The following is a 121,896-nucleotide window of genomic DNA, read 5'->3' on the forward strand; positions in this document are numbered from 1 at the left end:
ACCGGGCTCCTCTTCCGGGAATCTTTGAGGATTACCTGAAACGACCGATGTCATCATCTTCCGCTGGTGGCTCAGCGGATGCTATGCCAGGTGTAGAGTGCCAGAGAGTTTTAAAATGAGATGTTACAATACGTGTGTATGTCAAAGTGTCATGGGCGGGACATGGTAGCGATCGGGAGGTCGAGGCAGAAGTGTCGTTCTAAGTTCGAAAGTCAGGTCAGCCAGGGCTTGAGTAAAGACCCTGGGTCAAGGTTTAAATTTCTGACGACGTTAAGGAGGAAGCCTTTTCTTTTCATCTGGAGGATTAAGATTAATTTTGACATTAGCTTCTTCGTAGCATAGTCACCCTGAAGCCCATTCACCACACTTGGATCAGCGTAAGACTCGGTTTCTCAAAAAAGGGGTTAAGAGATGTAGGCTACTGGTAAAGAGTTTGCCTAACCTTGTGAGAAGAAGCCCTGAGTTCAAAAAATTAAAGGCAGTTTTTAATTCCTCCTCTGGGAGTCTACATTGAGGCGGATAATTCAAACTTACGTTCTGGGCAAGTAGTTTGTAAGTTGCTTTTATTTTTACCCCCAGACCTTGACTTTTAAGGCGACAGAGAAGTAGAAACTGGTTGGTTACGCAACATAATTAATGATATCAGTAGTGATCTTGGCTACCTTCACTCCACTTTGGTTTTTCCTGCTCCAAGCAGATGACAAAGTCCTCACAGATGTGTGCTGCTGATTGAAATGTATTAGGCCATGAGTTTCACAACCTCAGGGGAAAGTACATCTGACCTAATTCATTTACTATTTAATGCCTGCTACGAAGCATTACAGAAAAAGAGCACAAGCTAAAACTACTGTCAGACCCACGAAACAAGCGTAACTACATATACAAAATTATTCTAACCTGGTTTTATTAAATTTACCTCAAAACATACTAAAATATATTGGCTGTGAGTGGAATTCAACAATTAAAAAAAAAGATTGTTTTAAAGTTTATTTTCTGTGTGTACGGGTTCCTACAAAGGAGTATTTACACTATGTGTATGCAGTACCCACAGAGACCAGAAGAGGGCATTGTATCCCCTGGCGTTGGAGTTGACAGTTGTGACCTACCCTGATGTGGGTGATGGAAAAGGAACCCTAGTCCTGTAGAAGTACAGCCAGTGCTCTTCACTGCTGCGCCATCTCTCCACTCCCCCATCCCCCATTACAAGATCCAGGTAGGCTTTTTTAGGATGAAGATGATACTCTTTTGTTTGTTTTGTTTTGTTTTTTTGAGACAGTTTCTCTGTATAGCTCTTGTTTACTACCTTGTAAACCAGGTTGGCCTCGAACTCACAGAGATTCACCTGCCTTTGCCTCCTGAGTGCTGGGATTAAAGGCACGAGCCATGACTCCTGGTGGAAGATGATACTTTTAATCAAACTTTGTTTTTTAAAGATTTATTTTTTATGTGAGTACACTGCCGCTGTCTCAGACACCAGAAGAGGACATTGGATCTCATGACAGATGGTTGTGAGCCACCGTGTGGTTGCTGGGAATTGAACTCAGGACCTCTGGAAGAGCAGTCAGTGCTCTTAACTGCTGAGCCATCTCTCCAGCCCTTAATCAAACTTTCACCTAAGAATATCTATGATAAAATCTCAAACCAAATACCTAAAAACAGTAAAACAAAACAAGAACAACAACAACAACAACAAAAAAGAATGTAAGGCTTGCTTTAAAGAGAAAATAGAACTCAGAAACTGCCGAAGCTGCATGTGGTCAGGAGGAAAAAAAATGGCCTCTCTTCAAAGAGGTAAACGCTTAAGGCATGGTTTCCAACTTCTATGGGTTTAATCTTCTCTTTATATTCAACTCCTTTGGAATTATCTCGGTTTGTTGGCCTTGGCACGGTGGTTTGATTTGGTTAAATCAAAGCTTTCTTTGAACTTTGTCCCATTTAAGCAATATCTCTGCTCAGATTTTAAAAAGTAAACAACCCGATTGGTTAAATCAGTTAAATAGCTATAAATAGTTTACTAATAAGTAAACAGCTTTGTTCCGTTCCTAAATTTCTCTGTTGCTATTATGAACACACAAACTCCGGTTAAGATTCTGAGTGCAGTTTACCTTTCCGACTGGTCGGCTTTAAGAAACTGAGGAGAGGCCAGGCGTGGTAGAGCCTGAAATCCAGCCCTTGGGAGTGAGAGGCAGGTAGATCTTTATGAGTTTGAGGCCAGCCTGGTCTACACAGTTCTGGAACTGCTAGGGCTATGTAGAGAGACCCTGTCTCCAACAACAAAAATTCATTCTGCTCCAGGTTCAGACGTTTATTTGAAGAACAGTTTCATCCTCTGAAACTTACTTGCTGCTCCAATTTAGGAACAGTTCTTTGCCCTCATTTGCCTACCCCAGGACACCTGTTTGTATGTGATGTCAGCTGTTGTAAAGCACGTCACAGGTATGGTCATCACACCACAAGCCAGGGCGCTTTCTTGCTCATGGGGGCTTCTTTATGAAATCCCTATTCTCGTTACCCAGCATGTTGAGCTTAGCACCCTGCACAGGAACTACCGGGACGTTTCTCCTGAATTCTTCCTCCCTAGTCCACACTATAAGTTCCAGGTACAGACATTGCTGTACAGGTACTTCTGGTTCTCCAAAACATGTGGCCATTACTCCTGCCTGCTCAGTCAACCTAAAATTGCTCTCAGAGGTTTTTCTTACCTCCTGCTGCATAAAATCAGAAGCCCTGCCCCACCCTCAAAGCCCCTCATGACCCAGTCTTGCTGCCTCTGCCTTCACCTTAAGGCAGTGCCTCTCAGCCTTCCACTCTTAGACGACCCCCAGATTGAGAACCACTGAGCTAAGATGACTCATTGAAAAAAAATTCTAGCTGCTGTGAGGATAACTGATGGGAGGGGGATATAGCGATCATTTCCGGAATTTTAGTTTCTTTAAAAAACACAGAAATAAGTTTTGTTTTAATCCCAAGGGTGGGGTATGGGACTGCTTTGTGGCAGCTGACTGATTTGCCTCGTGCTCTACCAGAGGCATGATTTTGCCTCCTGAAAATAGTTTCTGCAACTGTGTGCCCTTTGGAATTCTGGGAACTTTTTAGAGGTTATCTAAATGTGAGAGCCCTGAGAGGTGTAGTTAGCAGTTGTTCGTGGGGGTTGTTTGCACTTTGTTAGTTGTGCTCAAAGAAGAAACAAACAGAAATTAGATTCACAAATCTCTTCCCACGATCCTCCTTTCTTTCCTGTCTAGTGGTAGGGGGTGAAATGGGGGGAGGCAGGTAATGAGTGGGAAAAAAGAAGAACCCATAAAGTGGCAAAGACAGCTACAGAATGGAATGGCAAGCCCTGCGTTTACTGGGGAGCACAGACGACGGGACCTACAGTGCATCGTGTAGAACAGAGCCGTGTATTTGTTACTCCCGTTAAACTTCCGACTTTGCTATCTCTCTATCCCTGCTAACCACATGAAACCTTACAACAAAACGCTCTTTTTCTCATTCTTGACTCCCTGTTTCTCTCTTCCCACTGACCCAACCAAGGCCCTGATTACCTCTCACCTGTCTCACTGCAGCTGCCTCTAGCCAAACTGATCTCAGCTTTCAGTTTGACTTAATATAACCTATGTGCTGTTACCATGTGAAACTGCCCCAAGCAGTTCTATGTTTTTCTTGTTTTGGTCAAAACCTCTAAAAGGTTTCTGGTTTTTTGAGACAGGGTCTCTCTAGTCCTGGCTGTTCTGGAACTTGCTAGCCTTGAACTTAGAGGTCCACATGCCTCTGACTCCCAAGTGTTGGGACTAAAGGTTTGTGCCATCATGCCTGGCCAAAACCTGTAAGACTTCGAGTTAAAATCCTCCATTGTTTCAAGCTAGTTTTTTTTTGTTTGTTTGTTTGTTTTGTTTTGTTTTTTTGGCTTTGGGTTTTTTGGTTTGGTTTGGTTTGGTTTTTCAAGACAGGGTTTCTCTGTAGACCAGGCTGGCCTCAAGCTCAGAAAGCCTGCCTCTGCCTCCCGAGTGCTGGAATTGAAAGGTGTGTACCACCATTGCCCGGTCCCACAGACTAGTTTAATGTCGTTAAGCAGTAATGCTTCCCAGTGCTGTTCCCATACTTTCTGTATGTCCTTCTGTCTGGTTTTAGACAGGGTCTCATGTGGGCCTGGTGGGCTTCAGATTTACTGTGTATTGGAGTGAGGCCGTCTTTGAACTCCTGACCTTTCCATCTCTGCCTCTCAGCTGGGATTACAGGGGTGCACCACCAGGCATGTAATGGTTATTGTTTCTTCATAATACTGATTGCTTCTTAATATTAGTCCCAATTCTGCAGAAGCAGGAACTGAAGGCTGAAATGACTAGTAACCTTGGAAGTCCTGTGTGGGCAGACCAAGTGTTGTGTTTTACAACACTGTCCATGAAATAAAAACTGGTGATATGGTAATATTGAGATTCTTCTAAAATGATCTTAATTTTTATTTTTATGTTCTTCCAAAGCTTGAATAATAAAAATGTCTTCCTTCATTCAGTGTGGTGCACTTGTGGAAGTTAGATGACAACTTTCCCAGGAGTTGATTCTCTGTATTCAATCTGTGGGTTCCAAGGGGTAAACTTGTCACCTAACGGCAGATACCAAGGCTATGTAAGAGACCCTTTCTCAAACAAGACAAACAGGACCCACATTTTTTGTATGGTACAGGGGACTGAACCCAGGGAATATTATAAGCTAAGGCAGACGTTCTACCACTGAGCTCGGTTTTTAGCCAGCCCCCTATGAAAGGCATATTTAGGTGGAAATGAATAATGTAATATAGGCTTAAGCTTAAAGGTTAAGAAAAAGGGATGCTCAGAGGGAAAAACGAGACACATCCAAGATCAGGGGTGTGGGCTTCCCAAAGAATTGCAAGAAGTAAAACATACCCCAGTGTAAGCTCAAGGGTCACTCAAAAGATGCAGTTTTGGGCTGGAGAGATGGCTCAGTGGTTAAGAGCACTGACTGCTCTTCCAGAGGTCCTGAATTCAAATCCCAGCAACCACATGTTGGCTCACAACCACCTGATGCCCTCTTCTGGTGTGTCTGAAGACGGCTACAGTGTACTTATATATACTAAATAAATCTTTTTTTTTTCTTCTTTTCGGAGCTGGGGACCCGAACCCAGGGCCTTGCACTTGCTAGGCAAGCGCTCTACCACTGAGCTAAATCCCCAACCCCTTACTAAATAAATCTAAAAAAAAAAAAAAAAAAAAAGATGCAGTTTTAGGCAATAGATGCCAAGTTGGACCTGGTGCTTCAAGGTTGCAATCCCAGTTTCTCAGAAGCAAGGGCACGACTTGCCTGAGCAACTTTGTGAGATCCTGTCTCAAAATAAAAATAACAAAAGGTTGGCAGATGCACCTCCGTGGTAGACTGCAGCTCGCTATTACTGAGAGGGGAGAAACAGCCTAGTGGTGGTGGCCCACATCTTTAATCCCAGCAATCGGGAGGCAGGGGCAGGCAATCTCTGAGTTTGAGGCAGCCAGGTCTACAGAGTGAGTTCAAGGACAGCCAGGGGTACACAGAGAAAGGACCGTGTGTCGTCGTCGTCCCCCCCCCCCCCCAAAAAAAAAAATCTCATATGCCTCTTGGGGTTGGCGTGAAATGGTCCGGGGCACAGTGATTGGTGGCAAGACCGCAAGGAGGCGGAACTGAGGGCGAGCTGGGCCAGGGAATTGCGGACTGTCACTAGCGAGGCACCCGCCGACCCGGAAGGAGCTGAGGAGAGCTGGGGCCCTGGCAGCCATAGCGCTTTGCACAGCCGGCTCAGAGCGTGTAGGACGGGCACGGAGCAGGGTTGCGTTCTCTGGAGTCGCAGGTGAGTGGCAGTGCTCTCGTCCGGGAAGAGAGCGGGCGACAGCTGTGGCCCTCCGGAAGGCCACTGTTTAGGCTGTACACTCACCCGGAGTGTCTTATCTCTGGTCCTTCGCGAATGGGGAGCCTGTTGGGGTTTTGTTTTGCTTTGCTTTGCTTTGTTTTTGCGGTGCGAGGGACGACAACTCCGGCCACCCCGTGGTTCTCGGGGTAAATAGTGATTGTCACCCGGCAAGTATTTCAGGAAAGAGTGACAGTACCGCACTCGGGCCTCTTTCCTTCCCCTGAGCCTCAGTTTCCCCACTTGGTAAGATGAGGGAACTAGAGATCATTGACAGCTGGAGAGGCTGGGACGTCTCTGTGTTGTCCCAGTAAGTGTGGGGATAAACTGAGCCTCCTCATTCCCAGTACCTATCGTTTTCCCATAGCCCAAGCCCAGTTGAATGAAGGGGAAAGATAGTAATGGGAAAAAGTCAAAACTTTCCGACAGGATAAAATTAGTTTTGAAACGTCCAAGTGTGTTATCTGAAGGAATAAAATTCATCATGAGTTTAACGTATTGGGGTGAAGAAAATTGGACTTACTGTCACGTATTTGAACATTCTTTTTTTTTTTTTTTTTTTTTTTTGGTTCTTTTTTTCGGAGCTGGGGACCGAACCCAGGGCCTTGCGCTTCCTAGGTAAGCGCTCTACCACTGAGCTAAATCCCCAGCCCCGTATTTGAACATTCTTAAACCAAGTTTTGTGTGGGTGACATCTTACCCTGAAGATCTGTGTCCTTTGTTTAAATATTGGTCAGAGTAGTTGCAGAGAAAGAAAGAAGGTGCCACCTGTACAACATGGCAGTCTGCTAAGGAGACAGTCTTGTCAGTTATTTGACAGGTGACCAATAAGGGTGACTTTACAATTTGCCAAAGATGAGTGGCGTCAGTAAAACAGGGCAATGTGTGCCTGCCATTGCACCTTTCAGTACATTTCTGTTGGTGACCAAAATATTTTGACCTTTAAAAATTTATTTTGAACATAGGCAGGCACGCTGGCCCTATAATTCTACGTCCTCAAGAAGGCAGGGGCATCATCATTTGAGCCAAGACTACCTGGGAAGATCCTATCTCAAGACAGAAAAAATTGTTCCCAGTGTTAAGATACTCCCCAGGCATTCCTGAGTTTACAGAAAAGGGAAGTGTCCTCGTTGTCAAAATGTTAGAAAAGCGATTCTGTGATTTTGAAGTTTTGCAGTTTGAATACAGAGCACCCTGACCTTCCTTTGCCTTGTACTATTGGAGTAGAGATGCAAGCAGGACTTGACACAAAGTAGTAGTCTATGAGACAAGGAAATCACCACCACCTCATTCAGAGCTCACAACCTAGAGTAGTGACTCACCACGCCTCCGCCCCCCCTCTCAAGTACAGAGTTGGCTGAAAGTCATTGAAATTATCTTTTTTTTTTTTTTTTGCAAAACATGATGAGGGTAAAGTTTCTCCATTTTATGTTGTTTTTTTTTAGAAAAACTTGGGTTATTGTTTTAAAATATTTTATTACATATATATTAAGAATGTGTCTGTATTGAAGATCATATCAGAGAGTACAGTACATGTAAGGTTTCTGAAATTAAACTCAGGTCATCACGCTTGGTGACAACCTTTACCTTGTGAGCCTCGTGGATAGCCCTCTGTTGGTGTTTTGAGGATGGAATTTCTTGTCAAATACACCAGTTTGAATTGTTTTAGTCCACTAGAGGCAAGTCCAAGCTCATTACTCGGCCTCACAGCATTCTCTTTGTTGCTAAGACCAGGTCTTGCTTTGTCACACAGGTTGGCCTCTCTGAGATCCTCCCCTATCAGCCTCTCAATTGTTCTCTCTCTCCCTCTCTCCCTTCCTCCCTTTTCTACTATCCTTTTTTTTTTTAACATTTATTTATTATGTATACATCATACAGCTTTCTGCCTGCATGTATGCCTGCAGGCCAGATCTGATTATAGATGGTTGTAAGCCACCATGTAGTTGCTGGGAATTGAACTCAGGACCTCTGGAAGAGCAGACAGTACTCTTAACCTCTGAGCCATCTCTCCAGCCCTCTACTATCCTTTTGACAGAGGTTTTTGGTTTTTTTGTTTTTTTGTTTGTTTGTTTGTTTGTTTGTGTTGTTTTGTTTTTCTTTTTTTCTTTTCACTCTTTTTTTTTTTTTTTTTTTTTTTCGGAGCTGGGGACCGAACCCAGGGCCTTGCGCTTCCTAGGCAAGCACTCTACCACTGAGCTAAATCCCCAACCCCCTCTTTTCACTCTTAAAGCTACATTTCTTGTGGTTTTATCCTTCTTTCAACTGGGTGTCACTTTTCTCCAGAGGAAAGTACCCACTTTTTAAAAAGTACATGAATAAGGAAGTGGATGGAAATCTCTTACTGTTGGCAAATGGGTTAGAAAGGGTCACATGAATTAAAAAGTTTAATTCAGGGCTGGGGAGATGACTCAGCGGTTAAGAGCACCGGCTGCTCTTCCTGAGGCCCTGAGTTCAATTCCCAGCAACCACATGGTGGCTCACAACCATCTGTAATGGGATCTGGTGCCCTCTTCTGGTGTGTCTGAAGACAGCAGCAGTGTACTCATATACATAAATACATCTTTTTTTAAAAGTTCAATTCATACAATTGCTTTCTATTATGGATTGAGGTGGGATTATTGTCCAATAAGCTGTTTTAGGATGAAAATGTGTGAGGCAGAACACTTCTGAAATTTAGTGTACAGAACATAGCCAGGGCAGATGGGGTTGTACCCCCCTTAATCCCAGCCCTCAGGCAGGGCCCGGCCTGGGGTCCATAGAAAGTTCCAGGCCAGGGGCTGGGGATTTAGCTCAGTGGTAGAGCGCTTACCTAGGAAGCGCAAGGCCCTGGGTTCGGTCCCCAGCTCCGAAAAAAAGAACCAAAAAAAAAAAAAAAAAAGAAAGTTCCAGGCCAGCTACATAGTGAGACCCTGTCTCAAAACAAACAAACAAACAAACAAAAACAACACAAACTTGGTCAAGCATAGTTTTACCTGATAGCACCCGCTGCCCTTGAAATTTGAATCTCCCATCTACCTCTCAAGTGCTGAGAGTACATACAGGCCTGTGTGCTCTCCCCTGCCTGGTTTATCTGCTGTCAGACTGCAAGCTAAGCAAGCACTCCCCTGACTGAGCTATGTCTCCAGCCTGGCCTTTGTATTTCTAGTGGTAAATTAGATTACAGACAGCATTCTATCTCTCTGTCTTGTATGTAGGGGAGGGATTGTATGTGCCGTGTTGAACATGTATGGACCAGAGTACAACCTGAGGAAGTCAGTGTTGTCCTTTGACTATGTGGGTCCTAGGCATTAAACTCTGGTCTGCTAGTCTGTGCCTTACTCACTGAACCATCTTGTTGGTCCTTCTTTTCTTTCTCTTAAGTTGGCATACAAAATAATGAGTTTTATTGTGATGTTTTTAAAGCTCTAGTTTATTGTATGGGTATTTTGCCTGCATGTATTTATGTGTAGGGATATTTTGCCTACATGTATGCATGTGTACTGAATGCATGCCTGATGCCTGTGGACCAGAAGAGGCCATCAGATCCCCTGGCATCAGAGTTACAGATGTGAGCCACCATGTGGGTGCTGGGAACTGAGTCTGGGTCAGAGAACAAGAGGTCTTAACCTCTGAACTGCGACCGCAGCCCCGATTTTGACATTTTCATCCTCGTGTATCTTGTTTGTGTTTGCTGTGCTGTTTTCAGTCATCATTGTTGTCTGTTAGAGTCAGAATCTCATTAGTCGAAGCTGGCCTTAATTCACTGTGATATATCAGGTCACAAATGCTGAACTTACAAATTACAGGCAAGCATACCATACCTAACTCTTCCCTTCAAGAGTGGTGGTGTACACCTTTAATTCTAGCACTGGGAAGTCAGTAGCAGGTCTCTGAGTTCAAAGCCAGCCTGAACTACACAGTGAATTCCAGGCCTACCAGAGCTACTCAGTAATATCCTGACTCAATAAAAAGAAAGAAAGAATCATGATGTAGTCCATACTGGTCTCAAACCAGGAATCCTTCTGCCTCAGCCTAGAGCTGTGATCAGGTGAGTGCCACACTGGTTGGTTTGTAGTGAAATTTCTGTGCCTGTGTTTGCAGGACTCTATCCAAATACTTGTTATGGTGACACTTAGTGACAATGTATTCATATGTAACATGGAAACAGGGCTGGCGAGATGGTTCCCCTGGTTAAGGTGCTTGCTGCACAAGTCTGGTAGCCTGAGTTCAAGCCCTGAGACCTACAAAGCTGTCCTTTGACCTCCACACAGGTGCCATGGCACACGAACCCCTATCCCCCCCCACACACATACAGTAATAAGTCAGTAGATTTTAAAATGAGAACGCTATTGATTTTTTTCATATTAGAAGTTATTGAGTTGGGCACGGTAGCATATGCTTATAACATTAGCACGTGGAAAATGAAGAGGACCCAGTCTGATCTACATGGTAACTTGTCCTAAGGAAAACTAAAAACCTCAAGAGTAAGGATTCTGTTCCTTCATAAATGATTTGTAAAATTTTAAATTTGCTTTTATGTCGAATGATAGCTTTGTTGAACTAGACTTGACATACTGTACTATTCACCATTTTATAGTATGCAGAGTGTTCCCAGTACAGTCACAATGTTACACAACCTTCACCACTAATTCTAGAATGTTTTTCCTCACCTCTGAAAGTAACCCAGTTCCCATTAGCAGTCGCCCGGACTCCTCTCCCCCTTCTGACAGCACTAATCTGCTTGCTCTCAAGATTTCCCAGCATGGACATTCACCTACAGAGGTATCCATACAAGTTCAAGGAGACGGAGTTTTAAGCAGTGATTTGTAACCTGAGTTCTGTTCACTGCGCTGATTTTCATGTTACCTGAGTAGATTACATAGCCTTTTCCTGTTTGGTGTTCATGCAATAAATAAATCTGCTGACGTGGTATGTTTCCTTGTCAGTGACCTTTGCTCTTCACATGTCTCTGCTGTGTTCCTGGGTTGTGTAACCTGTTCCCAGGGCTCAGGTGTCTGTTTGTAGCTAAGTGACTTTATTCTTAGTTGAGTGTTTTTATTTTTACTTCAATTTGAACCAAACAGAAACAAATAACTATTTCTATTTTAGTAATTCCTGACTTGTTTTGAGGAGTTAGTCAATTATAGTTTTATATATTTATAGTACTATAAATATCTGTTCTCAAGTAGAGTTTCTCTGTGTAAGTAGACAGTTTCTCTCAGGTTAGGTTTAATACCTCATGCAGGTAAATCCTTTTCCTTAAGACTTTCCTGTTCTACCCTCCACCATTTTTCGTAGCCTTCCCTGACAAACCATCATCCCAGTGAAGACTTTGCCTCTTGACTCAGTGTGCTCTGAATAGCAGTGCACTCTGCTCTTTCAGATGAGTCTGAGACCTGTCACCGTGGACGCTGCACCTCCTATCGTGCTTTTCTGCACTTTTCACCCCAATGTCTCTTTATCTTTCCATGCCTGACCTTAGAGCTGCCACCACCCAGACCAGAACTTCTTTGAACTCTGCTCTTCCTATTCTGATGCACCCTGGTCTGCTTCACCCTCTCCCCGTTTACTACAGCCGCACTTGTCTTCTGGTTTCCAGACCCTCCGTCTACTCTGTTGGCTCTGCTCTGTGGGAGGCCTGCCTTTGCTCACTTCTGCTCTTACCCCATTCTCCTGTCTGCTCAGCCTGGACTGGGTCAGCTCAGCCAGGGCTCTCACTGTCCCTCCCAGTGCTCTTCTCACGCTCTCTTCTCTCAGCTTCAGGGTCCCCTGAGAGCCCTCTCCCCTTTGCCTCTTTCCTCTGTCCTGGAAGTCTGAATTTCCTGAAGCCCAGCATCACTGAAGGTGGGGTGTGACGTGAGGGTGTTGAGGGTTAACGCATCAGTGCTGATTGGCACTGCTGGAAGTGTTTGTTAGATCTCCAACTTTTTTCCCCTTAAACTCAGTGCTGGCCTGGTGGTGGTGTCAAATAACTTTAATCCTAGCACAAGGGAGGTAGGGGCTGGCAGATCTCTGAATTCGAGGCCAGCCTGGTCTACCAAGTGAGTTCTGGGACAGCCAGGGCTACACAGAGAAAAACTAAAATAAGTGAATAGATAGACTCAGTGCTAGGGCTCAAGTCCTCTCCTTTCACGTCCGTGGTAAGCACGCTACCCTCGAGGTACATCCCCAGCCTTTTGAACAATCATTGGATCTGGTCCACCATTACAGTACCTGCCCTGTATATTTCAAAATTTCCTCACTCCCACTACTTTTGAGACAGGTTTCAAAATATGTGTAGCCCAAGCTGGCCTTAAAGTCAGTCTTTTAACTTAGTCTTCTAAACTCTGGGGTCCCAGGCATGTGCCGTCAGGCTCTGCTCCTCGCCATCCTTGGGAGTCAGATCCCTGCCAGCTCTGCAGGCCTCCCTCCTTTGACTCATACAGGACGGGTGCTCTCAGTGCAAGCTCCTTCTCAGACCTCATTAGTTTGCCCTCTTTCCCTCTATTATGTAGCTCTCTGTCCTGGACCTCACTCTGTAGACCAGGCTGGCCATGATGTTCCAGAGACCCACCTGCCTCTGCCTCCCTAGGGCTGGGATTAAAGGCGTGCGCCCATGCCCGGCTCTTCCAGAAGTTTTTTCCTTTCAGTCAATCATTGTACCCAACCCTCACTCTTCCTGAAGAAGACAATCTTATTTTTCTCATTTCATTTCAAATGTAGTCATATGTTTAGACTTCTGCTATCTAACTCACGCTGGCCTGGGACCTCCCACCTCAGACTCCTCAGTGCTGGGATTTATAGAAGTATTCTAACATATCCCTTTCAGTTTTGGTTTGTTTTTTTTTTTAAATCTGTTTGGGGGCTGGAGAGATGACTCAGCAATTAAGAGCACTGATTGCTCTTCCAGAGGTCCTGAGTTCAATTCCCAATAACTACATAATGGCTCACAACTATCTATAATGGGATCCAGTGCTCTCTTCTGGTGTGTCTGAAAACAGTTACAGTGTACTCACATACATAAAATAAATTTTCGAAAAAAATCTATTTTACTTTTAAACTTTTAAATTTATTTTATGTATACCAGTGTTTTGCCTGTATTTATGTTACATGTTCCATGTGCCTGTAGATTTAAGAGGGGATCAGATCCTCTGGAACTGGAGTTGCAGAGGGTTGTGAGCCACCATGTGGGTACTGGGAATCAACCTGGGTCCTCTGCAAGAGCAGCCAGCCTTCTAACCACTGAGCCAACCCCAGCCCATGGCTCAAACTTTTGGAGAGAGGAAGAGGACCTCACTGTCCCTCTGTCTTTTAGCCTTGGTTCTTCACTCAGGGCTCAGTAGCAGCAGCCACCTTGACTGTGGGCACATCGTGTGGTGTATGCAGCCAGCCAGGCATCGTGTGCATGAAGGCCAGAGGATGCATTTCCAAGGTCATTTCTCACCTCCCACCTGGTTGAAGGAGGCTCTCTCTTGTTTCTTCTGCTGTGCTACCTGCCCCCTCCCCCCAGACTTGTAGGAAATTTCCTGTCTCTGCCTCCCATCTTGCTCTAGGAGTGCTGTGATGACAGATAGGTGTTGGGAGCACACTTGGATGTGAGGCTTTCGTGGCCAGCTCTTTTACCTGTTGAGCCTTTTCCCTAGTGGGGTGTGTGTATGTGTGTGTGTGTGCATGTGCATGCGCATGTGTGTGCTTACCTGGTCTTTACCACATGACGGTATTTCAGAAGAAACTTGTAACCATTCCAAGTCACACATTAAATTGGAGATAGTATGGACTCTGCTTTACATCTTACAACACAGCTTCAGTGAAGGCCTCTCAAGCAGTCAAAAATTGCTTCTGTGGAACTGAAGTGGGCTATGACTTCTCTGCAGCTGCATTTGCTGTCACTAACGTCTTTCCTTTTTTTGCTACTCACTCTTCTGGTTCTTCTGGCCTTCCTGCATTCCATGGTCCACCCCTGTTTTCCCTAAAAGATCATGCCAAGTTTGACTTATTCATAGCATGTTGGTGGGTATCAGAGGCAAGAGAACTTTAAACAAAGACAGTAGAGAGACATTCCAATGACAAAGTATGGGTCACCAGTACTTTGACCCAGGGAAAGCTACAAGAAGGGAAGTAATATGTGTTAATTTTGGAAAGGTAGCTAAGAGATAAATAGAGAAAGTTCTAAAATACTGGGCCAGGAATTTGGTTGAATTATTTCTCAGCTCAAAAACTTGTGGAAGCTCTTCATCCATCATACAGGGTATATAGAGTGAATGAACAGTTTGTCACCTAAATTGTTATTCTGAAGTAGCAGGTAAAGGCTGAGACTGTCCCCAGCAAATATCTGTTGTCAGGCTGTGCAGCAAGTCACTTCCAGGATAGCATTTTGGCAGAGCTGCTCTGGAGAAGGTGAATGGGGGTGGGGACAGATTTTGAAATGATACTTTGTAGTTTAGAATGTAGCTTTTTATTTGGGGACTACAGGCATCTATCATTCTGCTGAGCAACACAAATTTCTTAACCCGGAGGCTTCTATGGGGACCAGACAGACTGTACTGCAAGCCCTGGATAGGTCTGTGGCTTAACTGAATGTGAGATGTGATTTAAACAAACAAACAATGCCAATCTCTGATGTAGCTCAATGATAGAGTGTTTGTCTAAGGCTGTGACTTGATCCTATGTACTGCAGGGGTAAAAGGTAATGATTTAAACATAGTATTTGTTTATTTTTATACTGCAAATTATACTTAGGACCCTCCTAAGTGCCTTTTAAGCTCTCTACCACTAGACTATATCCAGAACCCCCCTTTTGTTGGTTTGGGATTGGTCTCACTAAGTTTCCTAAGCTGGCCTTAAACTGTGTACTCAGCAGCTCAGGCAAACCTTGAACTTAAGATCCTCTTGCCTCAGCCTCCCAAGTAACTAGGAATGCAAGTTTCTGCCCATAGACCTGAAGTGGAAACTTAAGGGCTCTTTGGAGAGTCAGTTGTGTTGGATGGTGTTTTCCTGGGGCACACATGTGAAGGAGCAGTTTTCTGAAGTGGACGCAGATGCTTTCATCTACTCATGAAGGAATGTTTCGCTGAAGCAGACACAGGAGAGAGGATGTTCTGCTAAAGCAGACACGTGAAAGGACATATGATGAAGGATTTGTTGCTAACAACACACATGCATTGGTCTACCTTACATTGCATAGTTGAGCTGCATTTGACAGGACTTAGGCTGATTAGATGCATATGCTGAGGCAAGGCATGTGCTTTCTCTATCACTGTTGTTCTTATAAGAGAATCTTGTATAGCCCAGGCTGGCCTCAAATTAGCTATATAACCAAGAATGCTCTTGAACTTCTGGTCCCTGCCTCCATTTCCCAAACTCTGAGGGCACAGGCATGAGCCACAAAACCCCAAGTCCAGGGTGACCTGGTACTCAACTATGTAGCCAAGACTAGCCTTGAACTCACAACAATCCTCCTCTTCCTCCTTTTAGGTTTATTTAGTTTATTTTTCATGTATATAAGTATTTTGCACGTGTGTACCATGTGTGTGCCTGGTGCCCTCAGAGATCAGAGGTCAGGAACTGGCGTTCTGGGTGGTTCTGAGCTATTCTGTGGATGCTGGGAACTGAACCCAGTTACTATGTAAGTGCAACCAATGCTCTTAACTGATGAGCCATCTCCCCAAGCCTGTTGTTTAGCTTAAGTGCTGGGATTATAGGTGAGAGCCACCACAGCCTTGGTTGTAGGATGTGGTTTGAATATGCTTGGTCCAGGAAGTGGCACTATTAGGAGGTGTGGCCTTGTTGGAGTAGGTGTGGCCTTGTTAGAGGAAGTGTGTCCTTGTAGGCCTAGGCTTTAAGACCCTCTGTCTAGCTGCCTGGAAGTGAGTCTTAGTCACCTTCAGATGAAGAGTTAGAACTCTCAGCTCCTCCTGCACCATTCCTGCCTGGACACTGCCATGCTTCCACCTTGATGATAATGGACTGAACCTTTAAATCTATAAGTCAGCCCCAATTAAATGTTCTTATAGGAGTTGCCTTGGTCATGGTGTCTGTTCACAGCAGTGAATCCCTAACACATAGGGTTTTAGCAATTTTGTCCAAATTGCATTTGTTTTGTTTTGTTTTTTAAAAGATTTTTTATTATATGAGTACACCATAGCTGTCTTCACACCAGAAGAGGGCATCAGATCTGATTACAGATGGTTGTGAGCCACCATGTGGTTGCTGGGATTTGAACTCAGGACCTCTGGAAGAGCAGCCAGTGCTCTTAACCACTGAGCCATCTCTCCAGCCCCCATATTGCATTTGTATAGCTAGGTTTCGCTCTACAGCCCCTTTGAGAGAAAGAGCAGCATGAGTTATCCCTCTTGTATTCTTAGCAATGTATCTCAGGTCCTCAGTCTTAACAAAAGCTCAGAGAACACAAAGTAACATTCTATTGCTTCATGATTCTCTTTGGTAAAATATGGCATCTCAAGTCTCTTGAGAAGATAAACTTTTTCATGTATATTCTCTAAATACCAATGTCTTTCCATATTTTGTTTTGGTTTTTGGTGCTGGATCTTGAACCCAGAGCCTTGTGCATACCATGCCTACACCCCCAGCCCCTCCACATTTCAGTGTCCTTGTAATTCAGACAGTAATGGTAAGAGGATGTGTAACTTTGAGGTGAAGGGATTTTTTTGAACAGGGTTTCCTATGTAACCAGGCTGACCTGGAACAGTCTCTGCAGGCCAGATTGTCACTGAATTCAAAATCCTGCTTCATCCCCACCCACTAAGTGCTAGAATTCATGATAAGTATCCTGCTCATGGTTCTCATTCCTACATTACTGACATACCCATAGATTTTCCATGTGTTTGATCCAAATTGGGATTCTTGGGACACACACACACACACACACACACACACACACACACACACACCACCAATAACAACAACAACACCAACAACAGCAACAACAACAACAAAACAAAAAAAAAATTGAGTTAAGTAGAAAAATTCCAGATACACAGGAGGCAGAGGCAGGATTGTAAGTTGTAAGCCAGCATGAGAAGTTTAGTGAGACCCAGCTCCCTGCCCCATATTAAACTATAGGGTTAGGTGTTGGTTTTTAACAAAATCTGAATTGTTCAATTTTACCGATGTAGATTGGGAGCCAGATGCTGGCGTAAAAGCCTGCTACCTCGGAGAGGCATAAAAAGCATCCAGATGACCTTCTCAGCTGATGTCCCACTAGGAATGCCCCTCTGTCGTGACATCTCAAAACTCCCAACAAACTCAATGTCCCTCCCTTCTACTCCCTAGGTGTCTCTCTATCCAACCTCCTGACTTCCTCTTACTGTCTGTTTCTTTTCTTAATAATCCTGTGTTCACTTCCTGTCAACTGGTTGCTTGCTCTGACTTTTAACCTATGGTTGACTGTTTACAATACTCAAGCAGAAAGCTCTTGGATTAAAGTGTGAGCTAAGGTTGAGCCACACCTCAACTAAAAACAGGTTTTCCCAGTAAATAACACAATTTGGGGGTCACAGTGTGATCAAACATCCTTCAGCAGCTTGGGATGAAGCTCAGTGGGTAAGAGGTTGTCCAACATGCGTGAGACTCTGGTTTGACACCCACCCCTGAAGCCCTCTCAGGCTAGTTCAAGAAAGGGAAGAAGAGTCCATTGCCAGGACTTAGAGGATCTCAGAAAACCAAGCTGAGCTCATACAAGCTGCAGATGGGTTTACTCTCTTTTCACGCTCCAAGGGTCTCTTAGCTGCTTACCCTCTTTAGCCACTCATGTCAAATTTGACAGCCTACTGCAGAGATGATCAAAAAGCAAACAGGACTTGTCTAAAGAATGGCAAAGAGCACAGCCTTCCCAGTGTTAGGACATGGTCCAGGGTTCAGAGTTCTTTGTTCACATCTAGAAAGTTAACTCTGTTGACCTGTGAAAGTGCATTTCTGTGTCTATGATCTTCTCTCAAGAAACTTTCTGTCCTATTTTCCTTTTACCCCATTAGTTTGCCAAGCTGTGTTGCATAAACACTGAATTATATTCTGTCTTCTCATTGACTTAAAAGGTTTGTTTAACATGTAGTAATGATTAAATGCTGAAAAATTCAGAAAGATAACATACCCCGAATTTATCACCTAGAACTGATTGCCATGCGAAGAGGAGTTATATATGAAGGCACATGCCAGTGATCTTAGCACTGGGGAGAAGGAAGCTGGGTGACTGGAAATTCAAGGCCCTCCTTGGCTACACAGAAGCCAGCTTAACTTAGAGGCCCTGTCTCAAAAAAATATGAAGTATGTTAGAGAAGCTCTTTACACTAAAGGCTTTTAACTCACCTTTTATTTATTGGGGAGAGGTGCACCTACACCATGGTGTCCTCGAAGAGGTCAGAAGGGTGGTTCCAGGGACTGAACTCAGACCATCAGGCTTGACAGCAGGTTTCCTTATCCATCAAGCCACCTCGCCAGCCTGTGCACACAGCTGTTTAAATTTATATTTATTTTTTTGCAGGGGTGGAGTAGGAGATAAGAAAATGGGTCGGGCTTGCTTGTTTGTTTTTATTTTGAGAAGGTCTCAGAAAGCCTAGGCTGTATAACTGAGTCTGGCCTGTAACTCCTCTTCCTGCCTCTACAATCTAACTGCTGTCATGGCTGGTCCCAGGTTTTTGATTTCTTTTTTTTTTTTTTTTTTTTTGGATCTGGGGACCGAACCCAGGGCCTTGTGCTTGCTAGGCAAGCGCTCTACCACTGAGCTAAATCCCCAACCCCTTGATTTCTTGTTGAGATATTCTCTGTCTCTCAGTATGACAAGCTCTTGTTTTTGAGTGTACGGTGTAGTCCAGGCAAGACTTGGATTTGGAGATCATCCTGCCCCAGCCTCCTGAGTAACTGGGCTTGTACTGCCAGTCTAGCTCGGAAGCTCTAATTCTATAGCTTTGGCTAGTCTGGAACTCAGTAAACAGACCAGGCTGGCCTCTAACTCAGGAGAGCTGCCTGCCTGGGATTAAAGGCTTGCACCACCTCATTTAGCCTTACTAATTATTGTTATTTTTTGTTGTTTTTAAAACAGAGTCACATGTAGCCCAGGCTGGCCTTGAACTAACTATGCAGCCAAGGATGACCTTAAATTCTTGACTCTTCTGCTTTTTACCACTTTAGATATCAGGAATGGAAACTTACCTTCTTTTTTTTCTTTTCTCGCTATTCTTTCTCCCCAACCCCCAGCTCTTACAACAAAGATTTGATAAATAGCTATGTCTACATATATTTACCGTAGCACAGATGGTTTCCAAAATTTGTCTTTTTAAATCTTTAAGGACTGTGTGTGTGTGTGTGTGTGTGTGTGTGTGTGTGTGTGAGAGAGAGAGAGAGAGAGAGAGAGAGAGAGAGAGGCAGACAGACAGACAGACAGACAGACAGACACACGCCAATACCCTTAGAGGCAGAAGAGCTCATTGGAAACTCCTGGAGCTGGAGTGGCTGTTAGGCACACAGCATGGGCACTGGCAGCTGAACTCTGGGTCTCTGGAAGAACAGGAGTGCTCTTAACTACTGAGCCTTCTCACCAGCCCCCAAGGTTTTGTTTGTTTGTTTGTTTGTTTTGAGATACAATCTTACAGTTTGCCCTATAGTCTAAGTTGGCCTTGAATTCATAATCCTCCTGCCCGAGCTTCCCAATGGCTAGAGTTACAAGTATGTACCACCATGCTTGGCTCTAACATAGTTTTGAAGTTTTTATGCCAGTTTATACTGCAACCTAATTTATTTATTTTCCTTACTCTTTTGTTTTTTAAGAGATAGATCTCACCGTATAGCTGTGACTGGCCTATAACTGCTGTGTCCACTAGTCCAGCCTCAATTGCAGTGATCCACCTGCCTCTGTCCTGAGTCCTGGGGTTAGAGTTGTTGGCCATCACACATGGCTCTTAATTTTTTCCTATCCCTGGTTGTTGTCATTCATTTTGTTCCTTCCATAGACAAAGAATGGTCTCTGCCTGAAGTTTAATGGCATTTTTTTTTTAAAGATTTATTCATTTATTATATATAAGTACACTGTGGCTGTCTTCAGACACACCAGAAGAGGGCATCGGATCTCTTTACAGATGGTTGTGAGCCACCATGTGGTTGCTGGGAATTGAACTCAGGACCTCTGGAAGAGTAGTCGAGTGATCTTAACCACTGAGCCATCTCTCCAGCCCTTAATGGCATTTTAAGATTCATGCATAAGCATAGATGAGGTTCTGTCAGCCTGAGTAACAGGGACTTGTTGTTGTTTATGTGTGCACACGTGCATTTGTTTATGTGCACCACAATGTATGTGTAGAGGTCAGAGGGCAACTTGTGGAGTTGGTTCTCTCCTACCATGTGGGTCCGTGGACTGAACTGAGCATATCAGACTTGGCCACAAGTGTCTGTGCACGGAGTCCTCTCACCAGCCCTGCAGTATAGTAATGTTAGAAGATTACGAAGATTGTTTAACGTCTGTCAGTGTTCTGTGTATGTTGGCCGTGCTGACTTTAGTTAAGTCTAACTAAATCTTGTTTTTCAGACCCTGTAAGATCTGGATATGTCCTTCATATTTGACTGGATTTACAGTGGTTTCAGCAGTGTGCTGCAGTTTCTAGGTAACTTCAGCTTTGCTCTTTGTAGCTGTCGCATTTGACCCTGTTTGTGCACTTGTTTGTAGAGAGCACCTTTATATAAGCCTGTGGTTAAGAAAGTAGTGAGCTTTGAGATTATGAAATACATCCAAGTAACTCACCCCTTGAAATCACGTGATCTTAGGACAGGTGTAGGCCAGTGCACTTGTACCCCAGCCCTCACGAGGCTGAGACTGTGATCTGGGACCTTGAATCATTAGGAACTAAGTTTGGTCCTGGTCAGCATGTCTACTGTATGGAGAAGTGAGGCCCTTCTCAACTGAAGTAATGCTTATATACCACACTAGTAAGACCTCACACAATAACCAGCATTGTCTCTTCACAAAACTAGACCATATGAAAGTGAAAGAAGATGTTTTTCATAGATAGAAATGAATTAATCATAGAAATAAATTAATCATATAAAAAGAGACAGCTTTGAGTGCTCAGGAGGAAGTGGTGCACACCTTTAGTTCCAGCACTGGGGAGGCAGAGGCAGGGGGAGCACAGATACATTGATTGACTTGTCTGTCTGTCTGGATTGCACTGGGGATCTGACCCAGGCCTTGCATATGCTAGGCAAGTCAGATGGAAGGCATGTGCCACTGAACTATATCCACTGCCCTATTTTTTTTTTAAGATTTATTCATTTATTATATTATAAGTACACTGTAGCTGTCTTCAGATACACCAGAAGAGGGCATCAGAGCTCTTTACAGATGGTTGTGAGCCACCATGTGGTTGCTGGGAATTGAACTCATGACCTCTGGAAGAGCAGTTGGGTGCTCTTAACCACTGAGCCATCTCTCCAGCCCTCCACTGCCCTATTTTAAAGCTTGTTTTGTGATGGGATCTCAATTAATTGCTCAGGCTGGCTTGGAACTCACGTTCTTGCTGCCTTCTGCCTCCTAAGCACATAAGATGACAGGAATGACTATGAAGCCCTGGAGCGGCCATGACCCCTGCCCCATCTCACCAGTGAATGCTGCAATTACAGACATTACCATGCTTGGGTAATGTGCAGATTTTAAGTTGTTATCTTAAAGCTGAAAATGAGGGGCTGAGGAAATGGCTCAGTGGTTAAAGTTATCGGCTGCCTGCCTTTCCAGGGGCCCTGGGCTCAGCTCCCAGCACCCACATGGCACCTCTTGTATCTGTTACTCCAGTCTTAGGGCCAGATACCCTCTTGTGGCCTCCTCGGACACTGCACTGCACACAGAGCAGTCATACAGATGAAGTAAAAGAAGATGAAACCGGGGCTGGGGATTTAGCTCAGTGGTAGAGCGCTTACCTAGGAAGCGCAAGGCCCTGGGTTCGGTCCCCAGCTCCGAAAAAAAGAACCAAAAAAAAAAAAAAAAAAAAAAAAAAAAGAAGATGAAACCTGGAAATAAGAGCTGGGCCTTACTTGGTGGTGCAGACTACTCAGGAGGCTGAAGCAGGAGGATCACAAACTAAAAGTTAAACTGAACAACAGAATGAATAGATTCAAAGCCAAATTGGGCAATTTGGTGAGATCCTGTCTTACAATAAAAAAGCAAAAAGAAGTGTAGCTCAGTATAGAAAGCCCTTGCCTGGCCTAATCTGGGGGTAGCTTTGTAGAAAAACAAAGGAAACAAGATAAGCTTAGGAGACCAAGCTTGTTTATGCTGAACTTACTTATTGAGGCAGAGTTACAACTGATATTGTTTATTGTTGGGTTTTGTTTGCTTTTTACATTGAGCATTTTTTATTTTTTATTTTTTTTTAAGATTTATTCATTTATTATATATAAGTACACTGTCACTCTCTTCAAACACACCAGAAGAGGGCATTGGATCTCTTTACAGATGGTTGTGAGCCACCATGTGGTTGCTGGGAATTGAACTCATGACCTCTGGAAGAGCAGTTGGGTGCTCTTAACCGCTGAGCCATCTCTCCAGCCCTGAGCATTTTTTATAATTTATTTATTTTTATTTTATGTGCAATGGCGTTTTGCCTGAATGCATGTCTGTATGAGGGTGTCAGATCTCCTGGAACTGGAGTTACAGACAGTAGTGAGCTGCCATGCAGATGTTGGGAATTGAACCTGGGTCCATCTGGAAGAGCAGCCAGTGTTCTTAACTGTTGAACCATCTCTCCAACCCTGTTTTTGTTTCATTTTTAAAGAATCTCTCTACATAGCCCTGGCTGCCTTGGAACTATGTAGACCAGATGAGATCTGCCTCCCAAGAGCTGGGATTAAAGGCATGCACCTCCATACTTGACCTGGCTTTTGTTTTTTGAGACAGGGTTTCATGTAGGCCAGGCTGACCTTAAAGCTGCTATAGAACTAAGAATTGCCTTGACTTTGTGATTCTGCTGCCTTTATCTCTCAACTGTTGGGATTACAGGTGTGGTAAAGTTGAGTTCTGTTAGGGTTTTACTATAGATTTAAGCACAGACTTTAAAAGGGACACTTAGGGGAAAGACAGCACACGTGCACTCAGGAATTCTAGAATTCTCAAGTTGCATTTCAAGCATCTTAACAATAATTACGTATAACTTTTAAGTCATGTCAAATATAAAGTCATTTTCATGTTCCATGTTTGCTGTCACTCTGACTGATCATAGCTCTTACTCTGCAGGATTGTATAAAAAAACTGGTAAACTGGTATTCCTTGGATTGGATAATGCCGGGAAAACAACGTTGCTACACATGCTGAAAGATGACAGGCTTGGCCAGCACGTCCCAACACTACATCCCAGTAAGTGTTTCTTCCCTGTGAGTCAGGCTGAGTCATAGTTCCTGCCCGAAAGGCTTTTTGATTTGGGATTTTTGACGGCTAAGGTATGAGAGTATTTAGCCTGTACCTAAAATAGCTGGGTAAATGGTAATTGACCTGGTTCCCAGAGCACAAATTACGATCTAAAGCAATGCTCAGGCCCTGCTATCCCTGCACTTAACTCTCCCATGAGTTAACTCATACCACCCTATGCTACAGAATAAGAAACTACAGAGGCAGCAGCAGAAAGAAACAGGTTAATTTTTATATGTAATTGTTACAGTGGAAAGATTGTAAACCAGGCAGATAACAGTTAAAACAAGTTAATTGTAGGATGTGCATGGTGTCAGATCCAGCAGTTGGAAGAAGAGGCAGGTGGACCTGTGAGTTCAAGGCCACCTTGGTCTTCATAGTAAATTCTCTGTCAGCCGGGGCTCCGTAGTGACATCCTATCTCAAAAAACCAGTTGCCTTCTGGCCTACACATGTGCCTGTGGCATGTACAAATCTGCACTAATACATACATGAAATGAAAATAACATTTTAAGAGAACTTGATTCTTTTTTTAGAAAGGGAGGGGAGCCTGGCAGAATAGAAGGGATTATTGAGGGGTTTTACTTCTCTTTGCTGGTAGTGACCCTCCACTCATCCCATGAATCCATCCGCCTGCCTGCCTGCCTGCCTGCCTGCCTGCCTGCCTGCCTGCCTGCCTGCCTTTCTTTCTTTCTTTCTTTCTTCCTTCCTTTCTTTCTTTCCTTCCTTCTTTCTCTTTGAAAAAAAAATCTTTATTGTATAGAAATATATATATCCCCAAGATGCTATTCTCTCATCTTCAAGATGCTATTTTCCCCATCTTCCTCCTCCTCTTCAATGCCTCTGATGTCGAGGACATTGTTTTTTGTTTTTTTTTTTTAAGATTTTATTTACTTATTTAATGTATATGAGTACATTGTAGCTATCTTCAGACTCACCAGAAGATGGCATCAGTTCTCATTACAGATGGTTGTGAGCCACCATGTGGTTGCTGGGAATTGAACTCAGGACCTTTGGAAGGGGAGTCAGTGCTCTTAACCACTGAGCCATCTCTCTAGCCCATTGAGGACATTATTATACCTTATTAGAACTTCACCCAGATGTCCAGACAATGCCCCATCTATGTATTCTTCTGTATTTGGGAGCTGTATGTTCATGTAGCCATCGATGGAGACCAGGTAGCCCTTGTACTCCATGCCCTACTTAAGTTTCACCATCACTAGCTTTCCTGTCAGTCCATTGAGAAAAGGCTTGGGATCGAGGGGCAAACTCATTGCTAACACCGAACACCAGTGAGCACTGTACCCCACTAGCCGCTGACCCCGCCACAACAAAGGGACTGGCACTAAGAGAAATGGCCACCAAAAATTTTTTTTTCTTTTTGAGACAGGGTTCCTCTCTGTAGCCTTGGCTGTTCTGGAACTGACTCTGTAGATCAGGCTAGCCTCAAACTCAGAAATCCACCTGCTTCTGCCTCCTGAGTGCTGGGACTAAAGGCGTCACCAGTGCACCCAGCTTTTTTCTTTATCTTGTTTTCCATAACTGATTCTTCAGCACCTGGATCTAGACACAGGAACCTGGAGGGTACAGAGCAGGTGCTGTCTCAGCTGTCCTGCATCCCATACTCATTCCAACTTATATTTTTCCATTTAAAGCATATGTAGAAAAAGTAGCAACTGTCTTTCTTTTGATCTACAATCCATCTGTTAGGTGTTCATGTGGAAAAGTGAGAATATGTATGTACCAAAAGCCTTGTACAGAAAGAGAAGAAACGCAGCAGACCTGCAAGAAGGAGGGAAAGCAGGGCGTACACAGCTGTGGCCAGCGCCTGGGAGGCAGAGGCTAGAAGTCATACATTTGAGCCAGGTCCATCTAGAGTTCCAGAGCAGCCAGGACACATAAAACTGTCTCAAAATATAAAAACGAGGTCATGAGAAAAGTGACCAACAAGAAGTCCTCTGCTGTATATATGACACCATCACATGGACATTTTAGAATAAGCCAGGATAGTCTGTGGTGATAGGCTTGAGCTGCTTCTAGGGGTGAGGTCTGGGTGGGGGGCTGATGGGGAAGGGGGAGGAAGTCGTCTGAGACATTGCCAGTCTCCTCCATTAATTCAATTGGCATTTCTTTTATAGAGTAGAGTATGTACAGGATGTAACCGTGCGGGTGGGCAGGCAGCCAAGCATTGCCCTTTCCTTATGGTAGTGACTTTGAGTACAGCCTGTTAAGTACTGCGTGTACTTGAAACACTGTGTATGGCTCTTCCTTCAGTTTTTTTTTTTTTTTTTTTTTTTTTTTGGTTCTTCTTTTTTTCGGAGCTGGGGACCGAACCCAGGGCCTTGCGCTTGCTAGGCAAGTGCTCTACCACTGAGCTAAATCCCCAACCCCCTAAAATATTTATTATATACACTGTAGCTGTCTTCAGACACACCAGAAGAGGGCATCAGATCTCATTACAGATGGTTGTGAGCCATCATGTGGTTGCTGGGATTTGAACTCAGGACCTCTGGAAGAGCAGTTAGTGCTCTTAACCACTGAGCCATCTCTCCAGCCCCTTCCTTCAGTTTTGAGACAGGGTCTTGTGTGTGACCCAGGTTAACTTCAGACTCACCATCCTTCATCCCTAGCTCCCGGTTTACTGGGGATATTTGTATGCGATCCCAGCCAGCCTAGAGCTCCGTAACTAAGTTAATGCTCCGGCACCATGTAGTTTTACATGTAAATTTTTGTTGTGATTATTGGCAAACTTTTCTATTGGCCATGAGGGAAGAGAACAGGATCTGAAAGTCTTTCCCAGGACACACGAGGTAACCAGACAGAAATATGTACGCATAGTTGTTTGCAAGCACTGAGCAGCAGCTGGTGCAGGACCACAGTTTCTAAGAGAATGAAGCAGACTTTTCTGTATTCTGGCTTTGTGCCAGAAGGTAGTTTTGAACTCAAATGTAAGAGAAAAGCTAGACAGCCCAGTCAGCTGAGGAAACAGAGACTAGAGTTGGGAGGCTAGAACTTGCAGCCACAGTACTGGAGGAAAGAGGATGGGAGGCAGTGACTCCTGAAGTTAGCATGGAGAATACTTGTTTGTGCTTGCATGAAGTAGACCTCCCCAAAGAACCACATCTGGAGAAAGAACAATTCCACTACAATAAAGTTTAAAAAATATAGTAAAATTTAGTATATATTATAATTTTACAATGTAAAAATAGTAAGACATGCAGAAAGTAGGTAAGTGTGACCCATAATCAGAAGGAACAGACTCAGAAATGACTAGGATGGTAGGATTGATTGGTAGGGACATGGAGACATTGTGGTGGGCTGTGGGTGTGGCTCAGTGGCTAGAATATCTGCCTGGCCTGCGTGAAGCTGTGCATGACCTACATAAACCAAGCATGGTGGACCATGCCTGTCTGTAATCTGTCTGCTTCACAGCAAGTTCAAGACCAGGTGGGTTGCATGAGACCTATCTCAAAAAGTTAAGGTTGGGGGTTGGGGATTTAGCTCAGCGGTAGAGCACTTGCCTAGTGAGCGCAAGGCCCTGGGTTCGGTCCCCAGCTCCGAAAAAAAAGAAAGAAAAGAAGAAAAAAAAATTAAAAAAAAGAAAAAAGTTAAGGTTGAAAGACTCTTCTTTGTTCCTTTTATTACATTGATTTAGTCAGGGGCAGGACACACACTGTGCTGCAGATAGAGGCCAGCAACCAGATGTGGGTGTCAGTCCTTTTGTCTGCCCTGGGGGTGCTGATGAACTATTTTTCGCGCTCTCTCTCTCTCTCTCTCTCTCTCTCTCTCTCTCTCTCTCATTCTTAAATTTAAGGAGATCAGTGACCAAAGATTTAAAGGAAAACATGTGGGGTTGGGGATTTAGCTCAGTGGTAGAGCGCTTGCCTAGGAAGCGCAAGGCCCTGGGTTCGGTCCCCAGCTCCGAAAAAAAAGAACCAAAAAAAAAAAAAAGGAAAACATGTACTCAACGAGGAGATAAATGGAAGATAACAAACAGATCTTTGTAGTCCAGGCTAGCTTTGAACTTGTGCTCTGTAGCTGGGATTACAGGCATGAGCCGATGTGCCTGGCACATTTCTGATTATGTTGTAAAAAATAATTTTGTTCTTATTTAGCTTCAGAGGAGCTCACTATTGCTGGCATGACGTTTACAACTTTTGATCTGGGTGGGCATTTGCAAGGTAAGAGTCTATTTCTTCGTCTCTGTTTTATCTTAACATAGTAAGTGTGGCCACTGTGGTTCAGAGCTTGGAACTGCGTGTTCTCCAAGTAAGGCAGAGTAAGGTTAAGTCATCACTGGATAGACACATGGGACTTCTCACTCACTGACATCACTGAACTGCTTATGGGTGAGGTACGAGGAAAACTCAGCTTCGAATTTCTCTTTGCTTCAGGGTACCTTGCCCGTGGTCAAAATCATATTATGAACACATGATACTGTGCCCCCCCCCCAAAAAATAAAAGCTCCTGTAACTAACCTGTTTTACTTATTTACATACTTTATGTGTAGGGGCACTTTGTTTGCATGTACATCTGCACAGCATTAGACAGTTGTGAGCTGCCATGTGTGTGCTGGGAATTGAACCCAGAACCTTCAGAAGAGCAGCAAGTGCTCTTAACCACTGAGCCATCTCTCGAACCCCACTAACCTGTATTTTGTAACATGCAGAGCTGTCGTTATCCCGACTTCTCTGGTCCTTCCTCTCTTCCCATTCTCTTTCTCCATTAGAGCTGACCTCTTTTTCTCCCCTCTGCTTCTGCTCATCAAGCCCATCTGTGAGGTGTGACTCCTCCCTGGAGAAGCCTCCCTAGCTAGGAGTGTTCCAGCCGTCCTGTGGGACTTAGTGCTTCTGTGTACATTTCTGCAGCAAGTGTGGGAGGACTGTCCTGAACTCTGAGCTGAACTCCTGTGGACTTCCTGTCCATTTTTTTTATACCCCAATAACTCTTAGCATGTGAGTCACATGGTACAGCACAGGTCAAGAATGCTCCGGACCTAAAGGCCCACTTTAAGCCTGGTGTTAAGGAATGGTGTAGGGGCTGGAGAGATGGCTCAGTGGTTAAGAGCACTGGCTGCTCTTCCAGAGGTCCTGAGTTCAAATCCCAGCAACCACATGGTGGCTCACAACCATCTGTAATGGAATCTGATGCCCTCTGCAGGTTTATCTGAAGACAGCTTCAGTATACTCATATACAATAAATAAATCTTTAAAAAAAAAAAAATGGGGTTGGGGATTTAGCTCAGTGGTAGAGCGCTTGCCTAGCAAGCACAAGGCCCTGGGTTCGGTCCCCAGCTCCGGAAAAAAGAAAAAAAAAAAAAAAAAAAAAAAGGAATGGTGTAGAGCCTGGTGTTAGCATGGGGTGCCAGCCCACAGCGCGGATGCTGTATGGAAGGACATACCACCTCACATGAGCTTCATTCCCAACTCCATAAAAATAAGAATAGTAAGATGCTTAGAACCCGATGCGACATGCATTTGAAAAAGTCTTTCAGTGGCTGTGGCTAGAGAAAGCACATTGAGACACACATCTGTTAATCTCTGGGGTATAAAGATTACAGAATTAGAATCTAGAGCTAGGAAGATGGCTTGGTGTAAGAGTGCTTCCCTTGCAAACCTGAACACCTAAGTTCATCCCCAGCATCCATGGAGAAAGGAGAGGACTGACTCCAGGCTGTCCTCTAAACTCCACACACGTGCGCGCGCATGCACACACTACTAATAATACTAATAATAATGTAGAGAGATAAAATAAAACTTAGAAGCTAATGCAGTTTGCTTGAAATTTCATTTCTACAGTATTTTCCAGATAGACCATAAAGCTCAAGTCAGAGTTACTTCTCATGGGGGTAGTCTAAAAATTGTTTTCTCAAGACTGGAGGGTTAAGAGCACTTGCTACTCTTATAGAGGGCTTGGGTTTTGTTCCCAGCACCCACATGGCTACTGACAGCTGTCCTTAGCTCCAGTTCCCGGAGATCTGGTGTCCTCTGGCTTCCACAGGAACTAGGCACACACAGTACACATACACACCTGCAGGCAATGCACACATACACATAAAATAAAAATAATAAAATCTTTTTTTTTTTTTCCGGAACTGGGGACCAAACCCAGGGCCTTGTGGTTGCTAGGCAAGCGCTCTACCACTGAGCCAAATCCCCAACCCAATAAAATCTTTTTTAAGAATAAAAATTGAGCCTGTGGTAATGGTGCCCACCTTTAATCCCAGCACAAGATAGGGGCCATCCTAGTCTATAGAGTGAGTTCCAGGATAGCCGAGGATGTCCCTGTTCCAAAACCCTGCATCAAAAAAAAAGAAAATCCAGTAAATAAACAAATTGTTTTTTCCTTTAAAAAGTCTATAATGGAAAAAATTAACCCCATGATTTTTGTATACTAATGAGATGTCTATACTTGCTTATTTTTACATAAAGAGTTTAGTCCTAGCTGAATTTTTTATATTTTTTTATTAATTTTTATTCATATAAGTACACTGTGTCTGTCTTCAGACACACCAGAAGAGGGCATCAGATCCCATTACAGATGGTTGTGAGCCACCATGTGGTTGCTGGGAATTGAACTCAGGACCTCTGGAAGAACAGTCAGTGCTCTCAACCTCTGAGCCATCTCTCCAGCACCCCTAGCTGAATATTTTTACTGTGAGACAGAATCTATAACATTTTTCAAACTCCCCATTTTTTTATTAGATATATTTCTTTATTTACATTTCAAATGTTATTTCCTTTCCCGGTTTCCTGTCCATAATCTTTTTTTCCCCCTAAAACAGGGTTTCTCTGTGTAGCCTTGGCTGTCATGGAACTCTGTAGATCAGACTGGCCTTGAACTCAGACTAGCCTGTCTCCTGAGTGTTGGGATTAAAAGTGTCCACTACCACGCCTGGCTTTCTGTCTCTCTCTTTTTAAAGATTTATTTATATTTATATGTACAGTTGTTTAATGATTTTACCCCCTTTTTATGCAGCCAAAGTCAGCAACTTACGCAGCAGTTTTTAACCTAAGTCACTCAAAGCCAGTGCAGTCCAAAGCTGTGTTAATTTGATACTTACATACTGAGGAGTGGTGGTAGGAAAATAATGAAAGCCTGCTTTCTGAAATTAAACCGTTATGTATCTTTCTTTTTCTGTGTGAGGGTATCTGATCCCTTGAAACTGGAATTATAAGGGGTTGGGGATTTAGCTCAGTGGTAGAGCGCTTGCCTAGGAAGCGTAAGGCCCTGGGTTCGGTCCCCAGCTCCGAAAAAAAGAACCAAAAAAAAAAAAAAAAAAAAAAAAGAAACTGGAATTATAGTTTTGAGCTGCCATGTGGGTGCTGGGAATTGAACCCAGATCCTCTGGAAGAGCAGTCAGTGCTCTTAACCACTGAACCACCTCTTCCAGCCCTAATTGTGTTCCTAGAAGAGCAGAAAACTGCACAGCTAAGACCGCTGCACAGCAGTCCCTAACGGCAGTCTGGGATCCAAGCCGAGGCATCTGAAGCAGTGTTGTTTGGAGCTGTGTGGTGTGATGTGTGCCTGGTGCAGGTCCATGTGCTAAGCACCAAGGCTGCAGGGAAGCTCGGTGCTGCACGATGCACATGAGCTCGAAGTGCCAGAAACGAGCCAGCATCAACACTCTCTGGGTTTTTAGTTCATTTTTGTTCTTGGGCATTCAGAAACCTTTTACTGTTGTCAAATTCTTCTTGACCCACACTTTCAGAACCTGATGAAAGGGCTGAAGTGGCAGAGTGGTTAAGAGCACTGACTGCACTGACAGGCTTTAATTCCCAGCATCTACATGATGCCTCACAACTCTCAACTCCGGTCCCAGGGATCTGATGCCCTCTGCTGGCCTTTGCGGGCACTGCACATGTGTGGTCAGACACATACATACTCATACTCATAAAATAAAAACATTTAAAAAGGTTGAGTATAATGCATGTGTACCAGGAATTCCTCAGGAAAGGATGGAAAACAGTAAGTGAAATGTCAGATCCCAGTTTTTCCAGTCTGATGAAAATGGAAACTTAGGGCTGGAGAGATGTCTCAGTGGTTGAGAACACTTGTAGTTCTTGCAGAGGACCTAGGTTCAAGTCCTAGCAAGCACATGGTGATTCACAGCCACCCATAACTCCAGTTTTAGGGAATCCAATTCCTTCTGTTCTCCATGGCTACCAGGGACATATGTGGCACATACACGTATATGCAGGCAAACACTTCTGCATATAAATAATACAACAAATCTAAAAAAACTGTCACCTCTTAGGTGCAAAGAGCTCGGTGAACACCAAGCACATATGATACAAACAGCACTAAAGCCCCACAGATGAAAGTGCTTGGGCCACTAACTGAGAGGAGAACACCTAGAGGAGAAAAGCAGACAGACGTGGAGGCCGCACGCTGAGAATGCAGATAAGAGAGGAACAGCACACCAGGCCAGTGAGGGGGCTCAGCAGATGTGGGTGCTGCCAAGTCCATGACCAGAGTCTGGTTTCTCACGAGCTTCACCATCTAAGGAGAGACAGCCTCCCAACATTTGTTTTCTGACTTCCACACATGTCCTGTGGTGGGACCGGGACCGCTCCTACACACTCTCACACAAAGTAAACATAAGTGTAACACAGAAAGAAGCAGCACATTTGTCCTCAGAAACAAGGTAAGCTTGAAGACGGGAGAGAAATGTTTCTCAAATACTGAAGGGAAATGCTTTTTGTTTAGACTTACTTATTTGAGGGTTTTGCACACATGCTTGTCTGTGTACCACATGTGTGCCTGGTGCCCTCAGGGTCAGAAGAGGCCATCAGATTCCCTGGGACTAGAGTTAGAGATAATTGTGAAAACCTTGTGGGTGCTGGGAACTGAACCTTGGTCCTCTGGAGGAGCATCCAGCTTAACCACCGAGCTTCCTCTCCAGCCCCATCTAAATGTTCTCAGAGTTGAATAGGAAATATCCTTCTAAGGTTATATGTTGAACATTTGCTCCCTAACTGGTGGCACTATTTTGGAATATTTTTATTAATTAAATTTGTTTCCTGTTTTGAACACAACTGTTTGTAACTTGCCAAGTCTGTACTTGGCACTAACACCAGTCTGTTGTTGATTTCATATTCATCACTAAAACCTCAGAAACAAGAAATATCAAAAAAATTAATACTGCAACATACACATACACACACACACAGAGTTTTTACTGCTTAAATTGGTTGATGAGAGTTCATAGTGGTTTTCTAGTGAACTTAATAATGAGAGTCACTGTGTCTGTGAGTGTACACCACGTGTGTACATCCTGTGTGTGCAGCGCCTGTGGAAGCAGAGGAGGGTGTTGGGTCCGCTCCCTTGCAACTGGAGTTGTGAGCCACCTGATGTGGGTTTTGGGAGCCAAGCTAGGGTCCTCTGGGAGAACAGGAAGCACTCTTAAGCACCAAGCCATTTCTCCTGCTCCTAACTCTATTTCTTAATGGGGAAGAGTAAAGGATTTCACTGCCCAAAATCAAGGAAAGTCTGAAATTTGCTTTAGTATTCTGGGGAAGATTTGGTACCAAAGTCTTTGGCAAAAGAGGCAGTTGGCTGTACAGTAAAATAGCAGCCAAAGGGACACCTCAATACTCTTGAGGCCTTGTTGGACTCTTCCATCAAACTATCCACTAGGTTTGACCGACACATAAATCCTAACTCCTGATTGTTTTTGTTAGCCCGAAGAGTATGGAAAAACTACCTTCCTGCTATCAATGGCATTGTATTTCTTGTGGATTGTGCAGACCATGAAAGGCTGTTAGAATCAAAAGAAGAACTTGATGTAAGTTGAACAATTAAAACTAAACACAGTGATCTCCCTCTGGGCAGCCGGAAGGAATAGTTGCAGATGGAGCTATGGGAGAGCAGCTCTCAGCAGTGTCTGAGGAGACGCCTGACTGTCTGGGCTCAGGGATTGTTTGAGCTGTTGATGACTTTAGAGTGCAGAGGGAGTAGAGTGCAGTGGCTGCAGCCAGTGAGGCAGTGCTAATAGGAGCACCTCTGAAGACCGAGCTCACCCTCGCCAGAGTGCGCCCTGCATGTGTGTGCACCCCTGTTCAGTCCTGAAGCCAGTCGATCCAGAGTCGCTCCTTCTCAGGATCCCTTCCGCAGTTGTCCAGCCATCTCTGTGAGCACTTGCAGAAGGAAGTAGGTGTGTTCACTCCCTCTGCACTCCTCAAGGTCAGATACTTTGTAAAGAGGCTCAGCAGTTTCCAGCATGGTAGAACTAAGTACGGGACCACAGAGCAAGGAAATCCCTGATCTGACTGACGGTCAGCCCAACCATTCCTTTATTCAGAGACACTCGGTCCTGGGACAGGGTCTGTTAGTTGCTGCCTCCTTCTTGTGTGCAGCCCTCTCTGCACACAGTATTGTTCCCTCAACACTCCGGCCAGTGTCTGAATAGTGGCTGCGGCTCTTTCTCCAGCTTCTGAGAAGCTAATTGTCCAAGATTAGAACCTAGTCACAGAACCAGAAGTGAAACCGGTTGTCCCACCTCCAAGGTGCCCATACTCCCTTAGTGATTTGCATAGTGAGCCAGCCTCTCCAGAGAGCGTTAGAGAGGTAGGAGAATCTAGCATCCAGTTTTAATGCTCACTTAAGACGTTGTGATTAAGCAGGTCGGGGTATCATGATACAGTGAAGACTGAGTCCTTGGCTGTTTGGTATCTTTTTTTTGTTTGTTTGGTATCTTTTTAAAATAAGCTTTTGAGATAGCTTTAAATCAGTGTCTTTCCTATTCTTTGCTTTGTTTCAGTCACTAATGACAGATGAAACCATTGCCAACGTGCCTATCCTAATTCTTGGAAACAAGATCGACAGGCCTGAAGCCATAAGTGAAGAGAGGTTACGAGAGATGTTTGGTTTATATGGTCAGACAACAGGAAAGGTAAACCCTTTTTATTTTATTCGTTTTGTTTTTTGAAGCAAGGTTTCACCATGTAGCTCTAGTTGTCCTGCAACAGACTAATAGACCAGACTGAGCTCAAACTCCCAGAGATCCGCCAGCCTCTGCCTCCCAAGTACTGGGATTAAAGATATGGGCCGCCATACCCAGCTAAGAAAGGTAGAAAACTTTAAAATGATTTGTTCGGGGTTTTTGGTTTTAAACAGGGGCTAATGATATATCTCTGGCTAGCCTTAAACTCTCTTGACTCTCCTGCTTTTACCTCACAGAGACTGAGATCCTAGATGAACACCATGTGCCCACCTTTGACCTATTTAATTCTAAGTAGCAACCTGTGGGTGCTGCGAGTTGAACCCAACTCCTGTGCAAGAACAAGTGCTCTTAACCAATGTGCATCTCCAATACCCTCCCCCTCCCTTTTAAATTCAACTTTATGTTTATGGGTGCTTTGCCTGCATATGTCTGTGTACTGTATATACACCTGGTGCACAAGGAGGCCAGAGGAGGGCAGCTCCTGGAGCTGGAGTTACAGATGGTTGTGAGCTACCACAATGGGTGCTGGGGTCAAACCTAAATCCTCTAGAAGAGCGACAGCAATTGCTCTTAAGCCCTGGGCCCTCTCTCTACCCGCAGCCAGGGGTAGGTACACATCTATAATTCTAATACTTGGGTCCCCGAGGAGGAAGTTCACAAGTTTAAGGCTATCCTGGGCGCTACACAGTTGGTCTCAACAAAACAAATTAAAAGAAATATTTTCAGGGGGCTGGGGATTTAGCTCAGTGGTAGAGCGCTTACCTAGGAAGTGCAAGGCCCTGGGTTCGGTCCCCAGCTCCGAAAAAAAAAAAAAAAAGAAATATTTTCAGGTAAACCATGGAAGAAACGCCATAGTTTATAAACAGAACTTCCTTAGTGCATACATGCTCTTTCAGGGCAAAGGAAAATGCAGCAGAGGAAGGGACTTAACTCTAGGTAGGGCTTCTGTCCACGCTAGGGAAGCGCTCTACTGCTGTGGACATCTTAGCCCTCTGTGCCTTCTTTGTAATAAATCTGTTCCACACCAGTTTTTGGCCATGGTCTCATACTTATAGTTAAGGCTGGCCTTGAACTTTGATCCCTAGAGTGCTGAGAATACATGGGAATGCCACCCCTTGCACAATGTTCTCTTGAACACCAGGAAGGAAAATTTGGATTTTTTTCTTTTGGATTTTTGAGACAAGGTCTTACTTTCTAGCCTAGGCTGACCTGGAGCCTGAGATCCTCCCACTTCAGGCTCCCGAGTGCAAAAAATACAGGCGTGCTCCAGTGCTTGGGCGTGGAGAGTCAAGGCAGATGGTTTTGATTTCTTTGCACCTCCCAAGCTCATACCTTTCCCAGTCATTGGCCACATTGTCATAGTAGAGTAAGAGAAGACTTCATGCTAAGGGATGCCAAGTGACCATGGCTTTATCAATGTCTTTATCATCGACACCCTTTGTTCTGAAGGAGAATCTGCATAATCTGTTACCTCAACATAACTGCTCTCTTCTCTTCCAGGGCAGTGTGTCACTGAAGGAGCTGAATGCCCGGCCTCTGGAAGTGTTCATGTGCAGTGTGCTAAAAAGGCAGGGCTACGGGGAAGGCTTCCGCTGGATGGCGCAGTACATCGACTAGCAGCGGCCGGCCCACACTTCCAGCCCTCAGACCCATCCCCAACATGCATAACTTGAATTCAATAGACTTTTGTTGGTTTCAGAATAGGTGTTTTTAGATTATTAATATATCTACCTGAGTGGGAATTGCAAACTGATTCAAGTTTGAATATCACAATGTTAGCTTTCTAATTCCACACAGATAGTTTTTACAGTTTCTAACCCCACATCAACCCATCACCGTTTATAAAGACCAGCTTCCCATCGGTACATTTGAAGCACTTTTTAACGATGTGAGACTACAAATACAAACCATATTTAAAAGCTCATCATGTGAAACTTTTATGTACTTTTTGGAAATAGTTTTTCAATTTAGATTGTCTGCCTATCTTGTGTACAGTTAAAATCCGCTTATCAGTGATTGCATGATGCTTTACTGTTTTCAAGACTTTTTCTTATGCAAACGTCATGCAATAAAACAAACTCCAACGTTTGGGCTCTGTGTTGGGCAGCTGTTTCATTTGAAAGTCCTGTGGCTCGTGTGCTCTGAAAGTGGGAGGATTTAGTGTTGCACATGTGGGAGGGTGGTTGGCGGGCAGGATGCTTCCTTCAGAGTCTAGAATGGTGCATAGCCCGAGGCTTTGAGCTTACACAGCAGTGGGAGTGAGTGTGCTGACTCCAAGTTCTGAAGTTTTCTTTACCAATCATGCAGCCATTACTGCCATGGCTGGCCCAGGCTGGGGCCTGTCCTCTGTAGGTCCAGCCTTTTGTTAAATCACAGCGGTAGCCCGTCGTGCAGGCCTTGTGGTCCCACACTAGTCTGATGCTGACTTTAGCAACTCTTTTAATTAATTTTAATTTGTCAAAAGTAGTGAAGTGACAAGTGACCAGACTGTCTGCATTAGAGTCACTGTCATGGCTCCTTATATGGAATGGGACTTCCAAGGGCTTAAAGACCTGCGTGCCTGGGGAGAGCAGCAGCTCACTGGGTGGGACTTTACTCCTCTCAAGCATGTTTCAGGCCATCTTTAATCGCACGTGCTCATCTTGCTCAGCACAGGCCTTGGACTCCGTGATGCCACTGTGAGTGGAAGGTGCCACTGCTGTGCTCACCAATACAGGTGAGGTTAGGTGCTTAAAACATCTTAATTCCCTAAAAAGCTCTTTATGCCCGAGACTATTCCTGTCATTAATAAAAAAGGAGGATCAGTGTCAAACTTTTTGTTTTGAGAAGGTCTGAATATGTAGCCTCTGTTCATGCAGAGGGGAGTAGGACTCTTGTCCATCTCAGACAGCAGCCTGGGCAATGAAAACGGGGGCCAGCTGCCCTGCCGTAGGCTCTCCCCGCACTTGTTCACTTTTTGACTGTAAAGCCACATTATTCTCCCCAGATTAAGAAGCAAACGTGATAAGGGCATATAGTGATTTTTTTTTTATTTAAAGTGTATTGTCTAGATTAGGAGAACTTCCTCACAATTTACCACATCTAAACCAAGTTTAAGTCCCTGTAATCTAGAGGATAGTAAACACAGGGAACAAAAAAGACATTGAACAGAACAGAGGTGATTACTTTCAGTTCATGATTGTGACAGAAAGACTCAAGTTAAAACAATTAAAAAAAAAAAGACCAAAATAAAATAAAATGAAACAAACCATCTTGGAAATCTGGTGATGACTCCTTAGTCTAAGATATCTATATCTGTCCACCTATCTGTCTGTCTGTCTATCTATCTATCTATAGAACAATGATAACCAGTGGGGTCTGGTATAAGCATGGAGTGTAATGGTGCCACCATTTTTATTTATGCCACATGGTTATGGTAACTGAGGTAGATGCCAAGTCACATGGTTGCTCCTGGTGAAGTCACCAACCAAGATGGCTGCCAACCACAATACTGAAAAATTTTGAACTGTGACCCAGAAGTCTCTGGATCATAGATAGCTCCATAGTTAACTCCAACCCCTGCCTACCACACACACACACACACACACACAGACACACACACACACAATTTAGAATTTAAACTAGATGTTCAATAAAGCAACATAACAAGTATTAAAACAAGCAAGACCCCATGTCACTCTCTTTACTATGGCCTTCTCACATGGGTGGGATGGCTGCCATCCCAGCAGAGTACACCCAGCAGGAGACAACTCCCTGAGCCTTACTCCCTCACGGGTCTGCTGTAAGCAGGCTGTGTGTGCAGGGAGTGGGTGGGGGTGGTTCTGGTTTGTGTCTGTGTGTCTGTGTGTCTGTATATGCACTTGAGTGAAGGCTCCTAGAATGGGCAGAGGTACTAGATTCCCCTAGACCTGTAGTTATAAGTAGTTTTGAGCTGCCAGCTGTGGGTCCTAGGCATTGAACTTAGGTCCTCTGGGTGAGCAATATGTATTCTTAACTGCTGAGCCATCTCTCCAGCCAGTTAATATTCCTTTTAATCCTGTGATGTGTACAATTAGAAATTCAAAACCTACGATTCTCTAAAGAGAGAGTACAAAAGCCACCCCTGGGCTGGGCCAAGGGATCAATGCCCTGAGCCCAGTTAGGACAGATTGTCCCTTCTGTCCAACACCAAGGAGACCAAAGGGACTGAACAATTTTCACTAGGACCTTTTAAAAAAGGAATGAAGACAGCTTCTAAAAAGAGATACTAAGGGGCTGGGGATTTAGCTCAGTGGTAGAGCGCTTACCTAGGAAGCGCAAGGCCCTGGGTTCGGTCCCCAGGTCCGGAAAAAAAAGAACCAAAAAAAAAAAAAAAAAAAGAGATACTAAGTAAAGGAAGAAGAAGGAGGAGGAGGAAGAGGAGGAGGAAGAGGAGGAGAGAGAGAGAGAGAGAGAGAGAGAGAGAGAGAGAGAGAGAGAGACTGAGAAAGCTAGGCTGATTCCATGAGAGACTTCAAATTGGCAGTTAAGGAGACTAGACCTAAAAACTGGGCAAATCCAAGCACGCCCAGGCAAGTCAATTACTAGTAGAAAAAAACCCAGGCTCCAGCCTTCATGCCCAGGTAAAGGAATTTCCCAGCCACTTGGCCTGAGGCAAGGACAATAGTTCAGCAGCAGTTTCCAGACTTCCTCAGATACTTCTTCAGTAACAGTCCCCACACCCCGGTAATACAAGGTCCATAGAGATGGACCTAAAAGGTTAACATAGAGGTCACCTACCCTGGAATTCCCTGTGTGCTTTAAATCAGGCTTGCAAGCTCATTTGGGTATCTATCTATCTTGGTAATGGGGAGACCCCAGCATGCTGGACTTCTGCAGAATAAAACACTCTTTGCATTTACATACTATTGAGTCTGAGGTATCAATCTTTGGTGACCCATGAACCTTACAATACTAAAAACAAAAACAAACAAACTTCAAAAACTTGAGGGTATGACCAAGTATCAGCTGTAAAAAATAGTTCAAAAACTCTACAACAACCAAGACTTGAGAGGACAAAAGTCTGAAAGACAACCCTGGTGTCCACCCCAGCCCTGGCTCTCTCAGACATCATCAGAGCCTTCTACCTATATGTGGCCAAGGGCCTGGGAATTGCAAAGGAACTTTTCAGTAGGTCCCTGGGGCCTTAGAAGAGGCTGACGGCTTATCTATCTAAGAAGCTTGACCCAGTCTCTAAGGGGCATTCTGGAAAGATGGATGCCAAACTCGAGGGTGACTCATTACCAAGTCTGGACCAGCCCTGTATCTGGTTCTGCAAAACACTGGCACTCAACCCTGCTAGCCTGTTACAGATGCTGACCCTGCAGAACCTCTGCACAACTGACTGCCTAGAGGAAACAGACCTGATTCAATCTGTCAAGCTGACTTGACTGATGCCCTGTTGCAGGAAGCAAAGGAGGAACTGTAAACTGATGGGACCACAATGGTGACCCGGGATGGCACTGCTTGGTCACATTCACTTAACCAAGGAACTTCAGCCCAATGAGCCAAGCTTGTAACAGTAGCTCAGGTGCTCAGTGGGGGAAAGACAAGTCTGCCAGGATATATACTAAAAATCATTATGACTTTACCATGGCCCATGTACACATGGGGACATGAACCAAGAAAGATCCTCACCTCCACCAAGAAGATCAAAAGCGAAAATGAAGGTCTTGATATTGTTAGAAGCCATCTGGCTACCCACGAAAGTATCCTTTGTCTATTGCAAGGGATACCAAAAGAAAGGTTCCCCCAAAGCATGGGTAAGCAACCTGGGAGGCACCCCTAGAACATTTTGGTAACATTGCCTGAACATAACCTGCTTCAGTGTCCAGACTCTGTCAGAGGAGACTGACTAGGCCAAGAGAGAGGGTGCCAGGCAACATGAAAGGGTCTGGTGGATGTTTCAAGACAGAAGGCCTGTACTTTATTAGCTCTTAAGGTGACTGACTGGTAACGGAGGGCCACAAGCCACTCATCTAGGGGGACCCAAAAACTACAGAGCTCAGCCTGCATACTACATGCCCGAGCCAGAAAGTTCTCTAGAGGCAGACATGCTTCCTGATATGAAGGAGCTTGCTCTTCAATCTCCTTTCCCACTGACACTGGGACCAAAGAAACAAAGGGAGGATGCTCCTAGCCTATCCAGAAATGAAGCTCCTGCATCTGGTGGTAACCTCCAGCCAGAGGCAGGCACACAGTACATATAGGCAAGTAAGACACTTGGACGCATAAAATTCTTAAAAAGGGGGGCTGGAGAGATGGCCCAGAGGTTAAGAGCACTGACTGCTCTTCCAGAGGTCCTGAGTTCAATTCCCAGCAACCACATGGTGGCTCACAACCATCTGTAAAGAGATCCGATGCCCTCTTCTGGTGTATCTGAAGACAGCTACAGTGTACTTATATATAATAAATGAATAAATCTTTTTTTTTTTGGTTCTTTTTTTTCGGAGCTGGGGACCGAACCCAGGGCCTTGCGCTTCCTAGGCAAGCGCTCTACCACTGAGCTAAATCCCCAGCCCCTATGAATAAATCTTTAAAAAAAATTAAGTATTGTTTGTATTGTATTGTTACTCTAAGTATATGTAAAGATGTGGTAGTGTTTCAAGAGGCCAGGACAAAAATAGAGCTTAAGACGTCTATTGCTCTTTTTTTTTTTTTTTTAAAGATTTATTTATTTATTTTATATGAACACACTGTCGCTGTTCTCAGACACACCAGAAGAGGGCATCAGATCCCATCACAGATGGTTGTGAGCCACCATGTGGTTGCTGGGAATTGAACTCAGGACCTCTGGAGGAGCAGTCAGTGCTCTTAACCGCTGAGCCATCTCTCCAGCCTCCATCTATTGGTCTTAATACAAAATAAAAAGGAACTAAATGAGGGGTTGGGGATTTAGCTCAGTGGTAGAGCGCTTGCCTAGCAAGCGCAAGGCCCTGGGTTCGGTCCCCAGCTCCGAAAAAAAAAAAAAAAGAAAGAAAAAAAAGGAACTAAATGGTTACTTGTATTACTATAAAACAGGTTCTAAACCCATGTAGCTGGGTGCAGCAGCTCATGCCATATTCCTAGCTTCTGGGTAGCTGGGGCATAAACTGTCGAGCATTTGAGGCCAGCTTGATACCCAAGAGGAGTCACTGTCTCGTTGATAAATTCTTCCCTGACAAAAGCAAAAGGTGTACCCTTATAACTAGGTAGGAGAATCACAAGTTCAAAGCCAAAGTGGACTACAGAGTCAGACCATCTCTTAAAAAATGTGTTGCACTGAGAGTTAAGAAAAATAGATATGGGGGTTGGGGATTTAGCTCAGTGGTAGAGTGCTTGCCTAGGAAGCACAAGGCCCTGGGTTCGGTCCCCAGCTCCGAAAAAAAAAAAAAAAAAAAAAAAAAAAAGAACCAAGAAAAAAAAAAAAGAAAGAAAGAAAAATAGATATGTGTTGGGGAGTGAATCTTGTGTATCCTCAGATGCTGATTTTTGTGCCCAGATATCTGGTTACAATATGGAGGATGGCATGGTCAAGCATCTCTGGTGTCAACGTTATGTAAAAATTGTTTTCCATCATCTCTGATTGGTTAATAGAAGAGCTGATCAGCCTATGAGTGGGCAGGAGAGGACAGTGGAGGCAGGACATCAGATCCCAGTTGGAGGGTCCCAGGTAGAGAGAGAAGCAGAAAGAGAAGGAAGATGTGAGAGACCATATGGGAACAGCAGGAGGGTTTGCCATGCTGAGAGAGGCCCTGAGGACACACATGATGCAGAGTGAGCCAAGGTCATTCAAACTGTAAGTAACTCAGGGCTTACGGCTGGGGGAGTAAATAGATAGCATATAATGTTAGGGATAGCTGCTCAGTTATCGTCCCTAAATCTTATTAAATAAATCAAAAGGCCTCGTCTCAATTATTTGGGAGCTAGAAAGGTTAGAAAAAACTGTCACTTTTAAATTTTATCTACAGTTATGTTACAACCAACAGCTAAATTATTAAAATACATGTTGTTGTTTCTCATCTCTGTTACTGTTACTCTGATTTTCAACCTAAAGCATTTTGTCTGTTTCAGACAGTATTTACGTAGCCCTGGCTAGCCAGGAATTCCATGGTGGCTTTGATGTCCCAGAGGCCTGCCAGCCTCTGCTTAGTGAGTTGTGGGGATTAAAGATATGCATTCCTAAGCTTGGTCAAGTTTTTAAACTTTTAACAAAAAAAACAAGCCTGAGCAAGCCCTTTAGAATATTTGACAGTGTTATTGACACCAGCCCTTAGGATCAACTATAGAATGTGTGACAGTTCCTTCATGAGTAAAGTCCTCAGGATCCCTTCTCTTAAGACCTTCTCAGTCCTGAGTCCTGTTACCATGCTCCTTCACCAAGAGTGGCCTAGCCTGCATTTAAAAGATCTGCCGTAAGGGGGAGGCCACAGTGAGCTGAAGGCGCCATTCTCAATCACAACCACGTAATCCAGAACATTGAACCAGATGACTGCTCACGACTGTGGTGATGCTTTCTTACCAAAACCAAAGTAATCAGGCACAGTCCAGCACATTTTAAAAAAATGGGATGTTATGTTTCAAACTTTAGTTGAAATATTTTGTGAGTAAGAGGATGGCAGTTATACGGGTGTCTTGTTTAGATCTGAGGACCATTTTCATTATGAAATGTTGAGACTCCTGTCCAAATGGCCTACCTCTCGTGGGTTTCCACATTCCCTGCTCATCTTAAGTGTGACTTTGTGACTAGTTTGCACCAGAGTCCACACCACTCGGGTGGATGTAGTCAGGGCTCATTCTGAAGATAAGTGTAGCAGAGCAAACTCGGAGCGTGCTGGTAAGTTGGTGCAAAACAGTCCGTGGTGCAGTCCTCTGAGATTTTATACAATGTTGTGGAGCTGGGGTTTTGTGTGGAGTCTAATGACTGTCTTCACAGCGAGTCCTGGTCATCCGGTCTAATTTATGACGACATCTCTACGTGCTTTTGAACAGTTACAAAGAACAGCTGTGCTACATGTTCATTGTAGTTTGTATATGCTCGGCCCAGAGAGTGGCACTACTAGAAGGTGTGACCCTGTTGGAGTAGGTGTATCACTGTGGGTGTGAGCTTTAAGACCCTCACCCTAGCTGCCTGGAGTCAGTCTTCCACTAGCAGCCTTCAGATGAAGATGTAGAACTCTCAGCTCCTCCTGCACCATGCCTGCCTGGATGCTGCCATGTTCCTGCCTTGATGGTAATGGACTGAACCTCTGAACCTGTAGGCAGCCCCAATGAAATGTTATCCTTATAAGAGTTGCCTTGGTCATGGTGTCTGTTCCCAGCAGTAAAACCCTCACTAAGACACTATTCTTGGGTTAATTTGATCATGTTTTCCTATCATGTTCTATGCACTGAGTGTTAGGAATAGAAAAATAAGATACTAGCCTGTCCTTGGAAGGAAGGACTGGAGCGTGCATATGTGTTTTGTTCCGTCTCAGCAGAGAGTGAACACTGGAACTTTAGAATGCTGGGTAAGTCCTCTGCTACTAAGCCACGCCCATGGCTTCATCTCTGCTCTTATTACCCAGCTCTAACTTTCCTTTTTTTTTTTTTTGGTTCTTTTTTTTTTCGGAGCTGGGGACCGAACCCAGGGCCTTGCGCTTCCTAGGTAAGCGCTCTACCACTGAGCTAAATCCCCAGCCCCCCTTTTTTTTTTAACATAAATGTTTGTAGTTTTAAAATTACATGGCTGGGACTGGAGAGATGGCCCAGGAGTGGAGAGCACTGGCCACTCCTTCAGTGGACTGTACTTCAGTTGCCATCACTGATGTCTAGCAACTCACACCCACTTGTTACTCACTCCAGGGAATCCGGAGCCCTCTTCTGGCCGGTACCCTTGGGTACCAACCCTTGAGTATACACGTAGACACAGATATAACATTAAAAATGAAATAAAAACCTTAAAGAAATTGTGATACATGGCTATGTAACTATGGGTTTTTTCACTTGCGCCCAAGTTTCCAAAATAATAACCCTGAGACCGAACTTTTTGTGAATAATTGCCTAGGCCAAAAGCTTTGGCTTCTTCCTGCTAAGCTTATCCCTCAATTATCCTGTTTACTCTATTCAGAGTTCTGCCGTGTGGTTAGTTATCTCTCCTCATACACCACACAAGAGATTCTCCCTGGGAGTATATGCTATGCAAGCTTTTATGTGCCCGCCCTTCTTCATTCCCTCCCTCCCTCATTCTCTCTGATATTACTATGGTAGGACTAGAGGGATGGCTCAGTGGTTAGACGCGGTAGCTGCTCTTACATAGGACCCGTGCTCAGTTCTCAGCACTCATATAGCAGCATACAACCACGTGTAATCACAGTCCCAGGGCATCTGATGCCTTCTTGTGACCTCCTTGGCCTCCAGACATTCACATACATACAAATAACACCTATACCCATAAAATGGGATTTAAAAACTTTTTGTATGTCTCAATGGCTTAAGTGATGGTCATTGGGCGCTGCAGACAGCAGATAATGTTGCAAAAGTAACTAGGGAGTTGGGTTCGTGGGCAATAGGTTTCCTCCACTTCAAAGAATTTGCATGATGGGCTAGAGAGGTGGTTCAGCAGTTATAGACACCTGGCTGCTCTTCTACAGGACCAGAGTTCAATCCCCAGCATCAGGTGGCAGCTCAGAACTGTCTGTATCTCCAGTCCCAGTTGGGTCTGACGCCCTCCTCTGGCCTCCACAGGCACTGTATGCACGTGAAGCACAGACACATGTAAAACACCTATATAGGGGTTGGGGATTTAGCTCAGTGGTAGAGCGCTTGCCAAGCAAGCGCAAGGCCCTGGGTTCGGTCCTCAGCTCCAAAAACAAAACAAAACAAAACAAAACAAACAAAACAAAACAAAAAACAAAAAAACCACCTATATACACAAAAATAAAAGGTAAAATGTTAAAAAAAAAGCAATTTTAAAAAGTTAGCAGTGGAATGTCTACACAGTTGTTAGAAAGGAGAAAGAGTGGGGCTGTAGAGATGGCTCAGTGGTTAAGTGCACTGACTGCTCTTCCAGAGGTCCTGAGTTCAAATCCCAGCAACCACATGGTGGTTCACAACCATCTGTAATGAGGTCTGATGCCCTCTTCTGGTGTGTCTGAAGACAGCTGCAGTGTACTCACATATAATAAATAAATAAATCTTTAAAAAAAATTTAAAAAAAGAAAGAAAAGCCAAAACTTAAAAAAAAAAAAAAGAAAGGAGAAAGAGTGACTCAAAGTTAGGTTCAAGTGGAGATGAGAGGAGCTTATGGGGTAAAGGGCTTATTGCTGTTTACAGATTTTGGTTTACGGTACTGGGGATCAAACCCAGGACCTTTCTCATACTAGACAAGTGCTCTACTCCTCAGCTACATCCTTGGCTTGTTTACTTCGTTCCTGTTAGAGGTTGTGGGAAGGAAGGGTCTACACACTACTGCACATTCTCAGACATCAACAGCTGGGATCCTGGGCCTCACCTCCCATCCTGTTTGAGGCAGGGTTTCTTATTCATCACTGCATTGGTCAGGCTAGTTGGCCCTCAGGCTCTTAGAGATTCCCCCACTCCTCCCGTAGGAGTCCTGGCGTTGCTCTTACTGTGTCTGTTCTTAGGAGACTTCGCCTCAGTTCCTCGTGCTTGCATGCCGAGTGTTTTACCTACTGAGCCATCATGCAGTTCTGTCAACAGCTCTCGTGAGCTAAAGAAAGTTTAAGTGTACGCTTTTTATCCCAACAGCAGGGAGGCAGAGGCAGGTGGACCTCTGCTTTCAAGGCCAGACTGCTCTACAGAGTGAGTTCTGGGATAGCCAGGGCACACAGAGAAACCCTTTCTCAATAAACCAAAATAGGGAAGAAGGAAGAAAGAAAGAAAGAAAGAAAGAAAGAAAGAAAGAAAGAAAGAAAGAAAGAGAAAGAGAAAAAATTTAATATGAAATTCAGTGAGATTATAGTTGTTGGTATCCTGTCTAAGCTCCACCCCCACAGTTACCTGGCAATAGCTAGGCTTGCCTGGCCCTATAAAAGGGGCTGCTTGCCCCCTCCTCCCTCTCTTCCTCTCTTTTCTTGCTCCTCTTCTCTTGCTTTGGCTCTTGCTCTCTTCCCCTCTTCCCCTCTGTCCCTTCTCTCCCCATTCCCCTCCACACTTCCCTCCACATGCTCATAGCCGGTTTTTACTCTTCTTCTTCCATTAAACCTCTCCACGTGGAACCATGTTGGCCTGTAGTGTTTTGTCTGAACTTGAGTCGAGATTTCTACCCCAACAGTAGTCCTGTTTTATGTGGCATTGGCCACATTGCAGAAAGCTCAGAGGACACAAATATGGCCAAGTACTGACATCACCTTTTTGGTCTCATCTACCTACATTTTGGGTTCTATCGCACCCAACTGGACCTTAAGTTCGAGCTGGTTTCTCGTCCCACTTTCTGATTAGGAAGCCAGACCAGGTTGGCTGCAGGCTAGACAGAAGCACATTGACTTCCCTCCTGTCTTCAGTGTGGAGAAAGAGGAGCGGGAACCCTCAGAAAGCCAGTGTAGGGGAGCCTCAGCCCACTATGGCTGCAGAGAATGTAACTGGCACTCCCCTGCAGTAAAAATTCTGTTACTCCCTCAGCTCAGTGGCTTCTGAAGGGACCCAGCTGGGGCTGCTCTCCTTCCTGACTGCTTGGCAGCAGATGGCAGGGCCTGGAGCTATTTCGAGAACACTCTGAGTTTCTCTCCACCCCAGCTTCTATTTGGGGACAAGCTGAGAATCAACACGCCTCTAGTATCGTCTGGCAGTCAGGTGGCCACGGAGTCCCTCTTGGATTATCTGGCCCTCAGTCTTGATTACCTGGGGCCTGGGCAGCCCGTTATGTAAGCTCATCCTTTTGTATTGCTCTGGGCAAAATCAGGACAGGACACCTACTCACTGTTGATCTGTGGGGCAGTGTGGGGCGGTGGATGATTACAGGAAGCCTGGTAAAGTTGAGCTGGATTGGAAGCCCTGGGAACTCAAAGGGGACGGTAGGAGCTTCACCTGCTCCCAACACCAGGCCCCTGTCATGTAGCCACAGCCTTACATAGAGAGAGTTTTAGCTGTCAGTCATGCAGGGGCAGGCCCCACAAGCCCTCCACGTGTAGATGAGTCATCCCTAACATCTCAGGCCAAGCCAATAGAAGCACCTGCTGTCAGGCCCCAACCCACCCCAAAACTGTATATAAGATCCTATCCAGAAGGAATAAAGGTGTGTGAGAATTCCTTTATCTCCTGAGCATCTGTCATATAAGAGCTCTAACACTTCCTAGGAAGAGAACGCTCCACTTCCTAGGAAGAGAACGCTCCCCGGAAGCTCCCCTGCACCTTGTTCACTAGTTCAGCTCAGCTTGGCCTCTCAGAGCAACAGCGGCAGTGGTTACACTTCCCCTCCCTGCCCCTCCCTGCCCCTCCCTGCTTGTGCCCTCTCTCCTTCACTTGAACGCTCCCACCCAGCAGGGCCAGAGATCTCTAGGGACAACATCTGGTACCCAGACTGGCAAGTCAGAGTCTCTTTCTCAAACCCTTGCACCCACAGCAAACTTTGCTACCATGCATTTAACCAAGTGTGTGTGTGAAAGCACCAACATTCAGTTTAGGCTCTTAGGCTCTCTTCATGTTTCCTCTGTTAGCTATTCAGTAGACACTTCCTGTAACTGGCCAGCTGGGGTCATAGCCTGTAATCCCAATATTCAAAAGACGGAGGCAGGAAGACCTCCATGAGTTTAAGGCCAAGGCTGGGCTATATAGCGAACCCTTCTTTAAAAAATTAAAGGGGTTGGGGATTTAGCTCAGCGGTAGAGAGCTTGCCTAGGAAGCCAAGGCCCTGGGTTCGGTCCCCAGCTCCGAAAAAAAGAACCAAAAAAAAAAAAAAAATTAATCAGAGGGCTGGAGAGCTGGCTCAGTGGTTAAGAGCACTGGCTGCTCTTCCAAAGGTCCTGAGTTCAACTCCCAGCAACCACATGGTGTCTCATAACCATCTGTAATGGGATCTGATGCCCTCTTCTTGTGTCTGAAGACAGCTACAGTGTATTCACATATATAAAATAAAGAAAAGTTAAAAACGAAAGAACTTGAAGATAAACCAGGCTTGCTGGTGGATACTTAAAATTCTGACGGAGGCAGGAGGATCAGGAGTTTAAAGTCTGCCTTCAATAGTTTCAGGCCGGTTTGAAATCCCTCAAAGGGGATTTCTAGAAAGGGCTGCAGTTAAATGCGGCGTGGGGAGGATGGGACACTTCAGGCAGACAGACCAGCAGACAGGAGGCTACACTGCAGTCTGAGGGCTGGCAGAGCCTACTACACGGTGGCACAGACAGTGGGCAGGGAATATGTTAGAGTGGAGAAGACAGAGCAAGAGGCCTGAATGGAGGAGGAGGTGGGATTCCGGGACGGACTCTCCTCCAGCCCATTCATTCTATCTTGCTATTTGCACGTCTGTGCATGTGCACACATGTGGAGAGCAGAGGACAGCTTTCGGGAGTTCTCTCCTGTAGCAGTAGTTGATTAATCCTGATTAATCCGCTCCATTCACCAGTGGTGACAGTGGGAGTTCCTTGCTACCACCCCAGTGTTGTGAACACACACACACACACACACACACACACACACACACACACACACACACACACACACACACACACAGAGCTTTAGGCTTAATATGCCCTAAGCAGCTCAATGGTGGGGCCACTCCCAAACCTCCATGCGCAGTCTCCCCTCCGATATTTCTGAATTATTACTTACTAAAAACCTATATTCCATCCTGGCTGCCCGGTCTCCAGCCCTCCTGGGCCACAGTTCCCGACTCTTACATACTAGCTGTCTCTGTCCTGCACTTCTCTGCCTTGGTCCTTCAGCTTCCCAGGTACTAAACCTTTCTTCTTTCCTGAGTTCCTTTGCCCAGGAATCCTAAAGTCCCACCTCTGTCTCCCTGCCCAGTCATTGGCCACTGGCAACTTTATTTACCAATTAGAAACAACCGGGGGAGGTGGGGTGGGGGCGGGGCATAGCGTCTTACACGCAGGATTCTGGATTTTCGTGCAGTTTGGGAACCCATAATGCAAGCATTAAACCAAATGCACAACACTCTCACCTTGTGAATTCTGATATCTAACTCAGGTCATCAGGCTTGGTAGCAAGCACCATCACCCACTGAGCATCCCTAACCCATTTCTTACCCACCACAAATTCTTTAGGTCCAATACTGATTCCAACTTGAAACTTGTATGACGCTTGTTTTCTAAGCTAAGGTTAAAGCCATTGCCCACCAGGCTCACGGACTAGCAGTTCAGGAAAGATCATTTGAAGTCAGGGTTATCCTGAGAGATGTGTCCTCAAAATGGCACACTGACATATGTGTGGGAAACTCACTAAAGCTCTCTATTTTTTCCTCTTCCCAATGTGGCCGCACTGACTGAATCTCCTTCGTTTGCTACTACTGTCTGTGTATTTAACGTATTGGGGGTGAGTGGCAGAGCCTATGGTGTTAGCCCTGCAAGAGCCCAGGCTTTGACAGAACAACTCTACTCACAATCCCGGCACTACTGGCCGTTGACTGCCACAAATTTAAGACTAGCCCGAGTGAGGCCTTATGGGGAGGGAAGGACAGAAGGAAGGGAAGGAGGAAGGGAGGGAAGGTTTCAGCTGCTGGAACTGAAGAGAAGGCTCAGTGCTTAAGCGTATTTGCTACTCTTGCAGAGGGGCCTAGGTTTGGTTCCCAGCACACACATGTCGGTTCATAACCACCTGTAACTCCGGTACTAAGGAATCCAACCTCCTTTTCGGTTCTCAGGTTTCTGGGGCCATAAAGTGAGTTTCCTGCTAAAAACTACACTTCCCAGCGTCCCTTGCGGCCAGACCAAGCAGTTCCTGGAAGGGAGGGACTACAATGTGGTTGGGAGTCCGTTTCCTCCTCACAGGGAGACCGCGTCCTGTGTTCCGTGTGCATTTTGGCCACCCACACGTTGGTAACGAAAGTGCCTCCCCACTGTGAATAAACATGTTCCTACTTAAGGCCCAACCAAACCTCGTTCTTTTCCCCTTCAACCTCGACAGCTGCCTTAAGTAATCTGACACCAAGCATGTACAGATGTACAACATACATGCAGACAAAACACTCATACACATAAAATAAAAATAGTACCTTTTAAAAAATCCAGCAGCTGCTCAGGCCAACACATACCTACAAGCAGCCCTGTCCTCCCACGGATCCTGACAAGTGCCCAGCCGAGGACCCTGTGTTAGGAGGAACAGTCTCACCTGAAGAGTTGAACTTAAAGGATGCATTCTGGTCACACGCCCGACTTCCCACCCCCTTTCTCTTCCTCCTGCCCGGAATTGGAGAGCCTGGCTCAAGGCTTGTGTGGTATGACTTTTTCTCCTCAGAAAGTTGTAAGAAAAGACAAGCGGTGGTGGTGCACGCTTTTAATTCCAGCACTCGGGAAGCAGAGGCAGACAGCTCTTTTGAGTTCAAGTCCAGCCTGGTCTACAAAGTGAGTTCTGGGACAGCCACGGCTACACAGAGAAACCTTGTTTCCAAAATCAAAAAAGCAAACAAAAAAGAGGGCCCCGCTTCTGCCACATGGGCTCTGATTTCCTCTCTTCAGACGCTCTGACTGCCCATGGCATTCTGTAAATCTTATGGCCTCCAAATACAATCTCTGTCTCAGGGTCCTGTATCATACCTGTGAGAGAATTTTCTCCAGGGGGTTGGGGTGGAGACTAGGACTCGTCTACCCCACTCGCCCTAGGGTCCCACAAACTAGCCAAAGTTGGATTCCACCAAAGGTCAGCCTAGGGAGCCAATGAGTTTACTAAAGTTATCCACAGAGTAAGGGTGAGGGGTCCCACAGGAGTATGGGTGATGGCTTCTGTGGTTGTGTATAGATGGAGCCCCTTTCTTTCAGGCCTTCCAAGCCCCTCCTGAATCCCACAAGGCCACACACACAGTTAGGAAAGAATGCTATGCTATTATGATTAGCTCGAAGAAGTATCTTGGTAGTCAAGTGAGGGTCCAAGAGGAAACTTCAGCCATCAACAAACCCAGCTATACTTTTTATTTTTTTTTAAATAATCTTTTGTGAAGAACCCATCAACATGTCTGAAGGCAGCAGCACTTTGTCTTGGAAAACAATCCTTTACAACGACATCCAAGACCTTTCAGGAGGCAGGAAGATGCTTCTTCAGCAAGGAGTGGCCAGAAGCCGCTGGGGCTGGAGGTGGGAGCTACAGTCTTGGCAGCCCAATCCCCCACACAACTGATACCAGAACCAACGAAACTCCTGGATCCTGCAAATGGCAGTAGGCAACACCCACAGGGGAGGGATGCTTCTTTGATGAGTTACTTTTCTCCCCTAGTTTCCAAAATGCACTTCTCTGGCTGACCTTCTGAGTCTCAAGTTGATCATAGCAGTCAATCCCTTGGGGGAGGGTGGAGGAGGAGGTCCAATCCAGCTTCTTCTGCCTGGCCTGATCTCAGGTTACAAGGTTTCAGGTGCACAGGTTGATCAAGGCTGAGGAAAGCCCGAGCCACTCAGAATGCTGACAGCTGTGTCTCTTTTGGTGCAAGCAGCTGACTGTCACATACACCTCGTCTCTCATTCTCACCAGCTATTTCCAACAAGCCCCTGTCAGGGAACTGCGCAAGGCTAGTACCTGCCCTAACCCCAGACCACAGTTGTCCTGGTTGGGTTACGGACAACTCATAAACAAACAGGGTTGGCTACCAGCTGGGATTCCAGGAAGTACACGCTGGTAAACAAACCCAGTGCCTCTGGGCAACAGCCAGGGTGCCAGCGCTCTCTCTCTCTCAAGACCTTTGGGAAAATCATCATTTTGTCTGCTTTGTAAGAAGGTGATGTTAACCTCCTTTAAAGGGGCTGGGGGAAAAATGTCTCAGCGAGTAGTTAAGGAGTTAGCTCTGCTCTTGTAGATGCTTGGTTCCCAGCATCCACTTGGGGCAGCTTACAACTCTTTGTAAGTCCAGCTCCAGATGATATGAAACCCTGGGTACCCAGTGTACATGTGCTCACACCCACACGTTGATACATACATATGACCAAAAATAAAACAAGTCAGTATTTTAAAAAGGATCTGGCTGTTAGAATGTAGCCCAGACTGCTGCTCAGGCCTCTTTCCAGCAACAGCCTTTCCCTCTCACATATGCCAGTCAGTTCTGGCTAACAGCCTTCCAGATACCCATTTTGCACGCCAGCCAGCTTTGGCTAACAGCCTTCCAGATACCCATTTTGCACCTGGTGACGTGAGTTTATATCCAAGGGGGTGTTGTTGACCCCACATCCTGCTCTCCACCCCTTTCCTGACCCCCGTACGGAAACTTGAGAGTCTTGCAGTAAAACCACTCCCACCCTCAGAAGACTAAGAGACCACGGCCCCCACTTCTTTTTTTTTTTAAAGATTTATTTATTTACTTAATGTATATAAGCACATTGTAGCTGTCTTCAGACACACCCAACCCCACTACAGATGGTTGTGAGCCACCATGTGGTTGCTGGGAATTGAACTCAGGACCTCGGGAAGAGCAGTCGGTGCTCTTAACTGCTGAGCCATCTCTCCAGCCCTAACAATTTCTTTCTTTTTCGGAGCTGGGGACCGAACCCAGGGCCTTGTGCTTGCTAGGCAAGCGCTCTACCACTGAGCTAAATCCCCAACCCCCCCACTTCTGCTATGCAGACCCTGATTCCAGTCTTCAGAGTCCCCACCCTGATGTCTGTAGTGCCGTTGTCTGTCTGACTATGGCATAAATGAACTCTTCTAACAAAGTTTGACCTCAGCAATCCACCTCAGCGTCCTTGAATCCACCTCTAGGTGACCTCTTGGCCAACCTGGATAAAAAGGTCCAGGTGGCCATTTAGCAAATGAGGAGACAGCAGCTCAGAAGGACCAGAACGCAGGCCTGCACTTCTCCGGGAGCTTGAGGCCTACACGAGTCTATTTCTAGTGCATCCACACCAGAAATCCACAGTCTTCTTTCACAGCACATCTGAACACTATGTGGTCAACACTCAGATGGCCACATATTGTTTGGTGGAAGCCCAGCGGGGAGCGGACAATGAGTAGAGGCCACGGACTGAGTACCAACGTATGAACCAGCACAAGCCTGCCTTGAAAAGGGTGCCACGCAGATCACAAGCTTCAAAACCTGCCCGAAAAGCCCAGGTCTCATGGATTTTAACCTTCTAGCACCTCTGGGCCCTATTCCCTCTGGCAGCCACACATCGCTCATTCATTCATTCATTCATTCATTCATTCATTCATTCATTCATTCATTCATTCAACAATATCATGTAGTCCAGGCCTAGCCTTAATTTCAACATATAGTAGAAGATAACCTTTGTGATCTTCCTGCCTCTACTCTCCAACCTCTACCCCACTGCTGGGTCTGTACCCAGGGCTTCCTATACTCTATCAGCCCTCTCAGATGGCTTTAGTCCCCTACCCCCTGTAGTCACCCCCAGCAATCTGAGGATGGAACCCAGAGTCTCCTGAATGTTAGGCAAGTGCTCCGTGATTGGTCACTTCCCCAGTTAATCCTATGCTTTCAATGGCCTTCTCACTCAGCAACAGATGTGTCAGGATCCACAGCATGTTCTGATTGGGCAAAAGATCCAGGCTGCATAGATTAAAACTTCCCATCTTTTTTCTCCTGCCCGAATCTAGAGCCTCCTCATTGAGCTGCCCCTGGGTTAAAAATCCTTCCAGAGGCCTGGAGAGTTGACTCAGAGCTGACAGAAGAGCATTTGTTCTCTCAGAGAACAAGGTAGAGCACAATCTCCTGCAATCCCAGTTCTAGGAGTTCTGACGCCCTCTTCTGGACTCCATGGGTACCAGGGATGTGTGTGATGTGTGGTGTACATATTTATATGCAGGCAACACACACACACACACACACACACACACACACACACTCTCTCTCTCTCTCTCTCTCTCTCTCTCTCTCTCTCTCTCTCTCTCACTTGGAAAAAAGCAGCAGCAGCAGCTCTCACCTGGTGTGGTAGTTTGAATGAGAATGGTCCCCATTGGCTCATATATGCGAAGGCTTAGTCCCCAATCAGTGATGATTACGGGCTAACCCTTTGAACCTGTAAGCAAGCCACAAATTAAGCGTTTCCTTTTATAAGTTGCCTGAGTCATGGTGTCTCTTCCCAGCGATAGAACAGTGACAAGGACACCTGGTCCTCCTGAGCATGAGCTCTGCCCAAGGGGCTGGGATTTGAAGAGTTTCTCTCTCCCGGGTCAGAAGGATTTTCCTAATCCACTGTGCAGAAAGCCAGGTAGGTGGATAAGGGGTTAGTCACGAAAAAGGAACCTTGAGTTGAAGTTGCAAGACCCTAAGGGTATTGCCAGTGTGCAGGGAAGGCCCAATGGAATTAAAAAAAAAAAAAAAAAGATTTCCTTTTAACTGGGCATGGTGGCTCAGACCTTTAATCCTAGCACTCAAGAGGCAGAGGCAGGTGGATGTCTGTGAGTTCAAGGCCACCTGATCTATAGAGTGCAGCTACACAGTAAAACCCTGACTCAAAAATGAGGTCTCTCTCTCTCTCTCTCTCTCTCTCTCTCTCTCTCTCTCTCCCTCTCTCCCTCTCTCTCCCTCTCTCCCTCTCTCCCTCTCTCCCTCTCTCCCTCTCTCCCTCTGTGTATGTGTGTGAGGCCAGAGGGTATTGAATCCTTGGATACAGTTGTGAGCTGTCAGACATGTGCTGGGGACTGCACTTGGGTCCTCTGGAAGCTCAGCAATCACTCTTAACTCTTGAGTCATCTCTCCAATCTAATAGTTTGTTTTTTCCCCAAACATTTGTATTCTATTGTATTCTGTTCTATTCTTGAGTGTGTGCCTGTATACCATACGCATATCAAGGCACGTGTGGAGGCCAAAGGACAACTTGCAGAAGTTAGCTCCTCTCTTCCACCATGTGTCCGGGTGGACAGCAGGTGTCTCAGCTCACTGAGTCATCCCATTACCCTCCCCCTTTCTGAGATGCTGATAAGGGAACCAGAGCCTCACACATGCTAGGTGAGCCCCCTACCCTTTAGCCCTTCCCAAGCCTCCAATGAACACTCTCATGTCTACCATGCATTTGTCATGGCAGCAAAGCAGTCGTGTCTCGTTTTATGTAGCACAGTGCTTGCTTTTTGCTTTTGTGTCTTTGTTTTGTTTTCTGAGACAGGGCTTCTCTGTGTAGCCCTGGCTGTCCTGGAACTCATTCTGTGGATCAGGCTGGCCTTGAACTCACGGATTCTGTCTTCCTCTGCTTCCCAAGATTAAAGGCCTGTGCCGCCACCACCCAGCTTCTTTCCATTTTTATTTTATGTGTATGGCGATTTATCTGCACGTTTGTACCCCATTTGCTTGCAGAGCTCACCAAGGCCAGAAGAGGGCATCAGATACCCTGGGACTGAAGTCACAGATGAGCACCCATGTGAGTGCTGGGAACCAACCGGGCTCCTCTAGAAGAGCAGTCAGTGTTCTTTTTTTTTTTTTTTTTTTTTTTAGTTTAAGATTTTATTTTATTGTATGAGTACACTGTAGCTGCCTTCAGACACACCAGAAGAGGGCATCAGATCTCATTACAGATGGTTGTGAGCCACCATGTGGTTGCTGGGATTTGAACTCAGGACCTCAGGAAGAGCAGTCGGTGCTCTTAACCACTGAGCCATCTCTCCAGCCCGCAGTCAGTGTTCTTAACAGCTGAGCTGAGCCATCTCTCCAGCCCTACATTCTATCATTTACCAAATTGTGACAACTATATAATTGAGAACAATTGAACAAATAATATTAAAGGATTGCTTCCTGGCCTCTGGGCTACCATGTGTAAAGTAAAAAGAAACTCCATGTTTCCAGTGACCCAGTTTTCTCCCCCCCTTGGCTGACCACCCCCTTGTAGGGTCACATGATGGTAATAACTGGGTCAGCACAAATGGACTAGGTGTGGTAGTCACACCATCATCCCAGCCCTGAGGAAGTAGAAGCAGGAGATTGGGTTCAAAGTCATCTTCAACTACACAGAGTTCCAGGTGAGCTAGACTCCATGAGACGCAACCTCAGAGGGAGAGAAAGCGTTACAAAGGGAATGCTAACACACGATGAGCCTTCAGGGTCCTGGGCTAAATGATTAGGAACCAGTCACAACTGGAGCGTGGTACCACTTACGTGATGTCACATATCTATACCCTATATCCCACGAGTTAAAGGCAGTGCTAGGAATTGAACCCAGGGCTTTGTGCACCCATTCAGCCTACGGAGCTATGGTGCCCAGCCAAGAGTGGTTTTGTTATCTGTATGTTACCTCATCCAAAATCCACAAATATTAAAGGGGAAATTCTAGAAATAAACAATTCACCTCACTTTACGTCACTATGGTATTACATCATCTCAAGGAGCCTGGTGGCTGTGGTAGAGTAAGTTTGGAGTTTTAATTTACAAAAGGAATGTGTGTCCAACTGTGCACACGTGGAGGTCGGTACATGACTGTACTGAGCATTACTGGCACACCAAGTCCATCTTTTTAAAGGTTTTGGAGACTGACCTCAGATGACTTCCCCAACATCCCCCAAACTTGCTATGTATTGGGAGAGTAACTTTGGATCTCCCAAGTGTTGGGGTCAAATGCACGTGCCACATTTATTACTGCTGGGGTCATATGTACGTGCCACATTTATTACTGCTGGGGTCATATGCACGTGCCACATTTATTTATTTATTTATTTATTTATTTATTTATTTATTTTTTGGAGCTGGGGACCGAACCCAGGGCCTTGCGTTTGCTAGGCAAGCGCTCTACCACTGAGCCAAATCCCCAACGCCATGTGCCACATTTATTACTGCTGGTTCTCTGGGTTTCCACTGGGAGGTTGGGTAGGTAGAGCACCTTAGTAGTATGTAGCAGGAAGGAATGCTGCCACTCTCTCAGAGCCACCCTCCCTGGGTCCTACCTTCGATGGGGTACTTTACTGGAGGCTTGATTTCAGGTTATTTTCTCATCCCTGACCCTGCATGCCAGGGGCTAACCCTGACGATCAAAGACACCCCCTCTAAGGTACAGCCAGCGGTGTGTACTGAATGTGTGAGCCACTAGAACTTGGGACTCCCGCTGAGCATACCGCTGTGGGCATGCGACGGGATTTCTAGGTCTCCTACCCACCTAATGCAACAGAACCTCACAGTAGCCAGCACAGAAAACATTGCTTTATTAACTGAATTTGCCAACACACGAGGAGTGCTGTGGGCTCCTTAGACACAGACCCTGGTGGGGGCTGCGATCCAGATGCCCTTGTGAGTGAGCAGGACAGGACAGGGCCGGAAACTATGCAGCAGCAGCAGCAGCAACAACACAGTCATGCAGGGCACAGTGGGCACTGGCCACGCGGGGTGACCGAACATTCTATTGCTCGTTAAGGGTCGCGAACGAGGACAATGTACAAAAAGGAGAAATAGGTCTTTGCGGTAATGAAAAATACATTTTTTTCTCTACAAAGAAATCTTCTCTAATACAAGAAAATAAATATTGCAACATAAGCCAAAAATAATTTAAAATTGCTCTTTTCAATATATTTTCAATATTTCTCTTGTATATTAACAAATGGCACATCACTTTCTTTGAAACAAAGACAGAAGGTATCTCCTCCTGTGACATTCATAGGACCCTCCCCACCGCCACCCCCAATCGATTTGGATGGAGCACAAGCGTGCATCCTTGAGAGAAGGCGGCAGGAAGTGGCTTAAAGAACGACCAAAGGTCCCCCGACTCCAACACCTCTGGCTCCTCGGCCAATGTGGCCAGCTGGGCCAAGGGCACGGGAGAGTAGCCTCCTCAAGGACCTTACTACAGAGATCACATATTGTTACGCAGAGCTTCAGGCATGGGCACAGGTTGACCTTATGTGGCAATGGTGAGGAAACCCAAAGTCTAACCTGTTGCCAATGTTCCTGTAGAATCAGGCAGTTGAGTCTCCAAAAAACCCAGCAAGTCCCATAGGGTATCCATGCACTGCACATACATCTGCACAGCACTCTGACACACACACACACACACACACACACACACACACACACACACACACACACGCGCGCGCGCGCGCGCGCATGCACACACATATGCACACACACGCGCACGCGCGCACACACATATGCATGCGCACACGCACATGCATATTCATGCACGCACGCACATGCATATTCATGCACGCACGCACACACATGCACACACACATGCACACACACATACACATTATGTACACACACACATATGCACACACACACACACACACACTCACTCACTCACTCTCCCTCTCTCCAATACCTCTGCCCAGGAACCTGGGTGGCTGGCTTCTCCAACAAACCTGAGGCCCTTACATTGCAAAGACTCACTCTCATGCCATTCGCAAAGTCAGAGCCCATTTAATAAAGTAAACGAGCATTCTATCTTTCTTTTCTTTACTTGTTTCAAAATACACTTATGATACAGAAAAATACTTTCCTTGCACATTAGCCTGTGATGAGGAAATGAGGTGGAAGGGGTACATTAGCCAGAACGAGTCACAGAGTCCTTTCTCCCTCCCTAAGGAGGGGTAGTGGATGAGGGCAAGAGTGGGCATTGCCTCTGGCCTGGAAAAAAGTGCCTTGGTCGTATTTGTGGCAAAGCCATCTACACCGTAGACAGTGAGGCCTGGGAGGAACTAAAGAGGGGCTGTGGGACATCCTCATCCTCCCCGTGGCCTGATGGACATTTCACAGGTGGAGAGCTGCCTTAGGGCTTGGCCTAGTGAAGGGGTCTGCTAACCAGCCATTATCACAGACAACTGGGCTTCTGTGGCACAGAGCCTGGTGGGACAGAGCGGTCAGGACATCCCCTTCCTTGCCCTGCAGCATTTGGTGGTTCTTTAAGCCCCCATGCCCTTCGTGTCCCGCAGGTCAGACCACCAGGCAGTCCAGCAGATGAGATTGAGACCCGAAGTGACCCAAAGCACAAGGGTAAGGAAGGTCTGTTCGAAGGCAGTAAACAAGAGACAGGTGGGGACACCGACGCCGACACTGAGCAGTCAATACTACCAAGACGGGAAGGCAGACTAAGTCTATGTGGTAGCTGATGCCATCCGGATGCCCAGGATCCTTGGAGCCCACCCACCCCACGCCCTCAGAGTCCATTTGGATAAGACATGTTTGTCCAATCCCCAAACTGAAGTCATTGTCTTGGTTTCTGATTTTGCTCAAAACTCACTGTCGTACCTTGATAATTTTGGAGTCGAGGTGGGTGAAGGTCCCGTGTATTTGCTCTTTGCGTATCTATGTGGTGGCGATGGGGGAACCACGCTGGATTCACAGTCAGGATTCTCCCACCCCCTCAGAAGGGGGAGGGAGTCCTCAAAGTTTAGGACCACACTCACAGCGGCTCAGCCCAGGGACCGTAAACCAACAACAGCAGCAGCGGCGGCGGCGGCGCTAGCAGCAGCAACAGCAGTGCAGCTCCTCCGAGGCCTTGGGCTCTTCTCTGTAGGTGTGTTTCTCTGTAGGTGTGTACGCCGTAACCAAGTATCTGAACTTCGTTGCTAACCAATTCCTTTGAGAAGGGAGTTCAAGTCGACAGTTTCAGGTCCGGGCTGTGCTGTGTATTAATGGTCAAAAGATTCTTTGGCATTCTCAGAATGATTCGACTGGTTCACTGGACTTTTGCAAGGTTCTGTTTGGAGAAGTTCTGGCTTTACCAGTGGCGGAAGTGACCCAAGAGTAATTCATAAAAGAAAAAAAAATGTTTTCACGGAATTCCTTTGTTCCCTGAGCTATCTATCACCCTGGGGCCACTCCATCAAAACTCTTCAGAACTACCTGGGGGCTTGGAGGAAGGGGGGATTTGAAGAGGAGAAGGAAGAGGGGGGTACAGTAGGGAGGGAAAGGGGGGTTAAGGCGTTAAGGGACAAGGGAATACAGGAAGATCCAGCAACAATTCAACCAGCCCCAGCAGGCCAACAGTGGCCTGCCCTGGGCCCCGGGATCCCACTACACTTGTTGGAAGGATGTTTCCAGAAGGAAACCATTGAGGAAGCTCATCTCTTAGCAGGATCAGGAAACTTCAAAAGGCAAACGGTCTGGTCTGGCCGGCTCTATATGGAGACAGCAAGACTGTGGCCAAGACTGGCCCCAAAGGAAGAAAGGAAGTTAAAGCCCCAGAGTGATTCTCTGCAGTGGGCTGATCTGAGCCCCAAGTCCCGGGCTGGGCACTGGCCCTCCCTTGGAGCCCTCCACCTGTACAGGGGGAGGACCGTTTGGGGAGTCCCCTGAGTAAAGAACACAGCTCAGAAAGGTTTCTGGGAACCTTTCCCAGAGCTGCTTACGCTGGACACTGGCAGGGACAGAGCAGCAAGGGAGGGGGGTTTCGGGCAGGTGGGCGGGCCTCAGATGTTGTGAGCTATTCAGGAGCCAGCGGGCCCCCTGCACCCCCTCAGTGCTTTCTCATAGAAACTCGTTGTGCTTGTGACAGTGAATAGACTGGCTGGGTATCATTTGTTATACTTCCTTAGGGATCAGTGGAGTGCAGCAGGACACCCCCACCCACCCACCCAAAATGGACCCCAATGCAATCTTGGGGAGACGAGGCGGGGCGGGCCCCGAGATGGCCCATCTGCCACAAAATAATGCCCAAACGACAGTCTGTGTCACCCAATGGCAGTGGGCGGGAGCCCTGAGCTCTCTCCCTCACCTCGTCTACATCAAGCCAGAAGCCCGGCGATGTTGCATGGGCTGGGACAGGGGTGGCACGTAGAACCTGGTCTAGTCCCTGTAGCCAGGGCCACGGGAGGAACCCTAATGTCCTAGGCCAGCACAGAGGAAAGACAACGGAGTGGAATTCAGAACTCTCTCTATATTAAAAATAAAACCACGACAGAGTGGTGGGTCTGAGACACTCAGCAGTTGGAAATGGCAGTTGTGGTTGGGCTGAGGCCTTGTAGGGGACCAGAGTAGGGCCTGGGTGAGTTAGGAGGCCAGCACCCCCATGCGAACCACCTCCTCTGCTCCTGCCTCCCTGGAAGCCCGTTGTACCCCCCTGTTCTCTGCCTCTACATCAGAATCGCTCATCTCCTCATCAGAGAAGTAGCCGTCAGCCTCGGTGTCGAAATGCAGGCTGACCTTTGGCCTCTCGGCCACCGTAGATGGCAGTCCTGTCCCAGCATCAGACCTAGCACCCGGAGATTTCCGACTGACCTTCATCTCTCGGGGTGGCCGGAGCCTGCCCAAGGGTTTGGGGCTCACTGTAGGGCCAGGCACTTGGACATTCAAGTCGGAAGCCGCGGGGACTGTCTCGTCCAGGATCTCGGAGGCCAGTGTTGGAGGACTTTCCAGTGTTGCTGGGACAGGACAGTCCCCAGCTGCAGGGCTGGACGGCAAATGAGAAGACGTCCTCCGTGGTGGCTTCCTCGCGGGTGGTCCTTGCGTGCCCTTGCCGTCCTGGGCCCAGGCCTTCTTGGCTGGCTTTTCTGGAGTGGTCTGTGCACTGGGCCCATCCTGCAGCGGGGGTGGTTTCTTCTTGGCAGGCAGGCGAGTGCGGCCTCGGGCCTTCCTGGCAGGGTCGCCGGGTCGTAGCGAGGGGTCCCTCATGAAGCTGAGCAGTGTTTCCTCATCTTGTAGCAATTCCTCTGACAGCAGACCCGGAGCAGGATCCTCCCGGTGCCCACTGTTCAAAGACCACTCGCTCATGGCCATGTCCTCGGCTGTGATCTGAACAGACTGTGCCAACCAGCTGTTGAAGAAAGTGCCATCGATGGGGAACGAGGTGGACAGACCTGATGAGTGGGAGAAAGGCAGGTGAGATGCTACAGGTGTGTGAGCTCAAGGTGACCAACCCACCCAGGCAAGCCATCCTGCTCTGTCTACGCATCCTACCAATGCCACCAAAGAGCAGGAGCCAGCCCCTGCTCACCAGGTTGACTGTCCCCAGGGCCAGCTATTTAAACTGTGGAGTGAGTAGAAAGGAAGAATTTCAAAGTGTCAGGAGCAAACAGGCCACCAGGGGGCACTGCATCTACAGTCTGTGCCTCCAGCAGCGCCCAGGAAACACCAGATAGAGAGATCTCCCTGAAACAGTTCTACTAAGATCTACTGTGGCACTGACTAGGGAACCTGATGTCACTTTTCTTGGACTCTGGGTGGCTCAAGAAAGGTCAGCTGGGGTTGAATAAACAGCAGGTTGGTGTGGCTGGGTTGAGGGGATAAGGCACAAGGGACAGTGAAGACTCTGGGTGGGTGGAACAGTCCTGCCCTCCCTCTCGGTCTGGTGCCGACTTCTAGGGACCTCTGGGAGGATCCAGCACCCTGGCCAGGGCAGGTCCTGAGCTAGCAGAACTCTATCCAGTGAAGTGAGGCTGAGCTGCTGTGGGCACCTGGAGGAGGAAGGGCCTAAGAGGCCCATCTCGGCCTCACACTGCTTGGCCCCCTTACTTACCCAGCTGCCCCAGCACAGACTCCGGCCCAGCCTTCATTTTTTCTTTCTTCTCAGGGCTGCTGCCCTTGGGACCCTCTCGGCCTTTCCTTTTTGAGTCATTCTTCTTGCCCTTTGATCTCCTCCCAGAAGGCTCTGTGTTAGAGAAGGGGAGTTAAACCTGAGCGGCTGCCTGGGGACTGTCCATCAACTGTGTCTGCCAACCATGGTACCAAGGTTAGGGTCAGTGTGCCAGACACAGGGTCCACGGTTCTGTGAAGGATAGACGTAGGCACAAGAAGTCCTCGTGGGACCTGGACTTCAGTGTGACCTACAAACGCCACAGACCTTGGAGAGTTCTGGTGGGTGGGGAAGGATGCTCTGTGGACAGGATGCCAGGATAAGGAGCTGGATATAGGCCAGAAAGACATCATCTGAAGACAAAAGGCTTAGATTCTGGGCCTGCCACCATGGCCAAGCTCCTCAAGACCCCAGCTACTCAGCAGAGGCAGGGAAGCTTCTGGGAACAATGTCAAAAGAAGGTAGAGACGTGTTCTGAGCTCTTCACAGTCCCCAGAGCCTCTAATTAGACCTTGCCAATTAGTCTCCTTGCCTGTAACTCAGACCCCACGCCTGACATTCTCAGGCCCCCGGACCTTACATGTCTCACCTTGGTTACCCTACAGCCTCCTTAAGCACCCTCCCTCCCCCGAGTGCATCCACTTCAGGCACTGAGGATGCAGTGATGATTTCTACCCCAGACAAGGAACTTGCAGGGTCCCCAGACTCTAGGTTGGGGTATAGACTCTCTGGTGTGTAGGATCCTGTGCCAGAGGTGCTTCCTTGAACACGGGCACTTTGTGTGGCCTAAGTGCAGAAAGGTTCCCCTCATCACCTCTACCCTTTCTACCACCACTGACTGCAGACGCTGGGGCTCCACTTTTTTTCTGTACTTGGGCAGGAGAGCTCTGGAGGCTTCATGACTGCCAGTTCCACAGTGCCATGACCTACTCTGACCTCTGCAATCAACACAGTAATTTTCTCTTCTCCTTTTTCCCCCTCTTTGATTATGCTGGGTCAACTCCCGGCACCTGCATGGGTCAACACTCGGCATGGTGGTACTTGGCCATCTGTAACCCCCAGTTCCAGGGGTGATCTGATATGCTCTGCTGACCTTCACAGGCAGGCACCAGGGATACATGTAGCACACATACAGATATGCAGACAACACACACATAAAACAAATATGGGTAAGAAAACGGTTCTTCTAAGTCCAGGAGGGTCTCGAACTTTCTAAGCAGCGGTGCACAGCCTGGAACTCCTTATCCTCCTGCCTCTACCTCCCAAACGCTAGGATCAGATGTGTACCTACACGTCTGGTTTTAATGCTGGGGATCAAACCCAGGGAGGGCTTCGTGCAGACTAGGCAATCACCCTACCAAGTAAGCTACATTGCTCCCAGTTCCTCAGAGGCCAGAAGAGGGCGCTGGATGCCCTGGAACTGGAGGTATAGAAGTTGTGAGCTACCATGTGGTGCCAGCAATTGAAGCCATAGCCACTGGAAGAGCAGCCAGCACTCTTAATCCCTGAGCCTCTAAGACCCCTTCTTCTACAGGCGTGTACCACCACACTTGGCTTTAATGAATACTAGTAACCCCAAAGGTTAAATGGAGCAACTCGGCTACTGGCAGAAATGGGGGTAACCATTCACTCTTAACAGCAGCAGCCCAGTAGCTCTCACCTCCTCAACTCAAGCCCCAGAATGACCCATCAGCTGAGTCGGTAGTGGCAGGCACATCTCCAAAGCTTTCTCTACCTAGCCGTGTCTGCTGGGTATGTTCAACATCTGAGCGTAAATAACATTCCCGTGCCGTGTGTGCATGGGTGTGTGTGCGTTAAGCCTATTTTCCTTAACTAGCCCCGTTAACTAACCAATTCGGTCAGTGTCAAGACCTTTGCTCCTGGTTTCTCCATCTGCTAAATGCATGCTATGCACAGCTGATCAGAGCCTGAATTTCATCCCATGACACCACAGAGAGGGAGACCCAGCCTCATCCCCACACAGCTGCCTTCTGAGGACTGAACCCTTACTTATGTATATCGGGGTTTGTTGTGCGGAGGGGGGGATTTGAGGGGGAAGGAGGCATGGGCTGACCAGCTCCGGCCTGTCTTGAACCCAGCAGAGCCACGAAGATTGTGGGTCTGCACCTGTCCTTGTGCAAGCTAAGCCACCGTTGACAGAACTGGGCTATCCCAGGGCACCAGTGATGCCCCCAAGGGAAGAGGCTTGAGAAAGCCATAGTCCAAACTCTTGCTATCAGCATAGCCAGGGCCTTGACAGGTTCCCATATGGACCTGATAATGATTATAATGTCGGTGAGAAGGGACAGCGAAGGGCTCCGTGCTCTTCCAGGCCCCAAAGACACACCTTCCCAGCAGGGGGCGCTGTGCCCACCTCTGCAAAGATCTTGCTCAATGAGTTTCATCTGCAGATGGAATATCTGCTCCTGAAGCTTACAGATGGTGTGCTTCGTTCTCTCCCGCCTTGTCACCATGTAGCACAGGTTCCTCACCTGAGGAGACACAAGAGAGGTTTCTCATCTCACTTACTGCCAGCCATCTCAAGGGGGCTTCGCTGCTGGAAAGAGCAGTCTTTTGAACTCCCCTCTGCTTAAGACATTTGAGAATTCACTCCCAAACCCTGAGCGTGCAGGGTGTACCTGGTCTGGAACTGGCACACCCCTCTTCCTCTGTAACATCCGCCCCTTCCCAGTAAAGCAACTCTGCAGATACAACCGTCAGGGCAAAATCCAGTGCCTGCCCCCAAGGTATGCTGCAGCTTCAAATGAGCACGAAGTCGCAAGCAGAAGAACTTTCCCATGTCTTCCTGCTATCCCGGGACCTGAGCCAGGGTCCTCCACTCGGGCCAATGCTCCCATACCCACAGCAACGTGATACCTTACTTTATAAAGGACGGCAGCCCCTGACTCCCTGGGGCCAGCTGGGAAATGTCCCCACAGCAGGCTTTGAAGTCACCTGGTTTGGCCTAGAGGACGGGCACACCTTTTTCAGGTTGGCTGGCAGGATATGAAGTAGACCTGTCACTGCCTGTACAGGGAGCCACCATCCCCCAACAACTGCTCTCTCACACACTTCTGGAGCCTCACGACAGGCTCCAGCCCTGGAGTCGCTCCCTCAGTCTGGTCTGATATCACCTTCGGGCTCATGTGGAGTTTTCCAGAAATAGGGCCAGTTACCAACCACTGCTACTCAGTTTGAATCCCACTCCGACTCGAGCCTTTACCCAGTCCCCAGGTGGGCTTCAGGTCTTAGATTCTTCTGTTTATAAGCCTCCTGGGTTACCTTTAATTAAGAACCCCTCCTTCACGGGGTTGGGGATTTAGCTCAGTGGTAGAGCACTTGCCTAGGAAGTGCGAGGCCCTGGGTTCCGTCCTCAGCTCCAGAAAAAAAAAACAAAAAAACAAAAAAGAACCCCTCCTTTTTTTTTTTTTTTTTTTTTTTTTTTGGTTCTTTTTTTCGGAGCTGGGGACCGAACCCAGGGCCTTGCGCTTCCTAGGCAAGCGCTCTACCACTGAGCTAAATCCCCAACCCGAACCCCTCCTTCTTGGCACGACCCCATTCCTCCTAGCTCAAGGTAGTATGAGCAGATCTTTATCAGGTGTGGCCTTCCTTTCCTCTCTGAGACTACTTGTGAAGGAGATTCTAGACCCAGTGCAGTGGGCAGAAGCAACAGGAGGGATTTAATATGTTCTCTGCTGTGACAGTCCCTGTGATATGACCTGCACTGTCAACACCAGGCCACCGTGGTCCACCCACTACTGACCCCAGCTTTACCAATTCCCATGTCCAGCCCCTTCCTCAAGGGGTAGCCCTGGATTTTGACCATTGCTAGCAGCCTGTGAACCTCTTACCATGACGCAGTCAATCAACCTCCTCTCCACACTGCTCTCTTCCTCCTGCACTTCAGCCTAGTTCTGTGCTTTCCTATGTTCTGGGATAAATGTGTAGAAAGCAACAGGGCCAGTGTTTCTCTCTTCCCAAGGCTTACCATCCTGGGAAGTACTCCCAGGACCAGGTGGTCCTAACTGAGACACCTAAGCCCAGCAGGAGGTCTACCAGGACCCGTGGTGACAGTGTACTGGAAACAGGCACAGGCAGCAGGGGTGGGTTGGGTTGGGGGTGTGTGTGAGCAGGCACCGTGCCCTCTGGGCAAAGAGGAGTAATGGAGGAATCAAGGCTGAAAACTGGACTCTCCCCATGACCTGCTCTCTGGGCCCACACCCACAACCAACCTATCAGTACAGTTACACCAGTCTCTCCCTGTGACAGACACCAGCTCTCTTCACAGCCTGCTTCCGCCCTGCCCCATCCCCCATCCCATCCCAGGGACAGTAAAAACCATCCCACAGCAATGCTCTTGAAATGCAAATCAGACCACTTCCTGGTGGCCTTACACCTTCCAGGGCCTCTATATGGGTGGAATTCCTCAAGATTTCCTGCTGGGAACCTCAGAATGGGACCCAAGGTCTCAGAAGATAAAATTAGCCAAGATGAAGTCATCCCCTGTTGGGGTGGGCCCTTTCTCCATTATGACTGAATGAAGACAAAGGCCTGGAGAATGGAGTGCTGACTGATACAGAGTGACTGTGTCCACCAGCCAAGTGCTGTTAAGGATTTGGCGAGGGACCCCAATATAGGGACCAACAGGGAGGCAGATGGCAAGGTCAAAAAAGGGCAGGATCTGCTCCCCACTGTTCCTCTCCATCCTTCGGAGGGCAGCAGGATGAGGCTACCACATACTCATCTCTCTGGCCACCCTCTTGGCTCTCACACATGGTCCATTCAGTCTTTGAAATAACTCTTATAGCAAGAACCACAACCATGTCCTGCAGGGCCTAATAGTCAGCACGGTTGCTAGGGGACATGAGCTGGCATTTGCAGGCTGATGTCCACTACTGCAATTTTTCTGTCAGCCGTGAATAACTCTGGACGCTGTGGTAGCCGTGCCCATCCACGCCGCCTGCCAAGGTCCAGGCCTGCGGCTGAAATTTGTAGGAAAGCATATCTTTTGGGTTGGCCGTAAAATTGATTTCATGCTGGTGGCAATCCTGCTCCTGAACCATTAGGGAAGATGCCCATGCTGGAGCACCAGGCCTTACGGCTCTGTAAAGCCCACTCTTGGAATATAAGGCTTCCCCTCTCTTCTAAGAGCTGAACTGCTTATGGGGGTAACGGAAATAAAAAAAAAAATCAACCTTCAATGTGCTAGGGAAGGGGTTAGTGTCCTTATCATTCCAACACTTGAGAGGGTGAGGCTAGCCTGGGCTACAGGGTGAGAAGGAGCCTCAAACAACACAACTAAAAGTGGAGGCCACTGTCCCTGTATGACCCCTAGCCCTGACCCTGACCCCAAGGTCAGCTGGATCCTTACTTCTAGTTCATGGAAAAGGAAATAGAAAGTCACCAGTTGTGGGGGAGGCCAGATCAGTACAGAGCCAGACCACCCAAGGCCTCTAACTCCAGCCTTGTCCTGCCCCTTGACTACAGGAGCAGAACCAAGCTGGCCTGGTGCCTAGTCAAAAGTGGAGTACTCTCGGCTATTGGCCCCAGGCCATGGTTAGAGACTGGGCCTGCAGGCCAGGCCACTGTCACTATGGGGCCTTGTAGAGAAGACTGTCCCACCCCACAGAGTACTTGGTGCTTTCCAGTGGTCTAAGTCACCGACATGTAGCTCTCAGAGGGACTGAGGCTGGGCTTCTGGTGCTGGGTCTCATTGCTATCTCTGATAGCTTTCTTCTTCAGTCTCCCAAAATCCCTCCCCCACCCAACACACACACACACACACACACACACACACACACACACACACACACACACACACATCTCCCTCAGACCCACACAGACCACCAGAGAACAAGCCACAGTTCTGTCCCAATCCCTAAAACAAAGATGAAAGTGTATGTGGCTTGGTCACCCAGGCCAGGCCTGGAAATGCCTCTGTAGGGCAATGTCTGGCTGGTGTGTGTCATCTATCCTGATCCCTGTCCTCTGCCTGCCTGGCAGCCCATGGGAATCACATCCTCCACCACCCACCCCTGCCCACCCAGTTCTGGCCAGCACAAGCATGCCTGGTAACTAGACAACCTCTGCCACCACCACCCCCGCCCAACCCCTAGGTTTCCTCTGTCTAAAGCTCCCAAGAGACTTCATAGAGTCCCAAGTAGGCTCTCACACCTTGTAATGGTCTATCCATGCTCAGCCCAGGGAGTGGCATTATGAAGGTATGGCCCTGTTGGAGTAGGTTGTCACTGTGGGTGTGGGCTTTAAGACCCTCATCCTAGCAGTCTGGAAGCCCGTCTTCTCCTAGCAGCCTTCAGATGAAGATGGAGAAATCTGCCTGCACCATGCCTGCCTGGACACTGCCTTGATGATACTGGACTGAACCTCTGAACCTGTAAAGCCAGCCCCAATTAAATGTTGTCCTTGTAAGAATTGCCATGGTCATGGTGTCTGTTCCCAGCAGTAAAACCCTAACTAGATGCTCAGATGGGTGTCAGCTGTCCTTGGAGGGGTGTGTGGCTGCCCTATATACCCTGAGCCTTTGGTGCCTACCCAGGCAGCTTGCTGGCATAGCAACATTTGCCAGCCTCAGATAGTGGCCCCTGTCCTAGCTGACGTCGGGGTTGGGAGGATGGAGGAATGATAAGAGAATGCACTTTCTCCGGAAAACCTACAAAACTACAAACAGCCAGTGCTGCTTTTCTTGAGGCCCACCCCCACCCAAGTTCAGCCAGAGGAGACAAGTTTCTCTAAAGCTTCTTCCTGTCAATCATTCGACCATCTGGAGCCCAGTGGGGATGGACCTGATTCTTGGGGCAGCAAAGGTCTTTCTCACTTAGCCTTTAGGAAGTTAAGTTACGTGCAAGCCACACACAGGGGCTGACTTACACAGAGCATGAGGTAACATCTGATGAGTCCTCTGGGAAGGAAGCGAACAAGAGGACTGAAGACCTGGGGGGCGGGGACTTGGGGAGGCTGAGCTGCCCTCCCGCCTCCCAAGTGTTGGCTACATCATAGCCAGCTTTTCCCTCTGCCATGCTGAACCTGAGGCATGTGATTCTGAACGACCTTTCCTTCACTTTCTGGCCATCAGGGTCATTTCTTCCTTGCCCAGGCCCAAGGGCAGATGTTAGCAAGTGTGTGTGTGTGTTGGGGGGGGGGTGTCAGGCGGCTGAGTGTAGCTCCCTTCATGGCACATCACCTGCTGGGATACCCCAACCATTTTACAGACCGGCTCACTGAGGCCCAGATGCAAAAAAGAGCAGCCAATTCCAAAGACCCTCTGAGGCCTCCAATCAGGACTGTTTAACACAGCCCCAGAAGGGATGACACGTCCACTGGGTCTGTGAAGGATACCGACATGATCCTACAATTCTCTGAACTCTAGAATTCAACGCTCAGAAAGGAGATGACGGAGCGGCTCCTGGGTTCAGAGGACTGGTCTATGATCTAGACACGTTCACCTTCCTCAGCCCCACACAGACCACCAGAGAACAAGCCACAGTTCTGTCCCCGATTCCTAAAACAAAGATGAAAGTGTATGTGGCTTGGTCACCCAGGCCAGGCCTGGGAACGCCTCTGTGGGGCAATGTCTGTCTGGTGTGTGTCATCTGACCCGATCCCTGTTCTCTGCCTGCCTGGCAGCCTATGGGAATCACATCCTGCACCACTCACCCCTGCCTACCCAGTTCTGGCCAGCACAAGCATGCCTGGTAACTAGATAACCCCACAATCCCAATCCCTACTCCTTTTTTTTTTTTTTTTCTGGAGCTGGGGACCGAACCCAGGGCCTTGCGCCTAGCAAGCGCTCTACCACTGAGCTAAATCCCCAACCCCCCCAACCCCTATTCTTAATATGTCAGGACAGAGGTATTTTGGGTAACATTGGCTCCTTTAGTCTCAGTCACCATCTATAAAGGTCAGAAGGGAAACTGCAGGCAAGTGGGCTCCAGTAGCCTTGACTCCTGTCTCCACAGGTCACCTTCACCAAGACCTCTGAAATGGCTGGAACAAGAGAGACTCAAAGACTGAGTATGAGTATCTCTCCTCCCATTGTGCCTTCTAATCCTGTTAGCCTTTACCCTCCCCCTCCTCTTGGCTGTCCCTTCCACCCACCCCACCAGGGCTACTTACCCTCTCCAGGTCCTGCCGCAGGTGGGTGAAAAGCTTCAGGCGTCGATAAAGGACATCCTGCTCCTGCTGGGCCAGGTTGTCCACCTCGTCAGTCTTGGGCGTCAGCAGTGGCTGGTTGGCATTAGCTCTCCTCTTCAGCTTCCAGTACTGGTAGATGAAGTCCACCAGTGCCTCAGCCAGGTCTAGCCGTTCAGCCACCTCAGCTGGCTCCACCAGCTCATAGAAGTTTTCTTCCAGCTGCTGCAGCCGCTGCTTGCGTAGGGTCACCTTTTCCAGATCCTCAACGGCCTGGCTGGGCTCCACAGGCTCAGAACTAGGCTCACTTCGAGGGCCCCCATCACTGTGCTCCTGGCAAAGTGACTTGAACTTGACCTCGTCATTGTCGGCTAATATAGTCCGCATTTCCAGGCCTCGGTCGAAGGCGCAGGTAACGTGGAATGCTGTGAGGCAGGAAGGCGTGGAACACTGGAGAGAAGGGAAGGGCGCGTCAGGCATTAAAGGAGCGCTGGGCGCGGGCGGGCGGGGGGGGGGGGTCTAAGCACCGAGGAACACACACAGTGCTGGGGAGACACTATGTAAAATGGCACAGGCTCCAACATTAAAGGAGAAACAGGAGCCCTGGGGCACCTGGAGAGGTGACAGCGAATTCCAAACATACTGAAGGAGCCAAGAATCAGAAGGTAATGTCCCCTTTGTGGGGACAAGAAGCACTGTCCTGTGGGCAAGTGACTTTGGGATTAGAGGACAGGGGTAAACGCCTGAAGAGGGTCACAGTCTCCTCTATTGCAACTGTCATCCAAGCCAGGAGTCTGTCCTGGTGCTACTCTCTGAGAGCACCTGGATCTCCACCTTCTCTTATCGAAGCAGGTAAAGGCTCTGACCATTCCTCCCAGCCCTCGATGGGGACTGGACCACTGGAACCTGTTCATCAACAGTGTACCCAACATCGGGTACCATCGCCACCTTGTCCAGAACCCTTCTGGAGGTCTAATAAATGGGGTGGAGGCACATTTGCAAGGATGACTGTGTTCTTGGGGAGATGAGAGGGACCAAGGAGAGCTTCTACCCCACAGCACAGACCAGAAGCCATACTGGCAAACCCTGCTTTGTGAAAGAAAGGAAGTTCACCCCCCCTTCATGTCTGAATCAGAGCCACTAGAGCTTACAGCTTCTTGTGGTTTCAATGCCTCAGGTGATCCTGATGATCACCAAGATGGGAGCCGCCATCACAGGTAGACCAGTAAGCCCCTGTATTAGGTCAGGAAGGCACATCTGCTGAGCTGGAGAGGAATTCAGATTTCTATTCCTCTCACATGTCAGGGTTCCAGTCTAAAAAGCCAATGAATCATCGAGCCCAGGGACACTTGCTCTGGTGGGGAAAGCCAAGTTCTTAGTATTCCACGGGTGGGGTCTGTCCCCATTCCTTGGAAGCCTGGGGACAAATGAATGTGGGTGAAGTACACAGGTGGACCTTGTTGTCCTAAGCCTCTAGGGTCCATCAGTGGTGTAGCCACAGGGGCTAGGTGGTGGTAAGAACTGGTATTTCAGGTACCTCGGTGCTTCTGTCTGGTAACACGGCAGTTCCGGGTAACAGAAGGAAGCAGGCCACATACCTGGATGCAGGTTCCCGTGCACTCCTTGCAGAGGCTGCAGGACAGGGCCCAGCGGCTGGCGGGAATATGTGAGATCTTGGTAATGGGCTCCATCTTCTCTGGACAGCCAATGCTGACCTGGGCAGAATACAGAGAGCTGCATCAGTCCCCAGGTGGGATCCAGTCACTCATAGCCAGATAGTGAGCAGACGGAGTTGTGGATTCAACTCACAAGTCCTAAGTCCTCTCTGTCTTCACACTTACAGAGCTGAAGGTCTGAGTTCCCAATCCTGGCCCAATCACGTACCTGTTCACTTGGAACCAGGCCCAGAGTGTGCATGTATGCGAATGTGGCTGGCTAGGAGAAGCATGTACCCGGGACTGTAGACTTTGAGACATGCAGGTGCATGTGTACATGTGTACGTTCATGTATGCCACGGCATAGGTGTGGAGGTAGAGGACAACTTGCAGGAGTAAGTTTCCCTGCCACTGCGTAGGTCCTGGGGACGGAGCTCAGTTTGTCAGGGTTGGCAGCAAAGATCTTTCCTGCTGAGCCACCTGGCTGGCCCTCAAGCATGGGGTCCTCAAGAGGTCAGTCTCTCTGCCATAACCAGGAGAAAGGGCACCGAAAAGCAGTCCTGGCCTTCAAGATGAAAATCTGACACAAATAACCCCTACCCCAGAAATGGCAAGGTGGGGGGATGGGGATTTAGCTCAGTGGTAGAGCGCTTGCCTAGGAAGCGCAAGGCCTTGGGTTCGGTCCCCAGCTCCGGAAAAAAAAAAGAACCAAAAAAAAAAAAAAAAGGCAAGTGGACCCCAGTAGGAACCTCTGGATAAGGAACCAGGAAGGAAAGAGTCACGTGCTGACAGGGTCTCCTAGCCTGCTTCTAGGCATGGACAGCCCTGGACAGGCATCTCAATATAGAAGAACTGACCACAAAGCCTTAGTGAAGATGGCTACCATGGACCCAGCCTGCTGTCCACGGCCCCTCCAAGTCACAGGCTACCTCTGCAGCCACAGGAGCAGGCCCATTATCCAACTTCCTACTGCACTAGGGGATCAGCTGCCCTTTCGCTTGGTTTTGTGACAGGGTTATCATGTAGCCCAGGCTAGCATCAAATTCAAGTGGATGATGGCCTTGAACTCCTGATCTTCTACTCCCATCTCCCAAGTGCTGGATCTGCAGGCGTATGTTACCAAGGTTGGCTTCATTCTGATTTTAACCAGAACTTTGTTTTGATAGATTCCATAATCTGAGACTCAGCCCCCACCCCAACCCCTTTGCTTGACTAAGGTCTGGACCTCAAATTGTCCCTCCTGAATGTCCCAGTGCCTCAGAGTTGAAGACCAGACCTATGACCAGGTTCGCAGACAATGTTCCAAGTTATTCCTAGACCTGTCTGTGAGGGTTTGAATATGCTTGGCCCAGGGAGTGGCACTATTAGGTATGGCCTTGTTGGAGTAGGTGTGTCACTGTGGGTCTGGGCTATAAGACCCTCACCCTAGCTGCCTGGAAGCCAGGATTCTCTTGTCAGCCTTCAGATGAAGATGTAGAACTCTCAGCTCCTCCTGCACCATGCCTGCCTGGATGCTGCCATGCTCCCACCTTGATGATAATGGACTGAACTTCTGAACCTGTAAGCCAGCCCCAATTAAACGTTGTCCGTATTAAGAGTTGCCTTGGTCATGGTGTCTGTTCCCAGCATTAAAACCCTAACTGAGACACTGTCTGAGTCTTCATGGGAACCTAACAGACCCTTTTTTCCTATGTTCTGTCACCTAAATTCTGCTAGGTCCAACCCGAGCTCTCCACACAGCCCCTCCCTCTGAAATCTACACACCTCAGGAATCCACAGGGCACAGCTGACGTGTACCCACTTGGTCCCACTTCTGGTGGGCTTCAAGGCTCCTCCTCGCTTGGGGCAGAGCAGGCACTTAGGCTGGACTCCCAGGGCACAGGTCCGGCACAGCCAGCTGCCCGTAGGCACCTTGAGGATCCCGTAGCATGCCTGGGAACAGAGTGGGTAGTTATAGGTCAAGGGCATGTGTCTGCTCAGTGACTTGCCAATGGTGGCAATCTCTGTTCCTAGGCTACACTGAGTGGCACAGAGATTCCCTGAGGGTATACAATCCTATCCTCTGGGAAAAGTCAGGGCTGCTCTTGTCTGGAAGACCCAAGTTAGCCAGCGATTTCCAACTAGCACAGGCTCTAGGAAGAGCTCAACTGCTTCCCAAATTGCAAACTTGGTTCTAAACCTCCCAAGTCAAAAGTGCAAACCTTCAACTTTTTATATAGGATTCTCTGTGCTAATAGCGATGTCCCCATCCCACCATCACAGGTATGTAGGAGACACACATGGACCCCAAGTCCCTGCTTCTCAGCTCCCCAGGGTCTTTGTAGTTCAGCTGTAGCGGGCACATGTGCCTCAAAGTTGGGGGCCAAAGTGGGCCCCTGAATCCAAGTCAGGTCTTCTGGAAAGAAAGCCTAGAGATGCAGAGTACCTACAGCCTCAGGCCTCAAGATCTAGAAGGGAGATCTACGGGCTGGAGAGATGGCTCAGCAGTTAAGAGCATTTGCTTCAGGTCCTTGCACCCACGAGGTGGCTCACCACCATATTTAGTTCTAATAGCAGGTGATCCAATGTCCTCTCCTCTCTTCTCTGGGAATCACACACACACATTTATATACATGAGGCAAAAACTACCCATATACATAAGTTACTAAGATGATTTTTAAAAATAAAGAAAAGTTAACGGTGGGCTAGAGAGACGGCTCGGGAGCTAAAAGCACTTGCTGATCAGAGGACCTGAGTTCAGTTCCCAGCACCCACATCAGCTCACAACCACCTTCAACTTCAGCTCCAGAGGGATTGGCTGCCTCTGGCCTCCACAAGCATCCAGTCACACATGCACGCACCCCTCCCACACCCTTAAAAAAATAAAAATAACCTTAAAAAAGAAAAGCGACTAGCTCTGTTACAATAACAACAGTAAGAAACACTCCAAGCACAGATATACTGTATCTATTTCTTAGGTTTATGGGGGATAGAATATGGCCAGGCATAAATGTAGCCTTGAGGCCCACCACTCTGTGAGTTGGCTCTCTCCTTCTATCTTTATATGGGTACTAAATGCACATCACTACGCTTTTCTAAAAATATAAGTCCCTTTCCCCGCTGAGCCATCTCACAGGCTCAGCCTTACTAATTTTCACTAAGCAAAAAAACATCGTAAACAAGTGGCTTTTGTCTGGGGGCTGGGGGTGGTACTGGGGGTTGAACCCAAGGTCTCTTGAATACTGGGCAAGCACCCCACCACTTAGTCATCTCTGCCCTGACTGCTCGTACTTATTCGCAGTCTACAAAATGGGGCCCCGCAGAGAAGAACTTTGCCCTAAGCCTCGTACATTGTAAAAAGCAGAACCACGTTTTTTTTGAAACTAGGCAGCTTGGCTCTCTATCACTACCTGCTGCTGCTGTTTCCTTTGTAAGGTCAGGATGTGAGGAGCTGGGGGGGGTTAGTTCTCTGAGGAGGACCAGAGAGGGACAGACTACCCGAAGGACACTTGCTTAGATATGGCTGGCAGGACTGAGCCAAGCAGGCCATGGATGTCCCAAGTACTGCAAGGTCTGCCTCTAGCCCTCCGTAGGGATGTTGGTCTACTGTGCTCATCATGCTCCTGAAGCCAGGGCAACCAGCCTCAGCAGGGCTCAGGCAGCATGCGTGAGAGTGACAGGGTCCACCCACCTGGTGCACACAGACATTGCATTTGTCACAGAAGACCATCTCGTTCCCATCCTCGCCTTCAGGGGAGCGGCACACGTCACAGACCACGTCCTCATCGTACTCGATGCCCAGCCCCTCCTGTGTCTCGATGGCCTGTGCCATATTCTGGTGGCACAACGTCTCTAGTTCCTCCAGAACACGCTCCAACGTCAGTTCGTCCAGCTCGGGTTTCTCTGTGGGCAGAATGACAGGGAACACAGTTAGCGGTTCAAGAGGCTTCTTGGCAATCAGGGCAAATGTTAGCAGTGGTGTCGTGGGGGAAGGCTCCATCCATCCATTTACAGTGGTGACATGGGCCTCAGTTCCATCAGGGACAACTGACCCACCCAATCTTACAGGTTCCTGCCCATCATGGCCATCTCACTGCCTACAGACTGCCCATGACCACTCACACACATGTGCATGCACGTACAATGTAGGGTGTCTCTGGGAGGCAGCTGGCTCCGTGAGGGATCTACTGCTTGCACTGTGTGGGTATTGTCTGTGGGTACACTCAGATAACGGCCAAGCTAGTCTTTCCTGGGACATGTCAACAGGCTTCATCTAGGAGACCCAGGCCTACTAACTGGATGCTCACTTCACGTGACATCGAGCCTGGTGAATTACATGCTATTTTTTACCTCTAACTGACAACTGTAGATACTGGGGAGGCAGAGACAAGGAGTCCCACACCTGTCAGTCACAGGCACTGGAGGTGCAGATACCCCTAGGGGCCAAGAAGAAGACCCTCCCTGACGGTTGCCATCATGTACCCAGTGCAGAAGGGTCACCTACCCATCTCCTTGAGCTCCGAGTTGAGAAGTTCCAACCAGTATGCATCAATTTCATCCAGGTCATAGCGGCTGCCTCCTGGCCAGTCAGGATGGGCACCCTCACCAAGTGTGGGGCTCTCTGGGGACATCAGTGTAGGGGGGCCTTTTAGTGGTGGGAGGATCCTGTGAAACCGAGAATGGCAGTGGTAAGAGAGGGCTCTTAGCTTGTTCTCCTCAGTCTGCCCGGCTGAGGAACTGGTGGCCCTGGGTAAGATGGATGATCTCACCCTGGGTGAGAAGATACTGATATCCCACAGCGCCCATCCCCTCATATCCATCCCCATTCCCATTTCTTTTCTTGTTGCCAGTCTGTCTTACAGACTCTACTGACTGTGGATCTACAGGGACAGTAGGGCTATAAGGCAGAGTGAGGTCCCTGTGGGGATGACATGTGGCCCTGGGCCGCCACAGTCGCATCTGCCTTGCCCAGTCGGGGCTATTCCCAACCTGAATCAGCCCTGCCTGGTCTGCAGGTGTCCCAAGTGCCATCCTAGGCAATGCCCTGTACCAGTTACTTGAGGACAAGTGAGATAGAGCCAGCTGGATTCTAGACCCTTTGGCATACCCCTCCAGGCTAGGACCAAAGACCGATTTCACGACTTCTTATTCCCTGGCCCCTCCTTATCAACACCCTATAGACATGTATCATGGTCCTGAGTTGAAGTCTGGCTGCTTTTCCCCGGAGTTTAAGCTCCACAGGGTTCTACTATAGAACCCAGGAGAGCGCTTTCTGGATCAGTCTATGGTCACTGTGACATGCTGGCCACACGTTGTCCCTCCCCATGGACCACACGGGCATCATGGTTCAGCTTGCCGCTCCGGCACGGTCACAGGTCCCACACCAGATCAGCCTTCCCCTGGGGACAGGGACCTGCTGCAGATACCAAAGCTCCACCCTCGAATGTCTGTGCCCTCGGGTTCCCACTCCTCAAACAGGGCACTACTAACACAAGCTGCCACAGGCATTTGGTGAGAGGATGGCAAGGATTAAGAAAGTGGGGTTGGGGATTTAGCTCAGTGGTAGAGCGCTTGCTAGAGCTTGCCTAGCAAGTGCAAGGCCCTGGGTTCGGTCCCCATCTCCGAAAAAAAGAAAAGAAAAAAAAAAAAAAGAAAGAAAGAAAGCTCTTAGCAAAGTGCTAGATAGGCGGGAGGAGTAGGCTGACTGTGTGTACAGTGTTAGAGCGTGTGTGTGTGTGTGTGTGTGTGTGTGTGTGTGTGTTGTGTGTAGATTGCTAGATGTCAATCACCCTTCTCCCAAAATGGAAAGATAAGAGGCATTTTGCCTCAGGTGGGTGGGGCCCTCTACGCATCTGTGTGCTGCTGCCCGTCAGATTCTGAGGCCAGTTCAAAATGCCAGGCCTTCCCATACCCACTGGTTGCCATGGTTATTGTCTGGAGCCTGGCCTCCATCTGGCCAGCCCTGCCAGGCCTGAGAGGCCCCACACTTGCCCAGGAGGCCTCCTGGGGTCGGAGCCAGGGCTTGCCAAGGGCTGTGACTCAGCTCAGGCTGGACAGGGGAGGGAGGGTTCAAGATGGCACAAGGACAGGGCTGAGCTGCAGGGAGGGCCCCTGGCTTCAGGAAATGCCTTGGTGTCAGAAAAGGGACAGGAAGGATGCTGGCTGGGTACAGGGAGCCAAGGGTGTAAGCAGGGAGAAAAGACTGTAGGGTGGGAAGTCATGAGGACAGCAAGAAGGGGTCAAAGGTTAAAGGTTAGCACCGCCATCCCACAGGAGAAGCCCTAATGAGAGTCTTAGATGAAATGACGGCAGGACCCTCCTCCCACACCAAGTAAATGATCTTAAACAGAAGCCAACACCAGTGCCCTCAGTCCAACCAAACGCTGCCTTTCCCAAGAAACCGTCACTTCAAATGAGCGTCTCTTAAAAGCATAGCCTGTAATTTTGTCACAATCCAGCTTTGTGTGCCCTAAACATACACTTAGTCCAGCATTTGAGCATCCCTGTCTGAACAGCCACCTACTGCCAATACCAGTCACACCTGCTTGCTTCACTGGTGCAGCCTGGCTAGGCCTTTAGGGAGCCAGGGCCACACACACCAGAAAGAGCTTTCTACCAGGCCTGAACTGACCTGACTCTAAACCAATGCCTCTTCCTCAGACACAGCAGATGGAATGAGCTGGATGGTGTGGAAGGAAAGCTTCATTGAGACTAATAGCAGAGAGTAGAGGCTATCCCAGCAATGAAGACAGATGCCAGGTGGGGTTGATTTTGCCATGGACCAAGTCTAAAGGGACAGTGCAAATCCTCAGGGGCAGATTTTAGACCCTGAGGTGAGCACAACTGTCCCAAGGCCATGGAGGGACAGAGGAGTCAGGCTGGGATGGTGTCTGGAGGGAGAGTAGTCAGGGTGTGCCTAATGCTTACCCTAGGCCTCACAGGGACAGCCCAGGGTTTGTTCCTGTGGTCTGTCATTTCCTGGCCCAGCAGCCTACTAGGCCCCATAGGAAATTCCCCTGACTTTCCTGACTTCCTCATATATAAAGTGGGGACAGTACTATGTACCCTACAACTACGGTCCCCAAATGACAGTGAGAGACTTGACTTGGGAGGCACCCAGTACCCCCCATGGTAGCTGCCACAATGGCTTCCAGGAGGCTGTGCAGTGGGGAGGCACCCAGATCAGTGGGAGGCTGGGAAGCAGGGTCTGACGATCTTGAGTTTTAGAGTCTAACAGGACATATTTGCCCCCTCTGCTCTCAGTACAGGGAGGCTCTGCATGTCTAACTCATGTCGGCCGAGCCCAGCCAGTACAGCAAAAAGCTCTGCGGTCCATCCCAGCATCACATAAACTGGATGTGACAATCATCCTTGGATACACACCAAGTTCAAAACCAGCCTGGGACACACATTAAAAAAAGAAAAAAAAAAGAAAGAAAGAAGGAAGGAAAGAAAGAAAGAAAGAAAGAAAGAAAGAAAGAAAGCAAGCAAGAAAGCTACAACAAAACAACTGAATCAGATGAAGGATGTCCTCACCTCAGGAGGCCAGGACAGCACGGTCCCTCTCCATGTCATCAGATAAAGAACCCTATATAAAGACTTAATGAAGTCAAGCCACCAATGTAGAGGCAATTGCAATAAACTGTCATGCCACACAGAGTGACAACTTGGCCTGAGGATTCTCACTTCGCCCTGATTCCCACACCATCAGTTGGCCGGCCACTGATAAGAATATAATCCTGTTTCACAGAGGAGCAGGCTGTCTTGGAGAGGTCAGAGGTCAGGGCATGGTTCTCCTGACTGACAAGATTGGGGCACAAAACCCACTAGGATCTTGACCCATGTTACAGGCCCCAGAAGGGATCCATCCATTCATCTATCTGTCCATCTATGCACCCACCCATCCATCCATCCATCCATCCATCCATCCATCCATCCATTTATCCATCCATCCATTTATCCATCCATCCATCCATCCATCCATCCATCCATCCATCCATCCATCCATCCATCCATCTTGTGGAGGGCCCCAGACATGAAAAGGTCTTCCCACCTCTAGTCTGCCCCGAGTGCCTGGGCTGGGCTGAGAACTCCCTAACCTGCAATCCTAGCACAGGGCTGACACGAAGCAGGCTCTTCACACATGTGGCTGCCAGCAAGCAGTGGTGCCAATTTCAAAGGAGGGGATAGTAGTGACCTTTGCCCAAGGGTCATCTCCTTGATCTCAAGCCAAGGCCATGAGGCTGCTGACACCAGGAAGGGGTATTAACACTAGCTGATCAATTCAGTTGAGCTGGTGGGACAGGGCCACCAGTCCCTTCAGGTTGCAGAATCAAACAGGTTGACTATATTCTGTAGTTTTAAGACCAGATGTGGTTACGTTCTGACAAGAGTCCCTGCCCACAAGACCAGCAGGCTATGAAGCCCTTGGGGATTCTATTCTGACCTGGCTCTAGTAGGACAGACACCTCAGAGGCTGACACTGGCGAGTCCTTCTTAAGTCTCTATTGGGTGATGGGCACCAGGCTCTGCCCTCTAAAAATATCTTTAAAGAACAACATGGCTTATTTTCATGATAATTGATGGCAAAAAAGCCTGGAGAGTTCCCTACTCTGCTCTGCTGATGTGTGCAAGGGTAACATAGCCCTTTCTGTCACATCTGCTCTATGCATGTCCCATCCTGAATCTTCTAGGGATCATTTACTAGACCTTTCTCCAACCACAAGGAAAATAGTTGTTACCCTTGGTTCAGAAACAAGAAAGATTACACTTCCGGTTCAGGGTCCTTCTGAAGGTGAGAGGCAAGGTTCTGGCTTCAGAACCGAGTACAAGCCCAAAGCCTCAAAGGCAACCCAACCAGTGTTTCTGGACCAATGTTTGTTGACAAACAATAAAATAGAGAGAGGAGGCTGGGAAGGAATCTCAGGACTGGGAGGTCCCTCACCAAAAAGCTACTTCAGATTCATCCCCTACCCCGATGGTCCTAGCCTGGCCACCTGGCTCACCTCACCACGGGCTCTGGAATGGCCTCCGCTCCAGCAGGTACCTGCACACCTTTCTCCCATTCTTGTCGCCATGGGTCCGCCAGGATGTAGTAGTCATCCGGGCTGAGCTGGTAGGAATCTGGGATCTTCATGGCTGTGATCAAGTCTGTCCGGAAAACCTGGCAGATAAGAGGGAAAAGAGGCATCAGGATGCCTGAGAGAGAGAGAGGCTGGCTTCATAGGCCAGGGGAGCAGGCAAATAAGGCAGCACACAGTAGGGCCACAGTGAGATGGCTAGGCAAGCAATGGCTCCTACCACGGAGTCTGATGACCTGAGTTCAGTATCTGGGACCCACGTGGTGAAAATTGCCGTCTGCATCACAGAATAAAGACAGATTAAGTAAGAAAGCCAGGATTAGTAGGTCTCACCAAACAAACAAACAAACAAACAAGCAAACAAACAACCCAGTCTCCTTATCTTTCCCAGCCCCACAGCCCCAATCTCTTGGATACCATAGTCGTACAGACAGACACGCAAACAGAACCTCTAAGGGTAGAAAGGTCACCTTCGAACGCAGTTTGGCTGCTTTCTGAGTGTTCCAGGACTCTCCCCGGGAGGTTTAAGATTGTGCTACAGATCTGCACCTAGAGGCACAACTCTTAAGTATAAAACACGAGGCACTCTAGTTCCAGGAAGGAGGACCTGGATCTTATACAAAGAGTAAGGCGAGAGGCAGTGGCTTGGGGCAGCCCAGGGAGAAGTTTCCATGAACTGGACTTCCAAGTTCCCTCAAAGACACTGTGCATCCCACCCTAGAGCCACCCTTGGTTGGTATGTGATGGGAAAGACCTTTGTCTTCCTTTGTCCTTACGTCTGTCCCAAATTCCCTCGGGGCCATGTTTGAGGTTTCTTCTGTCCCCTCACTAGAAAAACTGTTCTTCCCATTGTCCCTCCCGAGAACTACCAGAGAATAACCTCTGAACCCCTTTCCCAGATGGTGATGGCAAAGCCTCCTGCCTCTGTCCCCCTCCGCCCCCCAAGTGTTGCTGTGGAACACACAATGGTACCACTAGCTACCATGTGACTTACTCGAGGCCCTACGTTCCCAGTGGTCATCACTTGAAAATCACAAGTTAAAAGTGGACTCACATCAATGAGAAGGAAGAAACCACTTCAAGCAAGTACCCTCCAGGCCTATGCCCCACCTCCCACCCCGGCCCTTTTGCAAAGTCAACACCCGTTGCAGAAGTGAAGGTCCGAGGGGCTTGGTCAGTTCACTTGAGCCTCTGGACGCTCCTGACGAACCCTTGAAGAACCTGTTCAGCTGTAACCCACTGCCTGCTGGGACCAGCTCACTGGCTGTGTGCCTTGTGGAAAACAGTGGGATGGGTCCATCAATGGACCTAGCATCAGTGTCTCACGGAGTCCAATTAATATCTGCATCTAGCGGCAGAGGGCTCTGACGTGAAAAAAAAAAGGTCAAGTTTCTTGAAGACTCTATTTGCCAATATAATTTAATTGTTAAGACGAACACCCTAACATTTAATTAGGGTGCCAGTGCGAAAAAAAATTAAAACCAGATTAGATTAAATGCTAATTAAGCAGAAGATGGAATGGGGCTAGGATTTCACAGCCCTGATAATTTGCATATCTTATTAGCAAGCAGCAAGACAGCTAAGACAAGAGTGCAAACTCAGGCACCCTGTTGGTAAGAGGCTTTCCCCACTGGGGCTTCTGGCGAGGGCGTGGCTCGGTGCTGCAGAGACTGGGTTATTTCCTTGCAGACTTCAACACAGGCTCTAGTACAACCAGGGTCTGAGCTGATGTGGAACTCCCTCTAAGTTCTCAGTGGGACGTCCCTGAACCCTGCAGCTCTGATGCCACAGGGACCCACCGGACTGGGACACCCCATCTTGAAATGAACGTCTGAGGAGGCAATGTGGTTAGAAATAAATACCCTGGCCAAGGTTCCAGTACTCTGGAGGCAGAAGCAGGAAGCCTGCCTCAAGACTGCCTGGTCTACAGAGTGAGTTCCAGGCCAGCCAGAACTAGGCAGGGAGCAACAACCAGAGTGCTAGGGATGTAGCCAAGTTGCTTGCCCGCCATGAACAGAACTCTGTCTGGGCTTTGTCTATAGAGACATAAATCGGGATGTGGTAGGACAGACGTGCCTGTAGTCTCAGCGTTCAGGGATGGAGGCAGGAGAAATCGGGTCTAGGCCATCCTCCGCTACAAGGTTCAAGGCCAGCATGAATAGCAGGAGACTATCAAAAAATAAAACCACCCCTCGGTTTCCTCACCCTCAAATGTACCTTAACTGTCACCTCAGTGACCTCAAATGTCAGCTCTGGGACTGCAGGGTACCTGACTGGGTCAGTTTCCAACCGACCCCAAGTCACCCTCTTCTAATGACTCATATACACAGACACCATCTGCTTTACTTGCGTGGTGTTTCTGATCCTCTCTTCTGTCGTACATTGCTTTGCTGTTAGGTGTGGTCTCAGTGCCTGGCACTAAAGACAAGGGACCTTGCATATCCTGTGAACACTTACAGAGTGAGGTGCAAACTAGAGAGGCTCCAGAGGTGGAGATCCTCAACCACATGGACCTACATGAGGCTTCCGAGTACTGAGTAGCCCCCGTTCCTCGGGGCCTGATGTCTCCGGGCCAGTGAAAAGCTTGTGTTGCAGTTGGGAGTGACCAGGTCTCCCTGACAGAAGCCCATTCCTGACTCAGACTCCAGAGTCCTCAGAACAGGATAGGATCTGGGGCTCAACTTGGGGTCCTTTAGCAGTGTGGGCCAGGTTAAAAGACAGTTCTAAGTTTTGTCCCCATCACTGAGGAACAGGTGATGGGGACACCAGTACCTCTTTTAGGCAGGACTCAGGAAAACACAGGGTAGCACTTGCTGGTTTAAGCCACTGCTCGGTAAGCAGAGACGGTCTAAGAGCTGTGCTTAAGTATTTTTCAGCTGGGGATGTAGCCCAGTAGGCATCGTGTGTACCTAGTAGGCTTGTGTTCAATTCCCAGTACCACTGAAACCGAGCATGGTGAGGGTGCACACCTGTGACCTGGGTACTTAAGAGGTGGAGGTAGGGAGACTAGAAGTTCAAGGTTGGGCAAGAATGGCAGCTTGGAAGGTACAAAACACTTTCCACGCAGGCTTGATGACCTGCCTTCAACCCCTAGAACCACAGTGGAAAGAGAGAAATGGCTTACAGAACTTATCCTCTGACCTCCACCTGTATTGGGTGACTTGCATGGGCCTGGTATATACAGACACAAAGACAGACAGACAGACAGACAGACACACACACACACACCCCAGTTCAAGGTCATCCTAAGTTACCTAGTAAGAGGCTGTGTGAGACCCCACAGAAGGCTCCCTATGGCCATGGCTTCCCCACCACAACAATTTTTTCTTCTTCAAGTTGCAACAAGTGGGGATGGAATGGAATTTCCCAGGCCCCGTGGCTGTGACTGTCACTGCAGTCACCCAAACCCTTCTTACCCTGTGCACACCTCCCTCCTCACCCCCGTCATCCTCATCCTCCCCTGCTCACTGGTCCTCAGTGGTTCTAGGAGGCTCTGCTTGCAACCAGCCTGGTCTTGAGTTTTGTCTGTGTTGCCAGAGCCCCTGTTGCTGGAGTCTCCTGGTTTTCTGGTACATCTTCCCAGCCAGAGGAGCTCAGTGTGGTCAACATCTGGGGTGCACATGCAAGGTGCTGACTCCAGATGTTGCCACAGACCAACACCTCAGTTTCAGTTGCAGGCTACAGCTGGGAACCTGGTAGTCTTCGCATCTGGGGCGACACCTGACCACCAACAGAGTTGCCTGTTTCCTAAGCTACGTATTTTCTGTTGGAGCTACCAGAAGTTGGGCTTGGAGAAAGCCTAATGATTTTCCTACAACTCCTTTGAATAATTTATGAAAACTAAATATAGAATAAAATGGACACTAACAAACAGAATTCTTGCTGTGGCAAGAACTTCGAGGGGCTGGAAAACAAGCAATTTCCTCAGGAGATGAATGTTTGCCACTTCTCTTTCTTTTGGTTGTCTTCAAATGTAGGCTGCCTAGCAACCAAGTTCTACTGAGCTGCTGGACGATGTTAACTGTAGCTTTCTCTAACTGTATAAAGGATGCTAAAAGGCTACCAACCAGCCCAAGGGCCAGGGGTGCCAAGATCACCCTAGAGGGGACTGAAGACCCTGCTCTTCCCAAGTTAGGACGTTACCCACGAGCTCGTGACATGGTCCTGACGCACAGTTCCTCTTCTCGAGACCATAGGCTACTTGCTTTCTCTACCTGCTGCCCAGAAAAAGCTGAAAGCAGGCTCTGAGGGAGTGTCTATGGCGTTGGAGTGACCTCCAAAAATGAATAATGACATTCATTGGGCAACTTTCAAAGTATGCTGACACTAGGCCAGGCAGCACAGAGAATTCTGTACCATGATATGTGGCTCTGTATGTAGCTTGAAACACTTGACCCTGGAAACTTGGTTCTCTGCTTCCCTTTCTTGGAGGCTGGATGACTGAGGAAATCTGGCTACCCATGAAAGACTCAGCACAGACACAGTTAACACAGGGGTAAGGGGTTGAGCTCAGTTGATAAAAGCACTCGCTTAGCCTGCAGGACACCCTGGGTGTGATCCCCGGCACTACATAAACTGGATGCAGCAGCGTATGCCTATATCCACAGCATGAGAGGGAGAGGCACAAACACCTAAGTTCAAGAACACCCTTGTCTACACAGTGAGTCTGATGCCTTCCTGGGCTACATGAGACCCTGTATCAATAAACTAAACCACGTGCACGCATGCATTGATGTCGATCTCCTGAAGTAAGCCATTTAAGACAGGTGCTGCATGTGTCCTACAGGTCCCATCTCTCCCCTATCTATTCTGTAACATCATCCTAGTAACGCCTGAAGAAAAGTTGTGGAATGAGTGGGTAAATAAATACAAAACAATCAACAAACCACCCTGAGATTTCCCTGAAGTATGGCTGTTCATACCAGGCAGAGAGTGAGTGAGTGAGTGAATGAGAGTGTGTGTGTGTGTGTGTGTGTGTGTGTGTGTGTGTGTGTGTGTGTGTGTGTATGTATGTATGTGTGGAGTGAGAACTCAGAAATGGGTCCCAACCACTGTAGCCAATGTAGATGGCTTTGGTCAGGACCTGCATCTCCTTATTTTTATCCTTCGTGCCCAAGAAAGCTTTGGGGACCCGTCCTGAACACCACTTTCTTTTTCTTACATAGCCCCGGTTGGCCTCACACTTGCTACACAGCTGAGCATGATCATGAACTGTCTCTAACCTCTGGCCTCTACCAGACTGGGGGCTGGGATTACAGCTATGCACCTCATTTTTATGGGGTGCTAGGAATCAAACCCGGGGTTCCATGCCTGCGAGGCATTCTACCAACTAAGTTATTTTCAAAGTCGTTTTTTGTTTAAAGATCCGATGTGTGTGTCTGTGTCTGTGTGTGCTCGCCCTTTGTGAATAAGCACCCGTGGAAGCTAGAAGAGTGTTCAGTGTTTTGGAACTGGAGTTACAGATGGTTATGAGCTACCCAACCTGAATGCTGGAAACCAAACTCAGGTTCTCAGCAAGAGCAGCCAGGGCTGTGTCATCTTCTCCAGCCCTGGAAACCTTATTTTAAGGTTTCTTTCCCTGAGTGTCGTGTCTTGTCAGAAATAATATCCGGTAATGCTAAGGCACAGCTCTCATGTCAAACCACTTTCCCTATACTGTCTACCCTTGGGTCATCTCGGATCCCCTTCCCTCACAGCTGTGAAGACGACTCAGGAGTTGATAAACTACTTGTTTCAGGTCTTCAGTCACACCGGTACTCACCACCCCTGAGACAGCCAAGAGACATTTCAACCTCCGAGTAATCTTTTCTGGGCTGGGAACCTGATACAGTTTTTTCAGCCGAGAGCAAATTTACATTATATATTAGATGTGCAATCCCAGACAGGGGTTCAGGGAACAGTCACCACCCGTCCAGCTCCAGCTTCAAACCACCAGGGTCAGGTGCTCAAAAAAAACTGAAAAACCACTCCGACATCTCCTTCTCTTATTTTCACGAGGATAACAGCACTTCCTGCTCTTAAAGAGAATTTATGACGTGCGTTTCCTTTGCAAGACAAGTCCCAGAGGCCTGGAGGCTTTTCCAGCTGGCGAGAAGAACTCTATCTCTCTATCTCTAACTCTACTAGAAGTGGCTCTGGGCCCTACTCACCCCACCCCTCCGCCTGCCCAAGTGCAGTCTCAGAGAGCAAGTGCCTGGCCCCCAGAGGAAGAGGGTGTGCCCCACCCCCACCCAACAGGCTGGAAATCTGGTTCTAATAGGAAATTTCTTTGGGGGCTCTCCTGTTTGAGCGTCAGCTCTCTGCATGTGATAAACACCAAATTGATTGTTTGGAGTGAGGGTCTCTAACCCGCTTCGTAGTGGAGGATGACCTTGAATGTCTGTCTGATCCTCCTGCCTCCACTTCCTGAATTTGGGAATTACAGGCAAGCACCACTAGGCCCAGTGGGTTCAGTGCTGGGGATTGAACCTAGGGTTTAGGGCACATTCTGTAATCATTCTCCTAACTACTCCTGGCCATTGTTGGCTTATTACAGGGTCTCGGGTAGCCCAGACTAGCTCAGAACTTGTGTGTGGCCAAGGAGGATTCTTGACTTTCTTGTATATTCATGTGTATGCTGTGTGTTTGGGAGGGGTGTCTGCCCCAGCACTCACGTGAAAGCCAGAGGATAATGTTTTGGGCTTGATTGTCTCCTTTCGCTGTGAGTTACAGGGGCTCAGCTCAGGTGGCCAAGGTTGCTTGGCAGCCACTTTTACCTGAGCCATTCTGATGGCCCCACAAGCTTGAACTTCTAACCCTCCTGCCATGACATTTAAGCAGGGCTAGGGATTGGAACTCTGGACCTCTGGACCTCCTGCATGCTAGGCCGGCAGCCCTTCCTGCTGCTTTCATAGAGACTATCTACTCCCAAACATGTAGGCGTCACCTCTCTGCTTCCAGGATTATTTCCTGGTTTTGACCTAATAAACCGTCCATACCACTGTTCTCTCAGGATAGATCTAATCATTTTTTATGTTGTTATCATTTTTGTTCTAAAAAGCAGAACTGCACTGCTGGGACAGGGGTACCCTCACACAGCTTTCTGGGACACATTCGGGAACATCCTGTTGCTGACTGCAAAGGCCGTTTCACTTTCTTGGCCAGCCCCTGTACCCAGGGCAGGGCGCTGGGTTTCAGGTAAGGGCCTCTGTAGAATGTACAATGTCTTCTCTCCTCTAGAGACACCCATTCGTCAACAGAACCTACAGAAGATGGGAGCATAGGATCCCAACTCCTACCCTTCCTGTTCTGGGACCACCAGAAGTGGCCAACTTGCCCTGATATCCATCCCACTCTCTTCTGGAACTTTCCTCTCTGTGACAGTTTGAACGAAAATGGCCTGCATAGGCTCATATATTTGAATGCTTGATCCCTAGTTGGTAGAAGTGTTTAGGAAGGATTAGGAGGTGTGGCCCTGTTGGAGGAGGTGTGTCATTGGGGGTGGGCTTGGAGGTTTCAAAAGCCCACACCAGGCCCAGTCTCTCTGCCACATGCTTGCACATCAGATGTAAGCTCTCAGCTTCTGTTTCGAACCTGCCTGCCAGCCAGCCAGCCAGTCACCAGGCCTCCTGCCATGATGATTACAGATTATCTACCCCTCTGAATCTGTATACAAGCCCCCAAATTAAATGCTTCCTTTTATAAGTTGCCTTGGTCACAGTGTCTCTTCACAGCAGTAGAATAACTAAGATACCCTTCTACAGGTTCCATGGGTATCAGGAAAAAATAAGCCATATTCCCAAAACAGGCTCTAGGCATTGATCTTAGGTGGGGCAGGAGGGGAGGAGTCGGGTCAAGTGGCTGGCCAAGTAGGCTGGACTTCCAAGTAGGCTAGACGCATTTCCTAAAGCACCCGCCCACATCCAGCCATGCCTCCCAGGCACCCTCAGTACCTGCTGACCTTACTCAGCAGCAGAGCCTCACTGACTGACTTCCTGATGCATGGCGTCTCACCTCTAGACAGGTGGCCTAGGGGAATTCCCCACTGCTTAGCCGCCCTGCAGTCTCAACGCGTGAGGAAGATATATATAGCCCATGGCACCAACCACAGGGCAGGCCTCCAGGTCTCTCCCAGAACCATCCTTAGCACCCCAAGTAGCACTCTGGCTTAGAAAAAACCTGTCCATTGCAAGGGTGTGTGTGTGTGTCATGGAGATAACTCAACACTAGCCAGGGGAATGGGTAAGCGGGCCCCTTTACTGTCCCTCAACTAGATAGCATCTGCCACTTAAGAAGCTTTCAGGCAGCCAAGAAACCTGGAACCCCACTTGGAGAAATTAAAACTGAACTCTCAGCTTGCTCCTCAAGCTGGAAGGTCCTTACCCACCTAAGCATTGCCCTGTGGTAGAGGGCTCATGCTGGACTATCAAAGATGGTCTCAGGCTGCACCTTACTTCAGATTTTCTGAAGCTGTGATCCATGAAGGATAAAGTGGTAGGATGCCAACATTATTGGGCAAGACAGCACACCAACTCCAAGACTGTAGCAGAATTTACACAGTACCAGTTTCTCAGGCTGGGGTCCCCCCTGACTTCTGAATTTAAGGTCTAAGGGACAGACTTCAGCTTCGTGGGTGTCCCAAAAAATGCCTAAGAAAAGAAGGCTGATCCCTTGGTCCTGCCCCCACCTTCCCTTCCACTGCTTAAAGGCAGACTCCTGACCCAGCCTAGATCTCCCCTTTCCCATCGGCTTAGGGAGGGGCATGGGTAAAAAGCCATATGGGAAAGCTCGCTTCAGCCCTGTCCAGGGTCCTGACTCTTGGTCAGTGTTCTTTGGCCCTGGCCCACGTTAGAACTGTGAAGAGCAGCCTCCCCTAGGTAGGAAAGGAAGGGTATCGGTTTTCCCTAAACCTATTCCTCAGCCATTTGACACTTCACTGTATTCCCCACTGCTAATGCAGTGCTAAGAAGCTTGGGGCCTCAAGTTCCCTACTCCATGACTGGGCACACTTAGGAGTAAAAACAGGGAGTGACCCACAGCTTCCTCAGCTCTGCAGCCAGCAGAGGGAGGGGGTGTTTCTATACTGCTCTGCCTCAGTGAGGGCACACAGTGTGACCAACCTAGCAGTTATCCCACAGGGCACTGGGCAGACAGGGTTCCCAAGAATCCCTTGTTAGGGTGCCTGGAGCCTTTGTCCTTTAGGCCAGGCTCACTAGCGAGGCCCTCTGCTTCCAGTTCATTCATCAGAGCGTGCACACACTCTTGCAGCCCAGTCTTAGCATTTCTCTCTGCCCTCTCACGAGCCAAGTCATTTGGAAGCTTTCATTGATGCTTCCTTCCTTCTCTGAACCACCATAACTCAAGAATTTATACCGGCCACGGCTCAACCCTCTCACTCACTCAAGAGGATGAGGAAAACCTCTCAGGCTGTCCTCCAGCCTGTTGTGGGAGGGAAGGCTTGGCTGCCATTCAAGGCAGGGAAGACTCTTCAATCCTCCTGAGTGGACCTCACAGCCACACCTGCAGGGCTCCTGGTCTGGGCATGGGCTCTACACTGCTAGTCCCCAGAAGGTGCCTTACAGAGGTTCAAGTCTATTTTTAGGTACATAGCCTCTGGGCTGGAAAACCCAAGAGGCAGGGGAATTTTCTGCCCCATGCAAATTGTTCTTTCTTCTCAGCCTTGCTGACACCTGTTTCCACCCAGGGTTGGTCCCAGCCAGTGGAGAAGGAGCCCCATCCCCCACAAGCATGGGGAGGCAGAGCAGGGGAAGAGAGAGCTCCTTCTAGAGTTTCCCATCTCATGCCAGTATCCAGGATCATAGGGAAGCTGGAGAAAGGCTGGATTCTCAGAACCAACCTCCTCAAGTCTTAAATGGGCACAGTAGTTCCTGCCTCTAAGGGCCAGAAGGGCCAAATAAAGGTGACCAAAATGTTGTTCATCCACGAAGAGGCAGAGCCTTCCACAATCCTAGCCATATTTTGCTTCCCAAAGCTAAGGAGGAGAGTATCTAAGAGTTACAATGTACTCTTACCCTTCAGCCCCAGCATCCAACTCCTTCCTTCACAACACTCCCAGAGATATTTTCATTCACGTCCACACAAACCAGGTTCAGAAGATACCAGCATTGGGGTCGGAATGGCCCAGTAGGTAAAGGTGCTTGTTGCCAAGCCTAAGGGCCTGAGTTTGACCCTTGAAACCCCAATGGCAGAAAAGATCCAACTCCTTCCAGTTGCTCTCTGTCTTCGGCGTTTATGTCACAACACACACATGCATTAATGTGTATACACACACAAACTAAACAAGTTATTGTAACTTGGCAGGAAAACGGAGACCACTCTCATGGGGCCCCAATCCTGCCCACCCAAGGGGACCGGCACAGAGCAAGGCATCTTAGGCAAGAAATCATATTTTTTTAATACAAAGCTCTGGGGAAGACCACTTAAGAGCATACAGGAAGTTCACCCCAAATCCACATCTAGGGGCTGGAAAAAACTAACAACAGATGAACCCAGTGGAAAGCAATGGGAGAAAATGGGGTGCAGCCTGAGAAAAGACATGGTTCCTTGACCCCACCCCATAAAAACATGGTCCTTATACCAGCTTCATGTATAAAAACCAGGTTAGAAATGCACAGCCTTGGACTCCTCCCCCTCCCTTTTTTTTTTTCTGGAGCTGAGGACCAAACCCAGGGCCTTGTACTTGCTAGGCAAGTGCTCTACCACCGAGCTAACCCCAAGCCTCGGATATTCTCACAGCCACATTTATACCTTGTCTCTGCCCAGTGGCGTTGCCAGTGAAATGCTAAGCAGAAACAGATAAAGTCCCTGCATGCAAGTTTTCAATGGCCACAAGACGCAAGGTCTTGTTGTGAGGTAATGAACCAAGGACCGCCCCCACGGAAGCCATAAGCATCTCCACTCGCAGATCAGGAGGTGAAGGCATTACTCTGTTTAACATGTAGGTACACATGAAGTATTGTTAGAGGCATGCAGTTCATCAGAGGGTTCTGGACACACCCGTCCTTCTGCCTAGCACCAGCAAACCCCATCACCCTTAGTTTTTATTGAAGCTTCCCAAATCACTTTGCTTTTTGACTTTACTGCCACCAGCTCTGAACTACTAAATGCAAGGGGGTTATTTTCTCCCACAGAAGCCAGTTATTAAAACATCAGAATATGTTGATGTGGTGGCACACACCTTTAGTCCTAGCACTCAGGGGCAGAGGCGGGGGGGGGGGGTCTCTGTGAGTTTGAGGCCAGCTAGTCTACACTGCATGTCCTGGCTAGCCAGGGCTACGTAGAGAGACACTGTCTCACAACAATAAACACATCATATTATATCACTGCCCTGTTTATGAGCATTCAAAGGCCTCTCTAGGTCAAGAGGAACGGCTTACACCAACGGTTCTCAACCTTCCTAATGCTGCAACCCTTTAATACAGTTCCTCATGTTGTGGTGACCCCTAACCATAAAGTTATTTCATTGTTACTTCATAACTGTAATTTTGCGAGTTATGAATTAAGTAACGTAATTATCTGATATACAGGATATGTGACATGTGACCCCTGTGAAGGGTCATTCCACCCCCAACGAGGTCTTGACCCACAGGTAGAGCCGTTAACACCTCCACTTGCAGATCAGAAGGCGAAGGCATTATCTTGCTTAACATGCAGGTACACATGAAGTACCGTCAGAAGCATATACCGGTGTCCCCGTTCACTCCATCCTGCCACAACGGCCACCTTGGCACTGGGTATGGGCCCTCTGCCAAGAACACGTGGCCTCCATGTATCTGCTCAGCTCTTCCTCTCACTCCGCACAGGTGCCTCACCACGCCAGCCTTCCCTGAACCTTTCCACCACTGCTGCCTACCTCTGAGGGCTTCTTTTCGTTCTGCCGGGGCCAGCCCGACTTGGTACTGCTGGGCAGTTTGGAACATCTTGATGCTGATGTGGATGTCACGTGACCTGCAGAGAGAGGACAGAGGCCATGAGGGCTCCTGAAGAGTCAGAAACAGCATCCGACCACAGAGTGGACGGGAGTTTCCAAGGCGAACACCCGAGTGTAGGATCAGAAGGTGGGAGGCACTGTCCCTGCCCTGGACCTCGATCCTTCCACAGACCAATGAGAATATGAAGGCTCCTTCACTCACCACTGAAAGGGGCTTAAGAAATTAAAAGCGGCGACCATTATTTCTGTGGCACGGAAGAAGTCCCTATCCTCTTTGAGGTTCTGCTTCCTACTTGGTCATGGATCTATGAAAGTCCATGCCCTTTCTCTCCAGCCTGCCCCAGGTTGGGTGCATCATGGCACTCCTGGATGTCCCAGTGGATAACAGAAAAAGGGTAGGGCAGGGCAGGGAAGTATGAGACTGAGCAGACCTGGAGACTACCAGGCTAGACCCAAGTGAGCCTCCTGACCGCTGGCCACCACAAGCTATTTGACGTCTGCCTGGAAGAGGTGGTGCGAGATGGTTTGACGCCAACTTAATGGGAATCATCTAGAAGTGAAGCCTCCAGACACTCCTGTGAGGGATCAGTTAATCCGTGCCTAAGCCTCTGAGGGACCATCCTGAGTTAACTGAGGTAGGAAGACCCAGGTGGTAAAAGTGGGAAGCACTGGTAGCCCCCAACACCCCACCCTGCATAAAAGGAAAGCAAGCTGACCACCATCATCCGCCTCTCTCCTCTCTTCCCACTGCAGAAACACGTGACCCCAGTGCTTCAAGCTCTCATCACCATGCCTTCTTGCCATGGCGGACTGGACCTTTGAACCGTGAGCCCAAACAAACTCCTCCCTAAGTTCCTTTTGTCGGTATATTTTATCACAGCAACAGGAAAAGAAAATAAGACAGGCTGGCCTCGAACTCATGCTCGTCAGTGCTGGGATTATTTGCTCTTCTCTAAGAGACCTATGATGATTTAGACATGAGTACCTCAAGGGCCCATGTGTCCATGACCTAGTCCTCAGGTCAGTGCTACTGGGAGGTAGTGTGGCTTATTTAGAACCTGAAACCTCGGAGAGTCCCAAAACTGTGGGCTAAGTAGACCTGTCCTTTTATAAGTTAATAACCTTACATGACAATAACGTGAAGCTGATTAACAGGATAAGAGATGACCGTCCTCTAAAGGCTAACCAAAGGATACCATATCTATAGCTTTAGGATGGTCCAAAGGGATTCTTCAACTAGCCATGACTGTAGGATCCAAGGCCATGGCTAGACTATAGAGCAATGGCCTCAGCACGAAGGACCAGGAAGACCCAGGGTTTTTCTGTTTTGGTTGTAAGCAGAGTCTCATTACATAGCCCTGGCTGGTCTGGAACTTGCTGTGGATACCAGGCTGGCCTTGACCTGCCCTCACAGAGATCCACCTGGGTCAGCCTCCCAAGGGCTGGGATTGAGGAAGGGCTCAACTGCAACCAGCTCCAGAGCCAAGGTTTTCGGTGAGCACAGTAGTCAACAGTCATGGGTGGGGACAGTGGTGGGAGCTGATGAAGGGGTAACAGCTCTAAGTCCAGGTCCAACCTGCTGCTTCTCCACAGCTCAGATGCACAGATGCCCCCATGACTTTGCAGGTTAGCAGTGGAAGATGAGTGGCCACGAAACTCTAGATACTGTGATTCCTTCCTGTAGTAAGGGGGTTGGAAGGGAGGAGGGGGCGGGGCAGCAAATGAGGCCCAAAGGCCCATTATCAAGCCCCTGGTTGATAGGGAGCAGACATCGCTAGTCCACTAGGTCTAGAGATGCAGGGGCTCCAGGCTTGGCCTCCCCTGTAGTGTGGCTGGGCCTTCTTCGAGGGCCCCACCAAAGTAGTCACTTCAAGATGGGATCCTCCTGGCTGCATGCCCCTTCTCACTCATGGAGACTCCTTAATCCAACAGGTTGAGGAATGGCTTCTGGGGCCACCAGACAATGGCTACCTTTTGTTACCAACCAGGAAGAAAGCTCTTATTATACATACACAAACCTTTTTCTCTGCTCCCAAAATGTCATTTGCATTTTGACAATGGGACCTTTTCCCCCACTCCCGGACACCCAACTGACATGCCCACCCCTTTCTCTAAATCTACTTCTTAGAAGGCATTGTCAAGCTTCCAGGACTCCTGGGCTTCTTCATCACTTTCGTCAGACAGCATTTATAGTACACCTACTGTGTGCCAGATTCTAGCTGGGAACAGCAGTGAACATGATAAGAATTCTCTGATCAGGGTTGGGCACTGGTGAGGAAGTTATAATATATTATTATAATATATTATAATACATTGTTAATTATTATAATAACTAATTATACCAATAAGGGGCAACAGGTTTCATGTCTGTTTTGTAGAAACTTCTAAAAGCTAAAGGATTCATTCTCTTCTATCAACCAGCAGCAAAAGCCCTGAGAGGAGTCAGTCTATAACAAGGGAGAGGAAGGCCTACCTAGCGCTGGGCGGTGGACTAATCGGGATGGAGCTCTGATAAGGGAAGGGTCTGACCGCCTCAGGGGCAGAGGAACCGACTTGGCTTTTCGCCCATGGGGCCGTGGGCTGAGCTAAACGGAGGGGTCAGCCTCCTCCTACCAGGTCTTTGGGCCTGCCAGTATCACTTTAATGCTGTCCCTACAGAGCCAAGTGGGAGAGCCTTACCGTCAGTGGTATCAGAGTTGTCGCTGCTGATGGAGTATTTTCGTCTCTTCTCTTCCATCTGCAACAAAAGGCAAGAAGGAATATTATCTTCCCAGACATCAGGGGGGAATCCTCAACGCACCCTGAGAGAAAGGACAAAGGCCCTCTCCCAGACTCATCCTCTCTCTCTACCCACCCACAGAGCCAGCTTTTTCGAAAGGAGGCCCCGAGGAGGAACGTGGACAAACAGAAGTCTGCCAATGGGTGTCAAAGGACCGCAGGGAGGCCAGCAGACGCAGACTGAATGGTGATAATGACGGCTCAAGTCCCAGTTCCCCTTCAACGAAATGAGCAGGTCAGGAAACATGACCTATTACAGATACTTCCCAATCTAGTGCTCCCTAGAGGGAGGAGGGAGAAATAAAGCCCAAGTAAGTAAGGCACAAACCATCACTGAGGCCCAATCCTGAGCATGATGGCTACTGGAGTGTGGAAATGGGTCCATCCTTGGGTAAAATGCAATCCTACTGTATCTCTCCTGTGCCATCTAACTTTTAAGTCACTAGGAGAAGCTCCCTCACATTCTAGTCCACGGTGCTGAGTTCCTAACAGCTTGATGAGCTGCAAGACACAGGCCCATTTACAGAGGAAGCCAGCCTCTTTCTGCTACTTAACGAGTTAATGGAGTTGAGGGCTGAACCCCAGAGTCGGAGGTCTGATTCCTGAGGTTACCCTGAACTCCTTTTGCGTAAAGAATCCACTTCAGCCTGGAAGGCTGTGCCTACCCACTTCTTCCTCAGGTTTTACAGAAGCCTGAATGGCAGAGCCTGCTTGGAGAACACCTGGAGAGGCTTAAATTAATACCTGGCCCAGGGTGCTTCCCACCATGTTCCGGGTCAGTTCTAGTTCTCAGGGAGAAGTCACTCAGTGCACCCCATCTGCTTCCCAACACCTACTGTCCTCTATCTCTAGCCTGCTCCTGTCCACCTATGAGATGCCTCTATCTTCCCGCAGTGCCACAGAGACCCTGAAATATCTACTCACTGGAAGGACAATTACCCAGACCTGTGAGTGGTTCTGCTTAACCCCTGACCTCAGGGAGGAGATTTTTACCCATGCCCTCCCCCCACTAGAATGGGAGGAGCTGGACGGGGCTGCTTGCTTGCTGCCCAGTGTTTTCTAAAGGGCAAAGAGCTGAGACACACTGGGCAGTGCAAGCAGTCCAAGAAGCAGAAACAATTATAAAAATCTCACCCCTTACAGCAGGCAGGAGTGGGGGACCTCTGGCACACAAGGACCCCATGGAGCTCTCAGAACAGCCCCTTGGTAGCTATGACAATTGTGTCCTTCTGACTTAAAGAGTCTATGAGGAAAAGGAGCCTCAGGGGCTGGGTGACTTGCCTAAGGTGACAGAATTTATAACGGACTTAGAAGACCCAATTCCTGACCATCAGACTTCATGACCTCTTTGCAGCAGAGAGGGAGCCCAGAACCAAAACCATCACCCTCTGAAACATCCAGGATCTGAGGAAGGTTGACTCTGAAAAGAACTCTGGCCGCAGCCCACATCTGGCCCAACCTAGCCCCGTCCCTGTGTGGCTGTAAGTTCGCCAATCCAATGGCTCCTATGGTTCTCTGTTTCAGCAAAGAGGGGAACAGTCCTCCAAACCAGGATCTCCTGCAACACGAACAGCTGGCTGGGGGCTGACTGGATTTCTCAGCTGTAGCCAGCCATAGGCTCCACATGCACAAGTCCCTGGGTGGGGGGACCTCCAGTCCAGGAAGAGGAGGAGCAGGAGCCATGGATTTAAGAGGGCGGGAGGGGGGCTGCCAAATCTTAGCCCCAACGCTCACAAGGCCAGAGATGTTGGCAAAGAAATACTTCCCCCAGGAGGTAAACTGGATCCGACTTCCCCATACATCTCCAGAATTTAAAGTGCTGGCAACTGAGTCAGAATTTGAAGAACACCCTGAAAGGGCCAAACTAAACACATTTGTTGGCGGGAGTCAGCTGACAGGAGTGGATGAGTGAATGGGTCTGAAGACTGAGTGCAGCCTCGGGGCTGAAGCACCGTACAGACCTAGCTAGTAAATGCAGGGCAGCCTAGGGCCAGGACAGGCAGCAGTACAGAGGCCGGCCCCTTGGAAAACATAGGCAGTGACCATAGCTGCCCATACCCTTCTTATACTGCTGAATCCTTGCCCAGAAACCAACAGGTAACCCGCCAGCCGGTAGTCCTACATCCAGCCCCATCAAAGAGGCAGCCCCGTGTCTCTCAAATCACCTGGCCCACTAAGGCCCCCAAACAGGTGTGTGTGATAGAGCTGCTCAGTCTGCCTGGCCTTCAGGTTTCCCTCTCCAATACCCTGTCCCGGCTCTCCCAAATCAAGTTTCTGCTCCCGCAGATGTCTTCCATGACACGTGACACTTGCTTCTGAGATCCTGTAATCCATCTCTAAAGGAGAGTCTAAACAAGAAAGGTCTTTTCTTGTCATTCTTCTGGGTCCACTGCACTTGCAAAACCACCCCAGTATGGCACACACACGGGAAGAGCGCTCCTTTGGACTGTGGGTAACCGGAAGGCCCTCCATGGAGCAGTGGCCCAAGGGCTCCGAACAGGCCCACGTTTTCCAACTCTACACATATCTGCCTGGTTCAAGCCATCTCACCTCTCACCTGGGCCCATCTAAGTTCATTTCCTCCCTTTCGTCACCTCCTTCACAGAATCCAAACTCCACACAGCACCCAAAGAGATCTTCCGAGCTTACACCCTGCCTCACTCCCCTCCCTGTAAACTCTACCCTAGGCTTCCAGATGACCCAAGGTCAGATCTCCATATCCCCACAACACCTACAGCAATCTGGACCCTGCCTACCTGTTCGCAGTAACCACCCCCTTCCTCACTATACAGCAGGGCAGTGGCATTGCCCCTGCAACAGTGGGGACCGAACCCAGGACCTCATGCATACAAGGCAGGAACTCACCAGTGAGCTACAGCCTCAGGCCTCTCATTTTGTTTTCTCGTCCAAGCTAAAGGTTCTTCCTGCTTCTAGACCTGGGCACAAGCTGTGCAAGCCTGTGTCAGTTTTTGACCATTAACCCTATTTAGAGAAATGAGCTGCCCCCTTTCCCTGTTTTCAGAGCACACATCAGGGTGAGCTACTTGCCAACTGTCCTTCTTGGGAATGAGTAAAGAGCATGTCTGGCTAGATCCTTGTGTGAATGCCAGGAACTCTCACACTGCACACAGTATAATGGGGAGTACTGAACACACAACGGGTCCCTCCCTCATGGAGTGTCAGGACCACACAGCCCAGCTGGCTGGCCTGTTGCTGGCAGAAACTGACACCCCAGCCCACGATTCCCCCCGTTTGCACAGTCCTCCTTCCCAGTCTTGACCCTACACATTTTCCAGGCAGCTTTATTTGGTTGGGCTCCTGGCTAATGACCAATGTCAACTCAGTAATAGGGCAGCAATTTGGTGGCAGATGTTTTCTTGGCAGCACAGGCCACCGGCCTTAGCCCCCACTAAAGTCTGGCCCTGGAACACCACTGCCCAATGCCAGTCTCTTTTAAAGATGTCTCTGTAAATAAATTCAAATAAACACCCTGGGCCTCCATTAACGCCCTCCCAGCTGACCCTGGGAACAGTGGGTCTTTCAGGCCAGCTACTCCGGCCACTCCCTAGGGCAGTTAAAACACCCCAACCTGGCCTCCTGTCTCTCCTCTCCAGGGGCCACCAGGCCTGCCCTCACACACACAGCAGGATTCCGTCTTCCTTAAAAAAAAGGGGGGGGGGCGCCTTCAAGAAGGCGATTTACCATTCCAGACACAATCTCTCAGAGAGAAACAAAAACTCTCCCTGTCTGAGGCGGACCGCGAAGGCGTGTGTGTAATAAGATGCTAATACAATTTAATGATATTTCGGCTGGAAAACCTGTCCTCAGAGCCTCCTTGTGCAGGGAAGGCCAGACGTTCTCGGAAAACAGGAGCTCGCGCACTCTTAGACTGCTTCAAACGGGGGTCAGAGCCCCACTCTTTCCCATCTCTCATTAACTTTAATGCCTTCTCAGGGACAATAACTGCAGATACAAAAAATAAAATGTTTCTGTGCACATAGGGCAAGAGGGCTGCAGGCTGTTGACTGTCGACTCTACTTCTCCAAGCCTAAGAGGAACTGGAACCCTCTCCTGCCACATCACTGCCTACCCTGTGTCCCAACGAGGCCCTACTTCCAGTGCCTACAGTACCTATCATACAGGCTAACTCTACAACCCAACCTCGGAGTTCCCAAGAGTGTGCCGGATTCCTTCTAGTTTATCTTTCAATACTTCCTCAACCTTACTCTTCGCCCCACAGGGCAAATCTCAGTGGACCATTCCTAAGTCTAGCTGCCCACGGACACCTGTTAGATGCTCTCCTCTTCTTGAGAGAAGAGAGCTGGCTTTCTGGTCTAGCTTGGGGCAGACAGATCAAAGACCATAATGCATATAATAAACTGGCTTGCCTCAGTTCATTAACAGAGTGCTAACGCTGTGTGGTGTGCTAACGCACACTTAAGGCTACCTCTTTTTCCTTCTCTTTTCACTGTGGTGCTAGAACCCAGGGCCTTGGACTCTGCTAGATAAGTGCTTGGCCATCAGCTACATCCCTTAGACCCAGGTTTAGTCTTTAATACAGTCTATTACTCCTTAAGCTCACCTAGAGGTAGAAATTACTATCAATCCCACTGGCTGATAAGTAAACTAAGACCCTACAGTGCCTTTACCACAGCCGGAAGCTATATTCAAACCTAGGCTAGTCAACTCCATGGCCAAAGGGCTCAACTTTTCAGGAAGGCTTAAGGTACAGAAGAAGTTTTCCAAACGCCAATGAGATTTCTGAGCAGAAACTAAGGCTCAGAACCAACTTCCCGTATTGCCGAAGCTTTGGGCTAAGACCCGCCGCCGTCTGCATGTTTCGGTGACTCCTGATGTAGGTCCTATCGCAGGGGGGAACATGACAAGCCAACGTTATCCCCCAGCCCCAACTCTAGCCTGGTAACCTCTCATCCAACCTAAACATTCATCCATGAGATCTCCAGACAGCCTGTTGCACACACAGTGAAGCATCTGGTGGAGGCGTTGGGGCAACCAACCGCCTTCTAGTTTAATAGAAACACTGGTTATAAATAACTGGAATATCCTGCCCACAACCTCAAACAAAGGTAGGGGAGTCAGGGTCAAAGGCTTAAATTTAGAGGATACAGTACAACAGAGACCTGGCGACCCCTGCATACACGCTATCAATGAGAACTAAATGGCCAAGATCTTTGACAACCTCTTGGATAGGAGTCACTGGCCATTTTACCCAGGCAATTTAGGGAAAGGAAAAACATGTTGGATGGGAAAACATTCTGGGAACATGTGCTGTGTCCAGAGCCCAAACAACTCTGTCCTTAAACACTTCATCTCCAAGAGTGTTGGGGAGACCCTTGGCCAAACAGTTTCAAAGCCAACATTCACTGTTAAATCCTGCTGCGTAGGGTGAGGACTCCCCTCTAAAAGGCATTTACTGTGGAACCAAATGCTTTCCCACTCAAAACAGCAGCCAACAGCTCTTGGAACAACCCAGGAGAGGGCTCCAGATCAAACAGGCATGCCCCCCCCCCCCCCCGTAGCCCCCAACACACCATGCAAACTTTCTCAATAAATTATTCGCCCACTTCGGATCAAAGCCTGTTTTTGCAGCCTGTGACCTAAAAAGCAAATAGCATAGCCTACACACAAAAGCTCCTCCTTGACTGGGTCAGTTTTATTACTCATTCCTTCCCCCCCTTACAGTTCATTCTCTTATTTTCCTTGTCCGCTTAGTAGATTGCTCTGCAAGTTCCAACCCGCCCAAGGAAGATGGGACAGGAGGGCCTGGAGGGCTGGTGTGTTCGCCTGGGGCCCTTAAGGGGGCAAAAGAAATCAATCGAGGGGAAAAAGAAGTCAGCACCCTGGGAACCCAGAAAACAGGGCCAGGCTCGGTTGGCAGTCCTCTGCGGGGATCTTCTGCCAAATGTCCTACTGGGAATTTTACCAGTGACAGGAGAGACAGTGCCACTCTGGGAGGAGAACCCAGCTCCCAAGCTCCGGTGTGTTTGCAAATATAAATGTGAAGGGAGCATCCTAACTTGTTCCTCCTGGCTCAGAACTCTTTATTTCAAAACCGGGGCCCCCGCCCCTCCCTAACCCCTCTGGCACCTTCTCTGAAAACAACCATAATCCCTCCCATTGACCTCTTGCAAACTGCCTCTGGGTAAAACTTTGTACCTCGGAATCCTGCAGATGAGGTGGGGGTGGGGGTGGGGTGCTTGGGACAAGGGTGAAGTTTGGAAATCTGCAGAGACTCCGGATAGCGAGTGCAATGTACCCTGGGGCATAAAGAAACCCGGCGCCCCTCCCCCGCCCCCCAGCAGGAGGCCTGAGGCCAAGCTGGTTAAAAAAAAAAGTGCACAGGCCGGCTGCAGCGGCTAAGGGGATTAGAAGAGGGTTGCCCGCCTCCAGCCTGCCCCTGGCGGCCGGCGACGGGCACGCAGGCTGGAGGCGCGCCGGCGTGATTCCGACCGCCGGAGCCGGGAGGAGGAGCCGGAGGTGGCTGAGGGGGGCTCCGGCCCAGGCGTAGGAAGGGCAAGAGGCGGTTCGGGCCGGGGGCGGTGCCAGGAGGTGGGTGGGCTTGGCGCCCGGGGCGGGGGAGGGGTCTAGGGGACTGGGGAAGGGCAACTGAGCCCAGGGTGGGGGCGGGGGTACTGAGCGGGGCAGAGGTGTGCAGTAGGGGGACCGGGCTGAGCTGGCTGGGCCTCCCTAGAAGGTAGAGGGAAGCCTCCAAGCCGGTTTTGCAGATGTCCTCACCCTCCGGCGGAAAAGCTACGAGTCTCCAAGCTGACCCAAGATCACCCCTTGCCCGAAGAAGGGGAGATCTCAAGAGCCCAGGGATGGGCGGGAAGGGACCATGGGGAGCCACAAGTCTGCACCCAGGCGGGGAGTGGGCGAGCGAGAGCCGCTCCGCAGGCGCAGGCAAGTGGGTGGGAAGGAGGGAGGGAGAGGGAGGAAGGAGGTGAGCCGGGAAGATGCCACTGCCGGGGGCGGGGCCGGGGATCCGGCAGAAGGACTGCAGCAGTGTTTGGTGGGGGCGGGGGCTGCAATGTCACTCATTTTGGGGTCAGGTGCGTGTGTCCCAGGCATGGCCCGCCACTTGTCTGCTGCTCCTAGGCACCACCCAGAGTTTAGTAAGGGCGGAGGGAAGGGGGGGGGGAGCTGCAGAGTCGTCCCTGAAGCGGGACGCGAACCAGCAGAGTTGGGAGAAGGTAAACAAGGGCCACGCCCCCTGCCGTCGCCCCGCGAGCGCGCACCCGCCGCTCCGGCCGTCGCCGGTACATTTCCACTCTCGCAGTGCCTCTCCCCCACCGGACTCCCGCGCAGCACCGGGAAGCTGCTGTCCACTACCCCAATATGCACCCTGGCTGCCGGGGTTGCGCACCCAGCACTCACCTGGGAACGTTGTCCCCCGCCCCTTAAAAAGAAAAAAAAAACTAATTTGTGCAATGCCTCTGAACCCAAGAACCGAGCATGCTGCCCCCGCGTGCAGCTCCCGCGTGCACCCAGCCTGGAAAGGGGGCGCAGGGCGGAGGCGGTGGCCCCCGGAAGGTGTCTAGGACTGGACCGGCTGCACGTGAGCCCAGCGCGGGGTCATGTGCATCGGCTCAGCCCGGTTCGGCACCCGGACGTGCTGCGTATCAACAAAATGAAACTCGGGTAGACAGAAGGGCAGATGGCTCCAGGTTTCCCGTGCCCCGGTGCCCTGCCGCTCGGCCTCCCCACCCCGCACCCCGGTCGCGCCGCAGCCCCTCGGGCCGGCCGGAGCCCGCGAGGCAAGTTGCAGCCCCAGCGCCCCCACCCGCCCGCGCCCCCTCGCCGGCCCAGGGGCGCTTTGCCGCAGTCATTAATAAAGAAGGTCGCCAGGCTCACCCTTCCAAAAGTTGTTGCATGCGCCCCTCTCAGCCTCCCCGCACTGTACTCTTTAAAACACGGCTGACCAACATGCGCAATCTCTCTCCCCAGTGCTGTGCGTCCCCCCCCCCCCACCCCCCGCGCTGGCTTCCTAGAACAGGCAGCCAGCGAGAGAGGGAGCGAGCGAGCAAGAGAGAGAGGGAGCGAGGAGCACTGGCAGATCTGTTGAAAAAAAAAAAAAAGCCCACAAAATAACGCCGTGGAGATGCGCAGGGCCCATCCGCCGGGGGCTGGCTCTTACCTTGCTCCGCGGTGCCCTCCCGAGGGGCGCTGCCCTCGGCTACGCGCCGCGGCGGGGGCCGGCGCGGGAAGGATGCTCCTGAAGCCAGGAGCTCCTGGGGCCGGCGCGGGAGGGCGGGGGGCGCGCATCCATCCGGGGTCGTGGCGAGGGAGGCGACCGGGCCGCAGCGTCCCCCAAGCCCCGCACCCCTGCTGGGAAGATGGTCAGCCCTCCAGTCCAGAGCTGGTGCCACTAGGAGTGGGCGCAAAGTAACTCCATGGACGCTACTCACCCCCCCAAAAAATAGCCTCCAACTGCGATGGCCGCGGTCGGCACCATTCACCAACCCCCGTGTATGTTTCTGTTTCTTTTTAAACCAAGACTTCCTTGTGATCTCTTTAGAGGGGGAAAAAATGTGTTGGGGTGGGGGTGGGGTGGGGGCGGGCAAGAAGAGAGGGAGGGGGAGTAGCCACTTTTTTCTAATTCACTCGGATCTCCGCTCCCGGCACCCCCCTGTCGTGTCCCCCCCCTTCCCAGTTGTTTGGCTCCGGCGACAGTCCCAGGTAGCGTTGCGGCCCCCCCGGGGGGGGTGCCCTGCACGGTCACCCGTCCGCCTGCACGCGGGCCCGGACTCCTCGTGGACTCTGGGGCGCCCCCAGCCCGCCCTGTCCCCAGGGCCGGGCCCGAGCGCCGGCTGAGCCCGTGCAAGTCCCATCAGGTCGGCTCACACTTCACACACTCACACACATACCCCGCCCCTCCACTCGCTCACTCACACTTTCTGCTCACACCCCGCCCCCTTCGCGCCCCAGACCCAGGCGGAGCCCCCCGCAACCTTAAAAAAAAAAAGCAAGCTTATACTTAAAAAAATCTTTTGGCGCCATATTAATGACGTACTTAAAATTTGCCATTTCTCCCTGCGTCAAAAAGACGTTTCTTTGCAAATAACAGCCTGGAGGCGACACTCGCGGAGGAAACGAGGCTTGCACGGAGTACCCAGCCCGCCCGCCCCACCCCCAGGGACTCCGGTGCTGGAAGACCCTCGCCCTCCGCCCGGTTTCGGAATCACTGGTTTTAAAATCGAAATCGAATAAATCGCGTGGCGTTTTTTGCAGCGCCAGAAGTGAGCAGAAAGTGCAGGCAGGAGTGCAGGGGAGGGGCGCGCATGGGGCTGGGGGAGGGGGCGCGGTCCTCCTTCCCCCCACCCACACCAAATGCAAACTAGCATCCTAGGTAGGGAAAGTTGAAATTGTGGGCGACCTCCGGAAGAGAGGGGCAGTCCTTAGAGGGGGGTCCCTTCTTGGGCTCGTTGCCCCCTCCCCCTCGCGGGTGCCTCCTGGCGCCCGGTGCTGCCCTGCATTTCCGGGGGGGGGGTGAGGCGCACTGTGATGGGTGGGTGGCTAGCAGGGTGGCAACATGTCCTAGCCTCAGGAGGAGTTTGCCCCCGGGTACCCCCTTTCTCCTGCCTCGTGCTTTTTATAACCGCAAAGGGTTAAAAACCGAGGGGCAACTTCCCAGGGTTGGTACTTGGCAGAGAAGCGGGGCGCCCCTCTCCCCACCCTCTCCTTCTCGCCCCTCCTCCTCCGACTCCACTTCCCGACTTGACCTTGTGGTGCACAAACAGTGCTCTCCAATCCTCGCAGTTTCTGGAAGAAGAGCCTGCGCTCGCCAGGCGGGCGGGCTGTCGGGCGGCTAGCCGGCAGTGGCGGAGCCTTGGGTCGGTTCCCTGAGCTGCGGGCCACACCCACCCTACCCGCTGCGCCTGGGGAGCTCACCTTCTCTCTAGGAAGGAAAAGGGCAGGCCTCCAGGATGGGTAGGCACGTGGGGGGCAACCTTTTGCCTCGTGGGAATGCTCCAGCTGGGGAGATTGGCTAGCTTCGGGCTGAGGTTTGGGGAAGCCTGGCCCAGCATCCCTAAGGCTTCTCATCTCATCCTTCCCAATATATTCTGCCCCTTCCAAGATAATACAATGATTTCACCCCCCAAACTCACCTTTGTTTTTGAAGGAAGGTGGATGAGTTTCAAATCCCTTTCCCTCTCCAGGACTGAAGGTTGTTTATTTTTCCTTTCCCCTCCACCCCCACCCCTCTTGCATGCAAAGATAAATATTCAATTTACATAAGATGACATTTATGTGACAATTAAGGAGATTCCCCGATGGAATGTTGTGAACACATTTGCTTATAGGAGAAATAAATCTAATAATAAACAAACTCAGAACAGCTCAAATCCTCTGACAGGGAGGTTGTCTCTGCAACAAAGAGGGGCATGAGGGACTCTGAAAGCTCTCTGTGCAACAAGAAAGAGATGAACCCAAAGGAAGCCACCAGCAGAATTTCTTTTCTTTGGCCTTCATTCACAAAGTTTGAAGAGGCTTGCCTGGCAAGAGGAGGGACTGGCTCACCATCACCTCACAGTTAGCCCTGGCTTTGGTTTTCAATGGTCCACTGAGATTTTCCCAGGCCAAGGTCAATGTCTGCTAACAGGTGTTGCAGGCAGGGAGTGCCCAACAGAGTGGTTAATGGCTTCTAATCCTGGCTTTCCTTTTCAGAAGGCTGAAGCGGGCCAGTGACTACATCTCTCTGGGTCTGTGTTCACCTTGGTGAGCCGAAAACTCCAGAGACACCTGTGGACACACCAGTGCGTGTGAATATGTAACTTTCCATTCTCTATAAGTAAAGGAGGACCCAGTGAAGAATGCCCAACACACCTGAGTGCTTTGCTCGTGTTTCCTTTCTTATAAACTCTTTATTTTTTTAAAATTATTTTTAATAACGAGTAGGTGTAGGTGCACCTGCTTTTAATTATACGCCTGCATGTGAGAAGGTGGGCACGCATGCGGGTGAGGCTGGCCAGAGGCATGGGGGTGCTCTCTGTAGCTGGAGTTCCAGTTGGTTGTGAGCCACCTAATATATATGGTTGAGACCTGAACTCGGGTCCTTGGGAAAGAGCAGCAAGTGCTCTCAACTACGGAACCTTATCCCCAGCTCCTCCTGCCTTTTCTTTTCATTCTTGTTGCTTAGGCTTGAACCCAGAGCTTTGCCTGTGCTAGGCAAGAGAGGACAATGCTCTCAGTCTTCCCCCTGAGGATACATTGCAAGAACTCCAGCGTGCACAGAAAGAGAACCAAGAGTGGAACTGGTAGGAAACACTGCACTATATATGGTCAAGGTCCCGAACCCTGTCAGCCATGAATTTGGGATGTAGGTAGAGACACAATGGACAGAGGCAGAGTCTAAAGTGATCCACAGATATGGTCTTTTGCCTGGGGGCTAGGGGGTGCTGTGTCTGTGCAGGAGAGGACAGGACAAGCTGTTTCTCTTGGCCATTGGGAGCCCATAAACTGGAATGGGAAAATATTTTGGCAAGGAACTATAAAATGACCTAGAGGATGATAAAGGGAAGGAATGGATACGTCATGAGCATGTGCTTCCTGCTGTGCCCCGTGTGCAAGCCAATCCATTTCATCCCCACGAAAGCCCATTGCCTTCTTCAGAAAGGCCTTAGGAACTCATTAGTAACGCACAGCCGGTAGTCGAGTGGACACCTAGGCGCAGGTGACCTTGCCATGCCTTTGCTACACACCAGAAGAAAAGAAGTCGTGCTATTACATAGTCATGTTATGATTGATCTTGGTGAGAACAACAGCTCTATTTTGTCCTTGACATAGTTTCCTAACTGGGGGCCAAACCAGGCCCCCCTAAACAATCCTTAGGAAATATCACTGGCTTAGGATCAAAAATCCCCTCTAGTCCTTGGATTCCCCAGAGCCTTGTGCTACTGTCTAAGGCTAACCTTGGACATGCTAACAAAACAAAAACAGGCTGACTTTAAGTCATCACATACGTAGCTTAATTAAACAAATACGAACTTTGTCTCACTAGGCATCCTGGTTCACAGCTGTAATCTCAGAACTTGGGAAACTGAGACAGGAGGCTTGCCAAGAGTTAAAAGCTAGCCTGGGCTACACAGAGAATTCAATTCAACCAAGACAGCAAAATGAGACTGCAAGTTGAGCAGAGTAGCCTGCCCCGCCCCCCCCCCCAGAAAAAAAATGGGAAAGGAGGAAGAAGAATTTAAATTCTATTCTAGTTTTGTGTGTGTGTGTGTGTGTGTGTGTGTGTGTGTGTGTGTGTGCGCGCGCGCGCACGCGCGCCTGTGTGTGGATATCTGTGTGTGCCTGTGTGTGGATATCTGTGTGTGTGGATATCTGTGTGTGCCTGTGTGTGGATATCTGTGTGTGCCTGTGTGTGGATATCTGTGTGTGTGGATATCTGTGTGTGCCTGTGTGTGTGGATATCTGTGTGTGCCTGTGTGTGTGGATATCTGTGTGTGCCTGTGTGTGTGGATATCCGTGTGTGAATGTAAGGCGCCTGTGGAGACCAGAAGAGGGCATGAGATACACCAGAGCTGAAGTTACAGGTTCTGTCAGCCACTTGACATGGATTCGGGAAACAAAACTCCTGTCCCCTGCAGGAACAATTTCTCTGGCTTTGAGAACAGACAGACAGACAAGTAAACAAATAGTCAAGTGTGAGCCCAGACTAGCCTCAAACTCACTGTGTAGCCCAGGCTGCCCTCATAGTCTCTGCAATCCTGAACGCTGGGATCACAAATGTGTGTTGGCGTGTTTGAAGACGGTTAAGTGCTATGGTGAAAAGTTCGATTGCAAATCAAAACCGTAGAGGGTACAATTTTAATGTTATTAAGACTTATTTTTTTATTTTATGTTTATGGACGTCTTGCCTGCATGTGTGTCTGTGTTTTTAGGTATGTGCAGTGCCTGCGGGGGCCAGAAGAAGGCATCAGACCTAAGAGGGACAGTTTTAAGTTGGAGCGTCTGAGAAGATGGCAGGTGAGTCTCAGTGCGTGCGTGCGTGCGTGCGTGCGTGCGCGTGCACGATAAGGGGACGCTTTTGGAACCAAAGCTTCTTAACCTGGAGTTTAGGGGTCTGCCCCTCCATGGGTCTGTGGGTAGAATTCAGGGGCCTTGACTTTTGATAGGAGAAAAGGTCACATCTTCATTTTTGTCATTAAAATGTAGCGTGCTCCTCAATTATGAATAGGGACAACACATCCTCGACATTAACTGCACCTGGGATGTGGGTGCTGGCAGAAACCACAGGTGTTTTCATACTCCATCACAGTTGTTTCCAATACCCTAGAATGCCATTACAAATCACTACCTCAAACGATGCTGCCCTTGTAATGTAATAAAGCACACATATTAGTGCGCTTCACATTTTGAAAATGTCTTGAAAGTTATATTTCAGTCTAATTAGGTTTCTTCGTAATTCCTAGAACTTACTTCAAGGGCTGCAGGATGGTGGCTCACACCTACTATCCTACCACCTAGGGGGAGCCGATGGAGGAGAATCGGGAGTTCAAGGTCATCCTGGACTACATAGCAAATTTGAGGTCAGCCTGGACGGCCGAAGGTCCTGGATTCAACTCTCAGCATTGCAAAAATAATAAAGATCTTATACCCGAGAGGAGTCCATAGGATCAGAGTCCTTGAGTACAAGGCACAGACAAGGTTAAGAGGCTAACAGGTAGGTGCTCTTGGCTGACTGTGCCATCTGTAGAGGGTGAGACTTTGGAGGGCTTTGTGGGACCTTGTGAGGGATTTGGCTTTTGCCGAATAACTAGGGTGTGTGGGGGTGAACGGAAGAACGCTGTGAGCTGACACTAGATTTTGCAGGCCACTTGGCTGTCACATGGAGAGCAGACTGCCAGCTCAAGGCTGAAGCAGGAAGAGCATTTAGGATGGAAGATGGTACCGTGCACCTGAGTGGTAGCCGTGAGGATGGGTGAAGTGGGCGTGCACCGTATGTATATTCTAACAGAATTTGCTGATTCTGTTAAAGAAAGAGAAAGAGTTAGGGTTGGGGATTTAGCTCAGTGGTAGAGCGCTTGCCTAGCAAGTGCAAGGCCCTGGGTTCAGTCCTCAGCACTGAGAAAGAAAGAAAGAAAGAGAGAGAGAGAGAGAGAGAGAGAGAGAGAGAGAGAGAGAGAGAGCGCAAGAGAGAGAGCGAGAGCGAGGGAGGGGAGGGGAGGGGAGGGGAAGTGAAGGAAAGGGAAGAAGAGTTAAGAAAATTAGAAGGCCTGGTGAGATGGCGTAGTAGGTACAGGTGCTTGGAGCCAATCCTTACTGCCCAAGTTTAATTTCCCGAATGTACTTGGTGGAGAGAGAGAGGAGTGTATTACTCCTGTGTGCTGTCCTCCGACTTCCACACAAAAGCTGAGGCACGTGCAGGCCCATGCGTACCCACACATGCCCACGAATGTACAAATAAATAAATACAACTTAAACTTTGTGTTAAATAAGGCACAGCTACAAGAGTTTTGTCTTAAGCCAACAGGAAGATGGAGTTGCCATTACTTAAGACTGGGGGAGGGGTTGGGGATTTAGCTCAGTGGTAGAGCGCTTGCCTAGGAAGCGCAAGGCCCTGGGTTCAGTCCCCAGCTCCGAAAAAAAGAACCAAAAAAAAAAAAAAAAAAGACTGGGGGAAAGGAGGGAAGAGGCTTGAGGAGGACCAGGGGCTCCTCTTGGACTAAGTCTGGGGTGCCTGTTGACATCCCGGCGTGAAGCAGCCCCAAGCCACTGAAGGATCACAGGACATTCTATTGTGAAACTGGGCATGGTGGTGTGGGCCTTTAACTCCTGTAACTCTCTGCATGGCTGAGGCCAGCCTGATCTATGTAGGGCGTTTCAGTCTGGCAGTGGAACACAGACAGATATTATCTTAAAGGGGGGGGGGGGGCGGCATGGTGTCACACGCCTTTAATTCCAGCACTGGGGACACAGAGGCAGGCAGATCTCTGAGCGTGAGGTCAGTTGTTCTACACAGAGTTCCAGAAGAGTCAGGGCTACCCAGAGAAACCCCATCTTGACAAACAAAACATAAAAAAACATTTTTTAAGGTTCAGAAACATGGAGGTCCCTGGTGACCTTGGCGACAGTGGAGAGAAGCAAGTAAAAACTTGACTGGGATCAAGAGAGAGGAGCAAGGGCTGGGAGGTATGGCTGATCCTCAAGAGGACCAGAAGTTCAGCTAGCCTCTAGAATAGAAAGTCCAAGGGTTAAATAAGACGATCTCAAAAAAAAAAAAAAAAAAAGCGCAGATTTCAACAGCCAAGGCTTGACCTCGACCTCTAGCATACAGGTAGAGAAAAAGACAGACAGGTGTAGCCCTAGCCTGACAACCACAGGTTCCAATAAGCAGGTTTAAAGCGGAACATCTACAGCCTCATCAGTCACTCAGTTCTTTCAGTGTTTTTGAGCTAGACTCTTCCCTGTAGCCCAGGTTGGCCTAGAATTCACTATGTAGCCCAAGACATCCTTGAATCTACAGTAATCCTCCTGCCTCAGTCTCATGTACAGGATTATAGGCTCAAGTCACCACACTTGCCTTACTAGATCAGTAGTATTTTCTTTCCTTGCTTTAGTTTATTACTTATGTGTTTATTTTGGTGTTCGAGACAGGGTTTCCTCTGTGTAGCTCTGGATGTCCTGAACTTGTTCTGTAGGCCAGGCTAGCCTCAAACTCACAGAGATCCACCTGCCTCTGCCTCCCAAGTGCTGAGATTAAAGGCATGCACCACCACCATGATGCTATTTCTTCTTCTTCTTCTTCTTCTTCTTCTTCTTCTTCTTCTTCTTCTTCTTCTTATTATTATTATTATTATTATTATTATTATTATTATTATTATTGACAGAGAATCTTGAGTAGCCCATGATGGCCTTGAATTCGATATGTAGCTGAGGATGGCCCTGAACTTTATTTGTTTTTATATGACTTAATATTCAACATCTGATCCTCCGGTCTCTGCTTTGCAGTACCTGGGATTACAAATATGTATGTTCACAGAGGGCTGTGTATCAAGCCCAGGGTAGTATACATGCTCAGTACACAGGCTAGCCTGAGTTACACCCCTCCTCTCCCCCTGCCCTTGCCTGGTGGTTTTCTTTTTCTTCAGTATTCACTTATTTTACGGGTAATTTACATTCATATATTTATGTACACCATGTCGGGAGAAGGTTTCACAGTCCCTGGAACTAGAGTTTCAGAAGGTTGCGAGCTACCATGTGGGTACTGAGACCTGAGCCCAGGTCCTCTGCATGAGCAGTGAGTGTCCCTGACCACTGAGCCAACCTTCCCACCTCCTTAGCTGGTCATTCTTGATGCTTCTCCCCATGAACCAACCTTTGGGAAGCATGGAGTTTGTGCACAGGGTGTCAAACCCTGGCAGTCAGTAACTGCTCATTAGACAATAGATCCTCTTCCAGGACTCTTTACTGAGAACACAAAAAATCCTTTAAAATATCCTTGCAATTTGTGTCCAGAAGCAGAGGTCCCCGGTACCCTAAGTGCTTTAGTTGGGAAAAAAACATCGCTTAAGATTAGTTCAGCATTTCTGCACTGAATATTTATTGAGTGCCTGCTATGTTCCAGGCAACATTCAAGGGCTGGAGAGACAAACTCTCTGACTCAGTCGTTTGTCTGAGTCATCAAGGTAGCCTGAGAGAGCAGCTGCACCAGCACAGCTGCCAGCAGCCTGCCTGGGAAGATGGGTGGGGCAAGGAGCCCTCCTGCAGGTTCCAGGCTGCCCTGCTCACTTGGTGCTCAAAGAGAGCAAGTCCATGGATGACCAGGAACTTCTCCAAGGGAAGGCTCTGCTCCGTGAAGCCCGGGGAGGGGCTTGGGTCTACATCCCAGAAGCTCCCTGTGGGAGCAGCACAGGCCACCCTTGAAATCGAGTGGGCACAGACGTTCGTAAGCCAGGCCAGGACCCTGCTCCCACCTTAGGGCTCCTGAGGCATTTGTAGAGGGTCCTGTGAGTGGAATCTAGAAAGATGCTTGTTGCACAGACACAAGTCAGGTTTACTATATTCCTTTCCTTCTTTTTTATTTTTAGATGGTCTCACTGGGTAGCCCTGTCTGCCCTCAGCGTCTCAGAGACGACCTCCCTCTGCTTCCCAACTTCTGAAATTAACCCATAGCCCATCACCTCTGGCTTTTTTTTTTTAAAGAAAGGCGATTTTATTAAAAAGAAAAACAACAAAAGGGAGACAGGACCAGAGCACAGGAGGTTAGTCCATCCTGGCCTTCAGCGTCCTGGTAGTGATCTTGTCTTTTTCAATGATATGGACAATGACTCCCATGCCTGATATGGCATCTGGGTCCACAGCATTCAGCATGGCCTGAGAAATGGTTTCAAACAGGTGTTCTAGATCCACGTTGGGCTCCCAGAGAGACTCGCACATCCCATACATTTGCTTGGAGCAGGTGCCACTGACTACAAAGTCAACACTCACCATGGGACAGCCAATGAGGTCCAGAGAGTAAATGAAGGGTTTAAAGGTCTTGGGGTCCAAGGCAGCAATGACAGGCTCTGTGTAGTAGGGACCAAACCATGTCTCATACAAGAGGTTGGCCACGGTGCTCATGAGGGTGTAAGGTTTGATCTGCCATCCTTCCTTCAGCTCATACAGGTTCAGTCAGAACTTGAGACGCTGGGCAACTGTCTGGACATCAGTGGCCAGGCCGACCAGGCCTATGTAGAGCCTGTCACTCATGGGAAGGATCTTCTGGAAGTCTGTGGTGGTCACCATTTGGGCCTGGATCCCGAAACACCTGTCTGCAGCAATGGCCACACACTTCTTTCCCTTCATGGCCATGATGGCCCCTCCATTCTAGGAGTAGGACCCCAGTCTCCGCTGTGTTGCCTACAAATGGGCTCTGGCCTCTCCTCCTCCTCCTCCTCCTCCTCCTCCTCCTCCTCCTCCTCCTCCTCTTCTTCTTCTTCTTCCTCCTCCTCTTCTTCCTCCTCCTCCTCTTCCTCTTCCTCCTCCTCCTTCTTCCTATTCTTCTTTCTTTTTGAGACAGGGCATCATGTATTCTAGGCCGACTCTGAACTTCTGTGTCGTCGAGGATGACAAGTATGACTTTGAACTTCTGATCCTCCTGCTTCTACTTTCCAAGTTCCCAATGCTGGGATTATAGTGACGTGACACCGTGCCTGAGTTTACGTGGTATGGAGAAGCGGACCCGGAGCCCTGTGCACACTCGGCCAACTGAGCTACACTGCCAGCTGCCATATTTCCTATTACCAACATTTCTAGAATTCTGTCTTCCTCTATCATCTAGGGTCAGAAGTTTGAGGTGGCTTTCTCTGAAGGGGAATTATCATTCCATCCATTGCTGCTGATGTACCTGCTGTGTGCCAAACAGACCTTGAGAAAGAAGACAAGGCTGGAAGTTTAAGCCTCCTTCATGATACATAGAAACTGCAGCTGGGCCCTGGAACAGAGTGAGAAGCCCCTCAAGGCTATTTGTAGCTAAAGATTCTACCTTGGCGAGATATGAACTTGGCTCTGCCTGGGTGTCCATCGGTGTATGGGAAAGGTGCCCCTCTGCAGCTGCAGTCAGCCAGTTCAGAGATGGTTCCAACCAGTCCCTGGAGATGTCTGGATAATGTGCCAGCCATGCCACCTGTCCCCTCTCATCCTCTCAGACCTAGACGGTCACAGATGGCAGAGGGCAGTGGAGATCCCATGGGCCTCCAGACGCCTCTCCAGAATCTGGCAGCAGCCAGTAACTCCTGTCAGATCAGTGCCTACCCAACCCGAGTCCCATGTGTGAGATGCCCCACTCTGAGCTGAGGGGAATCGGCCCCATTCAGGAACCCAAGGTACAGGTTCTAAATCAAGCTGAGTTGAATAAATAAACACCCTTCACTTCTTGTAGAGCTTCTGATAAATCAATGCAAATTTCTCCACATTGCCAGACACTCAGGCTTTCTCTCTGCCTAGTTACAAGGGAAATAGCTCACCTTTGGGAACACTTACAGGCTTGGTGGGTATGCAGCCAGCCAGTACAGTACTTGCCTCACATACACGAGGCCCTGATTTTTGACCCCTCACACCACGCAAACCAAGCCTGCAAGGTGAACATCTATAATTTCACCACTGGGGATGTGGAGGCAGGAGCACCCAAATTATTAGCTAAATAACTAGTGACCTCGAGGTTGAAAGCCCATCTCAAACAAACAGAGAAAAACGATAAAATGTCTTAGGAAACTGGGGTTAAAATGGCCAAAAGAATTTCTTTTCTTCTTTTGAGACAGGTCTCACTATGTGGCCCTTGCTGTCCTGGAATTCACTACGAAGACCAGTCTGGCCTTGCACTCACAGGGATCCTTTGTTTCTGCCTTTGGGGTGCTGGAATCAAAGGTGGGTGCCCAGGAGAATTTCTTAAGAAGAGTAGACAGCTGTGGTATTCCTCCATTCTTCATTTCTATAACAAAGTGTCTGGCTGGCTTAGTCCACACAACGCCCTAGTTGCTAGCCCCAGCACTGCAAGAAAAAATTTTCATAGGCATGGTTTTGGAGACTCAAGACCACTGTGAAGGGCTCAGCATGGTTCTGGTGGAAACCTCATGTCTGATGGCATCACAGAGGCAAGAATTCTGTGAGAGGAGAGATCATAGGGTTGGAAACAAGGAAAGAATTCAGGTCAAGCTCAGAGGTACATGGCAGCATACTCTTTGGAGGATTTGCTATGAGAGACATTCCCTTGGGAGGACAGGTTCCCCAGTGGCTCACACACCTTCCACCAGGCCCAGTTTCTTTCAGGTTCTATCACCTCCCACATCAGCACACCAGGGACTAAGGGGCATCCTTGGGGGATGTACCACTTGTAAACCATAGCAGACATCCAGTCAGATGGACAGGGAGGGAGAAGGTGGTCCAGAGTGGCCAGTGGTGTCTGCCTGAGACACTGCATTGCAGCAAGGGTACCAGGGAGTCTTAGAGGACTCTCCGGAGGATGGAAGTGCCCTTCATTCAGAGAATGAGGTAAGGTGGGAACAGTGGGTCTTCAACTTGGAAGGAGGAGGAGGTGAGACTATGCAGTTTGACTCCCAGAAGTCTCCTCCAGGGAGACCCTCTGACAGGAGTCCAGAAGACCTGGCTGGGAGGGCAGACTAAACAGAGAGAGAGAGAGAGAGAGAGAGAGAGAGAGAGAGAGAGAGAGAGAGAGAGAGAGAGAGAGAGAGAACGAGAACAAACCAGAACAAGGGCCAAGAAAGGCGCAACCTTGTGTATTTCCAGTGTGGAGAAAGACCAAAAATTGTGATAAGCAGAGCTAGAGAGAGGGCTCAGTGGTAAAGAACACTGACTGCTCTTGAGGGGGCCTAGGTTCAAATCCCAGCACCTACATGGTGGTTAACGACCCTCTGTTACTCCAGTTTCAGGGACTTGGGATGCCCCCTTCTGACCTGCCTGGGCACCGGACACATGAGTGGTATATGGACACACAGGCAGGCAAGTCACCCAGACACCCATGTACATAAAATAAGAGCCTCAGGGGGCCAGCACACCTCAGGATACATGGTCACCCCACACACCTCAGGATACATGGTGCTATGTCACCCCGTTCACAATAAGACGAGTGCCTGCATGCTGAGTCCCCCTTTCTGTTTAGTTTGATAACAAGGGCATACTGAGTCTGAAAAAACTCTGCTACTAAGCTGTAGCCCAGTCTGAAAGCTAACAATTTATCTCAACACCTCAGAAACTCACGTATGGCCTGTCGTGGCTTGTGTACCTGTTATCCCACATCATGAGAGATAGAAGTCTGAGGATTAGGAGTTCTATGCCATCCTGAGCAGGCTGTTCTGGAACTCTCTATGTAGACCAGGCTGACTTCAAACCCCACATGCCTTTGCCTTTTGAGTGCTGGGATTAAAGGCGTGTGCCACCACACCTGGCTTTGTTTTGTGCTTTTTAAAGGTTTAATTATTAGATATATATTTGTGTGTGTGTGTGTATGTGTGTGTGTGTGTGCGCTTGCATGAGTCTGTGTGTACCAGATGTGTACAGGAGTCCAATAGGTCAGAAGAGGGCATCAGATCCCTTGGAACTGGAGTTACAGGCAGTTGTGAGTCACTATATGGCAGCCGGAAACCAAAACCAGGTCCTCTGTAAGAACAGTGTTCTAAACCCCTGAGCCATCCCTCCAGTTTCAGTGGAAGCACGCTTGAAATCCCAGAACTTGAGAGATAAGAAGCAGGGGGTTCAGAAGTTCCAGGTCATCTTCAGCTCTAGAGTGAATCTGGGTGTCTCCTGGGTTCCATGAGACCCTATCTAAAAACGAGAGAGAGAGAGAGAGAGAGAGAGAGAGAGAGAGAGAGAGAGAGAGAGAGAGAGAGAGAAGAAATAATTGCCATTGGTAAGTGTTGGGAGATAGGAAAGCAAGCTGGTCATGGAATAGGGCCACCTCTGTGGAAGAAAGCTTCAGCTAAGGGACAAGTGGCACTTCCTTCAAGGCACCTGAGATACATTGTGCTGTCCCACCAGTCTGCCTCAGGTGTTGTGGCCTGGGCTTGTTTAGCGTTCCTTGGTACCTAGACTCATGTGTCTCTCTCTCTGGGATGCTTTCAGAGTCCATGTCTTCTAAAGACTTCTCATGGAGGTTGACCTATGGCAGAGACTCAGCAAGCCCGGTTTCTCCGTGATCTGGGACCTTGGCCAGTTACCTGAGTCTGGGAATCAAGTGGAGTAAAGACAGTGCTGAGAAGTTTGGTCGTCAGAAGATGCTCACGCCTGTGGTGGGCCAGATTCTATTTCCTCCCAGTTTATCTACAGGAAATATCTCCTGCCCATGGGGTGACAAAGGCAGGCATAATTCATTAGCAGAACAGTTACTAAGAACCCACTCAGGGCTGGGGTGTTTTTAAGGCCTGTGTTCAGTCCCAAACCTTAAATCAACTGAACACAATACCACATACTATAACTCTAGTACTCAGGAGGGAGAACCAGGAGAAGCAGGAGAAGCAGAAGTCCAAGGCCAGGATGGATTAGCTGGTAAAGGCACCTGATACTGAGCCTGGCAACCTGAGCTCCATCCCTGGGACACTCGTGGTTGAAGGAGAGAACTGACCTCTGTAGTTGTCCTCTCATCTTTGTGATGCGCAGAGGAATAAGCATGCTCACCTGCACCCAGACAAATAAATGTAATAGAAGTCATTCTTTAAAAAGAAGTTCATGGTTGTCCTGGACCACAGAGCAAACTTAAACCTGGCCTGGGTGGTGTCAAGGGATGTAAAGATGAGGCCAGGGCTTGGGCTCTGAGCTGGTGAATCCAGGTGTGGGCTGTGCTCAGATTGGAGTCTGTGCCCTTCTAGGCCTAAACCCTCCCTGACAGCAGGTTATGGAGGTGTGGCTGATGAGATCCCTGTACTACAGGATGGAAGAAGGGCAAACCACAGCAGGTAGGAGGACTGAGTCAAGGTTTAGTGTGAACCCAGACGCAGTAAGTCCTGCCAGGTCCTGAGGCACCCTACTCCACTCAAGTCTTCATAAATGGTCACTACGACTTCAGTCCTTTTGACCAACCTCCTGCTATGGGAAGTGCCCCAGCATGCAAGGTGACTCTTGAAACTTTCTTAGAGGGCTAAGGAGCAAATGTTCTTCCTTCGGGTGTTGTCCACTGGCTTTCTACACTTGATCTTAGCCAAAAGGCCGAGAAGCGATTCCACTGGCTTCCTAGGACCTGTGGCTATAGAGGGAGTGGTAGAGGTCTATCTAGCTAGAGCCTCAGGGAGAGGCTTGGGATGGAGTCACACTAGCTCCCCACATTAGGAAGATGATGGGAACGAGAGAATTTTTCTTGAGCTCATCCCCATCCTGCAGACTGGGCAGGAGAGGCATAGTGCAGGTTAAACAGAGCGGGTTGCATGGCCAGTGCATGCCACCCTGGACAATGTCTGTCCCTAGACACTCCATTTCATATGTCCCTGATCCCCACCTGCTCTTGGAGCTTAAACAAAAGCTGGTAGATACTTGTGTCCAGTCCCTGATGGACAAGCATTCCTTAAGGGGAGCAGGTACCAGAAGCCCGAGGGATGGCTCAACAGGTAGAGGAACAAAATGCCAAATCCAATGTCCTGAGTTCAAATCCTAGGACCTATGTGGTAGGAGAGAACTAGTTCACTCAAGTTGTTTTATGACCTACCCATAAACACAATACCACATACTATAACTCTTGGCATGTATGCATGGTGTGCCCCTCCCCATTTATTTAAAAGAGAGGAAGAAAGGGAAACAGGATACAAGATGAAGTAGGATATAAGTTGCTGCTCATACGTGTCTGCCCTGTTTGTATCAGGGGCAGGGAGGGGAGAGGAAGAGAAGGGAAGCCAGAAAGGAGATGCTTGTGTGGGGGCTGAGGGAAGGGAGAGTACTCGTACATATGCATTTGTGTCTGCCCTTTATCAGTGCATGCCTACAGGAGCCTAAGGCCATGTCTCTGGAGTCCCCCTCTTTGGAGCGATTTTCCCAGACAACCTAAAAATAATTTCCATCTAACTCGAGGATTTGTGATTTGATGCACACGGTGCTTGAATAGCAGATACGCTTTTTTTTTTTTAACCCACGTTTTTAATCTAAGATCAACATCCAGTTCCAGTGAGTCTGCATTATTTATGCATAGTAAGTAAAATGCAGCTAGAGCGGCCTGGAGTAAGTCTAGAGAAGAACTGTCCTGCCAGGGTTGGTGGGGTGTCTCTGTAATCCCAAGAGCTTGGGAGGTTGAGGCAGGATGGCTGCTGTGAGTTCGAGGTCAGCACGGCTTATGTAGCAAGACTCACATGTCACCAAAGGTGTGAGAAGGAAAGCGTCTTTACAAAGACGACGAGGTCAGATGCATGCACGGGCTGACAGTGACTGTGTGTAAGGGGACCCTGAGGTCCAGGAGGTAAAGGCACGTTTGCAAAGATTTAATGTTTATTTGACATGCACGAGGATTGTGATTCTAGGTGTACCACAGAGTCCCTGGTGCTTGAGGAGGTCTGAAGCCGGCACTGGATCCCTTGAACTGGAGTTAGGAATGGGTATGAGCCTCCACGTGGGTGCTGGGAGCTGGAGACAGGGCTTCTGCAAGAGCAGCGAGGGCTCTTAATCATGGAGCTGCCTCTCCAGCCCCTCAGCTGGTGTTTTTAAAGTCTACTTCTTAGGTGGCTGAAGGGTGAGAAGATTAGGTGTCAGATGAAGAGGATGGACGGGTATGACTGACTGTGGAGATAGGGTAAAGGGGAGTATGGTACAAACTGTGGCCTGTAATGAGTTACATCTAACTAGGTAGGGAGTAGATAAAGGGGCCAGGAGAGACACGACACCCACCCTATTGTCTTCAGTGTACTTCCCTGAACCTGGGAAGATGTTCCATCAGGAGACAAAGAGACTCCACAGAGATGATTAAAATACAGACATTGGTTCTGGGGAAGGTGGCTCAGCAGTTAAGTCTATTGCTCCTCTTACAGAGGACCAAGTTCAGTTCCTAGCACCCATGTTGGGTGTTTCATAATTGTCTGGAACTCCAGCTCCCAAGGATCTGGCTCCCTCTCCTGACTTCTGCAGGTACACCCTGCCCCATGTACTTGTGCACTCTCACACATACACATAAATAAAACGGGAAAAGAACTATTAAAAAGGTAAGAAGCTGGGCTGGAGAGATGGCTCAGGACTGACTGCTCTTCCAGAGGTCCTGACAGCTCAAGTCTCAGTAACCACATGGTGGCTCACAACCATCTGTAATGGGACCTGATGCCCTCTTCTGGTGTGTCTGAAGACAGCTACAGTGTACTCATATAAATAAAAATAAACTAAGGAGCTTAGTTAGGCTGGGCAGTGGTAGCTCAGACCTTTACCCTAGTACTCGGAGGCAGAGGCAGGTGGATCTCTGTGAGTTCATAGGTCAGCCTGGTCTACACAGTGAGTTTCAGGACAGCCAGAGCTACACAGAGAAAACCAGTCTTGGGGAAAAAATATTAAGGAGCTTGGCATGGGCAATGACTCTGGCTTATCCAGGTGAGTCCTTCTAGGCATATCCAGACCAGATCCTTGCAAGCTGGAGTTACAAATGGCTGTAACATGGCCTCTGCTGCGTACTTCTCAGGTCTCGATTGTGCCCAGCGCATTCCTACCTCAGGAACTTTGAACTTGCTGTTTCCTCTGCCTGCTCTTTTCATCACTCAGATCTCCGTCCAGATGAGAGCCAGCTCTCTGCTTCCAGATTTTTGTCCTGGAGCTCTGAGTACACTCTGTTCTGGAAGGACTGGGTTGGGGCAACAGGATGCAAGCTCCTCGCCTGAGCCGGCTGGCATCCTCCCCAGCCCAAGTCCCGCCCAAGGTTGCGGGATGGAGCAGTGTGCATGAGTCATCCGGCCACAGACACAGTCCCCTTGTTGGAGGGACCTGACTAGTTAGGTTGTGGCTAACTCCAAGAGCCAAGGGCCCAGTTGAAAGGGGAGGTTAGGAATTTCCCCAAGTTCCTTAGAATCACACAGGTCCAGGAGGGAACTGGGGGGTGGAAGGGCTGAGGAAGCCCTCTGAAGAGACTGTTGTATCCCTAACCCACGTTTGAGCAGGCTCTGCAGATGGAGACAGTGCTTATGGTGGACT

At 48.6% G+C, this 121,896-nt stretch overlaps 3 protein-coding genes, 2 long non-coding RNA genes and 2 pseudogenes across 21 annotated transcripts in view; 2 read left to right on the forward strand and 5 right to left on the reverse strand.

The window, feature by feature from the left end:
• Nucleotides 1-5,677, reverse strand: part of Sec24a (SEC24 homolog A, COPII component) — a 77,906-nt gene extending 72,229 nt beyond the window's left edge. Inside the window, 2 exon segments of the mRNA NM_001105780.1 lie at nt 1-81; nt 5,604-5,677. The exon segment at nt 1-81 is cut by the window's left edge and continues 674 nt beyond it. The gene's annotated coding sequence lies outside the window, so the exon portion shown is untranslated.
• On the reverse strand, nt 4,443-18,305 carry LOC148002857 (uncharacterized). Of its 2 annotated transcripts, none has more exons than XR_015631589.1 (3): nt 18,176-18,305; nt 13,549-13,820; nt 4,443-4,574 (listed from the first exon to the last, which is right to left on the reverse strand). It is a non-coding gene; the product is annotated as an uncharacterized LOC148002857 (long non-coding RNA). The 2 variants fall into 2 exon arrangements; XR_015631588.1 differs by having other exon boundaries at nt 4,443-4,603.
• Nucleotides 5,739-36,287, forward strand: Sar1b (secretion associated, Ras related GTPase 1B). Its single transcript, NM_001009622.2, has 7 exons — nt 5,739-5,836; nt 20,388-20,463; nt 23,082-23,201; nt 27,367-27,432; nt 32,935-33,038; nt 34,014-34,145; nt 35,697-36,287. Exons 2-7 carry the CDS (start codon nt 20,406-20,408, stop codon nt 35,811-35,813), a joined length of 597 nt encoding a protein of 198 aa, NP_001009622.1. The 5' UTR covers nt 5,739-5,836; nt 20,388-20,405; the 3' UTR covers nt 35,814-36,287.
• On the reverse strand, nt 24,286-24,525 carry LOC134480787 (small nuclear ribonucleoprotein F-like; annotated as a pseudogene).
• A 21,113-nt stretch (nt 36,288-57,400) lies between the features above and the next one.
• Nucleotides 57,401-106,154, reverse strand: Jade2 (jade family PHD finger 2). 9 transcript variants are annotated; one of them, XM_087571650.1, is made up of 13 exons: nt 104,450-105,161; nt 102,024-102,107; nt 96,196-96,257; nt 93,439-93,533; nt 81,513-81,670; nt 77,012-77,172; nt 76,199-76,410; nt 74,293-74,460; nt 72,472-72,588; nt 70,859-71,323; nt 65,100-65,217; nt 62,669-62,800; nt 57,405-62,009 (listed from the first exon to the last, which is right to left on the reverse strand). In XM_087571650.1, the coding sequence occupies exons 1-13, from the start codon at nt 104,575-104,577 to the stop codon at nt 61,204-61,206; spliced, it is 2,706 nt and encodes a 901-aa protein (XP_087427776.1). In that variant the 5' UTR covers nt 104,578-105,161; the 3' UTR covers nt 57,405-61,203.
• LOC134480688 (uncharacterized) lies at nt 102,757-118,475 on the forward strand. 7 transcript variants are annotated; one of them, XR_015631596.1, is made up of 8 exons: nt 102,757-102,864; nt 106,981-107,069; nt 107,453-107,570; nt 109,200-109,284; nt 109,786-109,981; nt 114,581-114,743; nt 115,560-115,665; nt 117,877-118,475. It is a non-coding gene; the product is annotated as an uncharacterized LOC134480688 (long non-coding RNA). The 7 variants fall into 7 exon arrangements; XR_015631590.1 differs by lacking the exon at nt 102,757-102,864 and adding an exon at nt 102,941-103,215 and having other exon boundaries at nt 109,731-109,981; nt 114,581-115,124; XR_015631591.1 differs by lacking the exon at nt 102,757-102,864 and adding an exon at nt 102,941-103,215 and having other exon boundaries at nt 109,731-109,981.
• Nucleotides 113,460-114,132, reverse strand: Psmb3-ps9 (proteasome 20S subunit beta 3, pseudogene 9; annotated as a pseudogene). The gene has a single exon (NR_190888.1). The product of NR_190888.1 is annotated as a proteasome 20S subunit beta 3, pseudogene 9 (transcript).
• Nucleotides 118,476-121,896: the final 3,421 nt, after the last annotated feature.

Source organism: Rattus norvegicus, chromosome 10 (assembly GCF_021556685.1).
Source record: "Rattus norvegicus strain SHRSP/BbbUtx chromosome 10, alternate assembly SHRSP_T2T, whole genome shotgun sequence".
NCBI classification, from domain to species: Eukaryota; Metazoa; Chordata; class Mammalia; order Rodentia; family Muridae; genus Rattus; species Rattus norvegicus.

Coding starts and splice junctions, on each gene's coding strand:
- Sar1b (NM_001009622.2), top strand. CDS start 20,406: ATGTCCTTCATATTTGACTGGATTTACAGTGGTTTCAGCAGTGTGCTG. Junction 23,202..27,366: donor CGTCCCAACACTACATCCCA/GTAAGTGTTTCT, acceptor GTTCTTATTTAG/CTTCAGAGGAGCTCACTATT. Junction 34,146..35,696: donor ATGGTCAGACAACAGGAAAG/GTAAACCCTTTT, acceptor CTTCTCTTCCAG/GGCAGTGTGTCACTGAAGGA.
- Jade2 (XM_087571650.1), bottom strand. CDS start 104,577: ATGCGCGCCCCCCGCCCTCCCGCGCCGGCCCCAGGAGCTCCTGGCTTC. Junction 102,108..104,449: donor GGAGGGCACCGCGGAGCAAG/GTAAGAGCCAGC, acceptor TGCCCCCTTAAG/GGCCCCAGGCGAACACACCA. Junction 93,534..96,195: donor CAACTCTGATACCACTGACG/GTAAGGCTCTCC, acceptor CTCTCTCTGCAG/GTCACGTGACATCCACATCA.